The sequence below is a fragment of the Mirounga angustirostris genome, unplaced genomic scaffold (assembly GCF_029215605.1).
Source record: "Mirounga angustirostris isolate CCGP_5_RB_7025 unplaced genomic scaffold, mMirAng1.0.hap1 SCAF_14, whole genome shotgun sequence".
NCBI classification, from domain to species: Eukaryota; Metazoa; Chordata; class Mammalia; order Carnivora; family Phocidae; genus Mirounga; species Mirounga angustirostris.
The window spans coordinates 49,969,517-50,113,695 of NW_026991722.1; the positions used below are offsets into that span (position 1 = coordinate 49,969,517).

General features: G+C 38.5%; 1 protein-coding gene and 1 non-coding gene across 6 annotated transcripts; one reads left to right on the forward strand and one right to left on the reverse strand.

The window, feature by feature from the left end:
• Nucleotides 1–6,737: 6,737 nt before the first annotated feature.
• On the reverse strand, nucleotides 6,738–82,795 carry YES1 (YES proto-oncogene 1, Src family tyrosine kinase). Of its 5 annotated transcripts, none has more exons than XM_054510352.2 (13): nucleotides 82,305–82,546; nucleotides 65,965–66,118; nucleotides 30,703–30,975; nucleotides 27,916–28,015; nucleotides 25,128–25,226; nucleotides 23,580–23,683; nucleotides 23,344–23,493; nucleotides 21,763–21,918; nucleotides 21,415–21,594; nucleotides 15,247–15,323; nucleotides 13,799–13,952; nucleotides 10,315–10,446; nucleotides 6,738–9,444 (listed from the first exon to the last, which is right to left on the reverse strand). In XM_054510352.2, the coding sequence occupies exons 3-13, from the start codon at nucleotides 30,965–30,967 to the stop codon at nucleotides 9,236–9,238; spliced, it is 1,626 nt and encodes a 541-aa protein (XP_054366327.1). In that variant the 5' UTR covers nucleotides 30,968–30,975; nucleotides 65,965–66,118; nucleotides 82,305–82,546; the 3' UTR covers nucleotides 6,738–9,235. The 5 variants fall into 5 exon arrangements, with proteins under 5 accessions (XP_054366327.1, XP_054366326.1, XP_054366328.1 ...); XM_054510351.2 differs by lacking the exon at nucleotides 65,965–66,118 and adding an exon at nucleotides 69,882–70,031; XM_054510353.2 differs by lacking the exons at nucleotides 65,965–66,118; nucleotides 82,305–82,546 and adding an exon at nucleotides 82,648–82,795.
• Nucleotides 68,213–68,316, forward strand: LOC123853317 (U6 spliceosomal RNA). Its single transcript, XR_006793096.1, has one exon. It is a non-coding gene; the product is annotated as a U6 spliceosomal RNA (small nuclear RNA).
• Nucleotides 82,796–144,179: the final 61,384 nt, after the last annotated feature.

Consider the following 144,179-nt stretch of genomic DNA (forward strand, 5'->3'; position numbering starts at 1 on the left):
CCAGCTCAAATATTTGAAAGGACTTCAGACAATGGACCATAGGGAGAACAAGACTAACCGGAGAGAAGGAAACAAAAAACCCTGCAATTGTCCCAACTCACTGACTACAGGCTACAGCACAAAGGGGGTGGGAGGGACAAACAGAGCCTGTAGTGTTACTGAGTTGAGGAGACAAAAATTAGTGTTTATTTATATTAGTGGAGGCCAATGTGGCTATAGTCTGAGAGGGAGAGAACAGAAGGACCCCTTCTAAACTTTGGTTGAATACTGATAGGCACATGAATGAGAGAAAACTACTCAAATTTAAGAGCCACTAGAAAGAACAGGCAAGAAAATTATTGGCAGTGGGGGTGGGGTGTGTGGGTGGCTCAGTCGGTTAAGTGTCTGCCTTTGGCTCAGGTCATGATCTCAGGGTCCTGGGATCAAGCCCCGAATTGCATCAGGCTCTGTGCTCAGCAGGGAGTCTGCCTCTCCCTCTCCTTTTGCCCTCCCCCACTCATGCTTGCTCTCTCTTGCGCACACATGCACTTGCTCTCTCTCTCAAATAAATAAAATCTTTAAAAAAAAAATTACTGGCAGTTGCACAGGGTTAGGAATAGTACCTGTCCCTGATAGTAAAGATTTGGTAATAATACATGGAATATTAGGTAGAATCCTCAGCAGGGTAGAGATCAAATCTTCTAAGATTAAAGATTGCTTTGGACCTAACAGAGCTTTAATGTATACCTTGAAAGGATTCAACTGAATCCAAGTAAAGAACAGACAAAACAATCCCTAGAGGTTGTCCCCACCAGCCAGAGTAGAAAATGTGCATGAGGGCGCCTGGGTGGCTCAGTTGGTTAAGCAACTGCCTTCGGCTCAGGTCATGATCCTGGAGTCCCGGGATCGAGTCCCACATCGGACTCCCTGCTCAGCAGGGAGTCTGCTTCTCCCTCTGATCCTCCCCCTCTCATGCTCTCTGTCTCCCATTCTCTCTCTCAGATAAATAAATAAAAAATCTTAAAAAAAAAAAAAAAGAAAATGTGCATGAAATCAAAATTCGTTATTTAAAAGAATTTTTTAAAAATTTCAGCAACCCAAAACTGTAATTTACATTGTTTAGCACCCAACCAAAATTACTGGGCATATATAAAAGTAGAAACATATAGTCACATACAGGAGAAAGTTCAATAGAAACAGACCCAATAGTCCTAATATCCAGATAAAAACCTTCAAGATGGTAGAGGAAAATGTAAGCATAATGAAGAGAGGTATGAATGAGAAAAAAAATGAAAGCTAGAATTTCTGAGATAAAAAACATACACCGTATGGGATTGAAAGCAGAATAGACACTCCAAAGAAAAGATTAGTGAATATGAAGACAAAGCAAAAGAAACTATCCAAAATGAAGCACAAAGATTAAACAGAAAAAAGAAAAGGACAAAGCATCCATGACCTGTGATACAATATTAAATGGCCTGACATACACGTAACTGAAGTCCCAGAAGAAAAACAAGTTGAAAAATAACAGCCTCAAATTTTCCAACTTTGATAAAACTGTAAACCCACTGAATCAAGAATCTCAAAGAACCCCAAGTAGAATAATCTTTAAGAAAGTTGTGCAAAGACGTATCATAAATAAATTGCTAAAAACCAAGAATAAAGAGCCTATATTTTTAAAATACAGAGGGGAAGAAAAGACCCTTTACATATAGAAGAATAAAGTTGAGGACAACAGACTTTTTGTCAGAAATAATGCAAGTTAGAAGAGAGTGAAGAGACTTCTGTAAAGTACTACAGAAAATCGTCAACCAAGAATTCTTAACTGAGCTAAAACATATTTCAAAAAGGAAGTCAAACAGAAACTTTTAAATGCAGTGCTATCAGATCTGTGCCCCTAGAAATATTAAAAGAAGCTCTTGAGAAGGGAAATGATACCAGATGGAAATTTGGTTTTAGCCAAAGGAATATTCCTAGGGTTAATGGAGACATTTAATGATGATAAAATGGTCAATTTATCATGAAGCACAACAATCCTAATGTATATGCACCTAATAAGAGCTACATAATACATAAAAAGACCGAATTAAAAGGAAAAACGGAAAAATCTACCATTATAGTTGAGGATTCTAACATTCCTCTCAGTAACTGATAGAAAATAGGCAGAAAAGCAATATAAATATAGAAGATTAAGCTACACAATCAACTTGACCAAACTGACACTTGCTGAAAACTACAGCTAACAAAAGCAAGATGCATAATACTTTCAAGTACTCATAGAACATTCATCAAGGTAGAATATTCTGGGCCACAAAACAGAATTTTAATATAGTTAATACATTTAAGAAGGTTGAAATTATACAAATAAACATAAAGAAGAAAAATATCTGGGGGCACCTGGGTGGCTCAGTTGGTTTAAGCATCTGTCTTTGGCTCAGGTCATGATCCCAGGTTTCTGGGATCGAGCACTGCATCAGGCTCCTTGCTCAGCGGGGAGCCTGCTTCTCCCTCCCCCTACCCCTGCTTGTGCTCTCTCTCGATACCTCGCTCTGTCAAATAAATAAATAAAATCTTGGGGAAAAAAGAGAGGAAAAAAAAAATCTGGAAAATCCCCAAATACTTAACAATTAAACAGCATAAATACCACATGGGTCAAAAAAGAACTCAGAAGGGAAAATTAGGAAATATCTTGAACTGAATTATGGATAAAAACACAACATATCAAAATATGTGGGATGCAGTTAAGGCAGTATTTAAAGGAAAATTTACTGCATTAAATGCTCAGATCAGAAAAGATGAAATATGTGAAATCAATGACCTAAGCTTCCATCTTAAAAAAACTAGAAAAAGGGGGCGCCTGGGTGGCTCAGTCAGCTAAGCGGCTGCCTTCGGCTCAGGTCATGATCCCTTCTCCCTCTCCTTCTGCCTGCCACTCTGCCTACTTGTGCTGTCTATCTCTCTGTCAAATAAATAAATAAAATCTTAAACAAAACAAAACAAAAAACTAGAAAAAGAACAGGAACTACACCACAAAAATAACAAAGCAAATAAAACAGAAGGATGGATTAGTAAAGATCAGAAATCAATGAAATAGAACACACTCATGTGCATGCACACAAAGTAGAACAAATCAATGAATATGCTGATTCTTTAAGAAAAATCACTACAACTGATAAACCACAGGCTAGACTAATGAGAAAAAAGAGGAAGACACAAATTACCAAGATCAGGAATAAAACTGGAAGTATCCATACGGATCCAATAAACATTAAAAAGATAATAAGGGAAGATTATGAACAAACACCAAAGCTCATTCAAGAAGGAATGATCAACAAAATGAAAAGGCAACCTACTGAATGGAAAATATTTGCAAGTCATATATCTGATAAGGGATTAATATCCAAAACATATAAAGAAATCCTACAACTTAATAACAAAACAAAAACCCCACAAATAATCCATTTAAAAAGGGGTAGATCTGAACAGTCATTTTCTCCAAAGAAAAGCACATGAAAAGATGCCCAGCATCACTAATCATCAGGGAAATGGCAAATGAAAGCACAATGAGACATCACTTCACACCTGATAAAATAGCTATTATCAACAAGACAAGAAGTAACAAGTGTTGGCAAGGATGTGGAGAAAAGGGAAACCTTATACACTATTGGTGGGAATGTACATTGCTGCAGCCACTATGGAAAACAGTATGGAGGTTCCTCAAAAAATTAAAAACAGAACTACCATATGACCCAGCAATTACACTTCTGGGTATTTATCTGAAGAAAATAAAAGCATTAACACAAAAAAGTCTATGCATCTCCATTGCAGCATTTAGAATAACCAAAATGTGAACAACGTAAGTGTCCACTGATGGATGAATGGATAAAATGTGTATATAAAATGGAATGCTATTCTCTCATAAAAAGGAATGAAAGAAATTTTTCCAGTTGAGGCTACCTGGATGGGCCTTGAGGGCATTATGCTAAGTGAAATAAGTCAGAGAAAGAGAAAGACTGTGTGATCTCACTTATATGTGGAACCCAAAAAGCAAATAAATAAACCAAGCTCACAGATACAGAGAACAGACTGGTGGCTGACAGAGATGGGGTTGGAAATAGGTGAAGAGAGTCAAAAGATACAAACTTCCAGTTATAAAATAAGTAAGTCATCAGGATGTAATGTACAGCTTGGCAACTATAGTTAAAAATACCATGTTGCATATTTGAGAGTTGCTAAGAGAGATCTTCAAAGTTCTGATCAGAAGAAAAAAAAATTCTGTAACTACATATGGTGACAGACATTACTAGACTTATTGTGATCATTTCAAAATATATACAAATACTAAATCATTATAGTGTACATCTGAAACATGTTGTATGTTAATTGTACCTCAATTTAAAAATTTAGTATGTTCTTTCCAGTTAATAAAGTCTTACAGTAATTTTACACTTAATATTGTATGTTGCTACTGTTACCAAAAATGTTACTATTTTGTATCAACTGTCACTTTGATGTAATAATTTAAGTTTGGTATTTTCTACTGATACAGTTATTAGTAGTATGAGGAACATCAGTTAGGGTCCCAGCTGGAAACAGTACACTCAAATTAAGATGAATCAAAGATATTTACAAAAGGGCAGGCAGGATAGGAGAATCACAGGATTAATGCAGTAACCAAAATTAGAAGCCCCTACTCCTAAAACAGAAAAGATAAGGGATGAGAGCTGTTATCACTCCCCAAAGAGAAAAAAGGTGTATTGAAAGGAAACTTTGGTTGAAGGACACAGGCAACCCAACCTCAAAAGGAGGAAATAGGGAAATAAATACCTTGACCTTTGAGGTTTCCTCCCATCTTCTCCTAGAGCTCCTCACTGGCTTACCCCAACAGGAATCCAAAGTAAGGGAACCCAGTGATGAGTACAGGCTGGCCTTCAGCAGAGTGGATGTGGAGGGGCCAACAGATGATGCGAAGCATGTGTTGCTTATTTTAATAAGTATTCCTTTCTGTATTGACAATTTGAATGTTAATTAATCAGGACTGCAGTTGCTGGTGACAGAAACTCAATGTGATGTCATTTAAACAAAAAAAGGAAAAACTGGAGGAAGGGGTAGAGAAAAACTGATTTTAGGGAAACAAATGCTCCTGGGGCACAATCTTCCTCATCTCTACAAGTTGGTTTCTTTGTGACAAAGTGGGGACCTGGTCTCCAGAAGTGACTTGGGTGGCATCTTTAGAGCAGTATAATGAGATGAGATGAGACTCAGCTTCCAACTCCACAGAGAAAAAAGTCTTAGAGAAGAACTTTACTAAGAGATGTAAATGAAGATTTGCATAAACAGGCTAGGAAGACTAATTTGAAAGATGTTAATTCTTATCAAATTATAAGCATAATGTAATCCTAAATGTCACTTGAATTTTTGGGGAATATGAAAAATAAAGTCTAAACTTCATCAAGAATTTGCCCAAAAAAGGAACAGCAAAGATAACTTGTTCAATTATTAAAATGCATTATCAAGGGGCGCCTGGTGGCTCAGTCGTTAAGCGTCAGCCTTCCGCTCAGGTCATGATCCCAGGGTCCTGGAATCAAGCCCCACATTGGGCTCCCTGCTTGGCAGGAAGCCTGCTTCTCCCTCTCCCACTCCCCCTGCTTGTGTTCCTGCTCTCGCTATCTCTCTCTCTCTGTCAAATAAATAAATAAATAAATCTTTTAAAAAATTGCATTATCAAGTGATTAGCAATTAAAAGTGTTATTCTGATGGAAGAATGGCAAGTTAATTGAACAAAGCAGATATGTAGGTATGTGCATAATAAAGAACCCAAACTAATGGGATGGGAATGGATTAACCAATAAATGGTGCTGGGAAAATTAACTATACGGGACAAAATTATGCTAGACCCTTAAGTCACATTTTGTACCTAGATAACTTAAAAGATAACTTAAAGAGAAATATAAAAAAGGAAAGCATAAAATATAATAGAGAAGATGAACATTTAATCTTGGTATGCAAAAGACTTTTTAAGTATAATAAAGGAGGTTTTACAACATATAAATGTACAACTTAAATGAGAAAAAATTACATGCAAAATTAAAAGGCAAACCGCAAACTAGAAAAACATTCTTAAACTGAGGAACTATTACTACACTATATAAAAATATTAAACAAATGTTTACTAAATGATGTTTTTGTTGGTTAAATGTACTGCTCTGAAATCATTAGGGAAAAACAAAGCTAATTATTTTAGATAATAGTAAAAGATAATGATATTACCTTATTAAAAATAAATGCTTTAGATTGGCCATTCATAATTTAGTAAAATTTTATTTTCATTATACCTATAATAGAAGAGTAAAATACACACAGAAGTAAGGTTCACATATTTTTCATTTTTAGAAAATTAAGTCCCTTATGGTCAAAAGTGGTCATTTTATATCCTTCACACATATTCACTGTGAATAGCTTCACTCAAATTACCTAGGTTTTGTTGTACAATACATTAACTGCAGTTGCTGGTATAATTAAAAAAAAAAAAAAAAAGACAACTTGTAAAAATGTCACTCACCTGACATGGGACATTAAACACATAGAATGAGTTCAATAATGATCTGAATTTAATAAAGAATTGATTTAACTCTGCTCAAGAGTCGTAACTGAACACTTCTTTCCTAATGGAAGAACAAATTCAGAATATGCTATAAATACCAATTTTTAAAAAAATTGATGAGAAAATATGAATAGTGGCTGAAAAGATAAATGGGTGCATTCAATGAGAATTTTTATTTCAATTATCCACAAAACAATATTATGATACCTTATAAAAATATTAAGTTTTAGGCTACCATTATTCATTAAAAAAAAAGTGTTTGTGCTAGAAAGGTTGTTTTTGCCAACTTCCTTTTCTGGTGAGGGTTAAATTCCACATTAAGACACTGAAGATGAAAAGCTGCTGGGAAAAAAATCTTCAAATGTACAAAGTTATTTCTCTTGGCAATTTAAAAATACATAATCATTTAAACTGAATACACATTAAATTAGTGTTTTATTTCCTTACTATACAATTGATATAAGGAACTGCTCCATTTAGTTAAAACCTAATGAATACCATCAACTTTTCCTGACTTATTTTTCTGAACACAATTAGTACATAATTTTGTTATCCTTTTTAAAATGCTTAGAAAAATTATAATATCATAGTTCACATAAAGCCCTTTAAAAATCTGATGTCCCAGGTTGTAGATGTTCAGGGTAAATGATGACAGCAGTCTTAGGAAGACCCTCTTGGAAGAGAGATTCAATACTAAACAGGTTTGGTAAACATTAGAAACCTCAACAACTTTTAGTACCAGAACTATTACCAACTTACATGAAGCTCATTTGTCACATTTTTAAATTGTCTGAATTTCAACATAGTTACTATGGCACAGATTTTTAAACTTAATGATGAAATCAGATAAGTGATGGTAGTTAAAAATTATAATTACAGGGGCTGTTGGTTTTCAAGGTTACAGTGGAACTTGGGGTTAGGGGTTGTGAACAGGGCAAGTACACAACAAAGCTCACTGATCTTACTTAGATTCAACCACTTTTCTTGAATAAATGTTGATCAGGAAAAATATGGGAACGTAATGTATTGCTTTAAAAGTGTGACTTATTATAAAGGAGAATATTTTAAGACATAAATACCAGACATTTGTCAGATTCAGTTCCTTTGCTACACTTAAACCAACTATTTAAATTCATATTTTGGAATTTCTTTTTGAGTCGGACATAAAACTTTTGAGTTTCACTTCTACACTTTGGGCAAAAAACCTGTCCCCCCCACCCCTTCCAGTGCTGCTGTTATTCTCACTAAATTTTCCTCCCCAAGTCAACTAAATTCTAAAAAGGGAAAAAATGATTACCATTAAGTATATTTAAAAAGTTAATGCAGATTTCAACACAGATTTGAAAACTGGAGTTCTAAAAATGTTTTGCATAAAAGCTGTTATCACTGGAATTAGTGGGAAGCCTTAACTCAGCTGTTTGAGGCTGTAACGCTCATTTAGTGTTTATATTAAGATTAGTTTTAGTCATACCTTGTAACTCTTAAAATCTCAGAAAACAGTTAAGTGAGGAGCTGTGAGTGCCAGCAAAGCCATTTTGTCACTCCTTAACATGAACATTAAGCAAAACATTCCATCCCTCTACCTATAAAATTTTCACATTTTCTTTTCTCATTATTTCCTTTAAATATTTTCCTCTCTGTCAGTCTATATTCAGGAAGAGCAAAAGTGCATTCGAGTCCCTGATCTAGTGATATTTTATATTTGTGGCACCCATCACCGTAAGTACATACTAGAAATATCTCACAGTACCAGTCTATTTTTTAAAAAGGACTGTTTAAATACTGGGTCTTATTTTTTCATGCTATCTGAAGATTAAAAGATTTTTCCCTTGGATTGGACAGTACAACTTCAATTATATAGTGCCTTAAAAAAAAAAATCAATGCCTTATAAAAGATTACCTCACTTTCTAGTTACCTTCATTATTCTAAACTGAGCTATTCAGAAAATGATCAAAGTGAAAAATTTCGTCTACTTTCCAGTTCCATGAGTATGAGTATTAACATAGTGCATTATACTTTCAAATGTCACTACTGTCATCTAACATTTAATCAGGTTTTAGATGCTGTTTATATTCCTTTTTGCTTCTAAAAACCTGGTGCATTTCCATGCAAAAGAAGGTAGATATTAATAAGATTGCATATTAACTGTTCAACTTAGAAAAAAACTTGAGAGAACAATGAATGGAAAAAATCTTTAAAAACTGGAATGGAATTGTTTGGTCCCATAAAGTTCCTTAACTTTAGATTTTATTATGGTGTAACTTTTTATCTCCCAAGTTTTGTCTATAATGATACACAATTTTCTCTTAACAACTCTTGAGTTTGGGGAATAAAAGAAAGGAAGTGATTTATAACGAAGTAGCCTTGTTGCTTTTCATTGTCATGCTATCACTCACACTGTAATCAATATCATAACTATACTTTCTTTGGACCCTGAAATAAGTTGGAAAATTCATCATTGGTATTTTAGAGTTTAACACTTGGAAAAAAAAAAAAGTGGTTTGTGCAACCATATCTGGAATTCCAGTTTACCATTAAAAACATGCAGAGTGAAGAAGACTTTCTTCTTTTGATTCCTGTATGTAAAATAAGGAAGTCTACACAAGTTCTTTACATTTTGGCAGATTTGTGCATATAAAAGGCTACTTGGATTATAAATTTTCTCCTGGCTGGTACTGTGGCTCTGTAGCAGTGAAGTAGTCTTCCAAGAAGGACTGAATATATTCAAATGTTGGTCTTTCATCAGGGTCCTTCTTCCAACAAAGATTCATCAATTCATGTAGGGATTCTGGGCAGCCCTGAGGGCAAGGCATCCTGTATCCTCGTTCCACCTGTTCTAGCACTTCACGGTTTACCATACCTAACATACAAGATCCAAATATTAGGAAGAGTGATCCCAAACATCACTAGCAAAACAGAACAAACCCCCTAGCCACTAAATGATTCAAGGTATAGTAAGTTTATTTAGTGAAAGGATTCTTTCAACAAAAAAATAAATTTTAAATGTCAAGTATATCAAGAGCTTAGAAAATGCTCATCTGTTTCAACAGGTCTAATTTTTTTTCATTCCACCTAAAACCTTACTTTTAACACTAATGCCTTCAAAAACCAACCCCATTTGATTAATGAGAATGTAGAGTACTACTTTGAAGGACTGATACTTTCTGATATTAACAAGGACCAAATTTGGGTTAATGAGGGACAGTGGCAAGATAATGTCTGAAAGAACTTCCAAACAAGTTCAGAAGAAAGTTTTGGTCCTGGTAACTATATCGATGCACTTCCCTGAAACAGCTTCCTGTTTGCCTTTCTTCAAGTTATTAAATACAATTCCTTTCTTGTATTCCTTTGTACTCCTGCTTTCATTAGTAGCTCACCCTGTGTTACGCTAGGCTAAGCATACCTTCAATTATGGGGGGGGGGGTTGTTGGGGAGATGATCCAGGATATTTAAGATATGTTTATTACCTCAGAGAATAATAGAGATTAAAGGCCCATTTGGAAAATGTCCTAACTGAGAAAGCTGAGGTGAATTGGGTCACACCTCATGTGTTTGCCCCATCTCAAGAACCATGATTCTCAAATGCCAAAATAATGAGAGGGAGAAAAGCGGACGGAAGGGAGAAAAGAGAAGAAATAAAAGCCTTTCTCCCCCTCGCATTTTTTGCTCTTACTAAACTCTAGTTAAGGCTCTTGGAATAACCAAGAGCTAAAATGAAATGCCAGCTTACCTGGATATGGCACTCTGCCCTTTGTTACCAGCTCTGTCTGCAGAATTCCAAATGACCATACATCAGACTTTATCGTAAATCGACCATATAGTGCAGCCTCGGGAGCTGTCCATTTGATTGGAAACTTTGCACCTAAAACAATGATAATCCTGCTTAAGTAAATTGTTTTTAAAAATCTATTTTTGTAAATATGCTGTAAGCAGGGCTAATCTTTTGTCAATACCTTTATTGTGTCATCAATGTCAGATTCTTCAAAAGTACAAGATACATGGGAAAAATTCTTTAAAATTTAAAATTTATATTAAAATAAATCACATTTCTTCCTCATAAATCAATGACATAAGAAAAAGAAATGTTGGTGGGGACAGAAAACTATTCAAGAATAGAGGTAGAGGGGCGCCTGGGTGGCTCAGTCGGTTGAGCATCCAACTCTTGATCTCAGCTGAGGTCTTGATCTTGGGGTCATCAGTTTAGGCCCCATACTGTGCTCCACACTGGGCGTGAAGCCTACTTAAAAAACAGAAACAACAAAAAAACACAACCAAACAAACAAAAAAAACCAGAGGTAGAAACTCTAATAAGCAACTAAAAACATGATTATAGGCTCTATAACGTTTAAGGAAGTCTAACACCTAGCAGCTATAGCTAACTGTTGGTTGATGAGGGCCCATTCTGTTGGATTCTAATTTTAAAAGCCTCTATTTACTCAAATATTTAGTGTATGCTTCCTATGCACAAGATGTTTGCTAATCATTATGGGAGACATAAAAACACAGCCTTTGTGAAGCTTAGACATTTAGAGTGAAAATAAGATTATAGGTGTCTTATATACTTATGTATATATACAATGTTATAAAATAGTTCTTTAGATATTCAGAAAAGCAGATCAATTTTCACAAGCAGTCACAAAAACTTTCATTTAAAAAGCAGCAGCTAGGGGCGCCTGGGTGCCTCAGTCGTTAAGCGCCTGCCTTCGGCTAAGGTCATGATCCCAGCGTTCTGGGATCGAGCCCCGTATCAGGCTCCCCGCTCGGTGGGAAGCCTGCCTCTCCCCCCTCCACTCCCCCTGCCTGTGCTCTTCTCTCACTGTGTCTCTCTCTGTCAAATAAATAAATAAAATCTTTAAAAAAAAAAAAAAAAAAAAGCAGCAGCTAGAGGCACCCGGGTGGCTCAGTCAGTTAAAAGTTTGACTCTTGATTTTGGCTCAGGTCATGATCTCAGGCTCCAGGCCCACTGTGGGGCCTGCTTAAGATTCTCTCTCCTTCTCCCTCTGCTCCTTCTCGCCCTCTCTCCCTCTCAAATAAAATAAATCAAACAAAATAAAATGTAGCAGCTAAGTTAAACTTTCAAGAATGGTTAGAATTTTTAAAGTTAAGGATTATAGAAGAACAGGAAGATATTCAGCTGGAGGGAACTATACAAAAGTACAGAGGCTGAAAAGAAAGCCTTGTGTTAAAGGGGGTTTCTTAACCTGGCACGACTGGCATTTGGGGCTGGATAATTCTTTGGTGGGGGGCCAGTTTGTACATCATAGGATGTTTACCAGTATACCTGGCCTCTACCCACTAGATGTCAGTAGCTGTCCCAGCTGTAACAACCAAAACTGTCTCCAAACATTGCCAAATGTCCCCTGAGGGAACAACATCACCCCTGGTTGAGAACCTAGTTTAAGGCAACAGTTCCCAGTGGTTTGTGTACTAATGTGGTCACTGACAAAAAGTCACAGTCTGCTACGGAAAAAAAAAAGAGAGAGAGAGAAAAAGGATCACATATCAATTCACAATTTTTATTAATTTATAGGTATTATTAATTTATATTTCTTATTAATTTATAGGTATATCCTTTATCCTGAGATTATGTCCTTCCTACTTGGATAGTATTAAAATGCTTTCTTTTATGAAATGATGATAACAGTTGATAGCTGAGAAAAAAATTTTTTTGGCCTACTAACTAAATCTTTACTAATCTTTATGCTGGGCTTACTAGACTGTATTGAAATAGTTTGTTTACAATTCAGTCTTAGACATTAGTCAATGAGCTCCTCGACAGCAGAAACCAAGCTCTCCTAGCCGTGCCCTCATGCCTAGCACAAACATTTGTTAAAGGTAAGCCAGCACTAGAGAGTAGGGGACGGGCATGCCAAGGCATCTTTTTTTTTTTTTCTTTAAAGGCCTCTTTCTTCGTAGGTGTGGAAAGTGACTGAAGATTTTCAAGCAGGATCGACAACCTATGTCATGATTTGTTTTGGAACCTACTCAATCTCTGCCTATCAAAGTTACTCTCTTTCAGGGTGCCTGGGTGGCTGTCGGTTAAGATCTGACACTTGATTTTGCTTGGGTCATGATCTCAGGGCCCTGAGATTGAGCCCTGCGTGGGGCTCTGTGCTCAGCTGGGGGGGGGGGCCCACAACAGTCTGCTTCGGATTCTCTCTCCCCCTCTCCCTCTGCCCCTTCCCCCTGCGTGCTCGCTCTCTCAGATAAATCTTAAAAAAAAAAAAAAAAAAAGTTACTCTTCTCCAAAGCCCTGCTCTCTGAGCCATCCCCTCTGTGAAGTCCTTCCTGTTCTTTCCTCTTTCCCACAGTACTTTTCATATACTCTTTTGACATCAATTACACAATAATTTGCTTTATAGTTATATACATACATATACATATATTTCACCTATTAAAATATAAGCTCAATATTTACTATCTATTATGTTAGGTAATGTCAGGCACAATATTTTATTTCACTGAAGTTTCACAACAATCTTTAAGAGGAGATATTACCATCTAGTCTTTGTAAGTAAGGAGACTGAGGCACAGTCAAAAAATTTAGATAACTTGGTTGAGGTCTCTGGGTAATAAGATGGAAATGGGATTCAAAAACTCATACTCTTTCCATATGCATATATTGTATATATGTATGTTCAGTAAGTATGTACTGAATTAAAGTTTGCAAAAACAGACATCAAACAGAAGAATCAACCTTATATTAATTTCCACAAGTTCCCTTCCCTCTGTATAGTGTCAATCTTCCAAACATCTTTATTTATCACAATTATAAATTTGAAGAATTATAAATCTGGTGTAAAGATGGTTTTCAAGTCCTTTATAAAATTGTATGCCATTACTCAATTTATTAACTTCAAAAATACCTTTTCTGATCCTTAGTGTAGTAAAATCTGGATGGTTCTGAAGTTTGTAACAAAAGGAATTTAAAAATGCTTATTTGTTGGCATGACAAAAATAGTAAAAAAAAAAAGGAGTGTACTGCTTGCTATATTTATAACACAAAAAAACACAAAGTCAAGTTCCTCCTTGAGGGAAATAAGTATCATAAAGTCATGGCATCATGTATATACATGATGAATAAGATGTTTCTGTGACTCTTCTGAACAGACCTAGAGCGATTCTTATTCTGCAAAACCCTGAATACTCAAAAGAATGGTAAGAAAATCCATTGAGCATTAGGTTACGCTTGCATTTACTAAAAGTAATTTTACCTTGTCTTGCTGTATATTCATTGTCTTCAATTAACCTTGCTAAACCAAAATCTGCTATTTTGCACACAAGATTTTCTCCTACAAGAATATTAGCAGCCCGAAGATCTCGGTGAATATAATTCATTCTTTCAATATATGCCATACCATCAGCAATCTTGAAAAGGAAAAAAAAAAAAAGACATATGATACAAAGGGAAGGAGGGAGAGGGGGAGTCAGAAAAGGGAGAGCAGGAGAAGAAACAAGAGATGCGTATGGCCCACAAAGCCTAAAACATTTATATGGCCCTTTACAAAAACAGTTTGCTGAACTGTACTGTTGTGTTTAAGAGCCTTGAACACAGGACCATGGACTAGGCTTGGCATATGCTAAAGCCTCACATGGACAGTTTCTTGGTATAAAGCTTCCCTAAAGGGGCGCCTGGGTGGCTCAGTCATTAAGTGTCTGCCTTTGGCTCAGGTCATGATCCCAGAGTCCCGGGATTGAGCCCCGCATCGGGCTCCCTGCTCAGCGGGAAGCCTGCTTCTCCCTCTCCCATTCCCCCTGCTTGTGTTCCCTCTCTCACTGTGTCTCTCTCTGTCAAATAAACAAATAAAATCTTTTAAAAAATAAAGCTTCCCTAAACTTTCAGATTCCATGGATATCTGGATGCTCACACCAAGAAAGCGGTCTCAGAACCAACATGTCAACTAAAGGCGTCTCGAACACCTACCACATTTCTGAATAGAAACTTTTAGTAGTTTTCACTCATATTTAAAAACAAAGATTCAGGGGAATAAAAGGCACAGTACAGGGAATACAGTCAGTGATGTTGTAATAGCATCATATGGTGACAGATGGTAGCTACACTTGTGAACACAGTATAAAGTATAGGCTTGTTGAATCACTATGCTATATACTTAAAACTAATGTAACATTGTGTCAACTAAAATTAAAAAATATATTTTTTAATATATAAAATTGCTAGTACATGGTAATAAAAATTTAAAAATAAAAACAAAAATTCAGAAGAGTAAAAATAGCCCATTTTTAAGTGTATATTGCCATCTTCATTCTTGTTTTGGACTATATTAAATAGAAAGTTCAGCATATACTTTAGATTTCCAAAATTTTCTTTGGAATAGCAACCACTTGTTATCTTAAAATTTATCTGCTGAAATATAAATACATATGGATTTCTAAAAGGCCACATGATACACGACAGCACTATACTGGGAATTACATGCTTGGTTCTAATATTAGTGAGTTATATGAATCTGTTAGATACCGCAGGATCTTCAGACACTACGTTATCTGTAACATAAGGAAATCAGACTAGATTATCTCTAATGTTCCTTCCAACTCTAAAATTCCATGATTTCACTATATAAACAACAGCTCTACTATGATTATTTTACATTTTTATGTATACTTTCAATGCAAACTGATGCATGTACAGATACACAAATACCTGAGCAGCCATATCAACCAGTTGTGGGAGCTTCAAATACTTTCCATCTCCCTCCTTCAGGAAATCCAATAAACTCCCTATAAGAGAGAGAAAAATGTTCATGGAAAATAAGCAAATCTTAAATTAGGATTTAAATAAACATTCCCCCACCTCCAAACAAATCACCACAATACAAAACTTAAAACTTGTCATTCTTTAATATTTATTGCAGCTTTGGAATTTCTGAATAATTATCTTTAATATTCTGTAAGAGATCCCTAAACTGAAATTTTTTAAAAACTTCTCTGATAACATATGGAAAACTCAATCATCTCATTAGATTGTAGGCATTCCTTCTTTGCTATGATCAAGATTAGCAATTCCAATTTTGATCCAAAAGGCAGTATCAGATACCTGTATATTTTTAAGTCAATCTGAATCAAGAGCGCAGACAACTGGGAGTATCTTGGGGTACTTAAAAATAGACCTTGGTGGCTGAGTTGACATGGAAGTGTTAGTCTAATTAACTTCTCTTAATTTTAGCAGAACATACCATGGAACAGCAAAGTACTATGAATAACAGCTAACAGAAAGGCTAGAAAAGTCTAGTTGCTATTCTTGTATTACTGGTTAAAAACTTACCATGTACCTGAAGTTAATCAAGAAAAAATAGCAGATAAACCAAAATTAAGGTACATTTTTTTAATTTTTTAAAAGATTATTTATTTATTTGACACAGAGAGAGAGAGAGACAGCGAGAGAGGGAACACAAGCAGGGGGAGTGGGAGAGGGAGAAGCAGGCTTCCCGCTGAGCAGGGAGCCCGATGCGGGGCTCGATCCCAGGACCCTGGGATCATGACCTGAACCGAAGGCAGATGCTTAACGACTGAGCCACCCAGGCGCCCCTTACGGTACATTTTTAAAACAACTATACTGTTCTTGTCAAAAATAACAATGTCATCAAAGACAAGAAAAGCTAAGAGAGGGACTGCTCTAGATTAAAGGACACCAAAGAAAAATGACAACTAAAAGAAATCCAGGACCATGGACTGGATCCTGGATCGGGGGAAAGTACTGTTAATTAAGGACATTCACCAGGACAACTGATGCAAATGTGAAATATGGACGGACTGATATCAGATAATGGAACTGTATCCAATTTTGTCTTTAGGAGACAAACACTGAAGTATTTAGAGGTAAAGGGAACATAATATTTGCAATGTGCTCCTGAGTTCTGGGAAAAATCCTTATATTTTATGTATTGAAAGATACATATATAATTAACAATTGGCAAATCTGGCTGAAATATGTATGAGAATTCTGTGTATTATTTTTACAACTTTTCTAAAATTTAAAAGTATTTCAAAATAAAACAAGACAAAGAAAGCCCTTTCCACGACAGGATTGTGAAGCAAAGGAGAGCTATGACATAATCTCTTCCTTTACAGAGATTCAAAGTCAGAGAATATCTATATTTCTTCTGGTCTGTCTACTGCAGATGGAACATGGTATTGTGTTTGTTACTTTATCTGCCCATTTGAATATTTACGAAGGATCTACTACATGTAAGGCACTATGAAAGATATACAAAATACAAAGATAAATATGTCACGGTCCCTGAGCTTGAAGAGATCATGATCTAGTAAGAAAGTATAATATATAGATCTAGGAACTGTACAAATAATATACGAAAACAAATATTGCACAGTAGGTGTTATAAAATGTACTGTAAAACCTACAGTTTTACAGACACAATAGAGATGGTTAATTCTATGGAGACGTCAGAAAAGGCTTTACAGAGGAGATCTGTTTCTAAGGAAGAATGGGGGCAACAGGGAATTCTAGGAAGAGAGATTAACAAGTAGAAAGGCAGTACTGCATGTGACATCAAAGTTCAGGGAATTGAAAACAGTCCTTCCTATGCAAGAACACAAGGGACAAAAATGGGAACTGGTGAGGAAGAGACTACAGAAGGAAAGAGAAAACAGAAGGCAATGCATCAATGGACTTTAACCTTTTTACATGAAGTTTTATACTGAGAAGCAATATGATCAGATTTATGTTTAAAAAGCCATCATTCCAATAATAATATGGAAAATGAAATTGGGCCAAAACTGCATAAAAGGATTAAGTTTATAAGTTCCTAAAATAGTCTAGGAAAGACAGACTATTATGTTAAAATCTAGCAATGACAGTGGGAATGGAGAGGAGATATTTTCCAGAGAAATGTGATAAATGGGATCAATGGCACCGAATGGACCATTATTACACAAGGTGGTGGGGAAGTGAAGACTGCTGGGCCCTATGGCCAGAGTTTGCATCTCTGAGTTTCCAGGTGATGTTAATGTTGCTGCCATCCAATGCACTAGAGACTCTTGCATATAGGCAAGAAGAGGCAAGCACAAGGACATTCACTGTTACAGTGACAAACTAGAAGCAAGCTAAATGTTCACTGGGAAAGGAATGAATAAACAATGGTATACTCATACAGAATCTCAACCAACAGTTACAAATATACAAATTAGATCTTCCCTTATCCATATGAATAAATATCAAGAACATAATGTTGAATGAAAATAAAGCTAGTCAGATTTATGTAAGTTAAAAACATACAAATATTGTTAATAGGTAAATATGTATCAATAAAAGTACATCAATATGAAAGACAGATGGAAAAGGTAGGCACCAACTTCAAAATTAAGGCTACCTCTGGAAGGGAAATGGGCCCAAAAGAACCTGAAGAGAAGGCTCAAATGAGAATGGGCTCAAGGAGGGGTAAAAACAAAGATGCAATTAGATCTGTAACGTTTTGTTTTCTTAGTAGAGAGATCTGAAGCAAATATGGCAAAGTGTAAACATTAAATTTGGATGGTAGGGAGATGGTTGTTATGGTATTCTCTGTATGTCTGAAATATTCCACAATTTAAAAAAAATCTATGAAAAGTGCTGACATTAAATAAACAGTTTTAAAAAAGAGTAAATGGCTGGTTAGGAAGTGAAGATTTTTAAAAAAGGGAGAAGGGAAGCAAACAAGCAGAGCAGAAGGTGAAAAGCAGATGTTGAGACCTAGGAAGGGTTTTCTCTTTAAAGGAAGGATCAAAAACACAGGTAAAGAAATTGTCCTTAAACAGAGGAAGAGACACTTCTTTTCTTCACTTCCTTTCCTATAAGATAAATTGACATCACATAAATACTCCACATGGCAATGCAGAGTATACAGAAATAAATAGAAGGTACAGTTCTTTTGTTTTAAAGCATCTAAGGTGCCATGATTGATACATTAAGTAGAAGAACATTTTTTCAGTGTAACAATAGATAATTAGGGCGTCTGGGTGGCTCAGTTGGTTAAGCGACTGCCTTCGGCTCAGGTCATGATCCTGGAGTCCCGGGATCGAGTCCCACATCGGGGTCCCTGCTCAGCAGGGAGTCTGCTTCTCCCTCTGACCCTTCCCCCTCTCATGCTCTCTATCTCATTCTCTCTCTCAAATAAATAAATAAAATCTTTAAAAAAAACAACAACAATAGATAATTACTAAAATAGTGAAAAACTGCAACACACAGAAATCTAAGATTGCAATTGGTGTCATTTTGACAATTCCTTTTCTCTGATCTTTAACCAATGACAACAAATCCTACCTCCGCCCCCATCAAATGTGCCTTATAGTTATATTCTTCCCAGGAAACATACATAAATATGCAAAAATCTGACACACAACTTCAGGGGAAGTTCATGGACCCTTTGAAGCTCATCCATCACCCAAGCAGAGGGCAGGTACTCAATAAGTAATAGTGAAATCAATTCAGAGGAGCCTTAAGTTTTTTTCACATACCTCTCCAGCCTTATTTCCAACCAGCTGCCTTCTGTACATTCTACTTCCCATGGTTTTGTTCCCCATTTCCTCATATCCACTTAGCTCTGCAGAAATACCCATACCTTTCCCTTTACCCATCCATAGCCTTTACAACCTTAAAGGTCAGTTTAAGACTTGACTTTTCTACTAATTTTTCTCAATATATTCCAGCCTACGTGACCTCTTCCTCATTTCTATACTTACTGAATGTGTTAAACACCTGGAAATTCATTATGCTTTGGCCCTGTAGCTTATTTGTTTACAGTGAGCTAATATTTACTTTTATACTGAAAATTAACTCATCAGAAGGTCAGGTCTTTTCTCTGAGAATTCAATATAAGTTATTTGGGTGCTTAATTTCTTTGGTACCTTATACTGACTAGCAGAGTGTCCTGTAAATTAGAAGTATTCATACATTTTGGTTGTTAAAAATTTATAGAATAGTCTGATTATAAACATTTCATAGGATATAATGATCATGACAGATATGGACATTAATGAATGGCCTCAAATACTTGACTTAAGTATAATCTGAAGGAAATATGATTGATGGCCTGCTTGAGAGATAGGGAAATAAAATTCCAGATGAAAGACTTTGAACAGAATCATGGAAACCACAAGCAGTAAGAAGACTTGTCTAGCAAGGAAAGTGGGTTTATCTGGGAGCACACGAGGCAGTGAGTTTGAATGTATTATTGAGGATCAACTGCTAAGTACCTGAAACAAAATGGGTAAGTATGGAGTTTTAAAACCAGAAGGGTCATCTGTGATCTTGCATTCTAAATCTCTCATCTAGATATAATTCTAACCCAGGAAATCTGACAACATAAGATGTCTATCATGTTCCCCCAATTAAATAATTTTTGAAATCAATATACAAAGTTAAATGGACCATTAGCTTTACCTCCATTATATTCTTATGCTATCAATATCTTTTTTTTTTTTTAAGATTTTATTTATTTGACAGAGAGAGACACAGCAAGAGAGGGAACATAAGCAGGGGGAGTGGGAGAGGGAGAAGCAGGCCTCCCGCCGAGCAGGGTGCCCAACATGGGACTCGATCCCAGGACCCTGGGATCATGACCTGAGCCGAAGGCAGATGCTTAACGACTGAGCCACCCAGGCGGCCCATGCTATCAATATCTTGATTTAAACTTCCTCCTTGTCCCTCTTCCCCTTCTTATATAGTTCATCCAATGTACTCTGAAAGGGATTATTTGGCAGTTGTTTGCAGCAGAGATTCCTTCCAAAAAGTGCCATGTGCCTTGGGGCACATGGTTTGGCTATCAATTAGTAGGCTACCTCAATTTTTAATTTTTGGCTTTTCTATTCCTTTGGGAGGTGGGGGGGTTGATTTCCTACAGCAAATATGTAGCTTGTAATTGGCCCTGTCACCACTAGATGGAACTACATTGTTGGCCAAAACGGGACTACTTGAGAGGGATGACATAATCAGTAGCTTTAATTATGGATGAGTGACTCATTAAGAGTTGGGGGGAAAAAAGAGAAAGTTCGAGAGGGCAAAAGGAGGACTATCAACATACTTAGCGCTTACTGGTTCCTCTTCTAAAGCATCTTCTGTCCCTTCTCTTTATCCTGACCCTAACCAATTCTGTTACTAAAGATCCCACCTTGGGGTCTGGAATTTGGGAGAATGGAGAAATTTTAGTGAATGATAGTGGAAAAAAGTTTCTAGGAACCTGACTATGGAGATTGTTTTTATACTAAAATAAGATTTCATTAAGTTTACCTGATTTCTTTGATTGAGGAATAAAGATATAAATATGTTTCTAACTGCATTATTTTAATTTGTAGAAATACTTTTTCACTTTCCTAGCTATTCCATTTCCTTTAGTCAAATGGAATAAAAAACCTACTTACTTTCCTTTTTTTTTTTTTTAAGATTATTTATTTGAGAGAGCGAGAAAGAGAGAGAGAGAGTACATGAGATGGGGGAGGGTCAGAGGGAGAAGCAGGCTCCTTGCTGAGCAGGGAGCCCGATGCGGAACTCGATCCCGGGACTCCAGGATCATGACCTGAGCCGAAGGCAGTCGCTTAACCAACTGAGCCACCCAGGCGCCCAAAAACCTAATTACTTTCAACATAAATTGAGCTGGCTTAATTCTCCTTTTAAACTTTGTACTATCCTCTGGAATACCTGCAACTAATCACTATTCCATTACATAAAATGTCAGATTTTCTCCTTTCAATGTCTACATAAAAATCTCAAATTAGGGAACACTAGACAATAAAAATTTGTATGCATAAAAATAGAAATGAAGATTAAAAAAAATTTTTATCAACATGAATACCCTAAAAGAAACTAATATACACATACCTTTTGACATAAACTCAGTGACAATGTAAATTGGCTCTTCAGAAACAACAGCATATAGTGGAACAAGTTTGTCATGTCTTAATTTTTTCATTATCTGAGCCTCCTGAAGAAAAGCTTCTGGCATCATTGTACCTGGTTTTAGTGTTTTGATTGCTACTTTCGTGGTTCCATTCCATGTTCCTAGAGAAACACAGTCTACTATTTTAATCTATATATTAAGAGATTTTAAGCCAAACCTCAACGAGCAGCAGTTACCTTAAATATTTCAATATATCTTATCTAAAGTTACGGTTAATTTTAATCTATGGCTAAAGAAATGACAAAAAAACAAAAGTTCAGGCTTCTTACCCATCCATACTTCACCAAAACATCCTTGTCCTAATTTAACCTCTAGTCGCAAAGATTCTCGAGGGATTTCCCAAGCATCTTTTGCTAGACCTTGAGTCTGGGGTTTCACAGTTGGACACACGGTTGTTAACTTATGGCATAAACCATCAGCATGTTCTAGATAAATGAATAAACTATACTGTAAAATGAATTAATTACAAAAATTAAGGTACATCTAGTACATTAATGTTTTAGAAGTTTAAATTGAAGAAAACAAAAACAAAAACAAAAACATAATGTTCTCTGTTTTACTCTACAAGCACAAACACCAAAAAGGGAGCTGTATGGTATGTAAGAAGCAAAACATACAAGAGATGAAACACCTTTTGTTAAATACATTTTTGAAGTTATAATTTACTGAATACTTATGTCTCAGCTATTGTGCTAATTCAGTACTTTACAAATATCTCATATAAATAAGTCTTGAAAACTTAAGCAGCTTTCTTAATGTCACCCAGTAAGTGATGGATATGGGATTCAAACCATAGTTCTGGTTGCCCCCAAAGTTCTATTTTTGACCACTGTGTTTTGTTTCTTCCCAAAGAGAATGCTACTATTGACTGCTATTCCTAATAACCACTAATGTAAGAAGCATACCAAAAATTAAGGAGAAAACTTCTTCATTTAAGAGACTGGTTTTCAAACAAGGGAGACACAAAAACAGGAAATCCCAAATTCACTATGGCTTGACTTGTGAATCCTGCTTACACAATCTTTCTTATTATAAATAAGACATGTTCCCTCCCATGTTAAACAAGTAACCACACAAATCAACATTCTAAAAAGTACAATTACAACTGATGCAACTGCTTCGTAACATGTTTGATCAATGTCAAGATTGGTGGTTGACTTGACAGACTTCGTAGCTAGCTGTCACTGAAGAAGAGACTGCCATGGAAATTTCCCCTCCCCTAGTATTAATAATTTAAAAACTTTTAGATACATTCATGTATCAAATTGGCAAGGCAAAATTTTGAGACACAAGAATCTAATACTGAATACCTTTCAAAGGTCTTTGAAAGACTAGAAGAATGTCTACAGTTGTGATAGGTTAATTTTCCAGGAAAAGAAAAATGCATCTTCAGATTAAATCTCATTGGATTTATACTTTAGGAAGTTTTATGTGGTCCAGCCATGCAGAGGAAGGTAACCCAAAAGGACATCTGATAGAGCTTTTTACATTAAGTGTTTAGTTTTACCCACTTAATAAATGTCCCTAAAAAATATTTGTTTTTATGCTTTTTTATTTATTGTCATAATCTATGTCGGTATTTAGCTACTATGAAACTCCAATGTAAATACTATGCCAGGAAGATATAAGGAATCAAATAATGGTAGTCAGATTTTAGCATATCTAAGAATCTAATTCAGGTAATAAATACTACCTGCTCCTCAATTTTAAAACTAGAATACAACAGACATCTATTGAGCACATTCTTGTGTGTAAAATAACAAACTAAACCTTAAGAGACATGAAGACAGAGATTCTGTTCTCATAAAACAGATCAAGAAATAATTTTCACCTGCGAAACATTCACATACCTGTGTAGTGTTTTACCAACTTCTGCAGAGTATCAAATTGTGCTCTGGTTGTGATATAGTATCCACCGTTGTCAAGTTTCCTAATTTTATAGTGTTTCACATTGTCACCTCTTACCTCATCCCAATCACGAATAGAAAGAGAATAAGCACCTAGTGGGGGAAACAAATACTTTTTCTGTATCTTTCTCAAAATATTGTCCAAGAAAATTTTTATACTTATATTACATTATAATTACCTTTAGTAGTTTCACTCTCTCTTACTAAGAAAATACCTCGTTGATTCCCAGGATTCAGAAGTAATCTTTCAGCATCTTTTCTCCCCATTTTGCCAAAATACCATCTGGAAAAAATAGTGTTCTGAGTTAGAAATGTGGAAGGGTCAGAAAGATTATAAATAAGGATCAGTAAGAATGGAAAGGAAGGATGACAACAAAGAGCTACACAGCTTAAAAATACAGCAAAACATAATAAAGGGTCTTTATTAAATAGAATTATAACAAATATTACTCTCAGAATTTACTGTCCTAGTATTTCCATGTATTGACTATTCAACCAGTCTCTTCAACTCTACCTGCAAGTCACAGGATCAGTAAATGGAGAAAGAAAGGTAACAATAACAGAGAATCTCTCAGTCACTGACAGATGGAAATGTTAAGACTAGTAGGAAGAACAGAAGTGGTTCTCTAGTAACAGTGTGATCATCTGTATTCATTAAGGTTCAAGTGAACCATATCCAAATTATTAGCAACTCTAAATTAGCATGGCTTTGGTTTAATACAGAAGCTCACAGAATAAAACAGGAAGTAACAAGTGTCAAGCAGAACAGAAATTATGGAAACAAATTACATATCATAAAAGCAAACAAACATTGATAGAGCACCTACTATGTGCAAGGTACTATGTTAAGTGTTGTGATATGAAAACAAAGTAGTATTTATGAATCCCAGATACTCTTGGTTTGACCTAAAAAATATGTTACTGAAGGTGAATTTTAATTTTTTAAAAGTTGTGAGAATAGCACATAGAATTCTCACAGACCCTCCACCCAGATTTCTCAACTGTTAAAATTTTACTTTGTTATATTCGCTTTCCCTGTATACATATTTTTTCTGAACTGATAGAGAGTAAGTTGCAAACATTCTGAAACATTACCCCTAAATACCTCAGTGTGTGTTTCCTAAAGACAAGGATACTCTCCTACATACCCACAGAGCAAGCACCTTAGTCAAGAAATTAACACTGGGCGCCTGGGTGGCTCAGTTGGTTAAGCAACTGCCTTCGGCTCAGGTCATGATCCTGGAGTCCCTGGATGGAGTCCCGCATTGGGCTCCCTGCTCGGCAGGGAGTCTGCTTCTCCCTCTGACCCTCCCCCCCACCATGTGCTCTCTCTCTCAAATAAAATCTTAAAAAAAAAAAAAAAGAAATTAACACTGATACAATACTATCAGTGTTGTAAATACAATACTATTTACCAAAGGTAAATTTTTGAAATGAAAGAGTCTGCAGAATATAAAATGGGTTCATATACTTTTTTAAGTGAAAATATAAAGGATACAGACTAGGCAAAATAGTATTATTAATGCAGATTCATTTATGATCCTACTGTAAGCAAATACTATGGCATTAATTATTAATTTTCAAGTAACATCTCCTATTAATATGATATATTAGCTGTATTAAGACTGGTATGTAATTGTGCCTGTGTAAAGTTGTGGCTAAGTAGAATGTGCATTAAAACATTTTTAAAATCAAAGTAATTAATAAAATATGAAGTAGTGCCATACTCTTCTGCCTGAATGGAATCTGCAGGGGCTACATAATTGCTAGGGATATAGCCATTCTTTCCTGTAGCAATTGATCTTGCTTCCCACCAGTCTCCTTCCCTGCAACACATAAAACAACAATTACCACAAGGTAGATGACTGCTCAAAACACAATTTACTGCAGTGTTGCCTTGTATCTATGTAGAAAAGAGGTTTAACTTCCATTTTTTAATGCATTCATTTGATCAAAAATTAAACTCAAAAGAATATTTAAAAACAGGTTACTTGAATTAAGGGAATCACAAATGCATACATATTTCTGCTCCAAACGAAAAAAAAAAGTTTAATTTTAGTTATAAGATCCCTTCTTTACATAACTATCTTCAACCTAAAGCAATAAACTATACTGACTAAAACAGTTTGGGAGGTAAATCTTTTAAATTATTCAGTTTCAACTGGATGTTTTCTTTTTTAAAAGTTTTACTGACATAATTTGCATACCATAAAATTCCCTTTAAGATGTACAATTTAATGGATTTAATATATTCAGAGTTGTACAACCATTACCACAATCAATTTTAGAACATTTCATCACCCCCCACTCAAGAAACCCTATACCCATTAACAGTCACTCTCCACTCCTCCACCCGCCTCCCCCCAACACTGCCTAACACTAAATCTTTTTTGTTCCTATGGATATGACTATTGTGGACATTTCATATAAATGGAATCATACAATAATGTGGACTTTTGGACTAGTTTCTTTCACTTATCATAATTTTTTCACAGTTCACCTATGCTGTAGTATGTTATCAGTAGTTCATTCTTTTTTTACTGTCAAATGCTTTTAACCATACATAAAATCATAATGTTCCTTTTTAGTCATTTTAGGAAAAGTAGCAGGATGCCCTAAAAATGTATACAAAATATTTGCAACAGACAAGAATAAAAAATTTAACTTCTAGAATAAAGTATATTTACAAAAATGTTACCCATAAATATTTAAACAAGACTAAAATCAATTCGGAACATGAGAACTATGTGTAGTTTGCAATACATAAGCCCTGATTTTTCCAAAATTAATGTGAAAGAAGCAAATATTATCAGTCTCTAATGAGGAAGATATATATGGATTCTGCCACTAAAAATTAAATGCATGTTTTGCTTTGCCAGAGGAAAGTACTGAAAATATTTTATCTAAACTGAAATTTTATAAATGATCAAGGGGAATTTGTTCTCTAGAAAATGAGATGAAAAATCCTTTGGCAATTCAAATATTTATTCTCACACACTTGGTTTGTAGCTTCCTAGTATATACTAAGCACTCTCATATACACAAACTTAAAACTTTGCATTTGTGCTAACCATTCATGATTCAAACATTTATTGAATACCCTTTAAGTGACAGACTTTATGAGAGGGTATGCTAGAAAGAGAGGTAAAAAGACTGTCTGTAAGCTCAAGAAACTCAGCCTAGAGCAGAATTTCTCAACCATGGCCTTACTGACTCTTTGGGCTAGTGTTGTTGGGGGCTGTCCTGTGCACTACAGGATGTTCAGCAATATCCCTGGCCTCTACCCACCAGAAAACAGTGGAGACACCCTGTCTCCAGACATTGCTAAATGTCTCCTGGGCACTTTTCCCTAGGTTGAGAACCACTGGTCTAAAAGAATGACAAGCACACAATAAATTATAATTCGAAGTAGTGATCGCAGTATGATTGAGGTTTGCACAGGGTGCTACATCAACATGTGAGACAGATACCTAATATAGCGGGAGATGGGGTGTGGGCCAGGTAGGAGAGGAAGAATGTTAAGAAAAGCCTCCTTGAGAAATGACATAGGAATATAAATTTTGAAGGATGAACAGGGTTGGCCAGATAAAAGAAAAAGAAATGGAGACAGGAAGTCACGTTCCAGAAAAAAGAAACTACGTGTCAAGGCATGGGAAGGTGAGAAACCCAGTGTATTCATAAAATTACAAGCAATTCAGTATGGCTGGACGGTTAAATGAGGAAGGGGAAGCAGCTGGATGGCTGATGTCTACCATTGTTATTGCTTTTCTTTTATCTTGACAACAACTGGTAGCTACTGAAAAAGGATTTTAAAGCAGAGAGTAATGATCATATTTTATATTCTGGAACAATAATGGATGGCAAATGGGAGCAAGAATGTTAGGAAATATGACTGGAAGTAAAGAGACCATAATATACGGGATCTATTTTCTATAACATGCATTGAATTTTCAATTCAAACACTGAATTTTTAGTGGGCCACTAAATGACTTTCATTATTTAGTGGCTCACTAAAAGTCTAAGAGTCATCTCAGACTAAAAGTCTTAAACAAAAAGTCTAAGAGTCAACTAAGGAAAAAGCAACTTAATGTGGTCACGTTGGGACTGCAGGGGCTCCCTACTTGACCTTTTCCCTTTGTTTTTTGTTAAGAGAAAGAAAGAAAGAAGAACCTTAAATCATCTTATACTTAAATAGGAAAAAAGAATTCTCTTTATAAAGACTTTCTTTTAAAGTAATACACTTAACTTGCATATACTCCCTCAGTCTTCACTCTTAAATCTCTACTGTTTATGGAAGAACCACACACTACAGCACAATTTGTAGAAGTCATAACTCTGGCTACAAAAGTAGTTATTATGCCATGTGTCTAAAGAAACCAAATGCATCATCCAACCCAGTGGGCAGAGACCCATGCCTCACTACTCTCATCTCTGAATCAACCAGCTAAGTGGTTTCAGCATGAAGCTTAGGTTTCTGTCAGTCTTTCTCCCTCACAAAATATTCCCAACACTTACGTGTTGTTAATTATTTGAAACCGTTCACCTTTCTTGAATGAAAGGTCTTCTGTAGTTCTAGCTTCATAATCATATAAGGCCACAAATATAGTAACACCACCTATTGGAGCAAAAAAAAAACCCAAAAAATAAGGTAAATTATATATGTTAACATAAGAGAAAAAAAATGTCAGCAAAAAAGCTTAAGTATAATTTTCTTCCTAATCTCCAGAATCTATTTCTGAATGGAGACTTGGGCAGCTGGAGTTTAAGTTAATAAGACACTCTCTGAAGACCTTCCATGAAACTACTGCATGCTACAAATTCTAAAATTCTATACACCTACAGAAACAAATTTAATTTTGATTCATAATAGCAATATCTCTGACTTGGAAACACAAAGTTCAAATCAATTCTTTGGCAGAAAAAGTATTAACAAGTACTACAAACTGGCACTGATCATCTCAATTTCTTATAAACAATGGGTGAACATGTCCATCCTTAAAACTGATCCTTAGTAGCAATAACTAAGGATTTAGTAAGAGTAGTTATTATAATGAACACTTAAAAATGGCTTGTTTTTCTTAAAAATTAAATGATATGGCTGATATGAATTATAAATTCCAAAAATAACTTCATACATAGAATTGTACACAGATGCGTAAGAGATAAGGACACCAAACAACTATTACCTGCAAACAAAGGAAGAGGACAGATTATTTACTGCTCTCCTCTGAGTTCCAGTCATGTATTAACTGCCTATCTGACATCTCTACTTGAATGTCTAACTAAGCAAATGACACTACTATCTAATCAGGTACTGAAGCCAAGTCCCTTTACTAGCACCGTTATTCTACCTCTAAAATACCTCTTTATCTACTTTCTTTTCCAATTCCACTGCTGCCACCCTAATCCAAATCCTTGTTATCTCTGGCTGAGTCTGCTGAGACTGTTAGAGAAGTAGTTTCCTAACCCACTTATGTACCTGCTTCCTTACATCCACTCTCCACACAGCTAGTTGCCAGAGTGAGGTTTTTAAAAAGGAAATTCAATTATGCAAATCCTTTATTAAAAACTCTTCAACTGCTTCTTCTTCCCTTTGAATAAAACCCCAACTTCTTACCAGAGTCTACGAGGTCCTGAGTAATCCTGACTCTTCAATCTCATATTATACAATTCTACCCTCTGGTGTCCTCACTAGTCCTCAAAACCGCCAGGTTCCTCTGTACCTCCGAAACTCTGCATTTGGTGTTCTCTCTCCCCAGAAAGCTCTTCCCAGCTCTGTACATATTTAGGTCATTCTCATCAATCAAACCTCAGCTCAAATGTTTTCTTCTTGATCAAGATGGCTTTCCATGATCTTCTAAAGGGCTTTCACCAATCACTCTGGTCAGTTCCCTCATAGCATTTAAGAACCATTAATCGTCCTGTTGAGTTGTTTATTCACTAATTATTGTCCAACCTTTGTTATAATGTAAACTCCATTAAGACAAAAACCTTGTTTCTCTTGCTTACAGTTCTCTATAGGTAGCACACAGAGACTCCATCTGTGTTAACAGACGTATACCATGAATGGACTTCTCACATAAGTAAACTGTTTAGGTAAGTAAGTATGTCCTTAAGTATCAACATTTACTTGCATCATTTTGGATTACTGTCTTTCCCAAACATATAATCCTGAAAATAACTTAAACTTGGCTGATGACTGAGGACACTACTGTGGCCATCTATTACTGAACTATTTAGAGTTAGGGGATTAGAATTAAGACTGTAATTGACCCTTTGATGTCCATAACTCCTCAAATGAACAGTCTCATAGAAATCACTTATGGCATTCCTCTAGCACTATTACTGGTCTGGAGGTAAGCAGACTGAAAGGACAAATTTATAGTCCAAGCTTATAGAATAGATTCCTTTTTTGCCCCCTCTGGTTGGTAGTAAGGACATGTGTTGCTCAATTTGATGCTGGAAGCTGTTTTGCCAAGCCTAAGATACTCTAAGGCTACTGGAAAGAGATCAAGGACTTGAGTCCTTGATGACATCAACAAACTATTGCTGTATCAAGGAATCCTAGAGCTCACCCTACCTTTTCTAAGCCAGTTATGTTTTGTTACTCAAGGAAAAAAGTATCCTGATCTGGAAACCCCATAAAAGAACTTTTTTTTAAAATTTCTGACTACTTTTTTAGAGCATTTCCAGCTCCATGAAAGGTTGTCAGCTGTCACTTCTTGTTCTCTGAAAGGCTATCATAATGTAATAAAAGGAGTTCTGGTACAGGACATTAAACCTGGGCTCTCCTGATTATCTGTGACTCTGAAAAAAAAATTTAACTCTGAGCCTCAGGACTTTTATTTTTTTAAATCAGTATCTGATAGAAAAACTGTATTATCATCACAACAGTGCCATTTGATTAATATTAAGTAACTACTATAATACTTTAATATTGGATAGTACTTTATAAACCTGAAAAGTTGTAACATTAACATTCTTGAGGGAGGGGTACATGTTTTTAATCTTTATATCCCCAGTGCCTGCCACATAGTAGGCACTTAATAATTACTCGAAAAATGAATTAATGAAATAATTAATGGTATAACCAGTAGATAATCACCAGATTATCACCAAATTTTCAGAACAGTATCGTGTATGTCATAAGACTTTAATTTTTATGTTAGAAGCTTTAATTTTCACATAAACTTATTAAGTCCCCAGTAAGTTATTTTTCTTACAGCAGGAAAAAACTTTATGTACTGCCTCCCTAAGGTCACGTTCTCAAGCTGACAATAGAATTGTCCATTTAAATCTCACCTGTTAAACCAGCAGGATATGAACTTGGCACCACTGAGAATGAAGAAGATGCTCCTCCAAAAGGTGTCACCCCTGAGGATCCTCCAAATGGTGTCATGGAAAGACTGCTAAAATTAACAGATGCTCCCTTTGTTGAAGATGATGGTGCCACTGCAGTATGTTCGGCTCCATAATGGCTGACACTTGTACTGACAGGTTCTGGAGTGTTTTCGGTTCTATATTTAATGGTTGGACTTTTGTTCTCTTTACTTTTAATACAGCCCATTATCAAATCTACAAGGCGATAGGCAAATATTTTGAGAAGTGGTTAATATAAAGTATACTTCAAAAATACACAATCCAAAACTTCACTTTAAACAAGGAATTTTTCTCCTGCAAAAGAGTAACATTAATAAAGCAAACAAAAAACTAGACAGCTAAAAAGTTTCTTCTCCTCATTTATCTTTATTACAATTCTGCTGAAGTATCATTCCAATCATGTCATTCTCCAGCTCAACCACCTTTAATGGTCCAATGACAACATGCCACAGTGTGCTGGGAAAGCCACTGGCTCTGACACCAGAGAGGCCTACGCTTGACTCCTGGCTTCCTACTCAGTAGTGGAGTGATTTCAGGTATGTTGCTCGACCTTTCTGTACCCCAGTTACTTGAAAAAGGGGGATAATAACACCTACTTCATAGGGCTTTCTATGAGGATTAACTTAAACTTATTACAAGTTCTAGACAATATGTGACACATAGTAAGTACTAGCAAATATCAGTTGCACTCCTTCTAACTATACTAGCCCTCTGTATAGAAATATAATCTGAGCCACATATATAATTCTCAATCTTCTAGCAGCCACGTTAAAAAAATAAAAAGAAATAGATAAAACTGATTTTAATAATATATTTTATTTAACCGAGTACATCTAAAATACAATTATTTCAACATGTCATCAATATAAAAAATTCTAGTTTTTTGTTTTTTTTTTTTTGTACTACGTCTCCGAAATCTGTTAGTATTTTAAACTTACAGTACATCTCAATTTGGACCAGGTACATTTCAAGTGCTCAGTATCTATATGTGGCTAGCAGCTACCATATATAGGACCAGGTAGCTCTGTAACTTTTCCTTATCTACAGTCACACTCCCAATGCCTACCAAATTTGATCCCAATCTATCTTTCCAGCTTTATCTCCTATTATTTCCTCATGCTTATCTACATACACACACTTTCCTGTTTCCCCAGTATATATGCCCTGTGCTTTCCCAAGTTTGTGAGGATTTTACACCTAAAACTTTTCTACCTGCTAAAGTTCTATCCAATCACTGAAGATCATCACAAATGCTACTTTTCCATTGACGTTTTTCCCCACAATTGGCAAAATATCGTCTTCCTTAAAACCTCCAATGTACTTTTGGGGAGATTTTTATATGGGACTCCCTCACCTTATTCCATTTGGTATCTTGTTTTTTTGCTTACTGGCCTAATTCCCACCTTACCCCCAAATTACTGGCAATACATTTCTTAAAAAATGAAGAGTTACTCATCTCTTATACACTATCCAGCTTACCAATGTGACTCATATAATAGGTTACTGGTATTACAAAATCTGCATTATTATATTCACTTCCTGTGAGAGCACTAAATGGAGATTTCATTAATTCACTTACTTTTAAAGGTCATTCTAATTTTATAGCTTTTCTTTCTTATGTGGCATTCAAAAGGAAGTAGGTGAGTGATAAGACAACCGCCTCATAAACTCTCAAAGGATGAACATTTACAACCGTGACTATATAACATTTAAAATGTAGCTATACTGCAGTAATCAGACAAGAAATTAAGGGCATCCAAATTGATAAGGAAGAAGCGAAATTCTCACTATTTGCAGATGACATATGATATAGAGAAAACTATAAAAAACTATTAGAACTAATAAATGAATTCAGTAAAGTTGCAGGATACAAAATTAATATATGGAAATCCGCTGCATTTCTACACACTAATGATGCAGTAGCATAAAGAGATATTAAGAAAACAATCCCTTTTACAATTACACTAAATAAATAAGTAAATAAATAACTAGGAATAAATTTATCCTAAGAAGTAAAAGACCTGTACATTGAAAACTATAAAACACTGATGAAAGGAACTGAAGGCAACACACATGGAAAGGTATACCATGTTCATGGATTAGAAGAATTAATATTAGTAAAATGTCTATAATACCCAAAGCAATCTACAGATTCAATGCAATCCCTAGCAAAATACCAACAGCATTTTCCACAGAATTAGAATCCTAATATTTGTTGGATGGAACTAAAAAAGACCTAAATGGCCAAAGCAATCTTGAGAAAGAACAACAAAGCTGAGGTATCATAATCCCAGATTTCAAGATATACTAGTTATAGTAATCAAAACAGTATGGTACTGGCACATAAACAAACCCATTGGTCAATGGAATAGAAGAGAGAGCCCAAAAATAAACCCATGCTTATATGGTCAATTGATCTATGACAAAGAAAGAAAGAATATATAATGGGGAAAAGACAGTCTTTCAATAAAGGGTGTTGGGAAAACTGGACAGCTCCATGCAAAAGAATAAAACTGGACCACTTATACTATACAAAAAAAAAAAAACAACAAAAAACACCCTCAAAAAAACAAAAAAAAAAAAAACAAAAAAACCCAAAACCAAACTCAAAATGTATTAAAAACCTAAATGTGAGACCTGAAACCATAAAACCCCTAAAACAAAAACAACACAAGCAGTAATCTCTTTGACATCAGCCCTAGCAACATATTTTTGGATAGGTCTCCTGCAAGGGAAACAAAAGTAAACATAAACTATTGGGACTACACCAAAATAAAAAGCTTTTTTGCACGGCAAAGGAAACCATCAACAAAATAAAAAGGCAACCCAGTGAATGGAAGAGGATATTTGCAAGTTATATATCTGATAAGGGGTTAGTACCCAAAATATATAAAGAACTTATACAAATCAACACCAAAATAACAAAAATGTGGTTGACAAATGGGCAGAAGAACTGAGTAGACATTTTTCCAAAGAAGACATACACATGAGAAGACAAAAGACACATGAAAAGATGTTCAACATCACTAGTCATCAGGAAAAGGCAAATTCAAAACCACAATGAGGTATCACCTCCTAGCAGTCAAAATGGTAACAAAAAGAAGTAAGAGCTGACAAGGATGTGGAGAAAAGGAAACTGCTGCCCATCTCCTTCAGAAATGTTATTACAAATGTAGGGCATGATTTACATTTTTTAAACTTCAGGTGCAACATGAGTTAAAAAGATTTTTATGGGGTGTCCTAGAAACATAACATCATTTAAAACAGTTTTATGTGGGGACACCTGGGTGGCTCAGTTGGTCTGCATTCAGCTCAGGTCATGATCCCAGCGTCCTGAATTCAAGTCCCACACTGGGCTCCTTGCTCAGCAGGGAGCCTGCTTCTCCTTCTACCTGCCACTCCCCCCTGCTTGTGCTCCTACTCTTTCTGACAAATAAATAAAATAAATAAAATCTTTTTAAAAACTTTTTTTTTAAGTTATAAGGGAAAGCGTCTTCCAAGTTTCACACTACTAACATACACATATATACTTATTAACATATATTTATTAGACACTAAGAAGAGCTGGAAATGTCAAGAAATGGACCCTTTGCTTTAAAAAAAAAAAAAAAGCACACAAATGTAGGAAACAGGTACAGTATTGTAAAATGTGAAAAATGCTGGAGTTGAGGTATGTATAAAACACCCCGAGACTACAAAAGAAGTTATATGCTCTGCCTTGAGTGCTTGGGGAAATAAATTTTGCAAAACAGTGGCATCTGAGCTAGGTCTTAAAGAGCTGGAGATTTTGGGCGCCTGGGTGGCTCAGTTGGTTAAGCGACTGCCTTCGGCTCAGGTCATGATCCTGGAGTCCCGGGATCGAGTCCCGCATCGGGCTCCCTGCTTGGCAGGGAGTCTGCTTCTCCCTCTGACCCTCCTCCCTCTCATGCTCTCTGTCTCTCATTCTCTCTGTCTCAAATAAATAAAAAAAATCTTTGGAAAAAAAAAAAAGAGCTGGAGATTTTGGGAAGAGGAAATAGGATATTCCAGGAATAATAAAAAGTGTGCACAATGGCTTAGATGTTTGAAAAGCATGGGGTGTTTAGGGAACAGAAAACTTTCTCTGTGACAGGAATATAAGGGGGGGTGTATCTATGAGATCGTGGGACAGAGGCTAAAGGTAGAGGACAATTTACACATACAGGGAATTATTTTAGATTTTATCTCGTAAGCACTGGGAGTTATTTAAGACTTTTAAAAAGTGAACAGCAGGAGAAAATGTGTTTAAAAATAACTGTGGTAGAAGTATGAATTACAGAACAGAAAGAAAGGAAGAATGGCAGTTATTCAAGTTATAAACCTGCACTACCCCATATAAGAAAGGACAGAAGCAGAAACACCATGGAGCCAAAGATTAGGGGAAAATACTAAGGAAGTAAATATAAGTAGAATACTGAAGTGTGGATGATCAGTTGGGTATAGGTAAAGGAGATATGAAGAAAAAGGAGTCATTTATTCATTCCCCAGTATTTACTGAACACTTTAAAAGAATTATGATGTGTGTGTTATGGGATGGATGACTCCAAAGTTTCTAGTTTGAACTGGGTGTAGAGTAATACCATAACTGAGGTAGAGAAGAGAGAAGCAGGTATTTCTGGACATGAGTTCATTCAGATGTTAGTTTTAGGTGCCTTTGGGGCATCATGTTGAAAAGTCTTGTAGAGGATTGATAAGATGTCAGCAAAAGGCAGAAACCAGAAAAAGTAAACAAAAACATTTTCACAAGGTACAGATTTAGAGGAGTATGAAGAATTAATACAATGGTGCAGGATACCTACAGATAACGGATACACAGGCAAAGAAATTAAGAAGCCGCAATTAGAGTTGGGAGTACTACCATAAATATAAAAACATGGTTGGAAAAGATAATCATCAACCTCAAGATAGTGGAATGGGGCGAGGTTTCAACTGTATCTGTGGCATTATTTTTTTCGTAAAAGAAACATGAAGCAAATAGAGAAATGATAATGTATTAAATGTAGGTAATAGATATATAAATCTTTGCTTGATGTATTTTATAAAAAAAGAAAGAAAGAAGAAAATGGCTAATAATGCTACAGACCAAAATGAAGTCAAGTAGTATTTCAATTGATTTTATTTATTTATTTTTTAAGGATTTTATTTACTTATTTGACAGAGAGACACAACACAAGCAGGGGGAGTGTGAGAGGGAGAAGCAGGCTTCCCGCTGAGCAGGGAGCCCGATGTGCAGCTCGATCTCAGGACCCTGGGATCATGACCTGAGCTGAAGGCAGATGCTTAAGGACTGAGCCACCCAGACACCCCTCAACTGATTTTAAAAGGCCAGGTGATTGGTAATTAGGAGCTCACTGGTGACTACAGTGTCATGAAGATAAAAGCTATATTGCATTAAGTTGAGTAATAAATTAATGACTAGGCCATGAATATATGGAGAATTTTTGGAATGCAACACTTTCATAAATTGGGGACATACACTTCTATCAAGATGTTTTCTATTTCTTTGTCTAGTTCACTAAACCTGTCCTTCAGAGTCTTAGTGTAATCTAATACAGCAAACCCTTGGGTTACTCAGCCATTCTCCTCCCTACTTTAATAAAAAATGATTATCTGACTTTGTTTACCTTCCTTCTATTTGCCAATTTCTTCATCTGTCCAACCCTTGAGAGCCTGTTTGGAGGTTCTAGCAGGGGAGCGCAGCTACTCGTATACCCTTGACCGAAGAACAGTCCTCCTCTATCAGGGAAGGTCGTCCTCTTTGACCAAGCACGCAGCTTCGGGAGGGACGCACATGGAGCGGTGAGGGAGGAAGGGGACACCCACCTAGCCAGCCAGATCAGCCGAATCAACCCTGGCGATCAATGGGGTGACAGATGTCGCAGCCAGATCGCCCTCACATCCTTCATCTGTCCAACCCTAGGTTGTAAATAATGTTTGATTCAAGCTACTAATGTGCTCTTATCCCTTTCTCCAATTAACTGGGTAAGCCATGATCATGGGCTTTTTGGAAGTCTTCCTCACTTATAAAAAAGAATACAAAACAGGATAATTCCATTTTCCTTCCCTCAATGTTATCATCTATGATGCCTAAATCTGAGACAACCATCCAGGAATGACAAAGCACTCATCTGAAAGGAGGATACCAACATAGCAAGAATGGTAAGGCAGAAAGATAAAGGAACTTGGGTCCTTCATGATATTGCTCAGGTACTGAACTGTAAAACCCTACTATAATCCTAGAACACACTTTAGTTCCAGAAATCTTATGTGGAATATCTACTGTGTAAGTCAGTTTTAGTCTGGTTCTCTGTTAACTTGCAGCTGGAAGGATCTTAAATGATAAATCACAGGACAATAGTTAATATATTAATCCCTTTCAATCTGTCAGGATTCAATACACTGACAAAAATAGATCCCAAACTTCTTTCAAAGTGTTTACAGAAATCTGAGAGATCCTTAAAATTGTAAATCTCATACCCTAGAAAGATAAAATTAAAATTCTAAGCAAACTATTTCATACTGATATTTGATAGAGTATAATGTACATGAATATTTGCTGAAACACTTTAACTCTTATTTTGAATACTACTGCTATTTTAAGACTTTTTGAGAAATATATACTTAAAATTATGGAAATTTCTTCTCTTAGACACTATTAGAAATTTTTCCTAAAATATTTTTTAAATCCTTTGAAGTGTAATTTACATACAAGAAAATGCACCCATTTAAAGCATACAGTTCAATGACTTACAGCAAATGTTTTTAACTGTGCAACCAATAATACAATCACCATATAGGACATTTCAGTCATCTACAAAAGGTTCGTTTGTACCCTTTTCCTATTAGTCCCAATCCTAGCCCTAGGCAACCCACTGATTTGTTTTCTCTAACTCAAGATTTACCAGTTTTAGAGTTTGACATAAATAGATTCATACTATATGTAGTTTCTTGCATCTGGCTTCCCCACCCCCCAAGCACTGTCTGTCTCAGATACTTCCATGTTGCTGCATAGATAAGTAGTTCACTAATTTTTATTTCTAAATAGAATTCCACTATATGAATATACCATTATTTGTTTATCCATTCACCTGTTGATGAGTATATGGGTTGTTCCACTTTGGGGCTAATATAATAAAGTAGCTATGAACATTCCTGTATAAGACTTTGTGTGGGTACACAGCTCATACTCCACCACCATAAATACCAAAGAATGGAACCACTTGGTCATATAAAGTTAAGCATACCCTTTACCATAAGAAGCTGCTGAACCGTGTTCCATAGCAGCTGTACCATTTTGTATCCTCACAAGCACTAAATGTGAATTCCAGTTGTTCCACATTCTCAACACTTCTAAGTCTTTCTTTTCCCTCTCAAAAACCCGCCATATGTATGAACCTCATGGTAACCAAAAACCTATAATAGATAAACAAAAAATATAGGGAAAGAAAGCTAAGCATAACACTAAGGAAAATCAACTGCAAGGAAAAACAGCAAGAGAAGAAACAGCATTACAAAAACAATTAGAAAACAATTAACAAAATGGCAATAAGTATTTACCTATCAATAGTTACTGTAAATGTAAATACGTAAATGGTTTAAATGCTCCAATCAAAAGACATAAGGTGACAGAATGGATTAAAAAAAAACCAAGACCCATCTATGCTACCTACCTATAAGAGATATACTTCAAACCTAAAGACACAATAGACTGAAAGTAAAGGGATGGAAAAGGATATTCTATGCAAATAAGAGCAAAAAAGGAGGCCAGGGTAACAATACTTGTATCAGACAAACCAGACTTTTAAAAAAAAGACTGTAGGGGCAGCTGGTTGGCTCAGTCAGTTAAATGTCTGCCTTCGGCTTGGGTCATGATCTCAGGGTCCTGGGAACGAGCCCCACATCTGGCTCCCTGCTCAGTGGGGAGTCTGCTTCTCCCTCTCACTCTCCCTCTGTGCTCTCTCTCTCTTTCTCAAAGAAATTAAATCTTAAAAAAAAAAAAAAAAAATGAGGACATAGCCTTAAAAAAAAAAAAAAAGACTCTAACAAGAGGCAAAGGAGGCATTACCTAATGCCAAAGGGATCAATCCAACATGAGGATATAACAATTGTAAATACGCACCCAACACTGGAGCACCTAAATACATAAAGCAAATATTAATAGACATAAAGGAGACTGACACTAACTAGAATAATATTAGGGCACTTTAATATCCCACCTACATCAATGCAGAGATCATCCTGTCAGAAAATCAATGAGGAAACAGTGCCTTTGAACGTCACATTAAACTAGATGGACTTAACAGATATGTACAGAACATTCCATCCAAAAAAAACCAGAATACACATTTTCAAGTACACATGGAACATTCTCCAGGATAAGTCATGTTAGGCCACAGAACAAGTCTCAATAAATTTAAGAAAACTGAAATCATATCAAGCATCTTTTCCAATTACAATGGTATGAAATTAAAAATCAGTTACAAGGAAAAAAAAAACTGGAAAAGAACAAACACGTGGAAGCTAAACAACACACTACTAAACAACAAATGGGTCAATGAAGAAACCAGAGGATATAAAAATATCCATGGAGACAAATGAAAATAAAAACAAACCAGTCTAAAATCTTTGGGACTCAGTGAAAACAGTTCTAAGTGGGAAATTTATAATAATCCTGGCCTACTATAAGAAACAAGAAAAATCTTAAAAACAAAAAACCCCTAATCTTGTATTTAAAGAAACTATAAAAAGAACAAAGCCCAAAGTTAGAAGAAGGAAGGAAATCATAAAGATCAGAGCAGAAATAAGTGATATGGAGACTAAAAAACAATAGAAAAGGTAAATGACACCAAGAGTTGGTTCTGGTGAAAAGGTAAAATTGACAAACCTTTTGTTAGACACATCTTAAAAAAAAAAGACAGAGACATAAAAAGAGACAGACAGAAAAGAGGGAGACAGAGGGCACACAAATGAATAAAATCAAATGAAAGAGAAGTAACAACTGACACCACAGATGTACAAAGGATTGTAAGAGACTATGAAAAATTATATGCAAATAAATTGAAAAACCAAGAAGAAATGGATAAATTCCTAAAAACATTCCATCTTCAAAACTGAATCATCTGAACAGACTGATTACTAGTAACAAAATTGAAGTGGTAATCAGAAAACTCCCAACAAACAAAAGTTCGGGGCCAGATGGATTTACAGGAGAATTCTACCAAACATTTAAGAAGAGTTAATATTTACCTCTCTAGGGTCCTGCTTCCAAGATGACCAAGGAGAGAAGAAGAATAGTCATGCCAAAAAGGACTGAAGCTACATGGGGCCTATTCACTGTACCAACCGTGCCCGTTGAGTGGCCAAGAACAAGGCCATTAAGAAGTTCATTATTCAGACCCCAGTAGAGGCCACCGCCATCAGGGACATTTCTGAAGTGACTGTCTTCAATGCCTATGTGCTTCCCAAGCTGTATGTGAAACTGTATTATCGCATGACTTGTGCCATTCACAGCAAGGTGGTCAGGGATTGCTCCTGTGAAGCACGGAAGGACTGAACACCCCACCCTGATTTAGACCTACGGGTGCTGCCCCACGATCTCCACCAAAGCCCACGTAAGGAGCTAAAATCCTTAAGAACTGAAGAAAAGCTGTTCTCCAGGAAAAAAAAAAAAAATAGATAAATGGCAATTATACTTCAAAAAAAAAAAAAAGTTAATATGTATTATTCTCAAACTATTCCAAAAAATAGAAGAGGAAGGAAAGCTTCCAAACAAATTCCACAATGCCAGCATTACCAATACCATAACCAGACAAAGACACTAGGGAAAAAAAGGCCACAGGCCAATATCCCTGATAAACATAGATGCAAAATCCTCAACAAATTATTAGCAAATCTTATTCAACAATACACTAAAAGGATCTTTCACCATAATCAAGTAGGATTTATTCCAGGGATGCAAGGATGGTTCAATATTTGCAAATTATCAATGTGACACACAACAGTAACCAAATGAAGGATAAAAATCATATGATCATCTCAATAGATGCAGAAAAAGAATCTAAATACCACATCCATTCATGATAAAAAAAACCTCTCAACAAAGTGGGTTTAGAGGGAACATACCTCAACATAATAAAGGCCATATAAGAAAAACCCACAGCCAGCATCATACTCAATGGTGAAAACATTGACAGCTTTTCCTCTAACATCAGGAACAAGACAAGGATGTCCATGTCTCACCATTTTTATTCAACACAGTACTTGAAGTCCTACCCACAGTAATCAAAGAAAAAAAAGAAGAAAAGAAATAAAATACATCCAAATTGGCAAGGAGGAAGTAAAACTGTCACTATTTGCAGATGACATGATATGATATATAATCTAAAAGACTCCACCAGGGGCACCTGAGTGGCTCAATCATTAAGCGTCTGCCTTCGGCTCAGGTCATGATCCCAGAGTCCTGGGACTGAGCCCTGCATTGGGCTCTCTGCTCGGCGGGAAGCCTGCTTCTCCCTCTCCCACTCCTCCTGCTTGTGTTCCCTCTCTTGCTGTCTCTCTCTGTGTCAAATAAATAAAATCTTTAAAAAATAAAAAAAATAAAAGACTCCATCAAAAAACTATTGACTAAACGAATTTAGTAAAGTTGCAAGATATAAATTTAATATACAGAAATCTGTTGCATTTCTACACACTAGTAACAGCATAAAGAGAAATTAAGAAAACAATCCCTTTTACAATTACACGAAAGAAAGAAAGAAAGAAAGAAAGAAAGAAAGAAAGAAAGAAAGAAAGAAAGAACGAACGAACGAACGAACGAACTAGGAATAAATTTACCCTAAGAAGTAAAAGACCTGTACATTGAAAACCATAAAACACTGATGAAAAGAATTGAAGGCAACACACATGGAAAGGTATACCATATTCATGGATTAGAAGAATATTGGTAAAATGTCTATAATACCCAAAGCAATCTACAGATTCAATGCAATCCCTATCAAAATACCAATAGCATTTTTGACAGAATTAGAATCCTAATATTTGTTGGATGGAACTAAAAAAGACCTAAATGGCCAAAGCAATCTTGAGAAAGAACAACAAAGCTGAGGTATCATAATCCCAGATTTCAAGATATACTACAGAGTTATAATAATCAAAACAGTATGGTACTGGCACATAAACAGATCCATTGGTCAATGGAATAGAAGAGAGAGCCCAAAAATAAAACCCATGCTTATATGGTCAACTGATCTATGACAAAGGAGGAAAAGACAGTCTTTCAATAAAGTCTTTCAATAAAGGGTGTTGGGAAAACTGGACAGCTCCATGCAAAAGAATAAAACTGGACCACTTATACTCTAGAAAAAAAAAAAAACCTCAAAAATGAAAACAAAAAACAAAACCAAACTCAAAATGTATTAAAAACCTAAATGTGAGACCTGAAACCATAAAACCCCTAAAACAAAAACAACACAAGCAGTAATCTCTTTGACATCAGCCCTAGCAACATATTTTTGGATAGGTCTCCTGCAAGGGAAACAAAAGTAAACATAAACTATTGGGACTACACCAAAATAAAAAGCTTTTTTGCACAGCAAAGGAAACCATCAACAAAATAAAAGGCAACCCAGTGAATGGAAGAGGATATTTGCAAATTATATATCTGATAAGGGGTTAGTACCCAAAATATATAAAGAACTTATACAAATCAACACCAAAATAACAAAAATGTGGTTGACAAATGGGCAGAAGAACTGAGTAGACATTTTTCCAAAGAAGACATACACATGAGAAGACAAAAGACACGTGAAAAGATGTTCAACATCACTAGTCATCAGGGAAAGGCAAATCAAAACCACAATGAGATATCACCTCTCAGCAGTCAGAATGATTAAATCAGAAAGAAATAACAAGTATTGGTGAAAATGTAGAGAAAAGGAACCCTTATGCACTGTTGGTGGTAATGGAAATTGGTGCAGCCACTGTGGAAAACAGTATGGAGGTCCCTCTAAAACTTAAAAATAGAACTATGTGATCTACTTTTTCCACTGGGTATTTACCCAAAGAAAACAAACACTAATTCAGAAAGCTACATGCACCCTTATGTTTACTGCAACATTATTTACAATAGCCAAGATACAGAAGCACCTAAGTATTCATTAATAGATAAAACGGATAGGGGTGCCTGGGTGGCTCAGTCAGTTGAGCATCTGACTCTTGATCTCAGGTCTTGATCTCAGAGTCTTGATCTCAGGATCATGAGTTCGAGCCCCATGTTGGACTCCATGATGGGTGTGGAGCCTACTTAAAAATTTTTTTTAAATAAATGGATAAAGATGTGATAGATACACACACACTGGAATATTACTTAGTCACAAAAACGAATGAGATTTTGACATCTGCAACAACATGGATAGACCTAGAAGGTATTATGCTAAGTGAAATAAATTACCAATTCAATATCTATAACATACAGGGCTACTCACATTCTCCATTTCTGTTACACTTTGGTAACTTATAGCTTTTGAGATTTGTCTAATTATCCAAATTGTTAAATTTGTATTAGCATAAAGTTGTTCATAATGTTTCTTTATTAACGTACTTTAGTACCACAGCCCTTGGGCGTTTCTATTAAAAGTTCTGAATGATCAACAAGGACTTTGCTAGCTAGAAAAAACTCAAATGCCTCCCCACCGTCTATGACCTCAAAGGGCTATTAGCTCATATCAACCTGGTCAACCTTTGCCTGGCTTTATAGTTTCATTCTACACACATGTTCCAGAATTCAGAGAAAAATAAAAAGTCAGAGAGACTCCTACAGAAGCTTTTAGAATTATTTTCCTACATAGTGTCCTTCTTTTGGAATTTTGCCCTGTAACTTTCAACTGCCTCAGCCTCCACGAATTCTGATCTCTGTCTCCTCAACTTGTTGAGACCACTGTCCTTTGCCCAAGATTCCTCTCTCTGCTCTGTAATTCAGACTGTGCCTCTAGGCAGGAAGTTGGGGTGATTAGGTGACCATACAGCTGGCTTGTTTTCCTTATTTCAGGGATCACAGTCCTGCACTGCTGTTGTCCAACATCTGAAAACAGTTGTTTAATATATTTTGTGCAGATTTTCAGTTTTTAATGTTCGTAAAAATTAATCCCTAGAAAAAAACATTTCATTCCCTGGTTTTAAGGTCATTAAAGTGCAGAGAGTATTTATTTCTAAATAAATTTGTACTTCAGTTTATGTAACAGATTTATTCTTTAATAATGATCACTTTCAAACAAATGAACATTTTAAGTGTTTTACTGTAATTGGTTAAAAGTACTCTGTGGGATTTTCCTTTTAATTTCAAGAAAGGGATGCCTGGGTGGCTCAGTCGTTAAACGTCTGTCTTAGGCTCAGGTCATGATCCCAGGGTCCTGGGATCAAGCCCCGCATCGGGCTCCTTGCTCAGTGGGAAGCCTGCTTATCCCTCTCCCACTCCCCCTGCTTGTGTTCCCTCTCTTGCTGTGTCTCTCTCTGTCAAATAAATAAATAAAATCTTAAAAACAAATTTTTCAAGAAAGAAAATAATTTTTAAATAAGTATCATTTCCTTATGTGCCCACATGGTAAGTCTAAAATTTATAGCTTAATGCTCGGCAGGCTGTTTTGAACTCAAGAAGGGGTTTTATTCTAAAGAAAAGAAATAGTAATGGGGAGAAGTTAAAAATCTCATTAAAAGTCAGAAACTATAGAACAATCTGATCATACAGATTAATCCCAAAAGGCTGTTGTTTCAGTTTGAATGGGTATCTTGACAGTAGGTTATCACTGCTTTATTGCTAGGAGCTTATTACTTCCCTACCATATGTGGATTCAGCATCTCTATTTCAGTATTCCTGATGCTTTAATCAACTATTTGCTCTGCTGGGATAGCTGTTCCCTACCTCATAACTTCTTCTTATAATTTTGATTCATTTGTGGTCTACTCCAGGTTCCTGCAATTTCCCACAGCCACTGCTTGATTTGCCTATTTCTGAGTTTACACTGATATGAAGGAGAGTAAAAGCAAAAGCCCTAACTTGCTGACCAGTTATGGTATGGCCATCAGGTGCTCACCCCGTGGTTCTCCTTAAGAGACTGTGAGTCTAGAAGGTACCATCACGTCTGTTCTGTTTAGTGTAAGTTCTTGCTTTTAGCTATATGGATGCCCATTTTAGCAAAATGTACTTAAAGTGAAAACCTTTCAAACTGAAATAAATTTCTGTGTTAGAATCAGGTTAATACAGTTGATTTTTTTTTTTTTTTTTTGAGAGAGAGAGAATGAGAGAGAGCACATGAGAGGGGGGAGGGTCAGAGGGAGAAGCAGACTCCCTGCCGAGCAGGGAGCCCGATGCAGGACTCGATCCCGGGACTCCAGGATCATGACCTGGGCCGAAGGCAGTCGCTTAACCAACTGAGCCACCCAGGCGCCCAATACAGTTGATTTTTTTAAAACATTTTATTTATTCATTTGAGCCACAGAGATAGAGAGAGAGAGAGAGGATGAGCAGTGGGGGAGGCGGAGGGAGAGGGAGAAGCAGACTCCCCGCTGAGCCAGGAGCCTGATGTGGGGCTCCATCCCAGGACCCTGGGATCATGACCTGAGCCGAAGGCAGACACTTAACCATGTAAGCCACCCAGGCGCCCCAACAGAGTTAACTCTTGAACAAGTTTGATTACGCAGGTCTACTTATACACAGATTTTTTACAGTACTGTACATACTTTCTCTTCCTTATGATTTTCTTAACATTTTCTTTTTTCTTTACTGTAAGAATGCAGCGTTTAATACATGTAACATACAAAATATGTGTTGATTATTTCTGTTATTGTTAAGGCTCCTGGTTAATAGTAGACTACTAGTCGTTAAGTTTTGAGGGAGTCAAAAGTTATACATGAATTTTTGACTGTTCAAGGGTCAAATGTATATGCAAAGTTTTACCTTGATTCCTCATCACACCTGAACTACTTTCTCATCTTCCCTGGATAATGGGCAATAAAAAATGTGGAACTAAAATATCAAGAGTTTTGTTGATGAGGCAAGTTCTCAGGAGCAGAGAAGTAAAATGGTCCCTTTACTATTTCTCATATGGCTGTCCTGTCATCCCCCAAAAGAATGTAAATTATTGTACTTGAAAACCAGGGCCATTACATTTGTCTTTTGTTTCAAATTCCTGTAGGAAATAAAGGATTAAAGTAGTGACAACAACAAGAAATGCTACCAGATATTTCAGATACTCAGGCATTCTCTTTCTTCAAACCTTTGGCCTTTGATAATCCTGTCTGTTTCAACTTTACCACCTTTATTTTTTTTACCAATTTTACCATTCTTTACCAACTTTATTTTAGCAAAATTTATTCCAACTTCCCTACATTTCTCATACTTGCTTAAAATGTAGTCTAAAGTTTTTGGATTTCTGACTGTGCTTGCTGCTTCCACTACATTAAAACTGCAATTAAGGTCCCCAATTAACTCCACATTGCTAATCCAATAGTCAATTTTCAGTCCTCATCTTACTTGAGCTGTCAGCCACACTGGACACAGGGATCATCTCTTTTCCTAAAAATGCTTTCCACCTGGTTTCTAGGACACAACTCCCCTAGTCCTCTGCCTACTATGTAGCCCCAGTTACTTCTCTAACCTCATCTCCTACTACTTACTTGCCCCAGTTCTGCCACAGACTTCTTCCTATCCTTCAGATGGGCCATCTCAGACCACTGCACTTTCCTCCCTCTGCCTGGAAAGCTCTTACCAGACACCTGCATAGCTTATCCCTCAGCTTCTTTAAGTCTTTGTGCTGTCATCTTCTCAATGACACCATCTCTGACTAACCTATATGAAGCAGCAATACAACACTCCCTAGAACACTGCCTATTCTCCTTTAACCTGGTTTATTTTTCTTGATGCCATTTATCACCATATAAAGCATAAGGGTTAAGTGCACAGACTGTTTTGTTTATTGGATGTACAGTATAGTAGTTAAGAGCACAGACTTTAGAGACAAAATATCTAGGTTCAAAGTCTGGGTCCACCACTTAGCTGTGTCAGCTTTGGCAAGTTACTCAACCTTTCTGTGCCTCAGTTTCCTCAACTACAAAATGGGGATACTAAAAGTAAGCCTCCTAGAGTTGTTGAGGGCTAAATGAGTTATCTGTAATGCACCTAAAACAGTACCTGGCATATATTACTCATTCATGGTGATGATTTTGATAATGATGGCTCCCCTCTCCAGAATATAATAGGAAAATTGAAAAAAAAAATTATTAAAGTATAACACATGCACAGAAAAGTAAACATAACAAATGTACACCTCAATGAATTAGCAGAAACTGAATACCAATGTAACTCATCACTCAGATCAAGAAATGTACTGCCAGCAACCATTCTACTGGAAATACACCTTGCAGTAGATTGCTGGGTCAGAGTATACACTGCTGAACAGTTTTCCAGGGTGTCTGTACCAGTTTATACTCCCAACAGCAAAGTATGAGAGTTACCATTGCTTCACATCTTCACTAGTACTTGGCATTTTCAATCGTCTGGCGGACATGTAGTGGTCTCTCATTGTGATTTGAACTTTACACTCACAATTACTAATAAAGTGAGCACCTTTACATGTTCATTGGCCAGTCTCCTTTGTGAAATGCCTGTTCAAGACACTTGTTCACTTTTCTATAGGGTTGTCTTTTTTTTTTTTTTTTATAATCTATACGCATTCTCTGTATTTTCTAAATACCAGAGGAGTGACATTTGTATCCCCTTCACCTATGTCTCCTAAAACAAAGCTAAGAACATATGAATGCATGCTTGTTTTATCTGTCTTCAGATCACCTCCATTTCTACAACTCTGCTTCATAATCTGCAATTTATGGTGATTCTCAACCTCTAATTCTACCAAAAGAGGTTCTAACATGTTGACTACCTAATAATCTTTACAAAGTAAAGATTTATAAAGACTTTATAAAGATTTATTAAGGTATTCCAGGTTAACTTCCCCAATTTACTTTCCTAACCTGCTTTTCCCATCACTTAAACTTCCAAAACACAGGCTTATGGGCTGGGGAAGATAAAAAGGCCAATTAGAAGTTAACTACACAGGGGTACCTGGGTGGCTCAGTCATTAAGCATCTGCCTTTGGCTTAGGTCATGATCCCAGAGTCCTGGGGTCGAGCCCCGCATCAGGCTCCCTGCTCCGTGGGAAGCCTGCTTCCCTCTCCCACTCCCCATGCTTGTGTTCCCTTCTCTCGCTGTCTCTTGTGTCAAATAAATAAATAAAATCTTAAAAAAAAAAAAAGTTAACTACACAAATCAGAGACTGTGTTTTAGGCAGAAATAGCAGGATGTTCAGAATCCCACAGACGAGAGAGAACAAAGTGGATTTTGAAACCATAAGTAGTTCAGTGCTGAAGTATAACATAAAATAAAAGGAAAGAGGAGGCCAAAATAAATAGCAACAGGGAACAGAGCTTATGTCACAAGGATCTTTTTTTTTAAAGACTTTATTGAGAGTGTTCTAGTGTGCACATGAGTAGGGGGAGGGGCAGAGGGAGAGGGAGGAAGAAAACCTCAGGCAGACCTGTGATGTGGAGCCCAACACGGGGCTTGTTCTCACGACCCCAAGATCATGACCTGAGCTGAAATCAAGAGTCAGGCGTTTAACTGACTGAGTCACCCGGCCACCCTGCCACCCCTGTCACAAGGATCTTATATTTCCTTCTAATTAACACAAACTACTTTATATATATGGACATTCAGTTCATTTTTGTTGAAAGAATAAATTACTTGGTTCTGAATAATTCTATCCAACAACCCAACAAATTGTTTCCCCCAAAAGGGCCAAGCATAGAAAGAGTTCTATAAATACTTGCAGGTTTTCCAACCATTTCCTAACTTATCAATTACCTAAGTCAGATAAAAATGTTTTCAACTTTATATATATGTAGATGGTCATATATCAGAATTACCTATAGTGAACCTGCTCTGTAACAGTGTGACTAATAGAGCTGGAACAAATTTGATATATTTCTTAATGCATCTAGCTCAATCATTAGCACACTGCACCATGTGTTAAGGTATTTCGTTTTAATATTTTATACTTTGACAATGCTGTTTCCAAAGTACTTTATTAATTAATCTGATCCCATAATAATCCTAATATGTTACCAGCAAAAGAGTAGGGATAGGGTGCCTGGGTGGCTCAGTTGGTTAAACGACTGCCTTCGGCTCAGGTCACGATCCCAGGGTCCTGGGATTGAGCCCTGCATCGGGCTCCCTGCTCCTCAGGGAGCCTGCTTCTCCCTCTCCCTGCCACTCCCCCTGCTTGTGCTCTCTCTCTGTGTCAAATAAATAAATAAAATCTTTAAAAAAAAAAAAAAAAAGAGTAGGGATAATCTCTACATCATATAAGGAACCTGAAGCCTGGGAAGGTTGACTTGCTCAAGGAGATGAGGCTGAGTCGTCTGAGTTCTAGGTTACCTTCTTTCCAAAACCCATACAGAGCCTCTAGGGAAGCCTTCTGTATACCATTTTCTGTTCTTTGATAAGTTATTAAATATTAGCCCTTTAGAAAATGTTACAAACACGATAACACTATTGGCAGTCAGCTTCACTCCCCAAGTCTAACTGAAAACAGTACTCCACACCTCTGCACCATGATCGTATTGCTTTATTATTAATAGTGATTAATATTTCTCAATTTAACATACTTTTGAACCTTTAAAAAATTTAAATGTACACTGTATCTGTAAACTAATTCTAGCAAGCTAAGCAATTATTACATTATATGCTGTATCCAGTGGTGGGGTGGAGGGAGCCCTAGTTTGGCATTTTGCGCGGATGGCTCCAGTTTACAACTAAGCTTTAAATCTGTAAGAAATCAAAAAAAAAATTTATAGAATTTATCATAAGATATGAAATGATCAGTTCTCTACAGGTCACAGTGCTCTATAGACCATAAACATAAGGGATGATTTTTCTTTAACTTTCACTTTTAAATCTCCTCCCTTTAGCATAAAGCACAAAGGGCAGGCAGGACTAGGAAAGAATAGAAAACATAGAATGGAAAGGAGGAAACAGCAGACTACTAAAGGGCGTGCACTTTGTCTTGTAAAAGCAAACAAAGAACTTAATTTTCCAAGAGTCAAAGGAGAACAGAAAATGTGAGCAATGGAAAACTGAGCTTGCAGTGCTCAGTGACAGCAATTTTCTACCTTTTTTTTTTCATTTTAGATAAACAATTGACCTTAAAGAAAAAGTAAGCCCATTCATTCTAAATTCCTCTTTGGTTTCTTTAATGAAATCTGGTTATGGTTTCTTTAATAAAATCTGGCATAGGATCAGCCATAAGAAAGACCTGATTTTAAAAATATGTAAAGAATTGTAAAGAAGGGGCACCTGGGTGGCTCAGTCAGTTAAGCATCTGCCTTTGGTTCAGGTAATGATCTCAGGGTCTTGGGATCAAGCCCTGAGTCAGCTCCCTGCTCAGCGGGGAGCCTGCTTCTCCCTCTCACTGCTCCCCCTCTGCTTGTGCGCTCTTTATCAAATAAATAAAATCTTAAAAAAAAAAAAGTTGTAAAAAATACTTACAATGTATTTTATTAGGAATTGTGGTAATAAAAATCACAACTTAATGTAAAGCCCCAAGATTTTTTTTTTTTTAAAGATTTTATTTATTTATTTGAGAGAGAGAATGAGAAAGAGAGAGAGAGAGAGCACCTGAGAGGGGGGAGGGTCAGAGGGAGAAGCAGACTCCTTGCTGAGCAGGGAGCCCGATGTGGGACTCGATCCCGGGACTCCAGGATCATGACCTGAGCCGAAGGCAGTCGCTTAACCAACTGAGCCACCCAGGCGCCCCAAGCCCCAAGATTTTAAAAAAATTATTATATTCAACATGGAACAGATCTGAATTATGAAGATACCAGGTAAAAGTTAATTATCTTTGGCCACTTTAGGCAATTATTAAAAACAGTTTGTTGGTAGAAAGACACATGTAAATATTTATTAGGCATAATTCCCTCTACAAATTCACTCAACTTTTGAAAAAAATAAGCTGATTTTATACCTATCTTAAAAAGATTTTTTAAAAAGGTTTATTTGAGAGAGGGAGAGCACAGATGGAGAAGCAGACTCCCCACTGAGCTGAGACCCCCCGATGCGGGGCTGGATCCCAGGACCCTGAGATCATGACCTGAGCTGAAGCAGACACTTAACCAACTGAGCCACCCAGGCGCCCCCTCTCTTAAAAATTTTTATCCTCTCAGATTTTCACACTTTATCTACTACTGTCCTTTACCAAGATTTTATACCTTCAAATCATAGTAAATAATTAGATATTACTTTAAGACTAAAGAGCAGGAGAAATTAGATACACATTCTTAGAAAGTTTTTAAAATTGACCTGAAAGTCTTTTAATTTTCCCCAAATTCCCACTTCTACTTTATTCCCACCATGCTTTTGCTGTAACAATACCCTGAGTTTCAATGTATGTTTTAGCCAACAGATTTAAAACTTTGAAGTTTAATTGGTATATAAACTGAATATACAATTATACACATGAAATTAATACAGAAGAGGAGAGGAAGCTTTCAGCAACAGAAGTAACAAGCAAGGAGTAGTCAAACGTGCTTCAAAAACCAAAATAAGTCCCATGAATCACATGAAGGGGAGCATAGCTGGAGATGAGCTGGGAAGTAAGGCAAGAAGAAATCAGTTTAATCTGTTACAGGAACCTTTCTGATCTTTGATACCTCTTGGTGCAGGTCTTGTATTCTGTTCAACCACAAGCCTTTTCTCAGGAATTAGCAGAAGCTATACACATGGCTCTCACAGTCAAGCTAATATTTCTAGTAATAGGAGTAAGAAAAAAGTTTTTTTTAATAAGTTTTAATTGATATCCAAGAATTTAATTTGTGCATATTATGTATATCTAAAAACCACTTTTTTCCAAAAAATTTTGTTTTGAATTTTAGAAGTTACAAACATGTTTTTAATATATGTGCTGCCAAAGCGAACACAATAAACATGTTTATTTTTCTTTTTTAAGATTTTATTTATTTGAGAGAGAGAGCAGGAGCACGAGCAGGGGGAGGGGCAGAGGGAGAAGGAGACTCGGCACTGGGCAGGGAGCAGTAGACTCACCACTGGGCAAGGAGCCTGACAAGGGATTCAATTCCAGGACCCTGGGATCACGACCTGAGCCGAAGGCAGACGCTTAACGGACTGAGCTGAGCCACCCAGGTACCCCTAAACATGTTCTTTTAAAACACTGTCCTTTTTAGGCTTATTTTCCTACCTAATATCCTTTCTCAAGCAAGATGATATATTACTACATGTAGTTTATTTTGTTAGAATTTGATACAAATTAAACGTCTGCTCAAAACTTTAATTACCAAATGTTAAGATTTAATTTTCAACTTTCATTAAGAAAATTCTATCCTGTCCTCAATAAATAAAGTATGGGTTGGGTATATATTAGATACTTAAATGTTTATTGTTTAATTTTCTTAGCCTGCTTCATTCAAAACCAATGCCAATATAATTGCTTGGATATCTACTAGGTAAATGGATATGGTAAATACCAATTTTGCTTTTAAACAGGCCTCCTTTTTCTTCTACAGTCTACAGAATAATGGTAATTATACAGTAGAATGGCAAAGACAAGCAATGACTTTCTAGCAATTTGCTGCAAGAGAACATGGTTTACTTTTTAAATTAACAGAAAAAGTCTCTCAGATCTTCTAAAATATAAAAACTTATTACATATATACCTGCAGGCATTCTCTTCCAGAAACAAAGGGTGAAAATGAAAGATTAGTTCTAGTTTTGCCAAAATACCCACTTACTATAGGAGGCTCTTTTAGCTGGGCAGCCCCTGGAACACCGTCCAGGAATCTCAAATTTACCATCTCCAAAATGGGACCTGTCATCTTTCCCATCAAAACCCACTCTTCCTTCTCTGTCACCCATGTTTCAATCAATGGTAAGTACATACTGCCTTAGACTCCTGAGAGTAATTTTTAACTCATACCCCATATATTCAATGAGTCACCAGGACCTGACCATACTACCCTGTAATCTCCAAAATTCTTCCACTTTACCAATGACTACTTCACTTGGCTACTAATCATTTACTGTCTGTACCACTGCAAAAACTTCCTTAACTGACCTCTATACTTCGAGTGTTAGTTTCTCCAGTCTTTTATGGTTGCAATGTGAAGATGTGTTTTCTACAAAGAAAATGTGATAAGGAATGTGAAACTGAATAAAGGGAACCTCATTTAAAATGGAGTTGGGAGGCTAGAAGGACTTGAGATTGTGGGTATCAAAAGGGAGAGACATACCTCACATTCCCAAAGGGAAGAAGCCTACTTTACTCCTTCAATAGGAGAAGAGAAGAATTTCTCCTTGCCTACAGCAACAAGCTCAGGATATTAAGAAAATACCACAACTCCGCCTATGAGAAACCATCACCACTGAACTCCCAATTTCTTCTAAAGGACTTTTGTTCAACTTCCAACTTTCTCCTTTTCTCTACAAAGTAAGGTTCCTCTCCTTTGATCTCAACTTGCCCATGGTGTCCCAAATTGCAATGCTCTGCTATATCTAAATAAACCCATTTTCCTGGTCAAAATAACTGACAGTTTTAAAGGTTAACATTAGGAGACTTCAATGGCCCTAACCTCCTCTTGCTCTCAAAATAAAGGCCAAACACCTTAATATGAAACAGAAGGCCCTGCATAATTTGCTTTATTTACCTCTCCAGGCTCATCTTTTTCCATTCATCTCCTGCATTCTATGCTCCCTACATACTAAATTTCTTTTAGATCTTCAAATGCACCATGTTCTTTTCACAAACGCTTGGCAAAACCTACCTTTCCTTATGCTTGACTTACGAATACCCAACCTTCAGGCCTTAAACATTTGAGGAATCTTCCATGACCTCTCAAGTGCTCTTACAGCACATTTTATTCCCTCCCCCAACCATTTACTACCCTGAATTGTCACTGACTGTCTCTATCCTCCTCTGAACTGTAAACTCTGGGACAGCAAATTTTTTGTCTTTATTGTAGGCTGGCCTACTATCTACCCCAGAGCTGATATCCAATATTTTCAGAGTGAATGAGTAAGAACTTTGGAGTTAGACCTACATTTCAATCCTGGTTCTGTCACTTATTATGTAATCCTTTATCAAGTTACTTAAATCGCTGGGGCGCCTGGGTGGCTCAGTCGGTTAAGCGTCTGCCTTTGGCTCAGGTCATGATCCCAGAGTCCTGGGATCGAGCCCCACATCAGGCTCCCTGCTCAGTGGGGAGCCTGCTTCTCCCTCTTCCTCTGCCTGCTGCTCTGCCTACTTGTGCTCTTACTCTGTCTCTCTGTCAAATAAACAAATAAAATCTTTAAAAAAAAAAACCAATTACTTAAATTGCTCCTAAACTCTAAGTTGTTGTTTTTTTATGATTAATAATACCTATCTTGTAAGGTTATGACAATTAACTGACATTATATAGAGAGCAGGTAACACATAAACAAAGGCAAGTGTTTGTATTGGTAAAGACTCTTCTGGCTACAAGAACAGAATCTGACTAAAGGTAGCTGAAGCAAAAAGGAGAATTTTTTTTTTTTTTTTTTTTTAAGATTTTATCTGGGGCGCCTGGGTGGCTCAGTCATTGAGCGTCTGTCTTCGGCTCAGGTCATGATCCCGGAGTCCTGGGATCGAGTCCCGCATCGGGCTACCTGCTCTGCGGGAAGCCTGCTTCTCCCTCTCCCACTCCCCCTGCTTGTGTTCCCTCTCTCGCTGTCTCTCTCTCTGTCAAATAAATAAATAAAATCTTAAAAAAAAAAAAAGATTTTATTTATTTATTTGACGGAGACACAGAGAGAGCACAAGCAGGGGGAGCAGCAGAGGGAGAGGGAGAAGCAGGCTCTCCGATGAGCAGGGAGCCTGATGTGGGGCTCGATCCCAGGACCCTGAGATCATGACCTGAGCTGAAGGCAGAAGCTTAACAACTGAGCCACCCAGGTGCCCAAAAAAGGAGAATTTTTATAAAGCCTACAGGACGTTCTCGTGGAATTCAAAGTCATAGGGAAAAACTAGAACCAGGAACTTAAATAATAAGAAAGTACATTTCCTTGTTTTCTTTTTTCTGGTCCTTCTGTCTGCCCCCCTTCCAACCCTTTCTTCCTCATCTCCTCCTCTCCTATTTATCCATCTCTCTCCTCTTTCCCTTCATGTGTTTCCATCTCTCTCCATCTTTCACCTCTGCTACCCTGTTCATCTGTTTCATTCTTCTCTCCTATGGCAGAATAGCTTTTTCGACTCTTTACAGGGTAGAACATGGCTGCCAATACTTCCAGAGTTATAGATCCTTATTTTAGAGCTAGAGAGAGGGATACTAAGTATGAACTCCAAATTCCTAAAGACTCTAGCCCAGACTCCTCAGGCCAGTGGGATCACCACTGAAACATGGCAGATGGGGAAGGTCTTAGAAAATGAGGGAGTCTAGGCAATCAAAACATTCGGGGCTTACTACTCCATCCGTTAAGTAAATGCTATTAATGTTTCACAAGAATTATTTTTACTTAAGTGAATTAGCTACAATAAGAATATATTAGTAATTAGTAAAGTTTTAAGTTACACGTCTCTGATTTTAAGTTTTATATGAATGGAAAATGTGTTATCAACATGAAACATGTAAAAAGGATTATTCTCTTTATTTTTAACTCCCTGAACTTCTGATCTGAACAGCTTATGATGCAAGACAGACTACAAAGTATTTAAAGATATTCTAAGAAAATTTCAAATTATACAGCACACTTCTAGCTAGAGATCCAGAGAGAATTGGGAATAGATCTCAAAAACACCTTTTAAAATTTGGATTAGCACACTCTAAACGCCTTCCTCATATCTTGTTCCAAACTGAACAGAAAACCTTATATAAAGTGGAAAAAACATTTGGGAAAAATCATCACATAACATTTTACAGCTCTCTAGCAATAAGTATAGATCCAAGGTTATAACAAAACTGTATCTGAGAGCTCAACTTAGTTCAATTGGAAAAATCAGCATAAAACAGTAAGAGTGAATTAACATATCTACTTCCCTGCCTCTACACAGATTTTTCTAAGCTTCTATATGTAGTATCATTTACTGGTTAATTTTTCACCTGATATGAATAAGATGAAGTGAGTTAACATATCTACTTCCCTGCCTCTACACAGATTTTTCTAAGCTTTTATACGTATCATTTACTGGTTAATTTCTCACCTGATATTAATATTTGTAATACACAATTAACAAAGTTTTTTAGCTGTTTCCTTTAATAATAAACAAAATAAACATGTTACTTACACTAAAGAAAACAGGAATGCTAAATTAACTGAGTCTTCCCAAATTTCTTATTTGCAAAAATGCCTATTTTGAGACACATTTTGTCACATATATGGCCAAAACTTTTCTTGCAATTTTAAGTGTCCATAGGACATTTATTAAACACAGTTTCTAGTTTCTTCTTATATTAAGAGCAAGTTTTTAAAATTTTCTTTTTAACTGCAAATTTCCTCCATGCTCATATTAAATTTAAATAACAGATGTGGGGCACCTGGGTGGCTCAGTCAGTTAAGCATCGGACTCCTGATATCAGCTCAGGTCTTGACCCCTGGGTCATCAGTTCAAGCCCCACAATGGGCCCCACGTTGGGCTCCACACTGGGTGTGGAGCCTACTTTAAAAATAAATAAATAAAATAAAATTTAAATAACATATGTATATAAAGTAAAAAGGTGTTGGATGCACTAACTGATTTAATCCAGACAGTAACCGTTGAAGATATGTGCCATTATTATCCCTGTTTTACAAATGAGGAAATTTAAAACCTGAGAGATTAAGTAAGTTGGTTCTATGTCACAAAATTAGTAATAGAGACAAAGCCAGAAGTTGAATGAACTCAGATTTTGTGCCAGTGTTTTCTACTTCTACTTCCACTTCAGCCATAACAAATCACCTATTTCTATTGCTGCCATAACAAATTGTCACAAACTTAGTAGATTTAAACAACACAAATTTATTATTTTACCATTCAGAAGTCTGACATGGGCCTCATTAGGCTAAAATCAAGGTGTCAGTAGGGCTGCATTCTCTCCTGGAGAATCTATGAGAATTGGTTTTCTTGTCCTTTCCAGCTTCTGGGGGCTGCCTGCATTCCTTGGCTCATGGAGTAGTCTCTTCATCTTCAAAGCCAGCAACACTGCCTGGCTAAGCTTCTGCCTGTTAATTTCTTTGACTCTTCTGCCTTCCTCTTCCAATCTTAAACATCCTTGTTACTAAACTGGACCCACCTGGATAATCCAGGCTACTCTTCCTACTTTAGAATCAGTTAATTAGCCACGTTAATTTCATCTACAACTGTACTTCCCCTCAGCTATGTAACCTAATACATTCACTGGTCCTGGGAGTTAGGATATGGATTTTTGGGGGAAGCCATCATTCTGCCTATCACAGTCCCTGTGTTTGTAATAAATATGCTACCAAAATTATACTGATCTGTTATGGTTTAGATAGTGAACATGTTTTGGCTCAAAATGTATATGTTAATTAGGTACCAAGGAACATAACTTTTCTAAATTAGAAGAATGGTTTAATTTATTTAGCTCTCAAAGTAGAACAAAGTCAATTGAATGAACTCACTCATCTAACTAGGTCTTAGAGGGAAATAAAGCCAATAAGAGATACCATCTTCCTCTTCCTTATCAAACCTCTGAAGCACTAGCCTTTGGGGGAGAAGGAGAAACAAGTAAAGCTGGCCTTGTTCTAAGTGGCTGGAAGGAGACAGAAGCATTGTAAAAGGCTTGAATCCTGGTAACAGGGCTGTGGTTGGCATAAATCTGTCTGGATAACACTGGACCCAACTGTTCTTCAAGTGTACCCTAACGAGAATTCGACAGGAAACTGGTCTCAGCAAAACAATTACCAAAATTCCCAGGGATTTAAAGATCGGAGACTTTGGGGCGCCTGGGTGGCTCAGTCGGTTAAGCGACTGCCTTCGGCTCAGGTCGTGATCCTGGAGTCCCGGGATCGAGTCCCGCATCGGGCTCCCTGCTCAGCAGAGAGCCTGCTTCTCCCTCTGACCCTCCTCCCTCTCATGCTCTCTGTCTCTCATTCTCTCTCGCAAATAAAATCTTAAAAAAAAAAAAAAAAAAATTAAAGATGGGAGACTTTGGGTGAGTACATGGGTGACCTCCTTCTTTGTTACAACACCAAACATGGAGGCATTTTTTCCTTTTTATCCCCTCCCTGCAGAGGGAGGGATGCTTGATAAAAGAGTACTTAATTTGAGGGAGTTATCTGTGAATTAGCCTACTCTACTAAGATTTATCTGTAAATACCCCTAACTCAATGCTCATGGCGTTTTTATGGTCATTTGCAGATATGTGCAGAGCTGTGAAAATTTAAGTTGCCAGATCTACATGTCCCCAGCTCAGGTCAAACAAGGCTCTCATACTGTAAACAAGTGTCCTTTCTGCAGTCTATCTAGTGTCACTTTGTGTGTGTTTTGTTGGTGATGTCACTGTTTAAAATGGCCCCCAGATGTCAGTGCTGAAGTGCTGTCTAGGGTTCTTAAACCAAAAAGGCTGAGGTGTGCCTTACAGAGAATGTGTTATATAAGCTTCACTTGGGACATCAGTTAGAGTGCTATTTGTGAGTTCAGTGTTAATGAATCAACAGTATACATTAAATAAGATGTCACACATTGAACAGAAGCACACATGGAACGAGATTACGAATTGATCAGTTGACAGAAACGTAACCAGAGGCTCAATGGAACCTAACCTTGTAACTCCTCTAGGAGCAATGAGTCAGTATTCACTAATTCAGTGTTCACAGTGACTTTCTAAAACATAACTACTGTAAATAATGACAATTGACTGTATATGAACACTTCGATAGAAAAGATTTCTATGAGCCAAAAGTTATGCTTTTTTAAAGTTGTGATATATACTGTCAAATTTCCCTCTAATAAATTTTTAAAAGAAAAATCTAAAATGCCATACTTTTAAAATGTTTTTAAAAGTATAGCTTCTTGGGATGCCTGGGTGGCTCAGTCAGTTGAGCATCTGCCTTCAGCTCAGGTCATGATCACAGAGTCCTTGCTCAGTGGGGAGCCTGCTTCTCCCTCTGCCTCTCCCCCGCCTGTGCTCTGTCTGACAAATAAATAAAATCTTTAAAAATAAATAAAATTAAAAAAATAAAAGTATAGTTTCTTGTTTGTTCTATTTTTAAAGATTTTATTTATTTATTTGACAGAGACACAGTGAGAGAGGGAACACAAGCATGGGGAGTGGGAGAGGGAGAAGCAGGCTTCCTGCCAAGCAGGGAGCCCGATGCGGGGCTCGGTCCCAGGACCTTGGGATCATGACCTGAGCCGAAGGCAGATGCTTAACGATTGAGCCACTCAGACGACCCTGTTCTATTTTTAAATTACATCTTTAAATGAATTAAAACATTCAACAATATCCATACTACCTTTGCATTTTTAAATGAATTAAAATTCATTCAAATGAATTGTTACGTTATATTGTTTTGCCTTGAATAGAAAAAGTATTGAATTTGCTAACCATGTATTTCATTGCCAATTACTAAAAAAAAATTAGGCACCTGGGTGGCTCAGCTGGTTGAGTGTCCGATCTTTATTTCAGCTCAGGTTATGATCTCAGGGTCTTGAGATAGAGCCTCACCTCAGGCTCCGAGCTCAGTGCAGTCTGCTTGTCCCTTTCCCTCCACTCCTCCCCTCACTCACACGTTCTCTTTCTCAAATAAATAAAATCTTAAAAAATAAATAAAACAAAAATCAATGTGAGCAAATAAGAACAAGTAGTCATGACATTCATATTTTATATGTATATTTAATAATGTGCATTAAATTATTATTACATTTCAAGGGGTTTTGATGAATAAAGGAGTAAACGAAGTAACTGAACACAAGGTAATACACCAAGAAGTAGTCTGATGAAGCATGTAGGGTAGAATAACTAATGAACTGAATTATAATCTAGCAAAAAAAATACATTTCTCTTAACTAGATGAAAGTATCTACAAAACAACAGATGACACTTACTGAGCAGTTACTACATTGTAGCCACTATGCTTCGTACTTAAAATGGTTTATCAGGACGCCTGGGTGGCTCAGTTGGTTAAGCGTCTGCCTTCAGCGCAGGTCATGATCCCAGGGTCCTGGGATCGAGTCCCGCATCGGGCTCCCTGCTCCGTGGGGAGCCTGCTTCTCCCTCTGCCCCTGCCTCTCTCTCTATCTCTCATGAATAAATAAATAAAATCTTTAAAAAAATGGTTTATCTCATTTAAGCCTCAAAATATCCTAAAAATCAATTACTGTTACTTTTCTTATTTACAGATACAGAACCTGATCACAGAGGATTAAGTAACTTGTCCAAGGTCATACAGCAAATGAGGCAATAAGACTTCAGAGCTCCAGTGGTTTACCCGTGTCAAAATGAACACATTTAAAGCCTCAAGTTGTACAAATGTGTCCCTACAATAGCCTCAGGTATTTAGTAAAAATGAAGATTCCTAGCTCTCAGTCCAGGTTTACTGAATTATTATTTCTAGAGGTAGAATTTAGGAGCCTACATTTCAACAGACATCCCAGGTGATGAGTAGCAACAGTGAAGTTTGAAAGCCACTAAGTATATGATGGACCCCTATTCCTTTTTTTTTAAGATTTTATTTGAGAGAGAGATAGCGAGAGACAGCACAAGCAGAGGGAGAGAGAGAAGCAGACTCCTCACCGAGCAGGGAGTCAACATGGTGGGGCTCGAACCTAGGACCCCAGGATCACGACCCGAGCTGAAGACAGACGCTTAACCAACTGAGCCACCCAGGCGCCCCGTGACTGACCGCTATTCCTATGGTAGAAGCACATACATTTCTGTGCTAGAAGCACCCTATAACCAGAAAGCATCTATCTTGCCTTTGCCATCTTCTTTGTGTCTTTGTTCATGTTATTTTCTCCCTCTGGAATGTCCATTTTACTTATCCTTCAAAACATACTCAAATCCCACCTCCACCACGCCTTCCCTGAACGTGTGTTTCTCTTCTCTTGATCTGCCACTGAACTTTAAACCTCCAATACAAAATCTCTTCCAAGTCTACAGTAGCAGTATATTTAATAAACAGGAAACTAATAAACAGAGTTTCCTTTTTATCTCCTAAAAAGCTTAATTAAGTAACATGGTGCCTTGCCTGAAGTAGACATATTTTTTTTTTCTTTTAAAGTTTGTTGAAATGAATTACCGGTCCTTTCCCAATCAACGTTTATGACTGGACCCAAAAGATAAATATTAGTCAACAAATTAATGTCTGAATCTGGCTTCTTTAACTGAAGGGAGTGTAGATAAAAAAACACTGCACATAAGGTAAAAAAAATAAATTCAACCCATAGTAAACATATATCATATTAATTTACTAGTTACCTAGATACCCTTTAAGCTGTAAAGACTTGATAATGCTATGACTTCAAAAACTGCTCTAGCTTCAAAATGTCAGTATAAACTGGGTGAGAAGACAAGCAGTTACATCAGAAAGGCAAAATGCATGGTGACCATTTCCAGACATCATCTTAGCAATTCAGGGAGGCAACAGCAATTGATAATATTAGTTTCCTGCACTGTTCATTATTTAGCAACAGCTACTCTTTCCATATAGAAATATTATAGATACTTGAATAAACTGAATTTTATGGGGAAAAAAGTATTTGGACATATCAAATTTTTATATAATTGAGCTCCATGGACCATATCTGTATCATAAAATCAAACATATCGCATGACATATGTTCTGAAGAACTTCATTCCATCTACAATTTAAATCTCCAAAGAATATGAAGTTGCCTGATTTTACTTTTTGAAGTAAAAAATTAATGTGGAAATAGTATGAATGGTTTTGTTCTAGTCTGATGAAGGTGGTGTATTAAAAGGAGACCAAGTTTTTAATTAAAGAAAAGTTGATGTTTTCTTTCCTTCTACCTTCATATTTTATGATGAGCCTTTTCCCCTGAGCTAAGAATGATCACTTATTCTCAGTCCCAAGTTCCTTAGCATGACTTAAGAATTAAAGCCAGAACACTGGTACAATATTTCTGAACTATTCCTTACCTCTGTGCTCTACTATTTCAATCCTGGTATCATTTTTTAAAAACATATGTATGGTAACTATGTGTATATAAAATATTCTCTAAAATCTTCTTTAAAAAAAAGAACACGTTTGATTTTTAAGGTTTCTCATATACAGGAGTGGAAGTTTCCAACTATGGAAAACTATGAGAATTCAACAAGAATTTTTTTTACTCCCCAATACTATCTTGTGCTATTATCAGAATCTTAACAGCAGTATTAGCAGTATTTGCTTGCTCAGGTCAAGTATGTAAAAAAGTTTGAACTGAATTACATCAACATTTGTCATATTATTATGTTCTACATTTTATATTTCTGGTTTGGGGAACAGATATTTAAAATTCCATATACATTAATACCTTTCTTCTGACTGGAAACAATTTTCTGATGTTTTTATCATTTAGTGAGTATTGACAACAGAATATATGCTATAAAATCTGAGGAAATGGCAACACAAGAATGTTCTGTTTAGGGCACCTAACTGGCTCAGTCGGCAGAGCATGTGACTCCATCTCTCAGGGTCATGAGTTCCAGCCATACACTGGGTGTAAAGGTTACTTTAAAAGAAAAAAAAAGTTTTCAAGTTTTCCTAAATAAGATGAATAAAGTTTTTCATGATCCAATACTCTTATGTCAAAGAGGAAACAGACTAAGTTATAAAATAAAAAGAGTAACTTTCTACCACATTAGTGAGCTTCAGCAAAGGCTATATTCAGAGCATAGCCTTTACACTTATTACCAAAAAGGAAATAAACAAGGAAAAAACAAAAAACAAAAATCCCAAAAGAGGATTATTTGTAAATCATACTGAGATTTCTTTTTCTGTTGTTTCTAATTAACTTTTCTTTTAATTTTCTGTTCTTTCACTATTATAATAAAAACATTCCAATATGATTTATAAATAAAAATCAGTGAAATAAATTGCTAGATTTAATCTTAATCAAAAAACAAAATAAAAAAAAGAGTATTAGGTGCAAGAAAAGTGCTAGAGCCATCGAGGATTTGAAATGATTATAAAAGGGAACTCTAACACCTTGCTCATAAAATTTTAACTAGATGAGGGACACCTGGGTGGCTCAGTCGGTTAAGCATCTGCTTTCGGCTCAGGTCATGATCCCAGGGTCCCACGTCAGGCTTGTTGGTCAGTGGGGAGCCTGCTTCTCCCTCTGCCAGCCACTCCCCCTGCTTGTGCATGTGCGCGCACTCTCTCTCTCTGACAAATAAATAAAATCTTAAAAAAATTTAAAAAAAAATTTTTTTAATTAGATGAAAAGGATGACTATCTAGGCAAATAGAAATTAATAAAAGTAGTTCACTTAAAGACAGGAGACCTAAAGAAATCAATAAGCATAAAAATACTTCAAACCTTTCCCAAAATTCCATCAAAAAAAGCATGTATTTCATGGATAAATTAAATTTTCTGACACTTACATGAATAAACTAGTTTTATGCTCTTTAATCTCTTCCAAAGCATTCAGGAAAAAGCTTCCTTATTTTTTTTGCTGATAGCCCAATCCCAACAGAGCCAAAAAGTCAGGGGAACAAGGGCAAGATCTAGTGAAAAGGCTCTGAGTGAGGTAAATCTCTCTCTTCCCACCCTCAAGAATCTTCTCTTGAATTGCTAGAAAATATAAAGCATTACTTAGTCACTAGCTAATCAGTTTTCCTGGATAAGTAACTGCACTGAAAATCCCCTAATATTCTATAACCACCAACGACCAGCAGCAGTGTTCTCTCCTCTCCCACCATATTTGACCACTGAATATAATTTTTTGTTTTTCAGATCTAGACAGTCCTGAAAATGCAGTGCAAATATAAAATAATACATGTTTTTCTACTTCCTAATTTTAAAACATGTCTAATTTGTCCTTCAATTTTTCTAACCTTTTGATATAAAGATTTAACCTAAGAGAGAAGTCCAGGCCATTTGTCTTTTAGAGATTTCAATTTTCTTGGTTATAGTATTGTTTCAACAGACATTCTGGGTTATCAAAATACCTGCTTCCCAACGATTCATAAAACAGAGTAATAGGTGCCAGAAAAATGCTAGAGCCAAGGAGCTCTGGCACAGAACTCCTAAAACCCCTTGGAATTTCCTAAGTGGTAAGAGCAATAAGGTGAAAGGAATACCTTTTGTTATTCATACTAAGTCTCTTTCAACCACACCTGAGTTTATGTTAATGTGGTGATTTTGGGAAAGCCCAAAGTATAGAGAGCTGGTCACCAGAGGACCAACCATGTGTGATTAGTTGGTTGGGACTTTCCGCCCCACCACACACTCCCACCTCAGGGAAGGGAAAAGAAGCTGAGGTTAAGCTAATAACCAACAGTCAATGATTTAACCAGTTATTTCTATGTAAAGAACCCTCCATAAAAATCCTAACTGAAAGGGTTCAGAGACCTTCCAGATTGGTGAACCCAGGGAGGTGCTAGGAGGGTGGCTTACCTGGAAGTTCATGCCCTTTCCCACATATTCTGCCTTATGCATCTCTTCCACCTGGTGGTTCCTGAGTTGTACTCTTTTATAATAAACCATTAATCTAGTAAGTGAACTGTCTTCCTGAGTTCTGTTAGCCATTCTGGCAGATTATCAAACCTGAGGAGGGAGTTGCATGAACTCCCAATTTATAACCTTGTTGGACATAAGCTGTGGGTAACCCAAGAATCCACTATTTACAACTGGCACCTGAGGTTGGGGGTGGGGGAGCAGTCTTGAAAAACTGAGCCCTTAATCTGTGAGATCTAACGCTAACTCAGGTAAATAGTGTCAGAATTGAACTGAAGAACACCCAGCTGGTGTTGGAAAACTAGCTGGTATGGGAAAAACCCCATATGCCTGTTGACCAGAATATTCTGTGGGTACTGTACAAAGGAAACAGAGTTTTCCTTTAGCTTGTGTTTTTTTTTTCCTTTCACTACTATACTCGACAGTGCTCATAACCACTGTTGTATGCTTCTCTACTAAAAAAATATGTAATTTATTCTCAGAATCTAAGGACAGTTTTGTATTAGGATATCTATTCATAGTATTAATTCATCATATTAAAAAATAAGAAAAGCCATTTAAAAAAAAAAACCCAAGAAAAAAAATTAAGTCAGTATCCACCCCTACTTGATAAAATAATTCACGACACAGAAATAGAAATCCTTCTATTATGGGGCATCTGGGTGGCTCAGTCGTTAAGCGTCTGCCTTCGGCTCAGGTCATAATCCTGGGGTCCTGGGATTGAGCCCCGCATCGGCTCCCTGCTCAGCGGGAAGCCTGCTTCTCCCTCTCCCACTCCCCCTGCTTGTGTTCCCTCTCTCGCTGTGTCTCTCTCTCTCAAATAAATAAATAAATAATTTAAAAAAAAACACCAAATAAATCAAATCTTAAAAAAAAAAATCCTTCTACTCTATATCTAGAGCTAAAGCTCAAATAAAGTCTGGCATCATGGCTTAATGGCAAACCCTAGAAACAGTCTTACTAAATTTCTAACAACATTTTGACCTGTTCTGAAAGTACTAACCGATGTAATTAGACAAGAGAACCAAATAAGATGGATAAATATTAGAAATGAGTTGGGGTTAGAATAATTATTTATGCATAATGATTATTTATACAGAAAAAGCTAAGAGAATTAAATGAAAAACCATCAGAAACAAGAGATTTCTATAGAACAATTACAAAATATATAAATAGCTTTTTTATATACCAAAAATAGCCAGTTATAAAAATATACTTTAAAAACAAAGCATTCAAAATCACACATACCTGGCTAAAAGGAATCAATGCTCCTTGGATAAGGAGCAAGGTAAGTACAAGATGAGCCCAGTACATCTCACACCAAAAATAATAATAATAATAATAATAAAGTAGTACTCAGAAAATGATGGGACTATATCAAATATATCAAAAGTACATAGGAGGCATCTTGAAGATCTTGCTGGCCAAAAACAGAACAAATTTGAGCATCAAAATGAATAAAGATGGGGTACCTGGGTGGCTCAGTTGTTTAAGGTTCTGATTTCGGCTCAGGTCATGACCTCAGGGTCCTGGGATGGAGTCCTACACCAGGCTCCCCTGATCAGCAGAGAGTCTGCTTCTCCCTCTCCCCGGGCTCGTGCGTGCTCTCTCTCAAACAAACAAAATCTTTTTTGAAAATGAATAAGGATATTAATGGATTATAACTTGACTAAAAAAAAAAGTCTATAAATCATTCTAATAAACAAGGAATATAGAAAGGTTTTCTCTTACAGAATCTCAACTAATAAATATAGAAGGAATTATAGAACTAGAAAAGTATTATTTTGCAACCAATGTTACAATAATCAATTCAGGCAAGACTCACTGATAAATGAGCTAAAAGTACTTCCCCACATACCACTTATTAATTTAAAAGAGAAAAATGCTAACTCTACAGTGAAGAAGCCTGACAGGTATCACCTTACCTGAGTTAATATTGCCAATAATGGGGCACACTAACATAGAGTGCCTCTTCATGGCCTATACTAGGAAGGACACAATACCCCTTATATAGCATTGCTGTCCTAAATTCATAATCTTAATCTAATCATGAAAAACACCAGACAAATCCTAAGGTACACTGTACAAAACATGTAGTCTGACTTCTCAAAAATACCAACATCTGAAAGATAGGGCTAAAGAACTGTTCAAACTAAAAGAGACCAAAAAGATAGGATAACTAATCGCAATAGATTCGATTCTGGATTTTTGTCATAAGGAATTACGAAGACAACTGGGAAAGTGCCGATTATGGACTGCTGCATTAGTTTCTTAGGGCTGCTATAAAAAAAAAAAAAAAAGGCTTAGAACAACAGAAATTTATGCTCTCAGACTAGAATTTTGAAATCAAGGGTGTTAGCAGGGCCATGTTCCCTTTGAAACTCTGGACAGAATCCTTCCTTGCCTCCTCCTAGCTTCTGATTGTTGTTGGCAATTCTTGAGGTTCCTTGGCTTGGGCTGGATCACTCCAATCTCTGCCTCTGTTGTCACATGGTATTCTCCTCTTCTTATAAGGACACTGGTCATACTGGATTAGGGCCCACCCTAATGTGGTATGAATTCATCTTAACTTGATTACATCTACAACTACCCCATTTCCAAATAAGGTCACATTCACAGGTACTGGGGGGACTTAAAACTATCTTTCAGGAAAATACAATTCAACCTACCAACTGTATATTGGATAACTGTATAATAGCGTCATTAAAATTTCTAAATCTAGGGCGCCTGGGTGGCTCAGTTGGTTAAGCAACTGCCTTCGGCTCAGGTCATGATCCTGGAGTCCCGGGATGGAGTCCTGCATCGGGCTCCCTGCTCGGCGGGGAGTCTGCTTCTCCCTCTCCCCGTTTGTGTTCCCTCTCTCGCTGTGTCTTTCTCTGTCAAATAAATAAATAAAATCTTTAAAAAAAAAAAATTTCTAAATCTAATAATCATACTGTGGTTGTCTAAGAAAATGTCCCTGTTTTTAGGAAATACAGGCTGAAGTACATAAGGGTAATAAGACATGATGTTTGCAACTAATTTTCAAATGGTGGGGGGGTGGAAAGAATGGGAATATCCATACACATATACACAATGAGGGAATAATAAAATCAAATGTAGCAAAATGTTAACAACTGGTAAATCTGGGTGAGGGAGATCCAGAAGTTCTTTGTACTATTCTTGTAACTCTTCTGTAACTTTGAAATTATTTCCAAGTAACAAGGTTTTTTCAAACCACACGTGAAATAATACCTACAAATAAGTTTAAGGAAAATGTTTGGAGTCTATATTACAAAAATAAAACTGTGTAATTTTATAAAGAACCTCAATAAATGGAATCCTATAACTTTTTAGATGGTAAGAGCCATTATTAAAAGATGCCCATTCTTCCTAAACAAACCTACATAATCAACATTATCTAAATCAAAATCACAATGAAGCTCATATGGATAAGTGAACGCATAATAATAGCCGGGAAATTTTTGAAAAAGAAAAATGAGATTTGTCCTACTAGTAATCACAACTTCATAGTTCAGAGAATGGGCTCTGAAGTTAAGAGTTGGTTGTAGTCCTAGCTTGTACATGAATAAATGTAACATCTTGGGGTGCATGGGTGGCTCAGTCATTAAGCGATGGCCTCCTGATCTCAGCTCAGGTCTTGAGCTCAGGGTCGTGAGTTCAAGCCCCATGATGGGCTCCACACTGGGTGTGGAATGTACTTAAAAGAATACTAACTCAGTGCTCACTTTGGCGGCACATATACTAAAACTGGAAAGATACAAAGATTAGCACAGCTTGTAGACAAGGATGAAACACAAATTTGTGCAGCATTTCCGTATTTTCTTATAAAGAAAGAATCCTTTCATGAAATAAAATGGCTAAATGTCAGAATATTTTCAAAAGAAAAATACTTAACTCATAGAGTTTTGTGAGAAATGAATTAGTTAAAATATATTAAAGTATTTTTTACCATGACTGGCACACAGGCAGTACTCAACATTAACTGCTCTTCTTGCTGTTATCATGGTCCTAATCATCAGGCTACGTGGTATTGGCACAGGAATAAACAATATCTGGACAAGAACGAAAGCCCAGAAACAGGCTTGAGAGTAAACAAACCTCATTTAAGGTATCGTTTAATCAAAATTTTTTTTTTGGAAACGTCTACCTGTCTCCATTGATTTCTCTATTACCGAGGCCCCGGGAATATGAGAAATGTCTTTCAGTTACCTTCAGAAAGAATCATTCTGGACCTAGAAGCTTGAAATCAACTGAAGCCAGATGCCCTCTTAACTATTATCTACTTTCTTACTCTCTTTTCTAGCTTTTCTAACTTCAAGAGCATGTTACAGAAGTCAGGAGATGAAAAGAAAACATGCTAGGCATTTCCCATTATCTATTATGTCACCTTCCCTAAGTTGTGGATCTGTGGCTTCCTTCTTACTTCCAGCTTTGAATTTATCTCTAAGAATCATCTACATTGTCATTAGTTTTTATTCTTTTAGGCATCAATCATTCTAAAAGTCCTATTCATCTTGACAATATCCTAAGAGGTTCTTGACCCTCTCTTCTACTTGACCTTTACTATGAGTTCCTCCTTCTAAGTTCTATTCATTAAAAAAAACCAAAAAACAAAAACTAAGCCCCAGCAGGAGTGGCTAAGGGGGTGAGAAGTAATGAGGTGAGAAGGAGGGAGTGGCCTAGGGCTTTAGCTCCATCAAAATTCCCACCTGCTACTATCCCCACCAAATTCTTTCCTGCGGCTAATTACTATCTTTTCTCAATCACTAAAAGGAATACATAAATGCAGATACAATCCACAATTCTCCTCTGACCCCCTCCCCCATCAGAGTGCTTCCCAAGCTCTTTGTATAAAAAAGTTTGGGGCATTTTTAGACTTCTCATTCCTTTAGGTGGAATACTGCACATCAGAATCTGAAATCAAAGACTTTTGCTGGTTTTCAAATATGTTTCCTAAAGTCTAGGGCACACATCATCTTCCTGTCCAAAATTACTTTTCCTGTTACTTTTAATATAAACCCAGGACAACATGGTCCCTATCTCCAAAAGTTCTTTCTATAATTTGTGTATCACTTTTTTCTACCGGTCCTAATTAAGTTCAAAACAGCAAATATCTTTATAGCTTCCTTTACCACCTAAAACATGAAATTATATTTTTCCAGATGCTCTGCTTCTAAAAAGCAAACTTCCAGAAGGTGCTGGGATGTCTGACTTTTTCCATCATAATTAGTTTGCTTCTGTACTAATATGTTGTCTTAAATTAAGAAGATACCATCTGGGGGCACCTAGCTGGCTGGCTCTGTCAGTAGAGCATGCAACTCTTGATCTTGGGGTCATGAGGGCATTCAGTGTAGAGCTTACTTTAAAAACAAAAAAAAGAGGGCACCTGGGTGGCTCAGTCGTTAAGTGTCTGCCTTCGGCTCAGGTCATGATCCCAGGGTCCTGGGATTGAGTCCCACATCGGGCTCCCTGTTTGGTGGGAGGCCTGCTTCTCCCTCTCCCACTCGCCCTGCTTGTGTTCCTGCTCTCGCTGTCTCTGTCAAATAAATAAATAAAATCTTTAAAAATAAAAAAAAATAAATAAAAACAAAAAAAAGATATCATCTTTATCCACAACTTTCAAATATTCTAACCATGTTTCTACAACTAAATAGTATATTTCCATAGAGATGTCTAACTTTAACAGGTTACTTTCTCTCCACTTCTGGGGCAAAGGCAACTACTCTTCCACCAAAAATTCATTCTCCCCTTCTAAGGCTGTCACTGTAAGGTAGTCCTACCACAGACTATTTTTCTTAGTCTACTTGCAACCAGATATATGCCTATAACTCATTTACATCAACATAATGTAAGAGGAACTGATGTGTGTCAGAGTTTTTAAGAAACACAGCTGCTAGAGATAGAAAGAGTAAGATATAAAGAAAAGAAATCCCCTTACTGCACATACTTTTTTTTTTACTGGTCTTTAACACAAGTCACTGCTAAATCAAACCTCAATTTCTCCATCAGACTCAAGTACAGTGTTTATTTGAATTCACCCTGAGCGGGGCACCTGGGTGGCTCAGTAGGTTAAGCGACTGCCTTCGGCTCAGGTCACGATCTCAGGGTCCTGGGATCGAGGCCCTCATCGGGTTCCTTGCTCAGCGGGGAGTTTGCTTTTCCTTCCCCCTCTACAGTTTCCCCCACTTGTCTCTCTAGCCCCTTCTCTCCGTGTCAAATAAATAAAATCTTACCAAAAAAAAATTCACCCTGAGCACTGATGCCACTAGTTTAGCCCTAGGCCTGCCACTCCAAAGAGCCTGCAGTATAAAGCAGCTGTGTTTACAGCATGAGCTTCCAATGAGGAGCCAGCTATTTGTTGACATTTCTTTCTCCCATGCCCATGAGACGCAAACACTGCCAGCGGACTGTTACACTGTCATACATTTTTGAGCATTTAATAAGTGCCAACATTGTGCTATGGTTCCAGATGCTTGAGATAACTTCTGTAACCAAAATGAAGATCCCTCCCTACCTCCATGGAGCTTACATTCTAGCAGCAGCCACTCCCATCATTTAGACTTGGTGCAACAGTTTAAAACCTATCTGCCAACACTTACGTAGACTTAATAAACATGGGCAATGATGGAACTGTTGGAGTGATGTATGAAGGAGCTATATTCTATGTGGGATAATAATGCTACGATAATCAACCTAGCATTCTCATTAGAAAACAATGCTCCAGCTTATTAAAGAGGACAAAGGGTACATTCTTAGATACAACTGAAGAAATAAAAGGAAACCAAAGAAGAAAAGGCTTCTAAGGTGGCTAAGGAAATCTTTGTCAATAGAATTTGACACAGTGGTAAATGAGTAATAAACAAAATTTCCATTTGGAGCTTTAGATGAGATTTCCATCCAGAGATTAAGGAATTCATATAACAATAAGATTCACAGGACTAGCCAGCATGGAAGAATCCTACTGTATCCTCCAGAAAGAAGGAAAGCTTTGAATGGCTGATGAGTCTGTACCAAGGTGTAGGAAACTGCCATCTATCTGACAGGGCAAATTAAAAAGTATGCTCTCTTTCTGCAGCATATCCAAAATGCGATGTAGGACCATTCAGAAAATGCAGACCTTCCATCTATTTCTACCAACTCATCTAGGAAAAAATGATTTAATTAGTAGAAATAAAGGCAATGTTGCACAATAGAAGTTTGAGCCAGCTTTTGACTCAGAAGACTCATATTTGAGCATAAACTCAATTCAGGGGAGGAGGAGTGACAGGGAAAGAGAGAGAGGAGCTGACTATATACACATAAACTCCATACACACTCTACAAACCCAAACTTACAAACGGACAGCATTTGCTATAGTTTAGTGTAATACCCATCTTTTGCCTGCTTTGTTCTTTTGATGAATTAAATTTAGATTTAAAAAAAAAGAAGCTTGATTAGAGAAACATCCAAACGCTGTCTCTTTGTTAATCTGGGCTGAACATCTTGTTATAAAAAGATAAAGAGCGCTCTAGAATTAGTATATCAATTTTCCATTACAAAGCCAAACCTACAAAAGGAAAGCATTTGCTAGAATTTAGTGTAATAACCCATCTTTTTCAGTTCATATAATATCTGACCTTGATTCCCATTATGAAATAAGTATGGCAAAGCTACATCAATTAAAAAGAGAAGTGTAAGTGGGTTGAGAATTCTCAGCCCCAATAAAAATATACAGTTTAAGGAAGAAGGAAAAAGATAAATCCTCCTTTTTATCACTGCTCTTTATCCCTAAGGAAGTTGCTTATAGGGAACAGGCTTATTGTCAGATAAATTCAGTTCTACTAGTCATCACTAATCATGTGACCTTAGCAAATTACATATACTTTCTGATCCTCAGTTTCTTCACATGTAATAAATGCCTATTTCATCCACAATTTTATTTTGGAAAAGATTTCAAATATTTAACTGCAATAATGCATATGAACTACACATGTAGCACAGCACCTGCCATAAAACAGGTTTTCTTCCTTCATAACCAATTTCCTATGACAAGTAAATGGGTGGGAAACAGAAAAAAAAGGCACAAAGAAGGAAATTATAAACTTCCACATTACATTCATTCCTCATTTTCCCAAGCACTTTTCTACTTTCCTCATTTTTGTTTCTCATTTCCAATCTTTTGAAGCTTTCCCATTCCTCACACTGTCCTATAGGGATAGAGTAGGAAGTAGGCTTAAGAGTGCCTGGAACAAGCACGTGGGAGAAACTAGGGACCCTCCTGTACTTAAATTCAGCTTAACAGCAAGGCATCACTGGGAGGGTTCCTGGCATCCTAATATGAAACTCATAGCAGAGTGATTTTTAAATGGTGAAGAGCTGGGAAGGTGAGGAGACAGTGTAACTGGCAAGGCAATGGAGTCATCCCCTATATAATCAGAGCATTTAGTGGACCAAATATTTCATATGTTCAAAGAGCTCAGATTTAAAAAAACAAAAACCTGAAAATCAAACTGAAACACTATTATAACTGTTAAATTTTTATAAACTCTAATAGTCTGCCTAGAAATCTAACCAAAAAGGCTAACCTTCCAGGAAAGACTTTTTCTGGGAAAAGATTTTGATTTTCAAAGACCCAACTGACAAACTTTGGGAACACAAACTACTTATAATTTTAGTGGCTTTCTTCTTTTTTTTTTTTTTTACAAGATCTTTTTTGCAAACCTTAAAAAGCTAACCATTTTCTAATGTCTATGCTTATTTTGTTCTAACTAGTAACTAAATGTGTTAAAGAAAAAAATCCAGAACAATTATTCTGTTTTTACCAATTAAAAAAATTAAATGTTTTAATGTTAGTGGCTATTTTCCTGATATAATGTGGCAAAGCTATCATCCAGTCATGATTATCTGTTAACTGACATCACATCTATTTGCTTCGATGAATAAAGCCCTTATCTTTTTAATTTTACTGCTAAATAAATCTGAAATGTTTATTTGACACAGAGAGAGAGAGTGAGAGAGAGAGCACACGCAGGGGGAGCGGCAGGCAGAGGGAGAGGGAGAAGCAGGTTTCCTGCTGAGCAAGGAGCCCAACGCAGGGCTTGATCCCAGAACCCTGGGATCATGACCTGAGCTGATGGCAGATGGTTGACCAATTGAGCCACCCCGGTCACCCCTGAAATGGTTTTTAAAGGCCTTATTTTCAAATGTGCCTTTTTTTTTTTTTAAAGATTTTATTTATTTACTTGAGAGAGAGAATGAGAGAGAGAGAGAGCACATGAGAGTGGGGAGGGTCAGAGGGAGAAGCAAACTCCCTGCTGGGCAGGGAGTCCAATGCGGGACTCAATCCCGGGACTCCAGGATCATGACCTGAGCCGAAGGCAGTCGCTTAACCAACTGAGCCACCCAGGCGCCCCCAAATGTGCCTTCTTATAGTAAAACTTCTATATAAGTGTTACGGAACCTGCATATGTGTCACACATATCTGTAATGAACTGTCTAGAAAATCAAGTCTTCCTACCTAGAGAATTCAATCAGTTTGCTTGAAGCTACAAGTATCTAGTGCAAAGGGATTCATTAAAGTTTCAGAGGTATCACACAGTAATACCATCAAAAACCAGAGAAGTGTTGTACTAGATTATCACATTAAAAAGATCTACCAATCTAGGGGCGCCTGGGTGGCTCAGTTGGTTAAGTGACTGCTTTCAGCTCAGGTCATGATCCTGGAGTCCCGGGATCGAGTCCCGCATCGGGTTCCCTGCTCGGCGGGGAGTCTGCTTCTCCCTCTCCCGCTCCCCCCTCTTGTGCTCTTTCTCTCTCTCACTCTCTCTCTCAAATAAAATATTTAAATAAATAAATAAATAAAAAGATCTACCAATCTACAAAATTTGTAACAATCTCCTAATCATAGCCAGTCCCACCCAACTGTGAATTCCTAGAAGGCAGCAGTCATGCTACATTTTTCTAACATAAAAACTAGCACAGTATTTGTTACGCCATGGGTTTAATAAATATCCACTTAATGAAATAATACTACGTTTGCTGGAGCAAAGTCCAGTGCCCAGTCTATGGGTCAGGTTGTTACTACAACCTTTACTTACCTGTTATTTATTTCAAATTCTAGATTCTGAAACGTTTCCTTAAAATGTTATCAATATAAAAACTTCAACTGTAACAGAACCACACATTTATATAAGGCTGAAAGGATATCAAAAACCATCTGGCCCAACTACCTCCTGTTTCAAATGATGAAACTGAGGCATAGGGCATTTACTGAACTGACCAAGGCCACATAGCTCTTCATTGTCCAAAGTGGCATTAAAATCCAGATGACCTTCTACCTTTTAGTCCTTTCCTTATTATAGCATGTTGCCTTCTCTGCTCCTTTTCAAAGTCCTGACAGCTATTATTCTAAAAATGTTCTTATCTGTAAAATAGTAATTGGGGGCGCCTGGGTGGCTCAGTTTCTAAGTGTCTGCCTTCGGCTCAGGTCATGATCCCACGGTCCTGGGATCGAGCCCCACATCGGGCTCCCTGCTCGACAGGAAGCCTGCTTCTCCCTCTCCTGCTCCCCCTGCTTGTGCTCCTGGCTCTTGCTATATCTCTGTCAAATAAATAAATAAAATCTTTAAAATAAATAAATAAATAAAAATAAAATATTAATTGCATGAGAACAAATGTAAGAAATAAACTTGCCAAAGAACAATTATAAGCATTAAATTATGCAGCAAAAGCCACCAACTTTCTCCACTCCATTCCCATTTCTACTTAATGCTAACAAACCGTAAGTTACATTAAAAAATTAGATGGGCGCCTGGGTGGCTCAGTTGGTTAAGCGACTGCCTTCGGCTCAGGTCATGATCCTGGAGTCCCGGGATCGAGTCCCACATCGGGCTCCCTGCTCGGCCGATCGGGGAGCATCGGGCAACATGCTTCTCCCTCTGACCCTCCCCCCTGTCATGTGCTCTCTCTCATTCTCTCTCTCACAAATAAATAAATAAAATCTTAAAAATAAATAAATAAATAAAAATAAAAAAATAAAAAATTAGAGAAGTAACTAGCCTCCATAATTAAAGAAAATCTATAGTTTACATACTGCTAGGAACATAGGCTGAAACCAACCTTTTAGTTTCAGTGGTCAGCCCTTTCCTCCCAGTACTTCCTGTCTTCACCCACACCCCCAGTAACAGCAGACATATCCTATAAAATACATTCTTTTACATGCATTACATCAAGAAAATCAGGACTTTTTTCTTTTTGTCCTTGGAAGATATGAACGTAAGCCATGATTATAATATTGATTGTCACTAGTAACATGATAGGATGACAAACGTATTTTAGAAAAATCTAGGTTTCTTTCTTTCCTTTTTTTTTTTTTTGTGGATAGCTTGGGCTTTCTATATTCATTAAAACAGTAAAAAACAGGGGCGCCTGGGTGGCTCAGTCGTTAAGCTTCTGCCTTCAGCTCAGGTCATGATCCTGGGATCCTGGGATGGCTCCCTGCTCAGCGGGAAGCCTGCTTCTCCCTCTCCCACTCCCCCTGCTTGTGTTCTCTCTCTTGCTGTGTCTCTGTCAAATAAATAAATAAAATCTTAAAAAAAAAAAACAGTAAAAAACATTTCTTTAAAATAAATTGTATTAAAGACTAATTTAACTTCACTACAAAGAGTTCCCAGTTTATTAGAAATATCAAAATGAACTTTAAATTCACATTTGCAAGTGTTTACAAACTTTTTTTTTTTTTTAAGATTTTATTTATTTATTTGACAGAGAGAGAATGAGAGAGAGAACACATGAGAGGGGATAGGGTCAGAGGACAAAGAAGACTCCCCGCAGAGCAGGGAGTCCGACGCGGGACTCGATCCGGGGACTCCGGGATCATGACCTGAGCCGAAGGCAGTCGCTTAACCAACTGAGCCACCCAGCCGCCCCTGTTTACAAACTGTTTTATAAAATCATTTTCTAGAACAAAACTTTGAGGATAAAAATCTAAAGAATTTGTTTTAACATTAGCTTATGGAAAAGCACTAAGTTTTATAAAATTTTAGAGGTAGATCTTTAAAATATGTGTAGCAAAAGTCTGTATATTATAGTCATAAAATACACAGAACCACATCTCTGTATACAACTCAAAATTTATTAAGCATTTATTCTACTGGAGACTGTTCTCAAAGATTCATATAAAACAGTTCCTTGCCACATGTATCACAGTAATGGAAAGAAATAATTACAATGTAAGGAGAATGTGCTTTCATATCAGAGTAGTTTTGTGGGAGCACAAAAATGGGAGCCAATATACCAGTGTTTTGCTAAGTACGTGCCACAACAACAATGTGCACTTGTTAACATTCAGGAGTACACGGTCTTCCGTACCTCTTTCCTTCCTTCTGGTTATACAAGTTGGAGCACTGATTCTCCCAATGCTCCCTATTACCCATCCCAAATTAGCCAACCCCAAACTAAGTTTCAAAGCCAGAATTAGCAAAAGGAATGGTCTCTGTAGATTTTCTGACAGTCATGGTAAAAAAGAGGAAAAGATGCTGCTCTTTGCTTAGCATGTTTATAAAATGAGTAACATTTCAGAAGCAGCAAAATTTGCCTGTGGCATCTTCCAGTCTGGGGCTCACCATATATAGCTGATAATGTATCTGCGTTTGTTGATGTACATCTTCTCATACCCAGGAATAAAGAACAAAAGAAAAGAATCTAGAATAATACTTGCAATATTCAGGCAGACACAGGGGATATACCATGTGCAAGTAGTTCTAGGAATAATCCCTCTTGACGGTCTTCCACTTCCTCGGAAAAAGTAGGATGTCCAAAGAACCTGCATATAAGCTCTCCTGCCATTCCACAAACAGTAACAGCAGCAGCACTTCTAAGTGGCACAGCTTGCAGCAGCATGGAGTATATGGTATAAACTTCAGGGACCCTGCAGTCGCAATATAGACACTCAAGCAAGAGAAACTGAAGGGCGCTGCTATCCTGGGCACTGAGGCTTGTAATTCAGTCCATCGGTATTCTCCTGTACTTTGAAATTACAGGATTCTCTCTCTTTCCTGGAGTGAGCTTCCAGATTTTAAAGAGTAACATCAGGTAAACTCAATCCAGACCGGGATATGTTGCCATCAAGTCTGCCAGTTCCAAGACAACAGTAGTGCTGCTGCAGCCAACAATTCCTTGGCATAGAGACATGTTAAAATGATACTGGCAGCAGCGCTGGCTCTTCTCTTTCACCCTCTGCTGTTACTATAGCTCCTTTTGCTAAATCTGCCTCTGAGTTTAGACAGGAGCTGGATGGTTCATAATCACCCAGCAGCTGCAGCTGAGCAATACTCAGCCTAATTGTGGCACTGGAGCAGCTGAAAGGAAGAAAAGCGATAATACATACCCTACCATAGCCACACACAAACTGCTGTACACAATACCAATAAGATACCAAGATACTTTAATAGGAACAGAGTATTACCTTTAAAGAAAAGCAGTTGTACTTCTCTGGAAGAATTCTGGATTTGTATTATAGACCCGTTTAAATGTGAACTGAAGGTGACCTAAGCCACGCAGAGCTCTGAACAATGGAAGATCTTAACTAAAACTTCCTGTAAATATTCATATAACAAAGCCAGCGCCGCAAACCTCACCTTTATAACATGACTAAAAGTTCCTGTGATATAAGAATCTGGCACAGACGTGATCTCTTCTTTAACTCTACGTTACGACAATGCAAAGCAACAAAATCAACAACTAAAACAGCAAGCCATTACATAAAGCAAGAAGCATAATACAATGATTCTCAGCATTTTTGAAACTCCAACACCATACTGTCATTTGCTTTCTTGAAACAAAACATACTCTTCTGTTAGGAGCCATATGGCACATCTTCATAAAGCTTAAGTAAACGAAAACTTATTATGCTGAGAATTTCATTATGTCCTTAAGAATATCAAAACTAAGGCCAAAATTACTGATCCAAAGAATTAGTGTTACAGAAAACAGAAAATGGGGGGCGCCTGGGTGGCTCAGTCAGTTAAGCGCCTGCCTTTGGCTTGAGTCATGATCTCAGGGTCCTGGGATGGAGCCCTGCCTCAGACTCCCTGCTCAGTGGGGAGCCTGCTTCTCCCTCTCCCTCTGCCCCTCTCCCAAGCGCGCGCGCGCACGCACGCTCTCACTCAAATAAAATCTTTTAAAAAAAATGGTTAAAAGACTTATTACCTTGATGTAATAGTTTTGTCATTTACATAACTTTGTGAAAAATAAACTGTATTTTATATTTGATGACAGAATAGTATCCATTAGTTTATTCTTTTTTTTTTTTTTTAAGATTTTATTTATTTATTTGAGAGAGAGAATGAGACAGAGAGAGAGAGCATGAGAGGGGGAGGATCAGAGGGAGAAGCAGACTCCCCACCGAGCAGGGAGCCCAATGTGGGACTCGATCCCGGGACTCCAGGATCATGACCTGAGCCGAAGGCAGTCGCTTAACCAACTGAGCCACCCAGGCGCCCCTAGTATCCATTAGTTTAATAAACATTTTGACTACCAACTATTTACCCTTTACAATATATAAGCTAAGAGGATTTAAAGTTAGTAAAATCTGGTGTTCTCCCTCAAAATATTAACATAATTAACACGTTATTTATATGTCAAAGTAGTGACAAACACTAGCTGGAATATGACAATTATGATTTAATAAGTCTAATCCTGTTTGCAAAGGATAGCCCAGGCAGTGTTCTAAAGGCAGTCACTAAATGTTAAGTTCTTTACCCAAGCACCTTATATACTACATTACACACAGGCTTCTTAAAGAAACAAAAAGTTTTATGTGAATTAAAACAGATACAGAAAAGCACACAGAACAAATGCATGGCTTGGTGAATATACTAAGGAACACCCTTGCAACCACCACCAGGTTAAAACTCTAACCACTGTAGAAGCTGGGTCCCAACCACAACTTCCTCCCACCTCCTGTATCTTTACTTTTATAGAAATCACTTCCTTGCAGGTTTTTTTTTAATACAGTTTTATTTCCCAAGTTTGCATTCCCAGACACCAGAGCTTAGGACTTCTTTTAAATTTTTTGATATTAGGCACTTCTTTTATTTTTTTTTATTTGACAGAGAGAGAGAGCGCACACAAGCAGGCAGAGTAGCAGGTAGAGGGAGAAGCAGGCTCCCCACTGAACAAGGAGCCCCGATGCGGGGCTCGATCCCAGGACTCTGAGATTGTGACCCAAGCCGATGGCAGTTGCTTAACCAACTGAGCCACCCAGGCGTCCCTAGGCACTTCTTTTAATTGAAGTATAAATGACATAGAATACACTGCCAGTTTCAACCGTACATCATAGTGACTTGATATTTTTATACATCATGAAACAAACCCCTCCACCATAAGTCTAGTTACCATTTGTCACCCTACAAAGTTATTACAATATTATTTACCATATTCCCTGTGCTGTACCTTACACTCGCGTGACTTATTTTGTAACTGGGTTTGTACGTCTTCTTAATATAATGCTAAAAGGAACTAATAAATGACGCCTACATTGAACACTAGATTGAGAGTTACATATGTTTATAAAAAAATTACTCACGTTAACAAATTACTGCCTAAAAATATGCAAATGTGGACTTTGCACTAATAAATCTTATACCATAGGTTGGTAATATTTCACTTATACTGGATTGTTGCTATTAGCTTAGAACATTTATTCTTTTAACATTTCGTATCAGGAAGGAGATTTATTTGCATGGAAGTTGATTTTTCAGCTTGAGATTTTCCTGAATTTAAAAAATAAAAAAAAAAAAACCTTATTAATATTCTACTTCAGCCATAAGACAAATTCCACCTATCCCAGGAAGACAGGTCAAAGCCATAATTGCACTTTCGGTTGAATAGAAAGGAGTCAATTTTGTGGTTTATGAAGTCAGCAAAAACATACTGCAAAATTAAAAGCTATTATAACATTATGGTGGTTACTGCAGAGTACATATTTTAAGAGCCTTTTTATCTTTTATTCTGGAAACATGGATATGAACTTTTATTTAGATTCAGATCAAAGGCAATTGTTTCGTTTTGTTTTTCAAATTTAGGACCCTATGAATCGTCAACCAGCATTCAAAATCTCCACTGAGGCTTAGGTAATGTTCAAAATTTAAAATAATTAAACTTCCTTTTCTTAAGTGTCAACTATGACAGGGGTCTCACATATCAGTAAAACAAAACATATGTATGGCTTAGTGAAATACAACTTTCTTACAGAATATATGAAAATCATGTATGATGCACACAAGACCCTCTTTCTCCTACAAGACACTCCTTCATAACCTGTCCATTCAAAATGTTTTCTGTCCACTGTATGCCATTGCCCTAGTTAAAATATTAGATTTTATATTAGGTTTTATTAGATATTAAATTTATTTAGATAGTAGATTATTAGATTTACCAGGATACTATGCCTAAAGTGCATAGTTACATGTACACATTTAGTAATATTTTCCTTAGTGTGTAACTTAACTTTAGAAATTTAACAACATGGGGGCGCCTGGGTGGCTCAGTCGTTAAGCGTCTGCCTTCGGCTCGAGTAGTGATCCCGGGGTCCTGGGATCGAGCCCAGCGTCGGGTTCCCTGCTCCGTGAGGAGCCTGCTTCTCCCTCTCCCACTCCCCCCTGCTTGTGTTCCCTCTCTGTGTTTCTCTCTGTCAAATAAATAAATAAAACCTTAAAAAAAAAAAAAAAGAAATTTAACAAGTTGGTTTAAATATACTCAGAATTATCGAGATACTTTCGGCACTGCAATCCTACAGTTACAAGGACACGAATATACTACAATCATATGCATATATGTGAAATCATGTATGTGAAAGCACACCACGAAACACATATACATAATGGCATGAACATAAAGTTGCGATTCCATTAGAGACTTACTTCTTTAATAATTTATAATTGTTAGAACGTGTTATTCCATGACTGTTTAAATTAATTACGCAGAAAATTCAACCAAATCCTAACTATATGTTGCGTCCCACTCACTACAAAACAAAAATTAAAGCGGTCCCTGCATTGGACTTATTTTCCGCTCACCACAAAACAAAAATTGAAGCAATCCCTACATCGGACTTGGTTTTCGACGCGCTTCTTAAAACGACACTGCCCCATGCCCAATAAAGTAAAAGCTGGAAGCAATTATCAATTAGAAAAAAACACTTTAAAACAAAATTTTCTGTAACATGTGGACAGAGAACCGAACCAAATGGGAGGCGGAGTGGCTTAACACTGTAAAAGTAGATGCCGAATGGCATACTTCCCAACCCCCAACCCAAAACAAAGGAAAACTTTAACATGTTGCGGTTTTCAATCAAAGCGAGTAAAGCGAGAGGCTCGCCCACTCGCCCCCACACACACCCACGTCCGCTCTCCCAGCACAGTTGCTACCCGGCGTCAGCTAACACGGAGACCCCCAAGCTCCGGGACAGAAAGGGGCCGCCACTCTCGGCCCTCAGTCTGGCCAAGCGAGCCAAAATTAATCTCGCCCCCAGGCACCGATGGGAGGTAGCGTACCGCTCCAAGGACCTTAAGTCAGACTTGGGCGGGACCGGGAAGGACTGGACGGGGCGGAGACCGCGTCAGGGGGCAAGCAGGTAGCGCCGGGAAGGAGACACGCCCGCCGGGCGAGCCGGGACGGGGGAGGGGAGAAGTTTCTCCCCAACTTCCCGACTCGGAGCCTGCGGGGGCGGGGAGCGCCGGCGCCTCTGGGCGCGGGCGGGCGCCGGGGCCTAGCGCTGCCCGGGCCGGGGTCGGCTGCCTCCGCCCGCGGGGCCCCGCCGGGTCCTTACCTGCCCTCCAGCCGCGCTCTCATGAGTCGCCGCTATCGCGGCTCGGGGTGGCGAGGAGGGGGCGGCGGGCGGAGGCGAGGCCCGCGGGGCCCTCTCCCTCCTCCACCTCCTCGTCCCGAGCGCCCGGCTGCAGCGACGACGGCACAGCCGCCCCGCACTCGTTACTTCAAGAGGAGGGAATTCCCGGGCTCCCCCACCCCTCGGCCTCACTCTCCACCTCCACTCCGCGCGGCGCCCGCCCTCGCTCCCAGCTCCGCCCCTCCTCGGCGGGGGCGGGGCGGGGGCGAGGGCGGGGGCGAGGGTGGGGGCTGCGGCTACCTGCGCGCGCGGCCGGCCTCCTCACCGGAACTCGCGCCGCGCCCGCCCGGGCTCGAGCGCCCCCCGCCTTCCGGTGCCGGCGTGCTTCGCCGGCTGCGGGCCGTCCCGCCGCGGTCCCCGTCGGCTGCTAGTCCGAGTCACTTATCCGGACCCAACATGGCGGCGGGGTCCGGGGCGGATTCCCGAGGCGGCGCAGGCTGAGGGGGCGTGAGGAGGAGGCGCTTCTTGCACGCGGAGAGCGGACCCACAGCGCCCCCTCCCCTTCCGCGGACCCTGCGGCCGCACACCCGCCTGCCCCTGGAGATGGAGTGAGGGGCGCAGCTTCCGCCCCCTCTGCCTTTCTCCGTTCCCTTCGCCCCGTTCTGTAGTGCCGAAGGCTTTGGGGCTTTGTTTTGTGGGGGAGGACAGGGGTGAGTTATTTTGGTTGACTGTTTGCTTTTTAGTACTATGCTTCCGCACCCTTTGTCGCTGATAGTAAAATCTCAGCCCAGCCGCACGAGCCAGGGGGGCGTTCCTAACGCTCTCATTACCAGCCTGATCCCCGTCCAGAAACGCTCGCGTCTGGCCTCCTTCCGAGCCAGGGATCCTGTCCCAACCCCTGGAGCTTCCTGTTGACTGTTGGTCGAACCAGCCTTGCCGGGAGAGGGAACCGAAGCTGAGCTCTTGGCGACTCTCCCAGTAATGGCCTTGGCTTATCTGGAGACAACGTATTCTTATATGATCCCGGCAACTTCCCAGTGAGGGACGGGTATTAATATCCTGTTTGACAGTTGGGGAAACTGAGGCTGCGACCCCGAAAGTGAGGCAGCCACAACTAGAATTCTGCTAACCCGAATCCAAGCACCTTTCCTGTCTGCCCAGTAGCCAGTGCCTGAAGGGGAAGGGAGAGGATCCAGAAGGAACTGGGATAAAGATAAGGGTTAGTCAGTGGTCGGAACGGGCTGAATATTGAGGCTCTTCTGCTAAAATCACTTCTGCCCTATCAGACTTGTAGATTAACTTCCGCTCTGTATTTCCTCCTTGGTGGGGTGATCAGAACTATTAATGTGGGTCTGTTGGTTTCCTTTGTGGTTTTCAGCGAAATTAAGAATCATATTTGACAAATAGTACTATCATATGTGTCAGTATTCTGGTACTCTAGGAACTTAGGAAATGCATATAAGGGTGAAATTTTTTTCTTCAGCTCACTAAATGAACCAAAAGTAGGCATAGGCATTCACATTAACAAAAAGGTACACATAATATGGCATGGTGCTTTAATTTGACTTAGCTACTAAAATTTCATTTGCCCTTAGTTGTATTGGGGGTTAAACATTTTCATGTAGATTTATATTCAGCTTTTTTTTTTTTTTTTTTTTAAAGCTAGAAAATAGGGGCGCCTGGGTGGCTCAGTAGGTTAAACGTCTGCCTTTGGCTCATGATCCTAGGGGTCCTGGGATCCCTCAGGCCTCTGGCTTCCTGCTCAGCAGGAATCCTGCCTCTCCCTCTGCCTGCCACTCCCCTGCTTGTGCTCTCTCCCTCCTTCTGTCTCTCTGACAAATAAATAAAATCTTTAAAAAAATAAACTAGGAAATAAATTTTTGAGCTGTTACTTTTCTAAACTTCTGGATAAAATATATTTTTGTTGTCCTAAACTGGCAGACTCAAAAAATGAACTCTAAAGTACTAGTTTACCCCAGTTTAAGGAATGAGGTGGCTTTGAAAATGTTCTATATGGAGTTTTAAAGGTGGGAAAGGGTGTCAAAATCTCCTACATGTTCTGTTAACTTACTAAGTTTTCTTCTATTCACCCTCATTTCTATTCTTTTTGTTACCTCATTCCCTGTTTTGTCTTTTGGAAAATTCATCTACAATGTCAAGTTTTACTCTGTAAATAATCTGGAGACTTCAATCTTAGACTCAATGGCTCACTTATTTCCAAGGATATTTAAAACAACAAACCAAAACCAATAAAAACAAATACCAACCAAAAACCAACACTAACACCACCAAAAACAAAGTGAGAACGAGAATCTCTAAAGTCTTGCTGAGTTTGATACAATAGAAATTGCTTTTAAGTGAAAATCTGTTCATTCAGGAAGACAAGTGCACCCCTGTGTCCCTCCCACACAGCATAGAGAGGTCTGGTATGTATGTGTTAAGAAGGGATAAGTCTTGGAATCCCTGGGAGAGTCCGCTGGTTGAGGAAGCTAGGGGAATGCTTGAAACAAAAGTAATGAGATATGTTAAGTCCCTACAAAAGTGAAATGTATCATTTATTCAAGTTTATTAATGCTTACTGAATGCTTTGAAAGTTTAAAAGATTCAAAGTTTAGCTGGGGCACATTCAATCTCACCCTAGAACATGTGATTTTGCCAGGAAATGTTTGTGTTTAGGATAAATTTACCTGCTGCTTCCATCACTGAGGCTGTGATGATGGTTTTCTTTTCCTGGTAACTAGAAAGCCTGCAGTCCTACATGGGGTGCATGCAGTGGTCTCTGCTCTCTAATTACCATCCCATTACAACTGCCCTCAAAATGCCTCCCACTGGACTTGTGCTAACCACTCAAAGCCTGGATCTTCTCATGTCCACTTGATGCCTAAAGTTACCTATAGCATGTTAGACTTGGCTTCTCCACCTGGCCAAAACAGCTCCTAGGCCCCATTAGGAAGAATATGAGGACCCCTCTAAACAAAGATCTGGAAAATTAGGCAAATGGAAAGTATTCATCCTTGAATGTTAGGCTCATTGTGCCAAGCTTAAGGAGAGGTACAATAACCCATCAATTTCTGAATGCTCCTGATGCCTTCATTGCCTCAAGGACTGGTGCTTGCATATTATACTTTTTACTTCCCCTCAACTGGCCAAGGTCTAAGAGAACCAATTCATTGGATGTGTAAGGATACATCCCACAATGAATAGATGTAACAAATGTCAATCTTCTATCAGCTTCAGCAAAACCAGCCCATCTTTTTGCCGTTTTGTTGTTCTCTCCAGCTTCTAAACTTGGCTACCCCGTCTAAAATCAAATTCCACCTTGTGCCCAGTGTGCCCCCCCTCCGCCGCCCAGCTCCAGGACTATTTTTTGGAAGTCTGGTCTTTGGGTTGGAATCTACTTTGGGGTCATTTCTTGGTTTGTTTCTCTAACTCACGTTCTTTCTATTTCTCCCGCAGTTTGGTCCCAGGCCTGTTGTATCTAGCAAAACCCCTAGTTTCTGCTCTAGCTCTTCCTAGCACCCACTGTGCCTAATCCTAGGTAGCCTTACCTATAACTTTAAACTTTCACACTCTCAATTTAGTTCTGTGTCAGCAGTTTCTAAGCTGGATGGTGCATGGCATCTTCTCACATGCCTTCCGCCTAGCAGAATATAGCATGAGGTGGACACCTTTTGAGGGTATTGTTTAATTTGAGTTCCTCTTCCCTGAGAACAAATCCTCTACTGACAGCAGGATCTGTCAGTGATCTGACAGCAGTGATCTGAGCGCTACTATTCCCAGGCTTCAGGTTGGAATTTTGAATTTTGAGGGAGTGACGCAAAGGTGACTTGGTGATTATTCATGGTGGCTGTGGTATTGAGAATCCAGTGGCAGACGACTGATGTCTAGGGGTAGGGGAGTCCAGTAGCTGTAGGCAAGTGTCCAGTGCTGATGGTGCCTGCATCCTAAGCAGACCATCCCTATGGCAGGACCTGGACTCTGCCCTGCCTTCCTTGGCTCCTGCCTGAGTGTGCTCCACCAATCTTCCTGTCCCTTCTCTGAACTTCCAAAAGAAAATTCTCTTTCTGCTTAAATTAAGTACAGACCTCTGTTCTTTGCAAATAAAAACCACTAAGTCTCTGCTACTTGTTTGTACTACCGACAGGAAACTCAAATGCTGTTAAGGGAAACATCTCCTGTCTCATGCACATAGCGGGGGTGGGCATTGGATGGGAGAACTGGTTTTCAGAGAGAGGATGAAGAAGATGCATAGTGAAAAGCAGGCATAAGATATTGTAGGACCCCAAGGCTGACTCTAACTGCCTTGAGCCACATGTAAACCCCAAACCTAGAACAGAGCTGGCAAATCCTGCCTGCCCAGGGCAGCATTGCTCTTAGATCACAGCATAGTACACATCCTTTCTCCCAGAGCACTAACTCCCATCCTCAAAATCCCCAACACAAAAATTCAGGCAGCAAACACCTGAAATTGGTGTTAGATGTTGAAACTCATTTGATATCTCTGCCCTACAGGCTTGTAATTTCCTCCCAAGATCTATATTTGCAATTCCTGTAGCCATTACCAAGTGTTTGGCCCTTACTTTTCTGGTACACTAAGCTGGTGTGTGGTCATAATATGTCAGTGTCTCTGACATTGAGTTTAAGCATGACTAAAATTGCTACCAGATTGCCACTTCCTGGAAATCTTTACAAATGGGTTATGAAAAGTAGAACATAACTTTGCTTGAAGGCAAGAAGTTAGAATGTTTACCTACATCAAAGTTTTGGAAAAGAAACTATAAATCAGGCATGCTCTTATCTCTTAAATTAACTGACATCAGATTATGAAACATAAAGGGTTAGTATTAGGGACTAATTAATTAGATATTTTACAAGCTAACACTGGTTGGCATTTTTTAAAAAAATGTGTTGAAAATAAATCTATGCATTTTGAAAACCTTTAATATCCTAATTTTTAAGTTAAATCTTATTTTTGTATATTCAGTGGTATAATTATTTTTCACATTTGTGAAAAGTAAATTAAATCTGAGCAAATTAAAATCTGACCAGATTTTATTATGCAATGTAAACCATAATGCATTTAATCCTTTAGTAAAGTGTATTTACACTCCTTTTTATTTGTATATAAATAGGGCTTTTGAGTACTTAAAATAGCTGCTTAATTTTTCTTCTTTCTAAGGGAATAACATAGGCAACAAATAAGATCTATGCTTTGGTGAAATGTTTTAGGTCATGTGAATGAATTGGTGAGATTGGCAATACAGATACCAGGATTGATAACAAGAATAACAATGGCTATCTTTTATTAAACCCTCTCTGTAAGTATGCCAACCGCTTTACCCTCACCATTCACTGAATCACCCTGGAGGTTGGTAATATTATCCCCGATTACAGATTGGATTCCTCTGGCTTGGAGAGGTTAAGCAGCACACAACTAATAAGAGGAAAGGTTCTGAAACCTATTCTACTGAAAGTCTTTGTGATTACAAAAAGGAAATTATTTTTAAATGTTATTTCAATGGCCATGAAAACAGCATTTATTTCTCCAAATTCTGGAATAATTAAAATTAGTAAATTGTTTGTATAAATAGGAATCTATAAATAAGAAATGTGGAATTCTACAGATTTGTAGGAAATTGTTTATCATCTTGTATCTCTAAGAAAGGTTTGGGAGCAAACTAAAAAAAATGATGTATGAGACTAGCCTAAAAAGAATGAATTCAATTCAGGAAAAACAACATGCATTAGGCATAACTTTCTGGAGATTAGCATTTGGCATCTATTGTCAATCTTCCAATGATACCTCCCCCAAACCATGGTCTTCAGCTGGAGAACCAAATGTCTGAGAACTGAATACATGTACAACATAATCACCTTGCCAAATACAAAATATATAGGTTAAGTCAATGTTAAAGTTTACATTTTAATATGCCAAGGCTAGGTAATTGTAGTTAAGTCTTCCTTAGTAACCACATAACTCAGTGATTAGAGTCAGTACACAGTTAATAACCCAACACTAGGAAAGGTTGTTTAATATTTTTAAAATCAACTTATTCATTCATAAAGCATCTATACAATATTTCCTGATGAATTCTTTATATTTTAGTTTATATTGTATTTAAAAGGTCTTAGGACTTGACTTGGAGAACTAGAAATTAATGGTAGGATATTTTCTTTGTGTTGAAATCCAAGGAATGTAAATATTAATAGTTTTTCAAAGCTTTTATTGTTTTTTTTTTTTTCGGAGAAAAAAGAATTAATATCCTACCAAATTTAATTTAAAATATATAGTTTTCTTTTGGAAATTTTCATTAGAGACTAAAAATCAGTTTTTACAGTTTATACCTAATTTCATTAATTTTTTTTAATTTTGCTTAAAAGAACTAGCTACTATATTTTTAAAATTATTTTTTGGTTTTATTGTCATTATCATCATTTTCATTTCTTTATAGTGGACTAATCTACAACCATTTCAAATTTTTTGAACCCTGAGTTCTGAATCATTAATTTGTATGGGCCTATGTCCTTATGAATACTTGAAACTGTGTTTACTAAAGAATCAACAATTCTGCACTGAAGAACCAAAAAATATACAATGACTCACACTTTAGAGAATACTATTTAAATAATCCAAATGTGACAGAGATTTTTCTTTTAGAAACCTAGTAATTTTGGCATAAAATAGAAAATAGGCACTCATGTTCATTTTATGTGAAATTAATTCCAACCTAGTTAAAATAGAAGCAAAGCCAGAGACCAAGGAATGGATATTTTAAAAATAAGAGTGAAAATTTTGGTTTATATTACAGTGGGGCACTTTTAAAATTTAGTTGAACTCCTGTTCAAGAAAATATGTAGATTCTCCTTAGACCTCCTAAGGACCTATTGTCTAGTTGTGAATTTTATTTGAAAACTTTGAAATAGAAAAAAAAAATTCCTCCTTTTGTGAAAGGCTCCAAGTCTCACATACTCTCTAGAAGTCTCATTTCCTTTGAGATGATGAGCTATACATCCAAAGAACAAAACATTTCCTGAGTCTGTTTAGAATACATAGGCTCTGTTCTTAAGTGTTTGTCATGTACCCTTAAGAATATGGTAGATATTTTTTTTAAAAAAGAATATAGAAATTTATGTAAAATCTTAAGATGGTTAATGGCACAGACTCACGTAAAGTCCAAGCATGTATTTCATAAATTTGATCATTTAGACATATCAACCCTTGTTAAACTTTACTTACCTTAAGATAATCAGTTTGGAAATTCATATAAAGCTTTGACAGTGGAAAATCTTTGGTCTGGGAGTAAATACTAATTCTGGTTCCACTGCTAGTGGGTATGGGGTTTCTTTTAGGGTTATGAAAATATTCTGGAATTGGAAAAAGGTAACAGTTGCACAACTATGTGAATATACTAAAAACCACTGAATTATACATTTTAAAGGGTGAATTTTATGGTATGTAAATTATATCTCAAAAGAAATTCTGGTCCCAGAATTTTATGCCTTTATGTAGCTATGTAATCTTCATCCTCAGCTTTACTGAGATATAATTGACATACAACATTATGTAAGTTAAGGTATAGAATATGATGATTTGATACACATATCTATTGTAAAATGATTACCACAATAAGGTCAGTTAGCATATCCATCACCATTTATAATACATAGAATTGATCAAAGGTATAAAGTACATAAATATAAGGAAATAAAACACTATTAATATAATTTCCAATGGAAAGAATAGGACACTGGGAATCTGACTGTCCATCTGAAGAAAGGAAAATTTGCCTAGAAAATTTGTGCACGTTTATTAGCTATCCATATTTCTAAACTTTTTTTTTTTAAGATTTTATTTATTTATTTGACAGAGAGAGACACAGAGAGAGAATGGGAACACAAGCAGGGGGACTGGGAGAGGGAGAAGCAAGCTTCCCATGGAGCAGGGAGCCCGATGCGGGGCTCGATCCCAGGACCATGGGATCATGACCTGAGCCGAAGGCAGACGCTTAACCGACTGAGCTACCCAGGCACCCTGGCTATCCATATTTCTAATTTTGTGAATTGTCCTTTACCAAATTTACAATTAGGTGTGATTGTTCTTTCTTTATGGATTTGTAAATATTATTTATATTTTGAATGTTTGAATTCTTTATTTTTCATCAACAATGGTAACATTTCCCCCATGTTTTCATGTGCCATTTAACTTTATTTGTGAATTTTCCTTTAATACAGAAAAATTGAAAAGTATTTTAATCTATCAATCTCTTTCTTTTTGGTTTCTTTTAAATTGGCAGTCTTAAAATTCCCTTTCTAATCCTAAAGTTATTTATATATTTTTCTACTATTTTTGTGATTTCCTTTTACATTAAAATATTCAGTGCATTTGAATATGTTTGATACTGATGCAGAATAGGAAGTAGTGATCTAATTTTTCTCTTTTTCCAAGTAGATGGTCACTTGACCCCATATTCTATTCTTTCCACTGGAAATGACACTTATTTATTTTTCTTGCCTAATTGCTTTGACTAAGACTTCCAGTATTATGTTGAATAGGAGTTGTGAGAGTGGGCACTTTTGTCTCATTCCTGATTTCAGAGGAAAAGCTTTCAGCTTTTCATCATTGAGTATGATGTTAGCTGTGGGTTTGTCATATAGAGCCTTTATTATATGTTCCTTCTATTCTTGATTTGTTCAAAGATTTTATCATGAAATGGTGTTGGGTTTTGTCAAATGCTTTTTCTGCATCTATTGAGAGGATTATATAATTTTTATCTTTTATTCCATTAATGTGGTGAATCATGTTTTCTAGGTATATAATCTTAAATGAGTTTCCCAAGTTCTTAAGACTCCAGTTTTCTCTACTGTAAAGTGAAGGCATTTTACTAGATCAACTTTTTTCACACTGTGGGTTGTAATTCCTTAGTAAGTAGCAAAACAATTTAGTAGATGGCAACCAACATCTTTTAGAAAATGAAACAAAGAAATATGAGTGTGAGCCACATATAATAAGTATTATTTTGTCAAACTCTTGTTTCCCTTATAGATATGTATACACTGAGTCATGATGTAAAATATTTTTTTCACTGTGTGTTTCAATGAAAAGTTTGCAATCCACTGTATTAGCTGATTTGTAATGTCTCTCCTATAAAAATCTGTCAATTTACACTATTTGATGTGGTACTAGCAAAATTTCTATCTGATCTTGTAAAACTTGCAGGTAACATTCTTTGAACACATACAGTATATCAGAAGCTATTCTGAACTCTTTATGTACTAACAATCCTCACTGCAAACTACGAAACAGTACAATTATTGTAAACCCTCCTGTCTTATAGGCAAAGAAAATGAAGGAAAAAGAATGTCCTAACTAAGACAAAAATATATAGCTGGAAGTGGTAGAACTGAAAATTAAATCCAAATGGTTTAATTTTAGAGCCAACAGTTTTAACCACTATGTCATTCTATTAAGAATTCTGGCAAAAAACTTTAAAGTTTTAAATTGATCTACAATCTTGTAGTTCTTCTCCACTTAATATTATAAAATTACATATTTTAGGTGGTGAATATTGACCTAAAAAAAGAAAAAAAGTTTCCTTGATATTAACAAAACCACATTTGAGGAAGCATTAAGAGGTGGGGGACGGATAGTCAACATATCATTTCAGACCAGTGCCCTCCATAGATTTTAAGGTTTTGGCCGAGTAGCAGAAAATTTTCACTTAAAAAGAGACAGAGAGAAAGAGAGAGAGAGAGAGATTTCTCTGCAATAGTCTTCCCTTAAGAAAAAACAACAACAAAACTCCTTAAAAACCTTTGTTTCATTCTGTTAATATAAAGATTTCTTCAACTTTAGTTCAGTTGAATTTGGTCACAAAAATGTCTAGTGTCTTTCCACATCTCAAAAAATTGTCCCAATTAGCGTCTAAAAAAGGCAAATGATAATAAGATGCATGAGAAATAAGAAACAATTTAAATGAATGGCTGAAGTCAATGCAGTTAAAACAACAGCAACAAATGCTAGATTCTCTGTCTTCCTACGTTTTTTTTTCCTTTTGCTGATAGCTATATTCTGAGGCACACATACATACTCACTCTTCTACTAATTTAATAAACACAATAATTATTTTGACATGGTCCCTGCTTCTCAAGGAGCTTCCAATCTCTTGGCAATAAAAATTGGAAACTATTGGGATCCCTGGATGGCTCAGTCATTAGGCGTCTGCCTTTGGCTCAGGTCACGATCCCAGGGTCCTGGGATTGAGCCCCATATCGGGCTCCCTGCTCGGTGGGAAGCCTGCTTCTCCCTCTCCCACTCCCCCTGCTTGTGTTCCCATTCTCTCACTGTGTCTCTCTCTGTCAAATAAATAAATAAAATCTTTAAAAAACAAACAAAAAAAGACACAAAATAGAAAAAAAAATTGGAAACTATTATTTGTTGAGTGTTCTTTACCAGGCAATTGCCCTGATTTATATGCTAATTCACTTACATTTGTCTTCTCCACCATCTGTGAGGTTACTCCCCCCTTTAAACTGAAACTTAGTTAAAATAATTTGATATTAAAAGATCCATCTTGAGTTAAGCCTCAGATTCTCTGAGCCACACCTACTAGTTTTTCCCACTATACAGCCCTGAAGTGTTGCTCTTCCCCTCTAGCCCGTACCCAGTATACATGTATTTAGTATGTTTTCTGTTGTTGCAATTATTTGAAATAAATATAATACTCTCATTCTTTGGTTTCCATCTGCTATGGGATCTATGTTACTATTATAAGCTATTTAAAAGATTTAGTTTAACTATAGGGACCATTATTATTCTTTTACCATTGGTTCAGCTCAAATCATGAATATTTCTTTTATATTTACAATCATGTACATTTTTCACATTTCCTTTTTAATGCTTCACTGTGAATTATTAAATTTAAATCCTGCTGCTAATGCCTAATGGGCCAGGAACAATGTAGCTATTTAGATGGAATTTTGCAAATTCATTATGGAACTTAAAGAGGAAGGGAGACCCCTGGTTGAGTTTCTTTTAATCCAAACCTCTATAATCAAACCGTGAGAGGGGCGCCTGGGTGGCTCAGTCGTTAAGCATCTGCCTTTGGCTCAGGTCATAATCCCAGGGTCCTGGGATCGGGCTCCCTGCTCCATGGGAAGCCTGCTTCTCCCTCTCCCACTCCCCCTGCTTGTGTTCCTTCTCTTGAAGTGTCTCTCTCTGTCAAATAAATAAATAAAATCTTAAAAAAAAAAATTATACAGTTGGAGCAATGCTTGAGATAATGATCCCCACAAAGAGCATAAATAATGTAAAGTAAAAGCATAACAGAGAGAGAAACTTCTAACCTATAAAACCTATTTTGGAAAAGTCAGATTATGAACTTCTTCAAGGCAGAGGAAGAACACATTTAACAGACAGGGTGTCTGGGTGGCTCAGTCAGTCAAGCACCTGCCTTCAGTTCAGGTCATGATCCCGGGGTCCTGGGATCAAGCCCAGCATTGAATCGGGCTCCCTGCTCAGTGGGGAGTCTGCTTCTCCCTCTTCCTGTACCCTTCCTCCTGTTCATGCTCTATCTCTCTCTCAAAAATAAATAAATAAGATCTTAAAAAAAAAAAAAAAAAAGAACACATTTAACAGAGATTTTAGCCACGCAGGAATAATGCAGAACTAGTATGAAGAACTTAGTATGATGAGCCACATACAAGCTTTCTGGCCATTCTGGGTAAATTTAAAGATCAAACAGGTTTTTATTCAGTGATTCCTGTATCAAGCAGCAGCCCACCTAGCAAATAGAGAGGAGCTCCGAGGAGCTGAACAGAATAGGAGACTTTTATTTATTTTTATTTTTTAAGATCTTTTTAAAAAGATTCTATTTTTAAGTAATCTCTACCTCCAACATGGGGCTCAAACTCACAACCCTGAGATCAAGAGTCACATGCTCTACTGACTGAGCCAGCCAGATGCCCCATTGGGAGACTTTTATAAACAGATGGGACAGGGACAAGGAAAGAGTGAATTACTTTTCTTTGGAGGATGGAAGGGGTCTGTCGGGCGGATTACCTCACTACTGCTGACCAGGAAATTCCAGATTGACTAGTTCAAGATTACATTCCTAGGAGAGGTTGAATTGCAAGTAGGTTGGGTATCAAGTCTTGGTGTACTTAGGTAGGCTTAGCACAAGTGACTCTATTTTGAATTGTTCTCTTCTTAACAGCAGGCACCATTTATTTCACAATCACTAAGTACCAGGCAAATTACTAGTACTTCACATCATGATAGCTCATTTAATCCCTCATATCAGTCCTACAAATTTGGGTATCAATGAGGTTCAGATGTCCTGGGAATCAGAAATATTCTTCTGTGATGAATATCCTTTTCAATTTATACCAAATAAAAATAGAATAAAATTCTAATTTATGAATTTTCATTGTGAGACTTCGTAAGGCTAGTGTGTCCAAGTTTGTGCCCTTATAACAGGTAGCATCACTATTATAATCTGAGTCTGATTCATAATCACTTTTCTCCACTGCCTCCACAAATTAAAAGGTGCTCCCAACCCTACCTATTTTCTTAGAGAGCTCAGTTCCTTAACCACATATCAATAAATTTGAACTGTAAATTGTATCTGGCTCAAGCATTTTTCAAAAATTAAAATTTAACTACTGAATATAGATTATAATCCTTACATAAGGGAATACTTCTGGATATTTGTCATGGACAGAAAATATCTAATCTCAGTAACAGAGTTGATTAATTTCCTTATTGTCATAATGACATTATGAACAGCTTATTCTATCTGTAACCTACTTATTTTTTTTCTCTCTTGATAACAAAAGATACTTTACATAGAATTCCCATTATCAAGTATCTTCTTCATTTTGTAGATTATGAAAAATTAACATTGAAAAGAGGTGATTCCCCAGTTTCTCATCACTAGTCAATAGAAGAAATCATTATTGTTACTCAAGAATGTATTGAATGAAACAAGGAAATAAAAGAATATATTCTGCTTTTAGAAAATTAACACCTAGAATATTATACACAAAGATGAATAATAGCTCGTATCTGATACATGCTAATGAAGAGCATAGAAAATAAAAGCTTTGGGAAATTAGAGTAGAGGGAGATCTTACTAGGCAGTTGAAAAGAACTTTGAAAAGGCAGTGGCACGTAATGGAGAAATCTTTTCCATAAAGACATTTCTCAAAGGGAAGAAGATTACTTAGGCAGAGTTTCAGAGCCCAAAATGTGTGTGGAGATGGAGTGTAAGCGATGCCAGCAGTAAAGTTTGGGTGGGGGATAGATAGGAGATCAAGGAGTATGATTCAACATACACGACTCTTGACTTTGGACATGAGTGTTTCTATCAAATGCCTCCAGCTCTCCCTCTGGATGAATTTTTTAAGGGTGGGGCCTTTATCTTATCTACCCCGATATCTTTAGTGCTTAAAAGTACACTCAGTGCCTTCTGAAAGTATTTGGTGATTGAATGAATGAATGAATGAGTCTCAGATAGTTTAAGTGAATTACTCAAGATCAAACAACTAGAAAGTGATAGAGTTATGACTGGAACAGACCATCTGTTTTTATCCTATTCAGACATGAACTGTAAAATGTTACAGAATCATTATTTTTCCATTCTCCTTGGCTTTTTGGATATTTTCTTGGGTGACCTTTAAGTTTGTATTAGTCAAAGAAACTAAGAAACAGAACCGATAAGATACATATGTGCGTATGTGTATGTGTGCACATGCATGTGTGTATATGTATTGAGACGAATGAGAGAGAGAGATTATGAGGAATTGGCTCATGCAATTATGGAGGCTGACAAGTTCCAAAATCTGCAGGGTATGTCAACAAGCTGGAGACCTAAAGAACCAATGCTATAGTTTCAGTATGATTTTCAAGGCCTGAGAACCATGACAAGCTGATGTTTTAGTTGTAGTTTGAAAACAGGGAAAAGTCCCAGTTTGAAGTCAGTCAGGCAGGAGCAATTCTTCCTTACTTGGGGGAGGGCCAGCTCTTTGGTTCTGGACAGGCCTTCAACTGATTAGACGAGGCCTACCCACACCAGGGAGGACAATCTGCTTTACTCACTCTACTAATTTAAATGTTAATCTCATTTAGGAGCACCCACACAGACATGCCCAGAATAATATCTGACCAAAATCTTGGGATCGCATGGCCCAGGCAAGGTAACACATAAAATTAACCATCACGAAGCTTCACTATTCACAAGTAATGTGACCAGTTGAATATTCCAAATCTATTCCATTAAAATGTCATGGTCTATACATTTAATTCTAAATGTGGATTTTAAACCAGTTCCTTTTGTTGAAATAGTACAGCATGGTGGTGAAGAACACCTCTGCTTGGGGTCAAATGCCAGTTACTAGATGTGGGATCTTGGTAAGTTACTTCTGTTGTATCAGTTTCTTTATCTATAAATTGGGAATAATAATTTTTCCTCCATCATACAGTTGTTTTGAGAATGAAATAAAGTAAGTGCATAAAGCACTTAGTACAGTGCATGGCTCATAGTAATCACTGAGTAAGTGATGGTTACTATAAAATAAAAAAAAAAAAAGAAAAAATATTATTAAAAAATGAATGAGGCATACCACTACTACTCCTTTGATTCTATCACATAAGTATTCTTTTTTTTTTAAACATTTTTTTCTAAAGATTTTATTTATTTATTTGACAGAGACACAGCAAGAGAGGGAACACAAGCAGGGGGAGTGAGAGAGGGAGAAGCAGGCCTCCTGCCAAGCAGGGAGCCCGATGCGGGGCTCGATCCCAGGACCCTGGGATCATGACCTGAGCCGAAGGCAGACGCTTAATGACTGAGCCACCCAGGAGCCCCACATAAGTATTCTTTTAAAAGGCCATTATGTTTTTAATTTTAAACACTCAAGTGGAATAATAATACTCGCCCTGGCAGGTACCATTCCTATATATTTCTATTTTTAATTCCTGGATCCTGCCTGATACATAGTAAGTACATAATACAAATTTTAGGAATAGTTAATATTGTTATATAGGAAAAATATGATTTAGGGTATTTGAATTCTGTAACTATAAAAATACACAGTTTGAGAATAACTAATATTTTCTTATTAACAAATGCTAATTTGATTTGAAATGGAACATTTGGAGAAGTTGTACTGGCAGAAGGCAGGTATTTTCATTTACTTTATATCTGTTAATTATGTTGCCTTAGAAACCTGTATGTCTAAAACAGTTTCCATAAACAACAACATGAACTTTTAGTTGACTCAATCAATAAAGTATATAATTTGTATCACAACATCTTTAAATCTCAGTGGCATAAATGTAATAATAATACTTTACACTGAATAACACTTCATTTAACTATTTGATTCTTACAACAATCTTGAAGACTGGGTAAGTAGATGTCACCATCCCTGTTTTACAGGTGAGGAAGCTGAGAAATGAGAGATCCAAACATTAGTATGCAAACTATTACACATCAAATTAATGACTGAGCTCAAAACTGTTAACTTAGTGTGCTTTCTAATAACCAAACTTCATTAGACTAAATTCCAAATTCCTAAGTATAAAACATCAGCATGATCTTTAATTAGAAAGTGATTTTCCTCTAATGTGATTATTAGGCAGTATTTATCCCATGTTAAAATCTCAAAATTGTATATTAATAGGAATGCAAAATAAACCTTTTATATATCACATCAATAACAGGAGATTATAATTATAGTGACTAATTTTATACTCCTGAGTATTAGTTAAGGTAGTTTGGTTTACTAAATAAAATCATATACTCTAGATGATAGCTTTTCTCTTATGAGTCTTGGGCCTGACACAGCTGCCTTTTTCTATGTTACTGTATTTTTCCTGTTGATATGATACTGTTTACTGTGATCTTAATTTAAAAAATTTTACTAGGAGCTTGGTATGCGGTGGAAATCAGAGTTTTTGTGATTTGGTGAGGGATCCATATCCTTAACCCCAAGTTAACACTCAAATTTGTAAGTGAAGTTATAGTCTTTTTTATTTTTTTAAGTAGACTCTGTGTCCAACGTGGGGCTTGAACTTGCAACCCCCAGATCAAGAGTCTCATGCTCTACTGACTGAGCCAGCCAGGCACCCCTGAAGTTATAGTCTTGACAAGATGATAAAATAATTAGAATTATCCCAAATCTGCCACTCTGGTGGGATAGTTATTTGGTATCCTTGCATAATTTTCTCCTGCAATTCTGTCCCCTTAGTGTCTAAAGGAGAGTGAATTCCAGTTGGATTCACAAAGACCCAACCTAAATGGCTTCCTGGTACTTCTACTATGTTTATACCCCCTCTTACAGTGCCCAGACAATGCCTGGCAGGCCGAAGGTGCTCAGTATGTTCTTGAGCAATGCATATATAAATGGAATGGGTTTAAAAGAGAAAGGGGGGCATCTGGGATAGAGGAATGGGAAGACTCTCTTTGTTAGAAGTAAAGATGAATAGACACCTCAACACGGGGACATCAAAAATGACATCCTGTGTAGTAACTGATGAAGAGAAGCCAAAAATAAGGGGGAAATGAAGTACAGGCAGGCACAGAGGCAGTCCAAGGAAATGAAGGCAAGCTTTGACCATGAGACTAAAGACAAGGGGGTGTTGGGGAAGGGAATGATGTCATCAGAACAACAATAGAGGAAGACAGTTTTGGCAGCAGCTTTTGAATAGACTTTGAAGAAAAAAAATTAGAGAGAGGGGAAAAAGGAAACGGGAAAGGGAAGTCTGCTCAGAACTCAGCATGACATTTGGAGTGGGTGGGGAGCTTCCTGTCATAGCTTGATGTTTGGAACATCTGGTCACCTCTTATAATAACTGGGTCTTAGAAACTTCAGCTTTCTCAAGTAACCAGGTTAGAAAACATACAGATTCCATGGCCTAATGGTCATCACTGGTAGACAGGCATATCTGAAGAAAAAAGAAATACAGATGGGAAACGAACTCTTCTCTTACCCTGAGAACACTCCCACTAGTTTTCCACAAGGTAAGTATTCATATTTGTAAATATATATGCTTTATGCATTTTGGGAGTTTATTGGTTTTGTATTAAAATTAAAGTATTGCAAACTCACTTTTTAAAAAAGATTTATTTATTTATTTATTTGACAGAGACAGCGGGAGAGGGAACACAAGCAGGGGGAGTGGGAGAGGGAGAAGCAGGCTTCCTGTGGAGCAGGGAGCCCTATGCAGGGCTGAATCCCAGGACCCCAGGATCATGACCTGAGCTTAACGACTGAGCCACCCAGGTGCCCCGCAAACTCACTTCTCAAATGGTGAAATGTAGCCAACAGACTTACAAAGAAGACAACTGTTTCAAAAACTAATGATTTTCACCACTCATTTTTCTGTTGCATTGTTTAATTTTTACAAGATTCCATACCTTGCTTCATTTACGATAGTGGCCAAAAATGTCTACAACTCAATTGTGCCCTCTAGTGTTTCATAGTATTTAATGCAGGGCTACTTTGGAATCTTTAAAAGTGGTCACAGGTAAAACCAAGTCTTGCAAGGAGAAGGGAAGCTAATAATGATTCCGGCTTTATCAGCTGTAGTCCTCCTGCCGTATTAGCCAGGATCAGGTGGCTATGCTATGGTAACAAACCCCCAAATCTCAGTGGCTCAAAACACAAAAATTTATTTCTCACAAAAGTTCCAGGGCAGGCTGACCAGGCCTGTCTGTGTGCCGCACTTTGGGGATGCAGAATTCCTTCATCTTGCGATTCTATCACTTTCTTAGCTGCTAAAGTCACCAGGACAGAAGAAGGTGAGGCACACTGGCTTTGAGCTGCTCCAGCCTGGAAGTGACGAACGTCACTCTGCTATTTTCTACTGGCCAGAACTAGTAACCTGCCCAACCCGATGGCAAGGGGGTCTGGAGGACACAGAGAAGCCCACGGATGTTCTGGGACAACTGTCTCCACCGAAGCTTCTACAAGAGCAGTTGGGAATGAACACATTGGACATTCTAAGCTTTATTATTTTGGGAAATATTTGAAAAAAAATTTCAACCCAAATATTTGGTTTGAAAACTTCAAACCCTTTTGGTTTGAAGTTTTCCAGTAGGAGAGAATTCAATCAAAAAGAGAATAGTAATAGCAATTTTAATATTCATAATTCTTCATTTTTCAATATGACCCTCAAAATTAAGTATTTCATTTGTATAATGGTAGACGTGTAGGGACAGATTTTTATATTACAATTTCTATACTAATTGACTTTATAAAATAAAGTCATTGTATATATATCTTTTATACAAAGACATTGTATAAAATGAAATGTCCCTTATTTCCTTGTTCTTTGAAAGAACTATCATCTTCCTCCTGCAACTATTTCTTCCATGTAAGTTATAATCTTGTTTTTAATTATTTCTTTCCAACTTTAACTTGGATATATTTGAAAGCTGTTCCCTAACAGCTATCCCTCCTTACTGATATTCCATCTTGGAGTAAATGACATTTATTAATGAAATAAAAATTTTGCAAGTTTTACCTATTATTAGGGAAAATGTATTTAAGGAAACTTTGTAATTATTAAGTATTGAGCTTAATGGCTTTTAGATTTTTTTAAATTTGTGGTAAAATATACATAGTATAAAAATTACCATTTGAACTATTTAAAAAATGTACTGTTCTGAGGCATAAAGGGCAGTCACATTGTTGTGCAACCATCACCACTATTTATCTGTGGACATTTTTCATCTTCCTGAACTAAAACTCTGTACCCTTTAAACACTAACACTCATTTCCTGCTCCCTCCTATCCCTCGAAACCATCATTCTACTTTCTGTTTCTACGATTTTCTACGAATTTGACTACTTTGCATACTTTATGTACCTTAGCATAACATTTACAAGCTTCATCCACCTGGTAGCATGTGTCAGAATTTCATTCCTTTTTAAGGCTGACTAATATTCTATTGTATGTTTATGCCACTTCTTGTTTATCCATTCATAAGGGCTCATCTTTAACAATGTCACATTAATTTTGTTTAGTTAGTGACTCCTTAATACGTATTTTGAGAGTCTTCTATAATCTATAGCACATCTTCATTAGAGAGACATAAAATTGCTCAACCCTTGGTTCATCCTCTCACTCTATATATCTGATATATCTTGCTATTTCTACCTTTCATTAGGTCTTCTGGCAACCACTTTTCTTTTTTAAAGTTTTATTTATTTAAGTAATCTCTACACCCCATGTGGGGCTCAACTCGTGGCCCCAAGACTGAGAGTCGCATGCTCCTCCAGCTGAGCCAGCCAGGCACCCAAATCTCCACTTTTCAAAGGAGGTTTTCTACACTGTAACTAATGGTGCTCTGGGGATAATCAACCATGGTACATGGCCTCCAGTATAAACATGTTAGGTACATCATTAAACTTTTTCTTTTCTACCATGATATTTAAGAGACTGATTTTTTTTTTTTAAAGTTATCTTACATAGAGATGCTATAGCGTGGTAGGCACTTAACCACCAGCTTCACCATGTTTCTAAAGTCTTGGTCATAATTCTATTACTATAATTCTATTGCTAATCATATTATGAACCCTCATATAATAATAGCTACTGAGTACAGTACTAAGTATTTGAAATGCACAGTACATACTGATGCTAGTTTTTTTTTTAAGATTTTTTTTTTTTAAGATTTTATTCATTTATTTGAGACAGAGAGAATGGAGACAGAGAGCATGAGAGGGAGGAGGGTCAGAGGGAGAAGCAGACTCCCTGCCGAGCAGGGAGCCCGATGCGGGACTCGATCCCGGGACTCCAGGATCATGACCTGAGCCGAAGGCAGTTGCTTAACCTTTTTTTTTTTTAAAGATTTTTTCTATTTATTTGAGAGAGATAGAGCATGAGAGAACACAAGCCACGTGAGGGGCAAAGGAGAAACAGACTCATTGCTGAGCAGGGAGCCCAGGACCCTGGGATTATGACCTGAGCAGAAGGCAGACGCTTAACCGACTGAGCCACCCAGGCGCCCCGATGCTAGTTGTTGAAATAGAAAACACAGGAGGAAAAGCAGGGTGGAAAGGAGGAAAATGATAACTTGAGTTTTGGACATGTAGGTTTTAAGGTGCCCGAGGAAAGCAGTATCTTGTGGAAGACAGCCTGTGGGAAATGTGAATTTGTGTCAAAATTCAGGAGCACTGGAGGGCTGGAGGTAGATTTGGGAATGAATAATATGTAGGCAAGAGCTCCAGCTGCAGAACAAATGACATTTCCAAGGGAGTTTCCACATAGCCCAACACCAGCTCTGAGCTGAGCCTGAGGCATGAGTTGGAATTAGCCAGGCAGGAAGGCAGGAAAGAACGTTTCAGGTGGAGAAAACAGTCCCTGGTAACCCCTGTTCTACTTTTCGTCTCCATGAATTTGACCATCTGGGTGCCTCTTGTAAATGGAATCACTGCATACTTACCCGTTGTGTCCGGCTTCTTGGGAGCAGTGGTTCTTAACCTGGCTGTTCAGCCACATCACCTGGGATGCTTTGAAAAACTACGAATGCCTGAACCCCTGAGCCAAGAGTTCTGAGTTGTGTGGTCTGAGGTAGGAGTTCAGCATCTGCCTTGAAACAAAAAACAAGTGAGAATATCTGCTGTAGAAGTAGAAGGTCAGGGGAGGGCCATGTCCCGTAAACTAAAGGGGGCAAGGCTGCAGGTGAGGGGGGTGGCTGACAGTGAAAACGTGTTTCCCGGCGGTTTAGCAGGAGAGGACTCTGGAGCAGCCGCTGGGGTTGGCAAACAAGGTTTTGTCAGAAGCTTCCATGGAATACTTCCAGTAGAGGGATAAGGGAACAATAACTGGCAGAGCGAATCTTCTGGGACACCGAGAGAAATTGGGATCAAGCTTATGGGCAGAAAGGACAAGTGGAGATGCAGGTAAGTGAGGACCTGGGGAGGGGGCGGGCATGGAGGGACTCACCCCTGATAGTTTCTGTGTTCTAAGCAGGGGTGATAAGAACAAGCCCTCAAATTCTGTCTCTGCCATTTCCCCGGTCTGTGATCTCAGATTTCAAATACTATTTCCTGCCCGGTAGAACTGTTGCGAATGTTCTTAGGACAGCGCGAGGCACACAGAGAGGGCACAGGTTCATTCACAGACACGGAGGTGAAGGTTGGGCTTGATGACGGCCCACCTCTGAGGCAAATGGAAGAGAAAGCAACCTGAGCTGAAAAGGGGGTTGTGGGGTCAGCGTTGGTGGCGCAGCCCAAGCTAGAAATTTGTAGAATAGTTCAGTTCTTGTTTGACTTCGGGGCCGAATTCCGCCGCAGGGAGCTGCGAAGGCGGGGCATTAGCAAACGAGGGGGCAGGAGGCGGGGCCAAGAATCACTGGCACCGCCCAGAGCGTGGTGGGGGTTCGCCCCCCAGCCCAAGAGGGGCTGGGGGACCTGGCATCAGGAAGGACTTCTGGTGCCTGCACCCTGCTGAGGTCCCAGAGGAAGCTTCGTGCCTGGGAAGCGGGTGGAGATGCGGCAGGGGAGAAAGTTAGGGTTTGAAAGAGAAATTCTAACCGGAAGCACGTTTTAGGATTTCTAAGTTTATTCCACCCCCATCAATCGTTTTCAACTCTTGAGATGAGGAAACTGAAGGGACCCCGTAGAGGACTGCTTTTTTTTTTGCTCATTTTCCTGCTTCTATTCTTGCTGGGACCTGCACCCATGCTTTACACATGCCTCATACACAAATAATGTATGTCCTCCTTGTAAGGGATAAGGAGTTAAAAGATTTCTTTGGAGTGTTCCAGCATGGTAGATAACATCTAAGAAGCCACTGGTGGGGTTGTTATGTACGTTTTCCAAGACCACTGACTCCAGACACCTTGACGCCAGGACCCCTGGCTCCAGGGCATAACAGGGCTGCAGAAAGTGACCCTTTCTGCTCTAACATCCCCTCATTCTGGCGGGTGAGGGCCGGGATTCAGCCATTCAGCCGCACAGCGCCTGTGGAGGTTGCGAGCGCCACCTCGTGGTAGAAACGGATAGTGCTGTCCACAGGCTCTGGCCAGACTTAAGACTCAGGGACCCGCGCCACTTTCTCCATGGGCTTTTATTTATACACAGAAAAATCTCTCCAGGGACAGGGAGCCCTATCCAGGGTAGCAGTGCTCTCTTGTTAAGATAAATTGAGGATGAGCTGGTCATGGCACAGTGGCCAGAATCTCATCACAGCGACCAGAATAACTCACCAACGCACACGAATAATTTATGGCATGCTCAGCCTGTTGGAGAGAGAAGGCCAATAACGTTAGCCAAAACTTACTCAAGAGTCTGCTTACTTCGATTTTCTTTATTGAGACAGTGACCTTGAAAATAACGCCATCATCATGTTCAGGCCCATCTCCCGAGTTTCCCAGTAGAGTTGCAAAACTGCTCTGTGTTTGCTGTTTATGTCACCGCACCTGTTGAGCTGAAATGAAGTCATGGTCACTATGCAATGAACCACAACAGCCTCTTTGGTCTCTGAAGGATTTTTAAAATGACTAATGAGTAATACTGGAGAGCCAGTATTGATTCAGAAGGGCTGTTGGGACAAAAGCTGGGAATGGACTTGGATTATGAATTTCCTACCCATGGGCAGAAAGGGTGTCTGCCATGAAGGTTGTCAGGAAATAGATACAATAAAATGATAAGAGAGCAGAAGTTGGAGGGAATTTTCCTGTCATTGTGCTCGTCCTTGAACCCTCAAGGAATGAGATCCTTGCCTCTGGTTTTGGATTGCACATACTCTAGGTTTAACCTCACTTTTTTTTTTTTTTTTTTTTTTAACAGCAAAGCTAAAGCTTTCCCCTCCAAAGAGCTGGATTCAAAAATGTATTGGACGAGTTTGTCTTCTTTTATATTTTGGGTTATTTCATTTCCTCTATGAAGACATTTATGGATTAAAAATTATAGTATCCAAAATTTATTATAGGCTGATATCAAACCAATCACCTACTTTTATAATTTTATAGGTCAATCCTCTAATCATACCCTTCAACTCCTTGCCCCCTGGTCTCAGATCTAACTTCTAGCACACTGTGAGAAATCTAAACTCTTGACTCTCATCCCCAAAAGTCCACGACATTTATACTCATTCATCTCTCCTCATTCACAACAAAAGTGAGCGCCCTCACTCGTGTCCTGGATCCTAGGAGCTCTGACCTCCTCCCTATACATCAACCATCATTGTCTTCTGTATGTGTAGCTTCTCCTCCAGAGCATATTATCATGCGTACATAAGTGATCCACATCTTTAGACAAAGAATCAGACTTGATCTTATTCTCCACTTTGGTTACCCTTGGGCCTCCTCTTCTGGTCTGAGCCAACCCTCTTAACACAGCAGGGTGTGTTCTCTATCTCCAGTCCCACATTGTATAAGAATTCCTCAAATGATAGTAACAAGGCTTCCAACTCAACCATGCTACTGAAACTTCTCCACCAGACTTACCACAGCCAGATTCAGTGGATGCTTTTCTGGCCCGTCTTGACCTCTCTGTCGCATTTAACACCTCTGACCACCTTCATTTTTCAGCTCTCTCAACCGGCTTTGGTGACACCACTCTCCCAGATGTTCCTTCCTCTTGAGAAACTCCTTCTTAGTTTCCTATTCAGGCTTATGCTGTGTGTGTGTGTGTGTGTGTGTGAGAGAGAGAGAGAGAGAGAGAGAGAGATGCTTGCCATTCATTGAGCCCCTCCTAAGTGCCAGGCCCTATAATAGTTTGTATATATTATCTCATTGAATATTCAGAACAACCTTATATATAAGGTAGGTGTTTTTAATTCCCATTTTATATGAGGATCTCAAGACTCAGAGAGAGTTAAATAACTCCCTGAGTAACAGACAGAAACTCAGTGTCATCTGCCTTTTAAAGGCTAAGCTCTTACCCTCTGATGTTGCAGTGTTTCTTCTTCATTGGGCCTTTTTTTTTTTTTTTAAAGATTTTACTTATTTATTTACTAAAATTATTTAGTTATTTATTAGAGAGAGAGAGCATAAATGGGGGGGAGGGGCAAAGGGAGAGGGTCAGAGGGAGAGGGAGAAGCAGACTCCCCCTGGGCAGGGAGCTCAATGTGGGGCTTGATCCCAGGACGCGAGGCTGGATCTCAGGACCCCGAGATCATGACCTGAGCCAAAGGCAGATGCTTAACCAACTGAGCCACCCAGGTGCCCCTTCATTGGGCCTCTTAAAGTCTGCCCTGCTTGAAGGCTCTGTCTGCAGTTCCCTCACCTTCCTCGGGGAGTATCATTCCCACACTGGGGTTCGATGACTGTTTCTATGCCGATACATGTAAAGTCACCATGCGCACTCTCACTCCCCGTAAATAAAATCCATGTCCCACAGGTCCCTCAACCTTAACTTTTTGAAGTCTTTGTTAATTACGGAAAGAACACTTAATATGAGATTTAGCCTCTTACCAAAACTTTGAATGTACAATATGTTATTGTTGACTGCAGTCAAATCTTATCAAAGCCCAGAGTCCTATAGGCAGGGACCTCACCACCTTCAACTTCACGTCTGCCTGCTCTGCCCCTCGCATTTGGTGCTCTAGCCATACCAACCTACTTGCTGTTCTTTGGTCTGATGATGTTCCTCCTTGGTGCTGCCTCAAGGCCACTGTCCATGCTGTTCTCTTTGGCTGTAACATTCTTACCACAGCTTATTTCACAGTTGGCTCCTTCTCATACTTGATGTCTCAGCTTATTTACTCTCTCCTCAGAGAAAGTCTCCTGACCGTCCCTGACCGTCCTATCTATAGAAGTCTTTCTTCAGGTTTTCTTGATCATATCGTCCTCTACACTTATCTTGTGTTTGCTTGGTCATTGTCTGTATGCTCCACTATAACAGAAGCCCTTTGAAGTCAAGTGACTTGCCCAGGGCCACCATGAACATTTATACAGGGTGTGCACTAGAGGAGGGAGCCTAGCTGACGTGAGTGAAGGTGCTAAAATCTGGTCTGCCTCTATTCACGTGCCGGAAGAGCTCCCTTTAAGGAAATTGTTCAAAGATAACAACTAGGCTGGCGTAGACATGGCTTTTGTCTGTCTTGTTCAACAGTTTCTTTCTAGAGCCTACAACAGTGACTGGATACACATTGGACTTTCACAAAATATTCATTGAGTGAATGGAAGGGAGTGATGTAGCTGCAAGGCAGGTTTATACTTGAAAATGACCTAGTCCTTAATGTTTGAAAATCTTCCGATGGGTTCCATGCCACATAGAGTAAGATAAAAATTCTTTATGTGGCCAGCTGGGTTGGGCATGCCCTGCCTCCGGCCTATGTCTGCAGCCACAACACCTTCCCCGTGAATTGTTATGACAAACAGCAGTCATTCTGACCTGCTTCACAACAGACAAACCACCAGAAATCTCTTGCCGATCAAACTCTGATTACAAGTCCAGAGCCTACAAAACATAGGGAATGCTGTTTCTTGCTAAGTTTCAATTTGTATGAAGGGATAGTTTGTATTTCAGGACTCAGCTGAAGATGTCTTCGACGCTTGCATTTTCTCCCCATCATAGGAACACTTTCGATGAGACTCTTCACCAAAAAACTGCCTAGTAACATCGGTTCCCTCAGGTCATGGGAACCCAAACAAATTTACCCACGAATGCTTCCTTATTAATTTTTACTTGAATACCCATGTAAGTGGGAATTCTGTACCAATTCTGGAAGTTCTTTGACACTCTCTTTAATAGCTATCTCTAACCACTTGGTTCCTTAAAGAAATTCCTCCTTCGATTTCTGCTGTTCCGCTAGATTCTCATCTTCACCAAATTCCATTACACCAGTCATATAATGGCTGCTTCTGGCTGCCTTCTTATTGTGTCCTTTCTCCTCTGCATCTTCACAAGGGTTGCCCATGTGTCCAGGGGAGACCTTTGATCCTGGCGGTAATAGTAATGAAGTAACTGTGGAATCATTCCCGTCAAGCTCTGCAAGCAAATGATGAGGGTTTTTTTTTTCCCCCCTAGTCCTGAAGGTGACTGGAAATTCATTTCCTAATGACTAACTTCCTTTTTTTTTTTTTTTTTTTTTGGTAACATGATAGGAAGGGAAGCAAGGCAAAGACCCCCAACCTCTAAACTCCCTTTGGGCTTTTGTAAGATGTGTTTACACAGGAACAATTTTAGAACACCAAACCAAGCCAAACAAAATCCCAGAGCCAAAGTTTTAGATTTTTCCTTATTCACTCATGTGGGAAAGTAAGTGGTAGTGGTGGTGGGGATGGCCAGGATGACCCTAGTTAACATCAAGAACATGTGATTTCTCTTAGTCTGTATTTCTGCTTAGTCCTACTTTAATATGCTTTGCATTCAGAACTCTTGGATCTCTGGAACAAATGTGACAGCCTCCTAAACCCTCATTAGAAGCTTAATAATTTTAGGAAATTGTGGCACTGGAGTGCTCCAAGCACCAACCACAGGAAGCCTGGTGGAGAGACTGCTTTTTCAGGGGCCATTGCTCTGGGTTTCCACATGGAAACCATCTGGCCACGTGAATTTATGTCATGAGCTAATAATACTGTATATTTTCATTTCTATTTAAAGGGCTTGGTTTTTGAAGAAAAAATTGGCAACTTTAATAGTCAGCCATTCTTATTTTAGTTTGAGGTAGATATTTGAAAATTTAAAAATTTTTAAAGATTTTATTTATTTATTTTAGATAGAGAAAGAGAGCGTGAGCAGGGGGGAGGGGCAGAGGGAGAAGGAAAAGCAGACTCCCCGCTGAGCAGGGACTTGATCCCAGGACCCTGAGATCATGACCTGAGCCAACACTTAACCGACTGAACCAACCAAGCACTCTGAAAATTAAATTTTAAATTTAATTGGTGATCAGGGGCTAAACTGGCTCAGTCAGTAGAGCATGTGACTCTTGATTTGTGGGTTCAAGCCTCATGTTGGGTGTAGAGATTACTTAAAAATAAAATCTTTAAAAAAATAAATTTAACTAGAGATGAAATTAAAAGTGGTCATTTTCTTTTTAAAATATACTCTGCCTCTCTGTATGGTTGCTTTTCAAAAGTGGATTTGACCATCCTTAACTCAAATGGTAAGATAATGATGACAAAATGTTAAGAAAAAGTAGGCATCTTTCCAATCCCACAAGAAACTTTCCACCAAGAGGGTTTTTGGCAGAGGATTCCATTGTATACGGTAACACATTTTAGATAGTCTGGAAGCAGCCTAGATGACTTGATGTAATAACGATGATAGCTATCAGTTATTGAGCATAAAATACATGACCTGCTAAATATATGTGCTAAGTATTTTACATCTACAGTGTAGTTATCAGTTTTACTTTATAAAGTAAGTAAAGCTCAGAGGAACTAAGAGACTTGCCCCAGGCATGACAGGTGGCGGGCAACAAAGTGGGATCTCAACTGAGGTCTGTCTGACGCCAAACACACGTTCTGCGTGCTATGTGCCAACACTATAGATAACTGCTCATTTTTCCTTGACTTAAAACTGTCATGGTGTTAAGATAAATCCTAAACTTGTGAAATCGTTCCTCAAATGGAACTTAAGGTTAAAAACAAATTTGTTAAGTTCTAGTCCTTTTAAAAACAACTTCTTATTCTGGAAAAGTTGGCCCCTAGTGAGATGACTAGGGCTTATTTGTCAGGGCTCATACCATCCACATATTGACACGACAGTTCCTGATGCCAGGCCCAGCCAGGAGGAGTCGTAGAAATACAGGTAGATCTTTCTGTTCACTTTGCCATCCTTCTATTTTTTCGGCCCTCTGTCTTTGGTAGATTCCAGGGTTCCTTTTAGCTAGAATTCAGCACCCATCAACTTATAAGTACCAATCATTTAAAATAAAATTAAAAATCCAACAGAATTCTTTTATAGCCAGAATCGTTTCAGTGCTAGCCTCGATTCATCTGGATTCTTTTGGTTATCATGACAGATACCCAACTCAAATCAGCTTAAGGAAAAGCAACGATTTCAAGGCTCATGCAATTGAGAAGGATTCTGGGCTGGCTCCCCAGATGGAAGGCAGAGCTGCAGGGACCAGGGCTTAGGTCACAAGGTCTCTCCTAATGGACGTCTGTCTTCCATCTCTGTTGGCCCTACTCGGCTTCCATCTGCAGACAGGCGTTCTCCACGGGGCGAGAAAGGGGATCACCAGAAGCCTCAGCTGCACTCCCATCTTAGCTGCCCCAGGGAAAGATCCTGACCTGCCTCAGTGATGCCTTCCCTTCACTGTGTGCAGGTATGAAGACTGGCCAGGCTGGTGGAACATGCCCACCCCTGGGTCTAGGGCTGGAGCCAGGCACAGTTACCTGACAAAGGGGAATGGGGGAACAAACGTGCTGGGCAGCCAGAAGCAAGAGCCACCACGGCACATGGTATGCCCTGGGTAGTATACCCCGTTCCTCACCAGACTCACCAGTTTAGTTAATGAGATGTAATTCCTTCGGATTGAAATCTGAGTACTGTCTACCTTTGTACCAGTGAGATTAGATGACCTGACGTTCCAAAATAAACAGCTCCAAGATCACAGTGGGTCACAAAACCAAAGATTTATTTCTCCCTCCTGGTATATGTTGGTTCAGCAACTTGTCTCCTTCTATTCTGATCTGCCCCCAACTGGGTGTGCTGCCATACGTGTCTGATGGGCACCGCTTGGAGATTGGGTCATGCCTCACAAGTTAAGGGCTCGCTTCTCTGCAAGACTGTCCTTACTGGGGACACTGGACACCCTTCAGGGTTCCCAAGGCCACCCCCACTTCTGACTGACTGGCTATAAATTCAGGGGTTTCCACAACTCTCTCGGGTTTGATAATTTGCTAGAATGACTCACAGAACTCAAGAAAGGGCTATACTTACTTTATTTTGTTTTCTTTTAGTCATCTCTACACCCAACGTGGGGCTCAAACTTAAACCAAGAGTTGCATGCTCTTCTGACTGAACCAGCCAGGTGCCCCAAAAGTGCTATACTTATGATTACAGTTATATTCTAAAGGGTCCTCCTAGGGCAAGGACTGGGAGGGAATGCAGAGCTGCCATGCCCTCTCCTGGGGAGCCAGCGTGCATCATACTCCCAGCAGTTCACCCATTCACCAACCAGGAAGCTCCACTGGGCTTCGGTGTCCAGAGTCTCACATGATTCAACTCAGTCTCCAGATCCCCTCTGCTTCCTGGAGGTCAGGCTGACCCAGAGTTCCAACCCTCTAGTCACATGGTTGATCTTTCTGGTATCCTGAAAGCTATCTAGGTGCCTGCAGCAGTCACGTCATTAGATAACAAAGACACTCCTGTCACTCAGGAAATTCCGAGCATTTTAGAAGCTCTGTGCCAGGAAACCTGGAAAACAACCACACAAATTCTTTATTATACCACATCTTTGCTCTAGGATCGAGGCTGCAGTATCAGCTCCTTTCTGGGACAGTGAGAGAAGGAAAGAACGATGTTGGAACCTCATGTTGGCTCTTAAAGCTTCGGCTTGCAGATGGAGCGATTTACTTCCATTCCTGTGCCCTTGGCTTGCTTAAGTCATGTGGCGGGCTCTGACATTACTGAGATGAGGAGATAAAATCTTCCTGCAGTGAGGAGCAGCAAATATTTTGAACAGACAACACCGTATACCACAAAGCTAAAGCTCTGTCACGGAAATGAAATCTTGTTAGTTTGATAAATCTTTTCTTAGTCTTCTAGTTAGTTTTTCTTAGTTTTTTTAGTTTTCTTCCTGGGTAGGAAAGCAGAATTTATACTAAGTGCCTACGACATGGCAATTGCTTTATATTATGCTATATTATATAATTAACATACTGATTATATAAGGTGTGTATTATTATTATATTTTAATAATAATAATAATAATAAGGTATGTATACCCATTTTACAGATACGGAAATTGAGTCTCAAAGATAACTTATCACAGAATTATTCATTGAGTCAGATGCAAATCCAGGTCTGTCTGGTTGTAAAGCTTCTTCCTGGAAGCTTGTTAGATGCAGAATCTCAGGGCCCATCTTCTCACCCTCACCTGCTGAAGGAGAATCTGTATTTTATCAAGATTCCAGGTGATTAGTATGAACATTGATGTCTGGAATTGGATAACATGGAGAGTTCAGAAGCTGAGGTTTTTTTTACTGCCTCTTCTCTGTTTTCCCCCCTCATCTGTTAAAATAACCTAAGAAAAACATCTCTTTAGTTGCTATCACTCACTAATACTTCACAGACAGTCTCATTTAAGCCTCATAAAAACCGCATACTGTCAATACCATCACCCCCATTTTGGAGGTAAGGAAACTGAGTTTTGGGGAGACCGGAGAGCTAATGCAGGAATTGGAAAATGAAAATGATTCCTCTCAGGTGAAATTTAAGTTCAAAATGGTATAAAGTAGTGCTGCTTTTGACTTTCCTTTTTACACATATTTAATCATCAAATAAAGCTGATACTGGTACTGACAAAGAAAATGGTAGCTATTTGTTGAGTGCTCACAATTTACTAAGCACTGTACTAAGTGCTTTACTTTAAATATGTAAAATTATTATGTAAATGGAATTTATTCTCTCTGACCATAACAAGTAGAAAGACAAATATCATGAAAGCATTTGGCTTGTTTAACAGGAACTAATGGCTTAAAAGAAGGAATGAAAACTTTTAACTAAGTATTGTCAGCAAGACCATCTGATCGTTGGTTAGCCCAGTATGGGATCCCAGCACAACCAAATATTGTCTGTCCCCAAATGCCACTGGCACTCTCCTTGAGGAATGAAGAACGTTGTCACAGTTTTTGTATTTATAAAACAAATTTCAACTTTGAGGAGAACAATACTAATTATTCCCATTCTGCTACTAACTCATTGTGATAAACCCTCTAGGACACAGCTGTACTGACAACCCGGGGGGCTTTGAGGCAATGAGAGATCCTTAAAGGTTAGAGGGACAAAGCCCTTCTCCCATAGAATTCCAGGCAGCTCGCAGACGGGGAACCTTCCTCCTCTGGGCCTGCCTGGCCCGTGTTCCTTGGGAAGAGGAGTGGCTAGTTTGATTGTGGGGCAGGTTTTACTAATGCACGGGGTTACCTCGCTTAAATTCACCCTTCCTTCTTCACTTCCTCCTGAAAGGGTTCCTACCCAGACTGCAGGCAAAAGGTCAAGAGTCCCGAGGGAGCCGAGCTAGGCCAGCTGAAAGACGCGGACTCTTGCTCACCGTTTGCCATTTGCTCGGCATCGGGAATGCGCTTTGGTCAGGCCATTCTCTGTGCGGCAATAGCTCTACCTGCCCTTGGATCTGCCGGTGAAATAGGTGGATAAGGAAGGGAAGCAGTCGGAAGCTCTGCTCTACCCTCAGGCCTGAGCCTTTCTCCAGTCCCTAGGAGAATTCCTTAGCTATTAACAAGAGACACTGTCTTTACTTCTGTGTTCTTCCCACGGTGCAGGCTCCCTCAGCCTGAGGAAGGAGCTGCAGGCAGGTTGCAGGGAGGGGGCCAAAGGGGGTCTGGAGGGAGGAGGGTCTGGAGAGAGGGGGGCTGGAGGGAGGGGTGTGGAGGGGGGGCGTCTGGAGGGAGGAGGGGCTGAGGGAGGGAGATGAGCCTTGAGTAGGTTGAGCAGCAGTAGTAGCTGCCATCTATGAAGTATTTACAGAGTGCTGAGCACTTTATTTACAGTATTTTCCTTACTCAAAACAACTCTGAGGGGCGCCTGGGTGGCTCAGTCGGTTAAGCGTCTGCCTTCAGCTCAGGTCATGATCCCAGGGTCCTGGGATTGAGCCCCACATCAGGCTCCCTGCTCTGCGGGGAGCCTGCTTCTCCCTCTCCCTCTGCCGCTCCCCCTGCTTGTGCTCTCTCACACTCACTCTCTCAGTCAAATAAATAAAATCTTTAAAAACAAACAAACAAACAAACAAACAAAAAAACAACTGTGAGAAATAGGTATTATCCCTGACATGGAAGCAGAAACTTGGAGACATTAGTAACTTGCTCAGGGCGACTTAATTAACAGGTACTAGAGTTGTAATTAAAATATTGTCTGGACTCTGAAGACCATCCTTAAAGCACTTTAAAAGACAAAGCAATTTATTCCACGTTTTATGATACAGATTTATCAACAATGCATTTTTTTTGAGTTTGTAAGTAGATCTGAACTTTTTTTTTTTTAAAGATTTTTATTTATTTGACAGAGAGAGACAGAGAGAGAGCACAAGCAGGAGGAGCTGGAACAGGAGAAGCAGCCTCCCCGCTGAGCAGGGGTTCGATCCCAGGACCCTAGGATCATGACCTGAGCCAAAGGCAGATGCCGAACGACTGAGCCACCCAGGCGCCCCATGAAGCTGTTTTTTGTTCTTTTTTTTTGAGAAAAAATATTGTGGTTCTGGTAGCTTCTCTGAGAAAGTAGGATGCTCTGTCTCTGGCAAGAATAAAAATCAGGTTCCTAAATTTCCGCAACACTTTCAACCATGCCATCTGCATGTCTAGTATCTAAAACATATGTATCATCCTCCACTCAACAACACAGGAGACTGGCATTCTAGTCATTTGTCACTGTGAATTTATTGCAATTTAGCACTTGCCAGAGTTTGCTTGTGACATCTGAAGAGAGAGAAAGAGAGAGAGATAAATAAAGGAAGAATGTGAAAAAGATTTGTGGAAATTATGTTTATCTGCTTTTCCAGGGTCTCTAAGTTATTTGACTGTATTATAGGAGATGATCAGAAAATAACGTTCTTGGCTGTGTGTGTGTGTGTGTGTGTGTGTAATCATAGTTCCCTTAGAAATATCTTTATAATAGTAATCAAATAATACTGTTAGGCAAATCTGTCCTTTTACTAATTTCTAAGGGTGCTTTAATTGATCTGGCAGGAGTGATAGGTGTCCCTTTTCTCACTGTTTAGAGTCTGTCTATAAAATTGATGTGTGATAGAGGAAGATTTTCTTTTCAGATACGGAAGGCTGGTTCTTCAGTCGAAGTATACAAATGTCCAGGCTCTCATACTTATTAAAATAATTATCCACTACATTATTCAATGTGTTTATATAAGCATCCCTGTGAGAAATTCTTGCTGGAGTCCAGTTCACCTTTATGGAAGAATTTATGTGCCTTATTCTCTCTCTTTTTTTAATTGTTATGTTAATCACCATACATTACATCATTAGTTTTAGATGTAGTATTCCATGATTCATTGTTTGTGCGTAACACCCAGTGCTCCATGCAGAATGTGCCCTCCTTAATACCCATCACCAGGCTAACCCATCCTCCCACCCCCCTCCCCTCTAGAACCCTCAGTTTGTTTTTCAGAGTCCATCGTCTCTCATGGTTCATCTCTCCCTCCGATTTCCCCCACTTCATTCTTCCCCTCCTGCTATCTTCTTCTTTTTTTTTTCTTACCATATATTGCATTATTTGTTTCAGAGGTACAGATCTGAGATTCCAGTCTTGCACAATTCACAGCGCTTACCAGAGCACATACCCTCCCCAGTGTCTATCACCCAGTCACCCCATCCCTCCCACCCCACCCCCCACTCCAACAACACTCAGTTTGTTTCCTGTGATTAAGAATTCCTCATATCAGTGAGGTCATATGATACATGTCTTTCTCTTTTTGACTTATTTCACTCAACATAATACCCTCCAGTTCCATCCACGTCGTTGCAAATGGCAAGATCTCATTCCTTTTGATGGCTGCATAATATTCCATTGTATATCTATACCACTTTTTTTTTTTAAAGATTTTATTTATTTATTTGACAGAGAAAGACACAGCGAGAGAGGGAACACAAGCAGGGGGAGCGGGAGAGGGAGAAGCAGACTCCCCGCCGAGCAGGGAGCCCGATGCGGGACTCGATCCCGGGACTCCAGGATCATGACCTGAGCCGAAGGCAGTCGCTTAACCGACTGAGCCACCCAGGCGCCCATCTTCTTTTTTTTTTTTTTTAAAGATTTTATTTATTTATTTGAGAGAGAGAATGAGAGAAAGAGAGAGAGCACATGAGAGGGGGGAGGGTCAGAGGGAGAAGCACACTCCCTGCTGAGCAGGGAGCCCGATGTGGGACTCGATCCTGGGACTCCAGGATCATGACCTGAGCCGAAGGCAGTCGCTCAACCAACTGAGCCACCCAGGCGCCCTATACCACTTCTTCTTTATCCATTCATCTGTCGATGGACATCTTGGCTCTTTCCACAGTTTGGCTATTGTGGACATTGCTGCTATAAACATCAGGGTGCATGTACCCTTTCGGATCCCTACATTTGTATCTTTGGGGTAAATACCCAGTAGCGCAATTGCTGGATCGTATGGTAGCTCTATTTTCAACTTTTTGAGGAACCTCCATACTGTTTTCCAGAATGGCTGCACCAGCTTGCATTCCCACCAACAGTGTAGGAGGGTTCCCCTTTCTCCGCATCCCCGCCAACATCTGTCGTTTCCTGACTTGTTAATTTTAGCCATTCTGACTGGTGTGAGGTGGTATCTCATTGAAGTTTTGATTTGGATTTCCCTGATGCCGAGTGATATTGAGCACTTTTTCATGTGTCTGTTGGCCATTTGGATGTCTTCTTTGGAAAAATGTCTGTTCATGTCTTCTGCCCATTTCTTGATTGGATTCTTTGTTCTTTGGGTGTTGAGTTTGATGAGTTCTTTATAGATTTTGGATACTAGCCCTTTATCTGATATGTCATTTGCAAATACCTTCTCCCATTCTGTCGGTTATCTTTTGGTTTTGTTGACTGTTTCCTTTGCTTTGCAAAAGCTTTTTATCTTGATGAAGTCCCAGTAGTTCATTTTTGCCCTTGCTTCCCTTGCCTTTGGCGATGTTTCTAGGAAGAAGTTGCTGTGGCTGAGGTGAAAGAGGTTGCTGCCTGTGTTCTCCTTTAGGATTTTGATGGACTCCTGTCTCACACTGAGGTCTTTCAATCATTTTGAGTTTATTTTTGTGTGTGGTGTAAGGAAATGGTCCAGTTTCATTCTTCTGCATGTGGCTATCCAATTTTCCCAACACCATTTGTTGAAGAGACTGTCTTTTTTCCATTGGACATTCTTTCCTGCTTTGTCAAAGATGAGTTGACCATAGAGTTGAGGGTCCATTTCTGGGCTCTCTATTCTGTTCCATTGATCTATGTGTCTGTTTTTGTGCCAGGACCATACTGCCTTGATGATGACAGCTTTGTAATAGAGCTGGAAGTCCGGAATTGTGATGCCGCCAGCTTTGCTTTTCTTTTTCAACATTCCTCTGGCTATGCGGGGTCTTTCCTGGTTCCGTACAAATTTTAGGATTATTTGTTCCATTTCTTTGAAAAAAGTGGATGGTATTTTGATGGGGATTGCATTGAATGTGTAGATTGCTCTAGGTAGCATTGACATCTTTACAATATTTGTTCTTCTAATCCATGAGCATGGAACATTTTTCCATTTCTTTGTGTCTTCCTCAATTTCTTGCATGAGTATTTTATAGTTTTCTGAGCACAGATTCTTTGCCTCTTTGGTTAGATTTATTCCTAGGTATCTTACGGTTTGGGGTGCAATTGTAAATGGGATCAACTCCTTAATTTCTCTTTCTTCTGTCTTGTTGTTGGTGTATAGGAATGCCACTGATTTCTGTGCATTGATTTTATATCCTGCCACTTGACTGAATTCCTCTATGAGTTCTAGCAGTTTTGGGGTGGAGTCTTTTGGGTTTTCCACATAAAGTATCATATCATCTGCAAAGAGTGAGAGTTTGACTTCTTTGCCAATTTGGATGCCTTTGATTTCTTTTTGTTGTCTGATTGCTGTGGCTAGGACTTCCAATACTATGTTGAATAGCAGTGGTGATAGTGGACATCCCTGCCATGTTCCTGACCTTAGGGGGAAAGCTCTCAGGTTTTCCCCATTGAGAATGATATTCACTGTAGGTTTTTCATAGATGGCTTTTATGATATTGAGGTATGTACCCTCTATCCCTATACTCTGAAGAGTTTTATCAAGAAAGGATGCTGTACTTGGTCAAATGCTTTTTCTGCGTCTATTGAGAGGATCATAGGTTTCTTGTTCTTTCTTTTGTTAATGAATTGTATCACGTTGATTGATTTGCGGATGTTGAACCAACCTTGCCACCCAGGGATAAATCCCACTTGGTCGTGGTGAATAATTCTTTTAATGTACTGTTGGATCCTATTGGCTAGTATTTTGGTGAGAATTTTTGCAACCATGTTCATCAGGGATATTGGTCTGTACTTCTCCTTTTTGATGGGGTCTTTGTCTGGTTTTGGGATTAAGGTAATGGTGGCCTCATAAAATGAGTTTGGAAGTTTTCCTTCCATTTCTATTTTTTGGAACAGTTTCAGAAGAATAGGTATTAATTCTTCTTTAAATGTTTGGTAGAATTCCCCTGGGAAGCCATCTGGCCCTGGGCTTTTGTTTGTTGGGAGATTTTTGATGACTGCTTCAATTTCCTTAGTGGTTATAGGTGTGTTCAGGTTTTCAATTTCTTCCTGGTTCAGTTTTTGTAGTTGATACATCTCGAGGAATGCATCCATTTCTTCCAGGTTATCTAATTTGCTGGCATAGAGTTGCTCATAATATGTTCTTATAATTGTTTGTATTTCTTTGGTGTTGGTTGTGATCTCTCCTCTTTCATTCATGATTTTGTTGATTTGGGTCATTTCTCTTTTCTTTTTGATAAATCTGGCCAGGGGTTTATCAATCTTGTTAATTCTTTCAAAGAACCAGCTCCTAGTTTCGTTGATCTGTTCTACTGTTCTTTTAGTTTCTATTTCATTGATTTCTGCTCTGATCTTTATTATTTCTCTTCTCCTGCTGGGTTTAGGCTTTATTTGCTGTTCTTTCTCCAGCTCCTTTAGGTGTAGGGTTAGGTTGTGTACTTGAGACCTTTCTTGTTTCTTGAGAAAGGCTTGTATTGCTATATACTTTCCTCTTAGGACTGCCTTTGCTGCATCCCAAAGATTTTGAACAGTTGTGTTTTCATTTTCATTGGTTTCCATGAATTTTTTAAATTCTTCTTTAATTTCCTGGTTGACCCATTCATTTTTTAGTAGGATGCTCTTTAGCATCCATGGATTTGAGTTCTTTCTGACTTTCCTCTTGCGATTGAGTTCTAGTTTCAAAGCATTGTGGTCTGAAAATAGGCAGGAATGATCCCAATCTTTTGGTACCAGTTGAGACTGATTTATGACCTAGGATGTGATCAATTCTGGAGAATGTTCCATGGGCACTAGAGAAGAATGTGTGTTCTGTTGCTTTGGGATGGAATGTTCTGAATATGTCTGTGAAGTCCATTTGGTCTAGTGTGTCATTTAAAGTCTTTATTTCCTTGTTGATCTTTTGCTTAGATGATCTGTCCATTTCAGTGAGGGGGGTATTAAAGTCCCCCACTATTATTGTATTGTTGTCAATATGTTTCTTTGCTTTTGTTATTAATTGCCTTATATAATTAGGGGCATAGATATTTACAATTGTTAGATCTTCTTGTTGGATAGACCCTTTAAGTAGGATATAGTGTCCTTCCTCATCTCTTATTACAGTCTTTGGTTTAAAATCTAATTTGTCTGATATAAGGATTGCCACCCCAGCTTTCTTTTGATGTCCATTAGCATGGTAAATGGTTTTCCACCCCCTCACTTTCAATCTGGAGTTGTCTTTTGGTCTACAATGAGTCTCTTGCAGACAGCATATTGATGGGTCTTGTTTTTTAATCCAATCTGATAGCCTGTGTCTTTTGATTGGGGCATTTAGCTCATTTACATTCAGGGTAACTACTGAAAGATATGAATTTAGTGCCATTGTATTGCCTGTACGGTGACTGTTACCGTATATTGTCTGTGTTCCTTTCTGGTCTATGCTGCTTTTCGGCTCTCTCTTTGCTTAGAGGACCCCTTTCAAGATTTCTTGTAGAGCTGGTTTTGTGTTTGCAAATTCCTTTAGTTTTTGTTTGTCCTGGAAGCTTTTTATTTCTCCTTCAATTTTCAATGACAGCCTAGCTGGATATAGTATTCTTGGCTGCACATTTTTCTCATTTAGTGCTCTGAATATATCCTGCCAGTCCTTTCTGGCCTGCCAGGTCTCTGTGGATAGGTCTGTTGCCAATCTAATGTTTCTACCATTGTAGGTTACATATCTCTTCTCCCGAGCTGCTTTCAGGATTTTCTCTTTGTCTCTGAGACGCTTAAGTTTTACTATTAGATGTCGGGGTGTTGACCTATTTTTATTGATTTTGAGAGGGGTTCTCTGTGCTTCCTGGATTTTCATGCCTGTTTCCTTCCCCAAATTAGGGAAGTTCTCTGCTATAATTTGCTCCAATATACCTTCTGCCCCTCTCTCTCTTTCTTCTTCTGGGATCCCAATTATTCTGATGTTGTTTCGTCTTATGGTATCACTTATCTCTCAAATTCTGCCCTCGTGATCCAGTAGTTGTTTATCTCTCTTTTTCTCAGCTTCTTTATTTTCCATCATTTGGTCTTCAATATCACTGATTCTCTCTTCTGCCTCTTTATCCTAGCAGTTAGCGCCCCCATGTTTGATTGCACCTCATTAATGGCCTTTTTGATTTCGACTTGGTTAGATTTTAGTTCATTTATTTCTCCAGAAAGGGTTTCTCTAATAACTTCCATGCTTTTTTCAAGCCCAGCTAGTATCTTTAAAGTGATGATTCTGAACTCTAGATCCGACATCGTACTAATGTCCATATTGAGTAGGTCCCTGGCAGTCGGTACTACCTCTTATTCTTTTTGTTGAGGTGATTTTTTCCATCTTGTCATTTTGTCCAGAAGAGAATAGATGAATGAGAGAACAAAATGCTAACAGGGTAACAACATCCCCAGAAAATATACTCTAAACAAATCAGAAAAGACCTGAAGCAGGGGGAAAAGAAAGGGAAAGAGAGAAAAAAGAAAAAGATAAAGATAAAAACAAATAAAACAGAAATAAACAAAAAAACCCAGAATATGATCAAATATGATCAGGCTGGTACATAGATCAGTGCCACACACTAGATTTTGGGTGTATTTTGGTCTGTTAGAAGAAAGTGCCTCCCAAAATTTTAAAGAAAGAAAAACTTATATATGTACAAAAATAAGGGTTGATATGATGAAGGGATGGAATATGACTGTAAAGATGAAAATTATAAAAAATTTTATAAAAGGAATTGATAAGAAGTTGTTTGAAAAGAGAAAGAAGAGGATATAAAAAAAAAAGAAAAAGAAAGGGAGAGAATATGATCAGGCAGGGGAGTAGGAAAAAACCATACACTAGAGATTTAGGGTATATTTTGATCTGTTAGAAGAAACTATCTCAAAATTTTAAAGAGTGAACAACTTATTATATATGCCAAAAATACGGGTAACTACTATGAAGGGATAGAATATGACTCTAAAAATGAAAAATAAAAATGTTTTTTAAAAATGGATTGATAAGATGTTGGTTGAAAAAGGGAAAAAGAAAAATTCAAAAAAAAAAAAAAAGACAGTTAAAAAAAAATTAACTTTGAAAGAACAAAGAATCATGGTAAAAAAGCCATGGATTCTATGTGCTGTATTCCCCTAGTGCTGGAGTTCTGCCGTTCTCATTGATCGGTAAACTTGGTCTTGGCTGGCTGTTCTCGCTGATCTTCTGGGGGAGGGGCCTGTTGCCGGGGTTCCCAAATGTCTTTGCTGGAGGCAGAATTGCCCCGCCCTTGCCGGTCTGGGCTAAGTAATCTGCTCGGGTTTGCTCTCGGGAGCTTTTGTTCCCTGCAAGCTTTCCGTACAGCTTTGGAGGACGAGAGTGAAAATGGCGGCCTCCTGATCTTTGCCCCAGAGGAGCCGAGAACTCGGGGCGCCACTTCTCAGTGAGCCCCCAGAGAAAAGCAGTCAGTCACTCTTGTCTCCCCGGTCTCTGGCCGCACTCTGTGCTCACCCGGCCTGTGACCGAGCATTTCTATCTCTGGCACACGACCCCGTGTGGTCTCCAAACCCAGCAGATCCCTGTGGTGTGCTCCCGTGCCTCTCCTCCCGGGGAAGGAAGGTGAGTCTCCCCGGATCTGCCGCTTGTTGGGTCCCTGCTGGAGGAGCAGTGGCCCGACTGTGCCGCGGATCACGGTTTATGGCCACCCTGAGCTGAGAGCCCACTCCTTGGCTCCGTCTCTGCAGCTGGCTTCCCTGCTCCGATACCTGGGAGCTCTGCCACACTCAGGCACCCCCGGTCTTTCTGTGACCCTGAGAGTCCTGAGACCACACTGTCCCACGAGGGTTCCACCCCCTGCTTAGCCACCAGAGTGACGTCCCTCAGCGGAGCAGACTTTTAAAAGTTCCGATTTTGTGCTCCGCCGCTCTATCACTTGCCAGAAGCGGCCGACGGAGGCCCCCTCCCCCACCGTCTATCCTCCCGAATATTGCCTCAGATTAATTTCTCCACACGTCCTACCTTCCAGAAAGTGGTCGCTTTTCTGTTCAGAGAGTTGCTGCTATTCTTTTCTTGGATCTCCTGTTGAGTTTGTAGGTGTTCAGAATGGTTTGATCCCTATCCAGCTGAATTCTTGAGACCAGACGAAATCCAGGTCTCCTATTCCTCTGCCATCTTGCTCCGCCCCTCCTATGTGCCTTATTCTATTTGGAAGTGAGACCTCGCACTAAATGTCTTTGCTTTATTGTTTTGGTTACCAGAAAACTCATGGCCAAATACAGACTCAACTACACTACTTAATTCATTCCAGATGCTAAGTATACATATTATTCCTTAAAATATTACATTTTTAATTTTAATCATCACCTTGTATTTTAATATTTTGTAAATTCCCTAAAACATCCCCTCCCTCTTAATTGTTTTTTGTTTTTTGTGTTTTTTTTTGGCCATAGGCATAGAATTACACCACAGATTACTTGCTAACTGTCAAGGGCAAAAATACCTTAAAAATGATGCTATCTGGCTTTTACAACTCCAACACAATGATCAATTTTATAATCACTAATCGGAGGACAATCAGGCATTATGTGCTTCTTGATACATGCAATATGATGTACACATTACCACTTGCCAAAAATGTTAGCCTGAATGTAATCAAGTCTTTAGGTCTTCTAGTTCCTAGAAATAGAATAGAAAATAAGTTAAACTAAACAATATTGTAAAGAAACAAAGTTAATGGGCGCCTGGGTGGCTTGGTTGGTGAAGTGTCTGCCTTTGGCTCAGGTCATGATCTCAGGGTCCTGGGATTGAGTCCAGCATCGGGCTCCCTGCTCAGCAGGGAGCCTGCTTCTCCCTCTCCCTCTGCTCCTCACCCTGCTTGTGCTCTCTCTCTCTCTGTGTCAAATAAATAAATAAAATCTTAAAAAAAAAAAAAAAGAAACAAAGTTAAATGGAGAATATGGGAGATTGTACAATACAACTGGCCAGGTCTCCTAAAAAACTAAATTTCATGAAAATAGGTAGGAGGTAGAGTGTGTTCTAGATTAAAAGAGATGGGAGCAGGTACAGAAACGAAGTCAATCATTATTGATGGGCTTGTAAAATAGTACAGCCACTTTGGAAAACCGTTAACAAGTTAAATGTACTTTTACTATGTGACCCAGCAATTCCTCACCTAAGTATCCAACCAAGAGAAAATATATATTCACACAAGGACTTATATATGAATGTTCATTGTACCATTATTTGTAAAGTCCCCAGACTAGAAATAATCCAGATGTCTGTCAACTGGTGAATAGATAAACAAAATATGATCTGTGCCTACAATGGAATACTACTCAGTCATAAAAAGGAATAAACTATTGCCACATGTCATAACACAGATGAACATCAAAAACATTATGCTAAATAAAAGAAACCAGATGCAAAAGACTGCATATTGTATGATTCCATTGATACGACATGTCTAGAAAAGTCAAATCTATAGAGAATGTAAGTAGATGAGTGGTTGTCAGGGGCTGGGGGTAGAAACAGAGATTTACTACAGTGGTCACAAGGGATCTTTTTGGGGTTAAAAAAAGTGTTCTAAAACTAGATTGTTTTTGTAAATTTTGCAAAAATATATGATTGTGTGACTACGCTTTTGGGGCCCTTCCAGTGAGGGGTTCTGATCCTGATGCTTCATCAGCTTCATGGTAAATCTGCTCAAGTGTTGTTTGGATTTCCCCAGAAGAAGACCGGGGATGAGGGTGTGAATGTAAGTGGTGGATGTGGTAAATAATTCCAGACAATACTGGTAATGGATGGCAATGTGAGAGAGAGAAGAAAAATAAGTCAAGGAATGTGCTCACTCCTACCCGTGGAACTAGGACATAGCATAGAACATGAAGCTCAGACTTCCTCAGGTGAAGGGCAAGGAGACTGGGGTGTGTTTGTATACACTATCTCCTGTCAGTCACTGGTTGAAGCTTGTTCAGGGGCATCATTTCTGGGGCACCTCTGGCCTGTAGGGGACAGAGTGGGTGCCAGCAGTTGGAAATGGGACTGGTGTGCACTGGAGTATTGAGAGGGAGATGTGGGTCCTGCCTCGAGGGCAAGTCCATACTTGCCCCACTGTCACCAATTCTTCTGCATTGGCCAGTCAGATTTTCTAAAAAATACACTTGTAACAGGATGGTTGGAAGCTCATGCTGCAGCTTTCTCTGCTGTAGTTGGTCCCCAAACTGCAGCTAATATTCACCATCTCCCTCATCTGCCACCTTTCTAGACTCTCCCCACCCTTAGCTCATCTTTCTGCTGGTCTAGGTTGCTTGGCCAGTGGGAAACCCAAACCCTTTCCTGGAGGGGTCTGGAAATGGCAAGTGGTGGCCTGGTGAATCCCTAAGTTGCAGACATATCCTTCCCTGCCTCCATGATACAGCAGCAATCTTATTTCCTCAGTATCTGGGTCACCTACTTCCACCAGTATAGTAGCTCCACTCTGCTTTCTTTCTTTCTTTCTTTTTTTTTTTTTTTAAAAGATTTTATTTATTTATTTGACAGAGAGAGAGAGAGAGAGAGAGAGCGAGAACAGGAATACAAGCAAAGGGACTGGGAGAGGGAGAAGCAGGCTTCCCGCTGAGCAGGGAGCCTGAATGTGGGGCTCCATCCCAGGACCCTGGGATCATGACCTGAGCCGAAGGCAGACACTTAATGACTGAGCCACCCAGGCGCCCCGTCCACTCTGCTTTCTGATCTACTAGCATGAGAAGCTCCCAATGGCAGTCAGAGCTTTTGCTCCAGTAGAACTATTGCTTAATTCCTCAGAGGAAGTGTCTCTGTGGTCAAGGAGAACTTAAATTGCAGGGACAGGAACAGCTTCTACTTTTTGTTTTCAAGACCTGTATACTCTATCTAACAGAGATGTAGTACCACATCTTAGTCAGTTGAAAGAGATTTCATCCTTTCAACATGGGCAGAGAGGAAATACTGCAAAGGCCCAGGCAGAGAAAAACAGATGTTTTAAAAGGAACAAAGCATGGGCTTAGACTTCTATGGATACTGGAAGAAAACAGATTGATGCTAACACCACCTGTAGAGAAAAGTGTGTAGTTGGAGAAAATTATGGCTGGCCAGATTTTTTGTTTGTTTGGGAAAATTAAAGGAAGGTGTTATCATGTGTGCAAAAGCCCTGATAAATACTTGTATGGAAAAAAAAATTGCTTAGACATATGACCAAGTTCATCAAGAGTTAAACCAACATTTAAAATTTAAGAATTGAGAGATCATGGCATAAAGGACTGGTAATAGACATCAAAACCATTTAAACTTAAGGTTAGACTATAAAACCAATTGCAAATTTTATTGGAAACCTTGAGGAGGACCTAAATTAGTGGAGAGATAGATAACATTGAGAGAGGAAAGCCTATGTATTTATCCCACTTACTGACTCTTTTGTTGATGGGCACCGAATTTGTTTTCCTATTACAAATAAGACTGAGTGAATATTCTCATATTCTTCTTCCTATGCACAAAGGCTAGAGTTTCTCTATTACATGTACTTTCAAGTGGAATTCTTGATTCGAAAGACGTTCTTATATTCAATTTAGTGTTCCTAAATCATTCTCCAAAGGGGTTGTACACATTATTCTCCCACCAGTAGGACATGAAAGTCCTTGTTGCTTCACATTCTTGCCATTTAGGACTTTATAGTTATTGAAATTTACATGAGTACTAGTGAGATTGAGCACCCATTCATATGTTGGGCTATTTGACTTAACCTGTCTGACAATTGCCTGTTCATATCTTCTGTTCATTTTTCTGTTGGGTTATTTGTCTTTTGTTGTTGTTGTCTTTGATTAGTAGGGTTTCTCAGTACATTCTAGATACCAATCATTGGTAATTTATATGCATTATAGACTTCTCCTGCCAGTCTATGGTGTGTCATTTGATTTTATTTATGATATCCTTTTGGGAGTTTGTTTTGTAGTGTTTGAGCCTTGGGGCGTCTACCACAGGTGTCTGAGTAGTAAAGATCTGGGGATTTTTAGCAGGATGATGAATGATGTGCATGAGAGTGGTAGGCTCTTTTTTTTTTTTTTTAAAGATTTTATTTATTTATTTGACACAGAGAGAGATAGCGAGAGCAGGAACACAAGCAGGGGGAGTGGGAGAAGAAGAAGCAGGCTTCCTGCTAAGCAGGGAGCCCGATGTGGGGCTCGATCCCAGGACCCTGGGATCATGACCTGAGCCAAAGGCAGACGCTTAACAACTGAGCCACCCAGGTGCCCCGAGTGGGTAGGCTCTTATGCCAGACTGTTGGCATTTAAATCCTTTGGGCAAGTTATTAATCTTTCTGCCTCGTTTTTCTTATTTGTAAAGTGGGGATATTAATAGTACATGTCTCATAGGGCTGTTGTAAGGATTGAATGAGTGTATTTTTTCTATTGCTGCATAACAAATTACCACAAATTTAGCAGCTTAAAACAACATCAACTTATTATCTTACAGTTTCTGTGGGTCAGGAGTTGAGTCTGTTTTCCTCTCCCATGACCACCACACTCATAGCACCTCTGACACCAGATATGTGGGGGCTTTTCCCCCACCGAGCAATTCTCTGTGACACTAGCTGGCTGTCCTACAATTTAACTCAAATCTGACACCATCTACCTGGAGATGACATGAGACCCCACAGGTTAAGGGCTCAGTCCTACAAGACTGCCCCCCATCCTCACTTCAGATGCCAATTACAAGTCTAGGTTGTCACCTGTGCTTCTGACCTATAGGCTATAAATCCAAGGTTCCCATGACTCCCATTTTGGGTTCAATTAGCTTACTAGAGTGGCACACAGAACTCAGGAAAATAGTTTTCTTAATATTTACCAGTTTATTAGAAAAGGACATGATAAAAGATGCAGATGAACATCCAGATGGAACAGGTGCATAGAACAAGGTATGTGGGAAGGCATGGAGCTTCCATCTTTATTTATTTATTTATTTATTTATTTATCTATCTATTTATTTATTTATTTATTTTTTATTCTTATGTTAATCCCCATACATTACATCATTAGTTTTAGATGAAGTGTTCCATGATTCATTGTTTGTGCATAACACCCAGTGCTCCATGCAGAATGTGCCCTCCTCAATACCCACCACCAGGCTAACCCATCCTCTCACCCCCTCCCCTCTAGAACCCTGTTTGTTTTTCAGAGTCCATCGTCTCTCATGGTTCGTCTACCCCTCCGATTTCCCCCGCTTCATTCTTCCCCTCCCGCTACCTTCTTCTCCTTTTTTTTTTTCTTAACATATATTGCATTATTTGTTTCAGAGGTACCGATCTGAGATTCAACAGTCTTGCACAATTCACAGCGCTTACCAGAGCACATACCCTCCCCAGTGTCTATCACCCAATCACCCCATCCCTCCCACCCCACCCCCCACTCCAACAACACTCAGTTTGTTTCCTGCGATTAAGAATTCCTCATATCAGTGAGATCATATGATACATGTCTTTCTCTGTTTCACTTATTTCACTCAACATAATACCCTCCAGTTCCATCCACGTCGTTGCAAATGGCAAGATCTCATTCCTTTTGATGGCTGCATAATATTCCATTGTATATATATACCACATCTTCTTTATCCATTCATCTGTCCATGGACATCTTGGCTCTTTCCACAGTTTGGCTATTGTGGACATTGCTGCTATAAACATCGGGGTGCGCGTACCCCTTCGGATCCCTACTTTTGTATCTTTGGGGTAAATACCCAGTAGTGCAATTGCTGGATCATATGGTAGGAGCTTCCATCTTTATGAGGGCACCACTCTCCCCAGTCCTCCACATGTTCACCAACCTGGAAGCTCTCAGAAACCTGTACTTTGGGATTTTTGTGGAGGCTTTATAGGCATAAATCATTAACTCCATTTCTATCCCTTCTCCCCTCTCTAGAGAATGGGCGTGGGGCTGAAAATTCCAAACTGCTTCTCTTGGTTTGGTCCTTCTGGTGACCAGCCCCCTTCTAGGAACCCCCAGTCATCTCATTAGAACAAAAGACACTTCTGTCACCTTGAAATTCCAAGGGATTTAGGAGCTCTGTTCCTGGAGTCAAAGACCAAATATCAGAACAAAGATGTTTCTAGTGCTGTTATTAGACAGTCACAAAAGTTTTAGGAGCTCTGTGCCAATATATATTTTTTCTATTATCTCATGGGATTCCAAGCATGTTTTTACTGGATCTTATGCTTTCACAAAGTGGAAATCAGGTTTTGGCCAGGGTTTCAATCTCCCCTGGAGTTTGGGGTCTTCTAAGCTCAATGGTTGTTGGTAGAATTCAGTTCCTTATGGTTGTAGGATACTTTCTTTCTTGCTGTTGGCCAACTGGGCAACCTTCTCATATTCTAGAGGCTGCTTGCCTTCCCTGCAGTTTGCCCCTGTGAGGCCAGCAGGAGAATCTCTCTCATCCTCCAAATTTCTTCCTTCAGGAAGGGCTCAGTGACTTTTAAGAGCTCATACGGTTAAGTCAGGCCCACCCAGGATGATTTCCCTTTTGATTAACTCAAAGTAAACTGATGAGGGACCTTTATTATATCTGCAAAATCTCTTCGGCCATCTGATGTAATATAATCATGGGAGTCCCTATTCCACCTCAGTTACAAATCACACACACCCAGTAGGGAAGAGTTTGTACAGAGTGTGTTCAACAGGTGGCAGGAATCTTGGGGTCATCTTAGAATTCTACCTACCATAACACTTCTACTCACTGGTTAAACTGCAACAGGTTTTGGTCAATTCCATAAACACATTTGTATTTAGAACTTGAGGAATTTCATATTGGACTTTTTTTTTTTAAGTAGGTTTCCCCTCACTCAATCAATCATATGTGGATACCTCCAGGTGAAATGACTTTGTTGAAAATTTTGGAAAATTAGTTGGTTTGTTATAGTTCTTGGTAGTCATAGCTCTGTCGGGTTGCTGTTCACTGCTGCTAGGTCTTTTTATTTTAAAAAATGATTTGATATGTGCATATGTTGAAAAATGATTACCAGGGTAACTTTAGTTAATATCAATCACTTCCCATAGTAAAAAGTTTTTTCTGGTAATGAAAACTTTTGGTATTTACTCTCTTAACAACTTTCAAATATGAAGTACAGTATTGTTAACTATACTCACCATGTTGTATGTTACTACCCCAGAACTTTTTATCTTATAACTAGACAACCTTCATTGATTTTGCCCATCCCTCACCCCCTGCCTTTGGCAATCACCAATCTGTTCTCTGTGTCTTTCCTTTCCTTTCCTTTTCTTTTCCTTTTCCAAGGTTCCACATATAAGTGAGATCATATGGTATTTGTCTTTCTCTGTCTGACTTATTTCACTTAGGATAATGCCTTCAAGAATCCATCCATGTTGTTGCACATAGCAGGATTCCCTTCTTTTTACAGCTGAGTAATATTCCATTTTCTTTATCCATTCATCAATTGACGGACCTTAGGTTTCTTCCATGTCTTGACTATTGTAAATAATTCTACAATGAACAAGGGAGTGCAGATATCTGTTCAAGATAGTGATTTTATTCCTTTGGATATATATCCAGAAGTGGAATTGCTGGATCATATAGTAGTTCTAGTTTTAATTTTTTGAGGTACCTCCATATTGTTTTCCACAGTGGCTACACCAACTTACATACATTCCCACCAACAGTGCACAAGTGTTCCCTTTTCTCTACATCCTTGCCAATACTTGTTTCTTGTGTTTTTTATAATCATTCAACAGATGTGAGGTGATATCTTATTCTGGTTTTGATTTGCATTTCCTTGATGATTAGTGATGTTGAGAAGCTTTTCATATACCTGTTGGATGTCTTTTCAGATCTTCTCATTTTTAACTTTTTTTTTTTTTAAGAAAGAGAGAGTGAGTGGGGAGGGGCAGAAGGAGAGGGAGAGAGAGAATCTTAAGCAGGCTCCATGCTCAGCATGGAGACCAATGCAGGGCTTGATCTCACCACCCTGAGATCGTGATGACTGGAGCCAAAACCAAGAGTCAGACACTTAACTGACCACTCAGATACCCCAGATCTTCTCATTTTTAAAAGAAGCAGGAAGCTGAGCTTTGTTTTGTATGAGATCTTCTAATTTTTAAATGTTGGCTCAATTTTTGTGAAGGTGCCTTTTGGCCCAAAGGAAACCTGTGTGTGTTTCATTGGGGAGAGAGATCTGTGTGGGGAATTGATATTGATGTGAAACAGAAAGAAGATAGGTTCAGGACCACTATGCTCCTCCCTTTCCTGGTCCCTTAGGGAAACCTCTCCATCTTCTGAACTTCAGGTTCCATTTATTCAAGAGGGGATTGGCACATTCCTGGTTCTGGGAAGGGCACAAGGAACAAAACATTTTTTTCCTTTTGTATCTATATGACATGATGAATGTTAACTGAATTTATTGTGACAATCATTTCTTTTTTTTAACATTTATTAATTTGAGAGAGAGAGAAAGAGAGAGCATGCATGTGCGTGTGTGGGGGGAGGGGCAGAGGGAGAGGGAGAGAACCTCAAGCAGACTCCCCACTAGTGTGGAGCCCGCCCTGAATCAGGGCTCCATCTCACAACCCTGAGATCATGACCTGAGCCGAAACCAAGAATCGGAAGCTTAACCAACTGAGCCACCGAGGCACCCCAGCAATCATTTCATAGTATATGCAAGTCATTATGCTGTACACCTTAAACTTATATAGTGCTGTATGCCAGTTATATCTCAATAAAACTGGGGAAAAAAGAGGGGATCAAGTGATATGTTCTCTAAAGCTTCCTCCTCTGAAACTCTTAACTTGCTTTTTCTATTTTGTACCAGCAACATGCTGTGTTTCTTGAAGAATCCTCTATTTAATACATGAAATTCATACATTACTTGATTTCTCATTTGTTTTTCATATGCTCATTATGTTTCACATAGATGTTCTCAGAGCAGTAGTACACTCTGGAGCAGTTGTAACTTATTATTCTTTTGTTTTGACATTGCAGGTTTTTCAGGGATTAATTTTTTTTTTTTTTTTTTTTTTGCGAGAGAGAGAATGAGAGACAGAGAGCATGAGAGGGAGGAGGGTCAGAGGGAGAAGCAGACTCCCCGCCGAGCAGGGAGCCCGATGCGGGACTCGATCCCGGGACTCCAGGACCATGAGCTGAGCCGAAGGCAGTCGCTTAACAACTGAGCCACCCAGGCGCCCAGGGATTAATTTCTTAATTTATAGTCCATCTTCTAGATATAAAGAGAATTAGCATCATAATTATTTTCTCTCTCCTTCCTTCTTTTCATTTTGTGTGGAATTATCTCTTGGACCATGGATAGGTAGCAGAAAATGAAACAACTTAACAGATATTTAGTGAATTTCAGATTTTCAGGCTGGTTAATCCAGTTCCAGTTTTTACTTCACTTTTAACAGTGTAGAAATTCCGAAAATTCTAGCACTAGATGTAGTAATTCCTGTTTTGCAGGTTAGGCTGCAGAATTTGGTTTTTTATTAAGATTGGTTTCTTAGACTCCCGGAATTATTTTTTAGCAATCTGGGCTTGTTATGCCATCTAAAACTGTCATACCATTTTAAAAAAAACAACACTCAAGTGTAAGAAAAACAATACGAAACAGGCAGCCTCATTATAAAATTCTATTCAGAGTCCCTAACCATTTGTCAAGGTCTCTCTACATATTTGTTGTGAAAAGGTATCCTTAGCAACCAAGATCATTGACTTTTTATATAAAAGAGACCCCAGCCCATTCTTCTAACATCTAAAGTTTCCACTGCTTGACGCTGGTTTGCTTTTCCCTCCCCACGATAACAAGCACAGATGGCGAGCTGTGACAGCAAAGCAGGGGGGCCACTCCACTTGAATGAAAAGTGGGATGTGCTGTAGGCCAGGCACATGGTGGTTTTCCTCCTCAGCACTCTCTTTTTTATCTTTCATCGAGACTCTCCTAGCAAGGCTGCCCCACAAAAAGAAATCTGGCATTTCATTATGGCACTAGGGAAAACCAAGGGGAAATAAAAATCCCCCTGGAGCATTTTAAAAATGTAGAATGAAAGAGAGCTATGTGAAATTCCACCTGGAAGCCAAATGTATATTCTTACACATTGTCCTTATTGAGAAAAGAATGATAATGAGAAAAGAATGATTAGCCCCTAGGATGGTCGTATGACGATCGTATGAGGGCACACTTGAGAAAAGCATGGATGCTGTTTTCTAATTTTTATACTGAAATTGGTGATTTCTTTAATCAAAGGGAGTTCCTATGCTTCTAAAGTGGCTCCTTTTTTCATAAACTAGGTTGGGGAAATTTTCAGGAAGAAGCTTTCGTTTTCGAAATATTTTTTTGGACATACTAAATACCCTTTTCCCTTTCTTCTGCAGGAAATTCCAGCAAATGTCTCAATTCGCGACCATGAAAGAAGCACCAGCCTCCTGAGTACAGGCAGTGTTCACACAAGTTAATTTCCAACCAGTCAGAGCTATCTGCTTAAGTGGGAGGGGGACAGCAATGATAAAAACCAAACCCTTCCTTTTTTTTGGCACACTCATATTTTGGGTAGTTACTTCCTGCTTCTAACTTGGTTCTCTTTGCTTCTGTTTAACTGCAGAAATGTTTCCTAGAATTGGTGGTTCACACTTAGAAGCCTCTGCACTTGACAACTTAAAGATTTCTTTTTACCTCTCCGTGGCTGACTATTAAGTGACATTTACAATTCAGGCAATGCTTTGTGTTTCTGACCTGCCACTTTCTATGTGGAATAAGGATGAGCAGCTTGGGGAATCTCACTCTGAACAAGGCTCCCTGAGCTCACAGAGAACACTGTGTTTCCTCGTGAGATGTAGGAATAAAGAATTAGCTCAGGAGGTGCAAGGGACCTTCTCAGACCTTCTCCTCTTGTGGAATCAAATCTGGTTTCATAGTCTTCCAGTTTCTGAAAACCCAAGGTGACTTTGGACGTGAGGCATCTGGGCATAATCACATAATTGTGGACAGTTGTGTGAAGGAGTCATATAGGGAAAGTGGGAGACCCTTCCATTGTTGTAGTGTTGTTTGTACCCATGGTTTCTGGGTTATTTTTTTTAGATTTATTTTATTTTATTTTATTTTATTTTTATTAACATAGAATGTATTACTTGTTTCAGGGGTACAGGTCTGTGATTCATCAGTCTTATACAATTCACAGCACTCACCAAAGCACATACAGGACTTGCCGGGTTTCTTTCTTATTAATGAGCTCCCCTTAAGGTACTAACTCAAGCAGTTCTACTATTTTTTGGTCGGAAATGACCAAATTCGCTCTTACATTAATCAAGTAAAAGGTTGTTCCAAGTTACCTTATGGTCTTTCTCAGGGGGTAATCCCCCCCTTAAGAGAATGGCAAACTTCTTTTATGCGGAATAAAATGTGTGTGCTACCCAGCAGATAAAGCATGTAAAGCAGAGAGGTTTGGCTGTGGATGTGGGATCTACCATCCAACAAAGGCTCTTTCAGGCTTGATTCCTCAACCATCAGTCCTTAAGGGAGAGGACATTTGCTTTTTTAAAATGTTATTTTGCCTTACATCAAAAGACCATGAGCCCAAGTAAATACACAGAACAAGAACAAGTGCTCTCAAGTTCAAGGTCAGCATGCCATTAACATCCAAGTAAACCTGGAAAAAAAATCTGATTTTTTTTCTCCTTCCTGACTATATCCAGAAATAACCAAGCACTTCCTTGGCTCAAGATACTAACTTTGGTAAATACATAGATGTAGTATGTTTCCATTTCATTTTTGTGTTCTCTTTTCCGTCGTATTGAAGGTTTCTGTGAAATGGTACACTTCAAATTGCTTCTGTCAATTCCAGTTTTGCTTCCTTTCAGTTAGGCAGCAGCTGGGGAAAAAAAGTGCAATTTAAATAATTGAGTTATTTAAAGTGAAAGATATGAAGGCTGAAGTTCTTGCTCACTAGTATAAATTGTTTCTGGTCTCAATTGGCTTTATGATAGATGGTTCCTATTTGCTGGGTGGATTGTACTCTGTGGGTCAGAGGATTTCCTATAATAAGGTAGAAGTAGTTTCAGGACTATATCTTGGTCCAGATGGTCTTAAAAAAAGATCGCTAACCTACAAAGGCCAACTGCAGCACTTTTGGCAGTGAGAAAGAGGCCTTCAAATGGGCCACTAGGTGGTGGTGCTGCACCGTAGGAGCTGAATGCTGTCTGCCCTCTATTTCAGGGCTGGGAATATTTGTGTGGAGGTAACTGATCACTGATGTCTGTGCTCAGAAGCAATACCGTTGGCCCACGCAAAGGTGGTTTTTATATGTTATATATCTGGTAACTGGATATTCTGTTAACCTTTTGTCGAGGCTGTGATTTGTTGAGTGAACAAACTATTGTTTGTCTAAAGACCATGATGGTTTTTGTTTTTAATTGGAAAGGAACCGTAACGGCAAAATTCAAAATTTGTTGAGATTTATACGTAAAATTTTTTTACATTAATTTATTCTTTCCAGTGGTTGGTTAAAATTTCCCTGACGCTGGGATGCCTGGGTGGCTCAGTCAGTGAAGTGTCTGCCTTCAGCTCTGGGTCATGATCTCAGGGTCCTGGGATTGAGCCCCGCATTGGGCTTCCTGCTCACTGGGGAGCCTGCTTCTACCTCTGCCTGCCACTCCCCCTGCTTGTTCTCTCTCTCTGTCTCTCTCTGTCAAATAAATAAATACTATCTTAAAAAAAATTTTTTTTTGGGTGCCTAGGTGGCTCAGTTGGTTAAGCGACTGCCTTCGGCTCAGGTCATGATCCCGGGGTCCTGGGATCGAGTTCCGCATTGGGCTCCCTGCTTTGCGGGGAGCCTGCTTCTCCCTCTCCCACTGCTCCTGCTTGTGTTCCCTCTCTCGCTGTGTCTCTCTCTGTCAAATAAATAAATAAAATCTTTAAAAAAAAAATTTTTTTTCCCCTGAGACTGAGGACTTTGATGGCTGAATGGAAAAGAACAGCTGGCCAGAGCTGGCCTCATGAGGTGGCAGAAGCTCTGCGCTGGGTCCTGAAAAAGGAGCTGGAAGGTTGCTGGGTGAGGCACCGACTCGCTGGGCCTGTTCTCAGCTGCAATATGAGAGGTTTGGATTGGACACCACTAAGGTCCCTTCTAATTCTAACAGTCTATGATTATCTGATTTTAAGCAGTTGCCAAGCGTAGAAGCTCCTGAAGGCCATTTAATTTTATTCCAATTTACCAGAAAGGTGTATGAATGTTATGAATGTTTATCGTATGGTATAATACTCTTGTTTAATGTGAATAATGCTCTTGTTGAATAATGCTCTTGAATGATGCTCTTGTTTAATGTCAGAAGTTATGTTCATTCCTGGAATTCCAAGATATGGAATAAAAACTTTGAAGTTTTAGTTAAAGAAATGATGAAACTGTTTATTATAATATTATCTTAGGCTTCATCTTTGCTGCCAATGTATTAGAAACCACTGGCCTTCTATTTGCTACATTTAAAATCACGTCAGAAGGTCAGACAAAGACAAATACCGTACGTATATTCTCATCCGTATGTGGAATCTAAAAAAGCTGAACTAAAAGAAAGAGTAGAATGGTGCTTGCCAAGGGTGAGGGGGTAGAGAAAACGGGGAGATGGTGCTCAAAGGGTACAGACCTCTTTTATAAGATGATAAATGGGGATCTAATGTACAGCATGGTGGCTATAATTTAAAATACAATATTTAAAATATTGTATTATAGACTTGAAAATTGTTAAGGGAGTATCACCACACACACACACACACACACACACACACGACACACGACACACACAAGTAATTATGTGAGGGGATGGAGGTGTTAACTAACCTCATTGTGGTAATCATTTTGCAATGTACACATATATCAAATTACCACATTGTTCCCCTTAAACTTACATCTACTGTATGTCATTTTTTAAAAGGTTTTATTTATTTATTTGAGAGAGAGAAAGAGCATAAGCAGGGGGAGGGAGAAGGAGAGGGAGAAGTGGGGAGCCTAATATGGGACTTGATCCCAGACACCTGGATCATGACCTGAGCTGAAGGCAGATGCTTAACCAACTGAGCCACCCAGGTGCCCCCATGTACTGTATATCAATAAAATCTCAATAAAGCTGAAAAAATTAAATTCACATTAGAATTTTTGGATCATAAGTGTGACAATAAAGAATTATATAATCTTGTAAGGATATGGTGTATTTTACAGAGTTGTCTATATATTCCCTTTGAATTAATTTATTCATTAATTTTCTTTTAAGTGATGTATTCATATATTCAGAGAACCAGTAATGTGCTCTGCCTTCAAGGAGATTACATTTTTCTAGTCAGATAATTAGACAAGCAATTACAAAAATATATGGGTATGTGATCTAAGTGGAGAAATACAAGATTCTCTGAGAGAATGTAGCAATAGAGATGAAAATTACTAATACTGTAGCAACTTTACAAGGAAAAACTACAAGTTGGATTCAATTTCACAGGAATGTTTAACAGAAAAAACGATCCTTTAACAGGGGAAACAGGAAAAAGCATTGTGTGTCTGTGTTAAATGTTTTTTTCCCTTATGAAATATGGAAACATGTAAAATTTTTTCAACATTTTGATTATAGATGCTATAGAAAAGCTACAGAAATAAATACAAAGGGAATATTTTTCTTTTAAAGTTACATAAACAGTTGGAGCTGGAGAAAAACTTTAAATATCAGTAGACTTCCTCCCTGCCCTTGTTACTCATATCCTTCCTTGAGGAAAATTATGTACTCCTAATTATAACTTCATAGTTGCCCCAAATGTGAAAATAAGAAGCAACAGTTTGTGTTTGCAATATAGAGCATTTCAGATTAATGACAGCTTTTGCTTATGCAAGAAATAAATACACTGGAATCTGTCATTCATACTGTGAACAAAACAAGGGAGAAAATATTCCTAGAACCAGTGATTCATAGTTATTTTTGTTGGGGTGAAAAGCTATCTCTTGAGAAGGACAATGGTTCAGTGAACAAATGCCACAGTGCATGGGCTGACACAAGCCATACTTGTAGCTGAATGGAGGAGGAAAAAGGTTTTTTTTACAAGGCCAGTTTTGATGCAATTGAAATATTACATTTTTAAAACTCTACTCATTGTTTTTTTTTTTTTTTAATTTTATTATGTAATGTTAGTCACCATACAATACATCATTAGTTTTTAATGTGGTGATCCACGATCCATTGTTTTCGTATAACACCCAGTGCTCCATGCAGTACGTGCCCTCCTTAATACCCATCACCGGGCTAACCCGTCCCCCCTCCCCCCTCCCCTCTAAAACCCTGTTTGTTTCTCAGAGTCCATAGTCTCTCATGGTTCATCTCTCCCTCCAATTCCACCCCCCTCATTTTTCCCTTCTTTCTCCTAGTGTCTTCTATGCTCTTCCTTATGTTCCACAAATAAGTGAAACCATATGATAGTTGACTTTCTCTGCTTGACTTATTTCACTTAGCATAATGTCCTCCAGTCCCATCCATGTTGATGTAAAAGTTGGGTATTCATCCTTTCTGATGGCTGAGTAATATTCCATTGTATATATGGACCACATCTTCTTTATCCATTCATCTGTTGAAGGGCATCTCGGCTCTTTCCACAGTTTGGCTATTGCGGACATTGCTGCTATGAACATTGGGGTGCATATGGCCCTTCTTTTCACTACATCTGTGTCTTTGGGGTAAATACCCAGGAGTGTAATTTCTGGGTCATAGGGTAGCTCTATTTTTAAATTTTTGAGGCACCTCCACACTGTTTTCCAAAGTGGCTGTACCAACTTGCATTCCCACCAACAGTGTAAGAGGGTTCTCCTTTCTCCACAACCTCTCCAACATTTGTTGTTTCTTGCCCTGTCCATTTTTGACATTCTGACTGGTGTAAGGTGGTATCTCAATGTGGTTTTGATTTGGATTTCCCTGATGCCTAATGATGATGAACATTTTTTCATGTGTCTGTTAGCCATTTGTATGTCTTCTTCAGAGAAGTGTCTTTTCATATCTTCTGCCCACTTTTTGACTTGATTATTTGTTTTTTGGGTGTTAAGTTTGAGAAGTTCTTTATAGATCTTGGATACCAGCCCTTTATCTGTAGTGTCATTTGCAAATATCTTCTCCCATTCTGTGGGTTGCCTCTTTGTTTTGTTGACTGTTTCCTTTGCTGTGCAGAAGTTTTTTATCTTGATGAAGTCCCAAAAGTTCATTTTTGATTTTGTTTCACTAGCTTTTGGAGATGTATCTTGAAAGAAGTTGCTGTGGCCGATGTCAGAGAGGTTACTGCCTATGTTCTCCTCTAGGATTTTGATGGATTCCTGTCTCACATTGAGGTCTTTCATCCACTTTGAGTTTATCTTTGTGAATGGTGTTAGAGAATGGTCAAGTTTCATTCTTCTGCATGTGGCTGTCCAATTTTCCCAGCACCATTTATTGAAGAGACTGTCTTTTTTCCATTGCATGTTTTTTCCCGCTTTGTCAAAGATTATTTGACCATGGAGTTGAGGGTCCATATCTGGGTTCTCTATTCTGTTCCATTGGTCTGTATGTCTGTTTTTGTGCCAGTACCATGCTGTCCTGGTGATCACGGCTTTGTAATATAGCTTGAAATCGGGCAATGTGATGCCCCCAGCTTTGTTTTCCTTTTTCAACATTTCCTTGGTGATTCAGGGTCTTTTCTGATTCCATACAAATTTTAGGATTGTTTGTTCCAGCGCTTTGAAAAATGTCATTGGAATTTTGACTGGGATGGCATTGAAGGTATAGATTGCTTTGGGTAGCATAGACATTTTAACAATGTTTATTCTTCCGATCCATGAGCATGGAATATTTTTCCATCTTTTTGTGTCTTCTTCAATTTCTTTCATGACTGTTTTGTAGTTCCTAGAGTATAGATCCTTTACCTCTTTGGTTAGGTTTATTCTGGGGTATCTTATGGTTTTTGGTGCTATTGTAAATGGAATCATTTCTCTAATTTCTCTTTCTACAGTTGCGTTGTTAGTGTATAAGAAAGCAACTGATTTCTGTGCATTGATTTTGTATCCTGCCACATTACTGAATTGCTGGATGAGTTCTAGTAATTTGGGGGTGGAGTCTTTTGGGTTTTCCACATAAAGTATCATGTCGTCTGCGAAAAGAGAGAGTTTGACTTCTTCTTTGCCAATTTGAATACCTTTTATTTCTTTTTGTTGTCTGATTGCTGTTGCTAGGACTTCTAGTACTATGTTGAACAATAGTGGCAAGAGTGGGCACCCTTGACGTGTTCCTGATCTTAAGGGAAAGGCTCTCAGCTTTTCCCCATTGAGGATGATATTTGCTGTGGGTTTTTCATAGATGGACTTTATGAACTTGAGGAATATTGCCTCTATCCCTATACTCTGAAGAGTTTTAATCAGGAAAGGATGTTGTATTTTGTCAAATGCTTTTTCTGCATCAATTGAGAGGACCATATGGTTCTTCTCCCTCCTCTTATTAACGTGTTCTATCACATTGATTGATTTGCAAATGTTGAATGACCCTTGCATCCTGGGGATAAATCCCACTTGGTCGTGGTGGATGATCCTTTTAATGTATTGTTGGATCCTATTAGCTAGGATTTTGTTGAGGATTTTGGAATCCATATTCATCAGGGTTATCAGTCTGAAATTCTCCTTTTTGATGGGGTCTTTGCCTGGTTTGGGGATTAAGGTAATGCTGGCCTCATAGAATGAGTTTGGAAGTTTTCCTTCTGTTTCTATTTTTTGAAACAGCTTCAGTAGAATAGGTATTATTTCTTCTTTGAATGTTTGGTAGAATTCCCCAGGGAATCCATCAGGCCCTGGACTCTTGTTTTTTGGGAGGTTTTTGATTACTGCTTCAATCTCGTTACTGGTTATAGGCCTATTCAGGTTGTCAATTTCTTCCTGTTTCAGTCTTGACAGCTTATAAGTTTCCAGGAGGGCCTCCATTTCATCCAGATTGCTCAGTTTATTGGCATATAGTTGTTGATAATAATTTCTAATAATTGTTCCTATTTCTTTGGTGTTAGTCGTGATCTCTCCCCTTTCATTCATAATTTTATTAATTTGGGTCATTTCTCTTTTCTTTTTTTTTCTTTTTTCTTTTTTTTTCCTTTTAAAGATTTTATTTATTTATTTGAGAGAGAGAGAATGAGAGACAGAGAGCACGAGAGGGAAGAGGGCAGAGGGAGAAGCAGACCCCCTGCTGAGCAGGGAGCCCGATGCGGGACTCGATCCCAGGACTCCAGGATCATGACCTGAGCCGAAGGCAGTCGCTTAACCAACTGAGCCACCCAGGCGCCCCCATTTCTCTTTTCTTTTGGATAAGTCTGGCCAGTGGTTTATCGATCTTATTAATTCTTTCAAAGAACCAACTTCTAGTTTCGTTGATCTGATCTACTGTGTTTCTGGTTTCTAATTCATTGATTTCTGCTCTAATTTTAATTATTTCTCTTTTAATGCATGGCTTAGGCATCGTTTGTTGCTTTTTCTCTAGTTCTTTAAGATGTAGAGTTAGTTGGTGAATTCGGGATTTTTCTATTTTTTTGGGTGAGGCTTGGATGGCTATGTATTTCCCCCTTAGGACCACCTTTGCAGTATCCCATAGGTTTTGGACCAATGTGTTTTTGTTCTCATTGGTTTCCATGAATTGTTTAACTTCTTCTTTGATTTTCTGGTTGACCCAAACATTCTTGAGCAGAGTGATCTTTAGCTCCCAAGTGTTTGAATTTCTGCCAAATTTTTTCTTGTGATTGAGTTCCAGTTTGAAGCATTGTGGTCTGAGAATATGCAGGGAATAATCTCAACCTTTTTGTATCAGTTGAGACATGATTTGTGACCCAGTATGTGGTCTATTCTGGAGAAAGTTCCATGTGCGCTCGAGAAGAATGAGTATTCTGTTGTTTTAGGGTGGAATGTTCTGTAAATATCTATGAGGTCCATCTGGTCCAATGTATCATTCAAAGCTCTTGTTTCCTTGTTGATTTTCTGCTTAGATGATCTGTCCATTGCTGAGAGTGGAGTATTGAGGTCTCCTACAATTAACATATTGTTATCAATATGACTCTTTATTTTGGTTAACAGTTGGCTTGTGTAGATGGCTGCTCCCATGTTGGGGGCATAGATATTTACAATTGTTAGGTCTTCTTGTTGGATAGACCCTTTAAGAATGATATAGTGTCCTTCTATGTCTCTAACTACAGACTTTAGTTTAAAATCTAATTTGTCTGATATAAGAATTGCTACCCCAGCTTTCTTTTGAGGTCCGCTGGCATGGAAGATGGATCTCCATCCCTTCACTTTCAGTCTGGATGTATCTTTAGGTTCAAAATGAGTCTCTTGTAGGCAGCATATGGATGGGTCCTGTCTTTTTATCCAATCTGCAACCCTGTGCCGTTTTATGGGAGCGTTTAGGCCATTCACGTTGAGAGTGATTATTGAAAGATACGAATTAATTGTCATCATGTTGCCTGTGAAGACGTTGTTTTTATAGATTGTCCCTGTAAACTTCTGTTATATATGACTCTTGGGGTCTTTCTCCTTTTATAGAACCCCCCTTAATATTTCTTGCAGGGTCAGCTTAGTGGTCACATATGCTTTCAGTTTCTGCCGGTCGTGGAAGCTCTGCATCTCTCCATCCATTCTAAATGAAAGCCTTTCCGGATAAAGTATTCTTGGCTACATGTTCTTCTCATTTAGTACCCTGAATATGTTTTGCCAGGCCTTTCTGGCTTGCAAGGTCTCTGTGGATAGGTCTGACATTATTCTGATGTTCCTCCCTCTGTATGTAAGGAATCTCTTCTCCCTAACTGCCCTTGAGATGGTTTCCTTGGTTCTAAGATTTGCAAGTTTTACTATTACATGCCGGGGTGTTGGCCTCTTTTCCTTGATCTTGGGAGGGGTCCTCTCTGCCTCTAGGATGCGAATGTTTGTTTCATTCCCCAGATTCGGGAAGTTCTCAGCTACAATTTGCTCAAATACATCTTCTAGTCCTCTCTCTCTCTCCACTCCCTCCGGGATTCCAATTATTCTGACATTGGAACACTTCATGGTGTCACTTATTTCTCTGATTCTATTTTCATGGATTCTGAGTTGTTTTTCCCTGGCCTCCTCTTTTCCCTTTTTATCTATTATATTGTCTTCCAGGTTGCTTATTCATTCTTCTGCCTCACTTACCCTAGCTGTTAGATTATCTAGATTGGATTGGATCTCATTGACAGCATTTTAAGTTCTGCCAATTCACCTTTCATTTCTGCCCTTAGAGACTCTATGTTGCCATTAATTGATTTCTCCATTCTAGCTATTGTCTTCACAATTGCTAGCCTGAATTCCATCTCTGACATCTTGGTTATATCTGCATCCATTTGTAAATCTGCAGCATAAGTTATAATCTCTGAGTCTTTTCTATTTTGGGGGCTCCTCCTCCTAGTCATTCTGTTGATGAGTGTTTGAGGGAATGTATAGAGTCCAAATTATTGACCAGAACCCAAGCACAATGCACCTGTTTTCTTGGGACCTTAGGGTTGCTGGCCTCTTGTTTTCCCAGCCTGTCTTCTGCGGGAGGGGCCTGCCGCACTGTTACTCAGGCAACCTTGTTTGGGCAGAGTTGCCCTGCCCCCCTGTGGCGGGGGATGGGCTCAGTGGGAATCAGTTTTTGGGGCTTTTGTTCTCTGGCGGCTTTCCCTGGCGGCTTTCTGCGTCTCTTCCGCGAGTCAGAGCGGAAGAGACCATTTCCAACCCTCTGCCTCAGAGCAGAGAGATCGCAGTCTTAAAACTCTACTCATTGTTGATGAGTAATCTGATTTTAATGATCGTCCTTTGTTTGAGATACATATATTCTGACAACTAATTCCCCTTTCCACCCCCAAATAGAATGTTTGAAGTTTGATGTTATCCTTTATTAATGTTTTCTGTATTATTTCCACACCTTGGGCTCCTTCTAAGTGCCACATCCAATTGTAGCCACCAAAATGTATTGTGAGCCCATCTCCCAGGGACAATTTTGGGGGCGTTTATATTGAATTAGAGAATGTTAGGGGCGGACATGGCTTTAAGAGCACCTAATCCGTTATTTTACAGATGGAAGATTCAATCGCATTTAGTTACGTATCTGGTAGGTCATGGAGCTCCAACTATAACTTGGAGAAGAAGAGAAAGTATGAGAGAATTTGTTTTTATGAAGAATTTACTGGGATAGCCATGGAACACACCTTATTTAATTTTAGTCCTCACAATAATCCTTTGTCATGGGCAAATCTTTATTTTTAGATGAAGATATTAAGGCTTGAAATGTAAAGGAGAGCAGTCTAGATCTAGTTTCCTGGCTTTTCACTCACTCCCTCCTACTGTTGAGAGGCCATCTGTGTCACACACTGTGCTAGGGATTCGGAGGTGTGCAAACATAGATGGATTCCAGGCTCAGCTTGCTTACCATTTAGCTGCAGAGACAGACATCGTCTAAATAATCACACCAAAAGATGTAAAATTACCCCATGAAGGCTCTGAA

What these genes read in the sequence shown, in the direction of transcription:
- YES1 (XM_054510353.2), bottom strand. Translation starts at nt 30,967, where the DNA reads ATGGGCTGTATTAAAAGTAAAGAGAACAAAAGTCCAACCATTAAATAT. An exon ending in CACTGAGTTTATGTCAAAAG is followed by an intron (nt 15,324 to 21,414) that starts GTATGTGTATAT and finishes TCTCTCTTATAG; the next exon opens with GGAGTTTATTGGATTTCCTG. An exon ending in TGGTTGATATGGCTGCTCAG is followed by an intron (nt 13,953 to 15,246) that starts GTATTTGTGTAT and finishes TTCCTTTTCAAG; the next exon opens with ATTGCTGATGGTATGGCATA.